The sequence below is a fragment of the Jatropha curcas genome, chromosome 1 (genome assembly GCF_041381405.1).
Source record: "Jatropha curcas cultivar XTBG-Jc1 chromosome 1, XTBG_Jcur_1.0, whole genome shotgun sequence".
Classification (NCBI taxonomy): Eukaryota; Viridiplantae; Streptophyta; class Magnoliopsida; order Malpighiales; family Euphorbiaceae; genus Jatropha; species Jatropha curcas.
Genome location: NC_143151.1, coordinates 4,056,599 through 4,182,762, shown reverse-complemented (window position 1 = coordinate 4,182,762; position 126,164 = coordinate 4,056,599). Strand labels below are relative to the sequence as shown.

General features: G+C 30.4%; 16 protein-coding genes across 26 annotated transcripts; 7 read left to right on the top strand and 9 right to left on the bottom strand.

Moving 5' to 3' along the window:
- The first annotated feature begins 7,609 nt into the window (after window positions 1-7,609).
- Window positions 7,610-10,006, top strand: PIP2;4 (plasma membrane intrinsic protein 2;4). The gene is made up of 4 exons (XM_012209431.4): window positions 7,610-8,006; window positions 8,168-8,463; window positions 9,322-9,462; window positions 9,666-10,006. The coding sequence occupies exons 1-4, from the start codon at window positions 7,697-7,699 to the stop codon at window positions 9,777-9,779; spliced, it is 861 nt and encodes a 286-aa protein (XP_012064821.1). The 5' UTR covers window positions 7,610-7,696; the 3' UTR covers window positions 9,780-10,006.
- Window positions 10,007-14,974: 4,968 nt separating this feature from the next.
- LOC105628094 (uncharacterized) lies at window positions 14,975-15,545 on the top strand. The gene has a single exon (XM_012209432.4). It carries the CDS (start codon window positions 15,058-15,060, stop codon window positions 15,463-15,465), a length of 408 nt encoding a protein of 135 aa, XP_012064822.1. The 5' UTR covers window positions 14,975-15,057; the 3' UTR covers window positions 15,466-15,545.
- A 614-nt stretch (window positions 15,546-16,159) lies between these two features.
- On the bottom strand, window positions 16,160-17,821 carry LOC105628095 (zinc finger, C3HC4 type family protein). The gene is made up of 3 exons (XM_012209434.4): window positions 17,674-17,821; window positions 17,473-17,592; window positions 16,160-16,413 (listed from the first exon to the last, which is right to left on the bottom strand). Exons 1-3 carry the CDS (start codon window positions 17,692-17,694, stop codon window positions 16,297-16,299), a joined length of 258 nt encoding a protein of 85 aa, XP_012064824.1. The 5' UTR covers window positions 17,695-17,821; the 3' UTR covers window positions 16,160-16,296.
- A 783-nt stretch (window positions 17,822-18,604) lies between these two features.
- On the top strand, window positions 18,605-22,687 carry PDIL1-4 (PDI-like 1-4). The gene is made up of 12 exons (XM_012209435.4): window positions 18,605-19,219; window positions 19,347-19,476; window positions 20,066-20,231; window positions 20,320-20,438; window positions 20,546-20,626; window positions 20,827-20,913; window positions 21,019-21,093; window positions 21,229-21,297; window positions 21,385-21,465; window positions 21,560-21,694; window positions 22,052-22,108; window positions 22,223-22,687. The coding sequence occupies exons 1-12, from the start codon at window positions 18,645-18,647 to the stop codon at window positions 22,388-22,390; spliced, it is 1,743 nt and encodes a 580-aa protein (XP_012064825.1). The 5' UTR covers window positions 18,605-18,644; the 3' UTR covers window positions 22,391-22,687.
- A 7,369-nt stretch (window positions 22,688-30,056) lies between these two features.
- On the top strand, window positions 30,057-32,157 carry LOC149498843 (acyl-lipid omega-3 desaturase (cytochrome b5), endoplasmic reticulum-like). Its single transcript, XM_089726708.1, has 8 exons — window positions 30,057-30,406; window positions 30,525-30,614; window positions 30,702-30,768; window positions 30,872-30,964; window positions 31,064-31,249; window positions 31,338-31,418; window positions 31,505-31,642; window positions 31,725-32,157. The coding sequence occupies exons 1-8, from the start codon at window positions 30,120-30,122 to the stop codon at window positions 31,914-31,916; spliced, it is 1,134 nt and encodes a 377-aa protein (XP_089582834.1). The 5' UTR covers window positions 30,057-30,119; the 3' UTR covers window positions 31,917-32,157.
- A 2,880-nt stretch (window positions 32,158-35,037) lies between these two features.
- On the top strand, window positions 35,038-36,038 carry LOC105628098 (uncharacterized). Its single transcript, XM_012209437.4, has one exon. It carries the CDS (start codon window positions 35,240-35,242, stop codon window positions 35,774-35,776), a length of 537 nt encoding a protein of 178 aa, XP_012064827.1. The 5' UTR covers window positions 35,038-35,239; the 3' UTR covers window positions 35,777-36,038.
- Window positions 36,039-37,468: 1,430 nt separating this feature from the next.
- Window positions 37,469-40,836, bottom strand: LOC105628099 (Tetratricopeptide repeat (TPR)-like superfamily protein). Its single transcript, XM_012209438.4, has 2 exons — window positions 40,663-40,836; window positions 37,469-39,217 (listed from the first exon to the last, which is right to left on the bottom strand). Exon 2 carries the CDS (start codon window positions 39,076-39,078, stop codon window positions 37,639-37,641), a length of 1,440 nt encoding a protein of 479 aa, XP_012064828.1. The 5' UTR covers window positions 39,079-39,217; window positions 40,663-40,836; the 3' UTR covers window positions 37,469-37,638.
- Window positions 40,837-41,769: 933 nt separating this feature from the next.
- On the bottom strand, window positions 41,770-48,217 carry HDS (4-hydroxy-3-methylbut-2-enyl diphosphate synthase). Of its 2 annotated transcripts, none has more exons than XM_012209439.4 (20): window positions 48,017-48,217; window positions 47,517-47,793; window positions 46,699-46,856; window positions 46,163-46,269; window positions 45,983-46,083; window positions 45,826-45,902; window positions 45,110-45,229; window positions 44,772-45,002; window positions 44,417-44,533; window positions 44,267-44,341; window positions 44,093-44,170; window positions 43,917-43,976; window positions 43,722-43,784; window positions 43,448-43,592; window positions 43,194-43,332; window positions 43,001-43,078; window positions 42,753-42,912; window positions 42,561-42,659; window positions 42,345-42,449; window positions 41,770-42,216 (listed from the first exon to the last, which is right to left on the bottom strand). In XM_012209439.4, the coding sequence occupies exons 2-20, from the start codon at window positions 47,722-47,724 to the stop codon at window positions 42,115-42,117; spliced, it is 2,223 nt and encodes a 740-aa protein (XP_012064829.1). In that variant the 5' UTR covers window positions 47,725-47,793; window positions 48,017-48,217; the 3' UTR covers window positions 41,770-42,114. The 2 variants fall into 2 exon arrangements, with proteins under 2 accessions (XP_012064829.1, XP_020532588.1); XM_020676929.3 differs by having other exon boundaries at window positions 47,517-47,749.
- A 4,198-nt stretch (window positions 48,218-52,415) lies between these two features.
- LOC105628102 (DHBP synthase RibB-like alpha/beta domain-containing protein) lies at window positions 52,416-57,829 on the bottom strand. Of its 6 annotated transcripts, none has more exons than XM_089715677.1 (7): window positions 57,559-57,829; window positions 56,229-56,298; window positions 55,251-55,385; window positions 54,863-55,097; window positions 53,890-54,065; window positions 53,402-53,693; window positions 52,416-52,759 (listed from the first exon to the last, which is right to left on the bottom strand). In XM_089715677.1, exons 3-7 carry the CDS (start codon window positions 55,312-55,314, stop codon window positions 52,660-52,662), a joined length of 867 nt encoding a protein of 288 aa, XP_089571803.1. In that variant the 5' UTR covers window positions 55,315-55,385; window positions 56,229-56,298; window positions 57,559-57,829; the 3' UTR covers window positions 52,416-52,659. The 6 variants fall into 6 exon arrangements, with proteins under 6 accessions (XP_089571803.1, XP_089571813.1, XP_089571800.1 ...); XM_089715687.1 differs by having other exon boundaries at window positions 55,197-55,373; XM_089715674.1 differs by having other exon boundaries at window positions 55,251-55,373.
- Window positions 57,830-58,820: 991 nt separating this feature from the next.
- LOC105628103 (RING/U-box superfamily protein) lies at window positions 58,821-63,989 on the bottom strand. Of its 3 annotated transcripts, none has more exons than XM_012209442.4 (8): window positions 63,546-63,984; window positions 61,703-62,200; window positions 61,225-61,387; window positions 60,544-60,841; window positions 60,292-60,364; window positions 60,121-60,211; window positions 59,711-59,790; window positions 58,821-59,302 (listed from the first exon to the last, which is right to left on the bottom strand). In XM_012209442.4, exons 1-8 carry the CDS (start codon window positions 63,624-63,626, stop codon window positions 59,045-59,047), a joined length of 1,542 nt encoding a protein of 513 aa, XP_012064832.1. In that variant the 5' UTR covers window positions 63,627-63,984; the 3' UTR covers window positions 58,821-59,044. The 3 variants fall into 3 exon arrangements, with proteins under 3 accessions (XP_012064832.1, XP_012064833.1, XP_012064834.1); XM_012209443.4 differs by having other exon boundaries at window positions 60,550-60,841; XM_012209444.4 differs by having other exon boundaries at window positions 59,083-59,302; window positions 60,015-60,211; window positions 63,546-63,989.
- An 11,377-nt stretch (window positions 63,990-75,366) lies between these two features.
- On the bottom strand, window positions 75,367-82,274 carry LOC105628104 (zinc finger (CCCH-type) family protein). 3 transcript variants are annotated; one of them, XM_012209446.4, is made up of 14 exons: window positions 81,597-82,273; window positions 81,016-81,108; window positions 80,633-80,926; window positions 80,461-80,533; window positions 80,186-80,318; window positions 79,938-80,091; window positions 79,708-79,791; window positions 79,363-79,485; window positions 78,029-78,295; window positions 77,806-77,940; window positions 77,427-77,522; window positions 76,875-77,192; window positions 75,966-76,009; window positions 75,367-75,858 (listed from the first exon to the last, which is right to left on the bottom strand). In XM_012209446.4, the coding sequence occupies exons 1-14, from the start codon at window positions 82,221-82,223 to the stop codon at window positions 75,612-75,614; spliced, it is 2,688 nt and encodes an 895-aa protein (XP_012064836.1). In that variant the 5' UTR covers window positions 82,224-82,273; the 3' UTR covers window positions 75,367-75,611. The 3 variants fall into 3 exon arrangements, with proteins under 3 accessions (XP_012064836.1, XP_020532585.1, XP_012064837.1); XM_020676926.3 differs by having other exon boundaries at window positions 75,603-75,858; window positions 75,946-76,009; window positions 81,597-82,274; XM_012209447.4 differs by lacking the exon at window positions 75,966-76,009 and having other exon boundaries at window positions 75,603-75,858; window positions 81,597-82,274.
- Window positions 82,275-84,044: 1,770 nt separating this feature from the next.
- Window positions 84,045-86,378, bottom strand: LOC105628105 (putative E3 ubiquitin-protein ligase LOG2). The gene is made up of 3 exons (XM_012209448.3): window positions 85,885-86,378; window positions 85,299-85,788; window positions 84,045-84,421 (listed from the first exon to the last, which is right to left on the bottom strand). Exons 1-3 carry the CDS (start codon window positions 86,265-86,267, stop codon window positions 84,305-84,307), a joined length of 990 nt encoding a protein of 329 aa, XP_012064838.1. The 5' UTR covers window positions 86,268-86,378; the 3' UTR covers window positions 84,045-84,304.
- A 2,343-nt stretch (window positions 86,379-88,721) lies between these two features.
- Window positions 88,722-90,339, bottom strand: LOC105628106 (Galactose oxidase/kelch repeat superfamily protein). The gene has a single exon (XM_012209449.4). The coding sequence runs from the start codon at window positions 90,058-90,060 to the stop codon at window positions 88,933-88,935; it is 1,128 nt and encodes a 375-aa protein (XP_012064839.1). The 5' UTR covers window positions 90,061-90,339; the 3' UTR covers window positions 88,722-88,932.
- Window positions 90,340-101,755: 11,416 nt separating this feature from the next.
- Window positions 101,756-109,960, bottom strand: GRIK2 (geminivirus rep interacting kinase 2). The gene is made up of 13 exons (XM_089724600.1): window positions 109,508-109,960; window positions 109,152-109,325; window positions 108,296-108,682; window positions 107,647-107,721; window positions 107,517-107,561; window positions 107,090-107,164; window positions 106,506-106,593; window positions 106,230-106,354; window positions 105,143-105,238; window positions 103,962-104,028; window positions 102,701-102,816; window positions 102,534-102,612; window positions 101,756-102,411 (listed from the first exon to the last, which is right to left on the bottom strand). Exons 3-13 carry the CDS (start codon window positions 108,614-108,616, stop codon window positions 102,260-102,262), a joined length of 1,239 nt encoding a protein of 412 aa, XP_089580726.1. The 5' UTR covers window positions 108,617-108,682; window positions 109,152-109,325; window positions 109,508-109,960; the 3' UTR covers window positions 101,756-102,259.
- Window positions 109,961-115,282: 5,322 nt separating this feature from the next.
- PDX2 (pyridoxine biosynthesis 2) lies at window positions 115,283-120,914 on the top strand. Its single transcript, XM_012209451.4, has 7 exons — window positions 115,283-115,443; window positions 115,573-115,700; window positions 116,219-116,306; window positions 116,440-116,513; window positions 117,140-117,331; window positions 120,175-120,272; window positions 120,372-120,914. Exons 1-7 carry the CDS (start codon window positions 115,392-115,394, stop codon window positions 120,499-120,501), a joined length of 762 nt encoding a protein of 253 aa, XP_012064841.1. The 5' UTR covers window positions 115,283-115,391; the 3' UTR covers window positions 120,502-120,914.
- Window positions 120,915-123,151: 2,237 nt separating this feature from the next.
- LOC105628322 (uncharacterized) lies at window positions 123,152-124,372 on the top strand. Its single transcript, XM_012209719.3, has 2 exons — window positions 123,152-123,491; window positions 123,591-124,372. The coding sequence occupies exons 1-2, from the start codon at window positions 123,152-123,154 to the stop codon at window positions 124,334-124,336; spliced, it is 1,086 nt and encodes a 361-aa protein (XP_012065109.1). The 3' UTR covers window positions 124,337-124,372.
- The last annotated feature ends 1,792 nt before the right edge of the window (window positions 124,373-126,164 follow it).

The following is a 126,164-nucleotide window of genomic DNA, read 5'->3' as shown; positions in this document are numbered from 1 at the left end:
AATAATAAATTATATCATGAACAAGGAAAAGCAAATCTAATATTATAAATTGAAATCGAAATAAACTACATTAAATCCATAGTATGAGAGTTTAGTTCGCAATAGTAATTAAATAAAACTCAATTAAACTTGAAAATAATTCCATAATCAATATGAATGATGAAAATTAGAAACAAGATTAATAGTTTAGAGATAAAAACTACTCAACAAGTAACGTGGACGACTTCCTTCAATCTTGACCCAAATCATGAGCACTTGAAATCTTAGAGAGAGAGAAAACAAATCTTGAGCACTTGAAATCTTGGAGAGAGAGAAAACAATAAAAAAAAGAGATGGTATATACAATGAATGGATCCCACCCCCGATCATGGCTAGTCTCTCTCTTTGTATAGACTTTCTGGAACATCTTCGTATTCGTTTAGGAAAGTGAATCTCTAATGAGTGAGAAATCGTTTAGAGATAAGAAACTGTTTAGGCTTTGTATTTCTTCCCAATTAGGACTCTCGCAGCATCTAAATAGAATTTAAACTTGATTGGCACGTTAGAAAGCATCTCATACTGGTTCGTGCAAGCAGCATGAGCTAGAGTTGTTGTTTTCGGTCCAATATGAAGTTAAGCATTTAGTACGGACGTGGTATATGGCACGGCTTGGGCGTGCTAACCTCTACTTTGGAACATTTTTTTCTTATTTTGGCTGATTTTCTATAAAAATGTGATAAAATCAAGATCAAGTAAATGTGATTTAATGAAACTTTAAATAAAAATATAAATAAAAACTAATTAAACTAATTAAAAATACTAAAAACCCTAATAAAAACTATATTAAAGATACTATAAAAATAATACTTTATCATTACTCGATTTAATGTTGCCCGACACGGGATTGAGGTTGCGTGTGAGAGAGAAATGACTCTTAGGATTTGTTATGCATCATGGGCCTTTTCATGATAGTTTTTGTCCACTTGATAATTCGAGTAAAACGGGGCCGTGCCTTGGTAGAAAACAACAGAAGTGGTAAAAAAATAAAAATAGACAACTTATGGAAAACGTTACATCCTTTATAAGGAAATACTCATTTTTAGACGACATGGAAACATGTTAGAAATGATAAGATCTTTCGTTTAATGGATAAACTTTGCTGCTAAATTTTTAAGATAAGACCAAAAACTTTAAAATGCGATAGAGTAAAACCCTAAATTAAATTTAGGAATAATTTTATGCATTAGTCCAAAGATGTTTCTTAAACTTGCTTACTCAAGGAATATCCAAAAGAGAAATCCGCTTTATATTCCAACTCCACTCATATAAACAACTAAGATAGCAATAGCTCGTGATAGGTGAACTAAAATAAATTACATTAAAAGTCCATTAAGGGTCTAGTACCACCTTTGTATTAAAAAAATAAATTATATTAAAAAATTGATGAATTTTATATTAATATTGATATTTTGTTAATATTTTCTTACTTTTTTTAATGTGATTGATTTTTATCCTTGAAAATTTTTTTTGACATTTTGTTAATTAAAGCTATAATTCTGCTTTAAATTTATAATTTAATGACAAAGTTATATAAATATAAATATAGAATTAAATGCACTACATATTCTAAAATGCGTACATATTATAAGGTTTTTTTTTTATGTAATTTTGAAAGTTACTTGAAAAATATTAAATATATGTAGAAACCATATATATTAAATTAAATGATTGATAAAGTGAGTTTTTTTTTTTAGCATTGAGGATGTGATTCAAATCTGGATCTATTATCAAATCATATATATAGTTACCACTAAGTTATACCTTGATGTGCATTGATAAACTGAATTTAACATAAGTGATAAGATAAGAAAATATATTTGTCATGTTGTCAAGTAAAAATTGTTAAGATAAGACCAAAATTTATTTTTGAAATTAAAATTAATGAAAATTAGAAGTTTTTCATTTCAATTGAATTAAATACTAATAGTTATTATCTATAAGTTGTGACACAATTTGATTTCCACTAAATGCACATGAGGGAGGGGTGAGGAGCCTTAATTGTGACTGAATCCGAGCTGGTTAGGTGGTACTTGATAATGGAGTCTGAATACTGGTGATTTACATAAAAAAATACTAATAGTTATTACAATTTTCTTTTTGATTATTTGCTTCTATACATGGTTTTATTTTATTTTCTTCTACAAAAATCTTTTAATAAGTTCTTAACCTTACAAAACTAGTTTGTCTCTGCCAACCAAGTGTGGTTTGCTTGGCATCTAGTGTGAGGATCAAGAGATATTGAGTTCTTCAAGTCTTCTCGGCCAAAAAACTTTCATCAATTTAGTTTTTTTTATGTGCACCAAAAGTATTTTATGTTTGTCAATCAGGTGTGGTTCAATTGGTCCTCTTATTTTTCATAGAATATATAAGAAATGAGAGGCTTTGAATTCGAGTTCTTTTTACTATAAATGTTATTACAAATTTAATAAATGTCATTTAACAGGGAGCTCGCTCAATTACATTTCCTAAAACATTTCATGGTTAGGAAAAAAAAAATCGTTTTCAGAAAAACATGAAACATAGAAGAAATGGAAGATTCTTCAACTTGATTAACACTAACAGTAAATATTAAGTTTTGCATATTTCTCAAGGAATATCCAAAAGTAATAATTTTGACACTCGTTAATCTTATCTGCACGGTTTATATTAGTTCAAGAAAAGAAAATAGACACTTAAATAAACAACTAAAATCTAATCAATTTGAACTGATTAGTAAAACGACAGATGAATTTTCTATTAATATTTAAAGCCACAATTCAGCTTTAAATTTATATTTTTAGTAATAAAACTACATTTTTCTTGTACGAATTAAATAATTATAAACATATAATTGTGTGTAATAGGTACATTAAATGTATACATATTTGTGGGAACTTCAGTGAAAATTCCACGTTGAAAAATAGCAAGTGATATATAAGTGAGTGGAGGTCCATAACCTATTGATGAGAAGACTGATTAAAAAAAAAGGACATTAAAATATTTATAGTAATAAAAAAAAAAAAAAGAGGAAGTTAAAACTATTTAATTCAAGTGAATAAATGGTTTTTTTTCCTCGTCAATTTCGATATGAAAAAAAGATTTTATTTTGAATTAATACTAATATTTTTTTTCTGACAATATCGTGTGCTGATTATATTCTAATTAATAATTATGGACTCTAATGCCACTAAATTAAATTATTTCAATTACTTAATTATAGTATTTAGTAAGTTCAAAAATTATTTAATAATAAGACTTGTAAATATGATAAGTCCTATTTTTCTGTATTCAATTTTCTTCATGTTTCGGTTGGTTCCTCTGCTTTCTTTAACACTAGACATTCAAATCGGTTCTGTTGTACATGATCAAATATTGAAATGTTAATCTCATAGCTTAAAATAATAAAATTCAATCTAAAACTTTAGAATAAAATAAAGAAACACGGTTTTATTAAAAAGAATTCATAATAATAATAATAATGAGACTTCCATTTATAAGGTTGGATTTTATTTTTATTAATAAAAATTTGAGTAATAAATAATCAAAAAGTTAATTTTTGTAGATATTGTATTTGAAACAACTTTACTCTCCTTTTTTTTTTTTTTTTTTTGTAAAATGAAAAATGAAGTGGGCCGTGGTTTGGGTGCCTCGAGACCAAAACGTGTTTAATAGCAAATGGTGAATTTGTGATAGGAGTGACAATTGAATCGAAAGGCACCCAATTAATTATGACCCAATTTTTCCTTTTAAAAACAAGAAAAATGCCACCGACTATCTGTGGGTCACTATTAATCTTACAAACCCAACAATCATCAACCTAAAAAATTCCTTTTTCTTTTTTTTTTTTTTTCTTTTGAAATTCATTGGTGGGCTTGAATATTATTTCTTGCACACGTGGCACTCCTGCAAACCACAAAAATGAAAATCAAAGAAAGCAACGCTATGGACTTAAATGCACCAAAAGGAAATTGACAAAGCCTAGAGTGGAAACAATGGAGGCGGTCGGTTCATCACATCAGCAGTTTACAATTTATAGTCTACAATCTACATTCTAATTAAGATGGTCGGTTTTTAAATATTGTCTATTTATTATATATTAATTTATATATTTACCTAATTATATTTTTAAAAAAAATTATCCAGCGTGGACTGATTGTCCATCGGTATATTTTACTTTTTGCAGTCATCAATCTATTAGGAGGGAAAGAGTTAGTAAAAAAATGTTGTTCAACACAAGATTAATAAAAGAAAATTGGAGAATTATTTTAGTTTGTGAAAATTAAGTTATGGTTTGGATTGATGCAACTTAAAGTTGACGAATTTTTTGTAATCCATGAAATATAAAATTTATAAATTATAAATTCTATGGAATTTAACAATTAATTGTTTCAAAAATAAAATTTACAGATTTGAAGAGTGCTTTTGAACATAAATGAAATAATTTAAATTCACGAATCTCGCCTTCAATTTTTTATATTTAAACATATCTGTGTTTAATAATATAATTCATAATTTTGTAATTTGTCATGTAAATTTAATTATTTAAATTCACTAGAATTGTTATTTAAATAAATTCTTTTCAACGGTGATAATTTTATATTTCAAACAATTGACTTTACAAATTAATTTTTTTGAAGATTCAACTCATTTTTCTTGATTTAACCACTTATTTTGATATATTAGAAATTATTAAAGGCAAGAAAATTATTAGAATTTCAATATTATGATATGAAATAATAAAAAACTAATCATTCCACCACTAAACTAACTTGTCTAATGGCCACATTATTTCCCAAATTGATTAGCCTTTACACCTGCTAAATTTGGTCCCCAGTCCCATGGAACTATATATATATATATATATAGCTGGCAGCCATTTAATCTAACATTTCTCTTGTTCAATAATCTTATAACTACTAGCAAAGGATTCAAAACAACTTAATGATTGGATTGCAAGCTTAATACATAATAATTTATATAATATATATATTTTTTTATTTCTTTCTTAGAAAAAAAAAACAACATGTTTCCTCTTTTATTAAGTATTATCTATGAGAATATTGGAATAGAAGTGTATTTTAATTAATTTGTTAACTTTGTACAGGTAAGATAATCAAATAATTCCATCTTTCTCACATGCATGACCTGTTTGGCTGCCAAGAAAATGTAATATAGAAAAAGAATAAATTAAAAGACTATAATCTTATGATTAGCTGTGCTTCTGTAATGATAAAAACAACCATGCATAGAATAGAGCCCTTATAAATTATGATTTTGATAAGCTTACAGATTTTTATAATTGGCCTTTTAGGTGAGCTTACAGATAAGTTCATCTGGCAAAACCATCATCACCAGCCTCCATATATAGTCAAATTAATTAATTAATTAATTATTCATGGAATCAAAAATTAATAAAAAAATTTTTTTTGGATAACATTTTTTTTTTAATTTAATGTTACCTTTAAGTGCATTTTACTTTTTTAGGTTTATTTGTAAAAATAATTAGTTTTTCGTTTTTTTGTTTTCCTTTTGGAAGCAAAGGTTTTCTGATTCCTGCAAGGCCAAGAAAGAGATGACATCTGCCTTATTTGCCACCAAAATTTTGCCAGAGAGGTTCTTTGGATGGAAGAGGCTAGAGAGTACAAAGTGATCAAGCTGACATATGCAAACTTAAAAAAATGTTTTTAATTAGCTATTCAAATTAATAATTATTATTAAATAGAAAGAAAGTTTTTTTTTTTTTGAGTTAAATATGATTCAAACAATTCAATTTTGATTTCTAGATCAGTATGAGACTTTTTTTTTTTATTTTTTTTGAAAATAATGGATGTGAGACTCGTACTTAACTTGAGGACGTATATAGTTAATTTTTCCTATAGATTCATCTAATGTATTTTTCATGAAAGGAATTTTATAGTATTTGGAATTTAAGAGCCTGTTCGATAAAATTAATTGTTTTGGTAGTTATTAAGCTAGTGAATTGCTTTTCATAAAATTCTAAAAATTAAATGTTTCATAGATTAAATTTTTATAAAATATTACTTTAACCTTTAAAAGTTAGTTTAAAAACTATGTTACCAAACACTATAAAAAATATCGTTAAGTTACCTAAAAAGCTGTTGTCGAACACAATTTTATATTGCATAATTCTCCATCCTAACAACAATAGTTTTTCGTTTTGATTTTTATATATAAATAAAATATTAATTTAATGTATGATTAATATAATAATTTTTTAAAATAATAATTTTTATATTTTCAATTACACAATAAGTGTTAATAGATCTAAATTTATAATATGAAATATTTAATATAATGATTTTACAAATTGCGATGTTTTTCTGTTAGATGCAAAATAAAAAATTGAGAATGGTGAATTTAGCATTTATAGAGGTCAATATTCTCATATATATACTTTTGAAATCTACTCTTTCCATGATAAAATTGTGAAATTCATGCAAACTAACGAAAAAGACAACATAAGTTTCCAAATCCAAAATCTATACTCTTTGCATGAAAAAATTACGAAGTTGACGGAAAAAAAAAAAAAACATTTTAACTTCCTAAATTCTACCATTGCGGTTAGATGTTGAACTTATTTTTTAAAATTTAGTCCTATATATAGTTTTGAAAACTATATGTTTCAATGACTTTTTTTTTTTTTGGGTTATTGAAATTTGAGTTGTCATACCATAATTTAATCTTTAACATTATTAATATAAACTTTTTCTTTTCTTTTAACCTAAATTCTATAGTGCTCTATCCATATCCATGGTTTAATTATTGGGAAGGTGCCCATATAAAAAAGGATGCAATACTTTAACTTTAGACCGTTGCTTGCCTTGCCTACCTAGCCCCTCCTTAATGTAAATGACCGTTTGTTTAGACTTTTAAATATTGGAAACCTCCAATGAAAAATGTAAATTAAAATAATGTTATTTCACAATTAAGTAGAGATTTTTAAATTAATCTAATGGGTCATTTATAATTAGTATAATTAGAAATAATATTTTTTACATTACTTATTTCATAGTCTTTGCCTCTATGGATGACATATTAAGCTAAATTTACCCAACAAATTTTCAAATTATTGACATTGGCAATTAATTAAAACTATGTGCAAATTATTTAAATAAGTTTTATATTAATATTCTTTTAATTATTGGAAGTCAAATAGTTGAAATATAATTACACGCTATATAAATCGGGTAGCTGTCATTCCCAATTGATCGATGCAGTTGTTCGTTTGTGATGCCTCGTTGGATTTTTTCCAAGAAATGCTGTTTATTTTTAGAGAGAATTCGAATTTAAGACTAATTAGTTATACTTTATCAAAGTATTTATATTAAAATTTAGTTGAGAATTACAAAAACTCCAAGTCAGTGAAAGAATTACAATAACTCCCGGGGCAGAGCCGTTGCAGAAATTGGTGGGCCTAAGAGAGAAAAATTAAAAATAAAAGAAAAATATTTGGACGGCTAAAAATTAATATTAATGATGTGATTAAAGAGAATACATACTCTCTCTTAATCATTGTTCATCTCTAATGACACCTACTTCTTCTCTTCCATAAATACCCCCTCTACACTCTCCTTTCTTCTCCAACCTACGCTTTAGCTGGTCTCTCTCTCTCTCTTTCCTTCTCTCTTAATTTGAAGAAGCTCAAGCTAAGAAGAAAATGGCAAAGGATGTGGAAGTTGCAGAGCCTACAGGAGAGTTCTCAGGAAAAGACTATCATGACCCTCCCCCAGCTCCTTTGATTGATATGGATGAACTTGGCCAATGGTCTTTTTACAGAGCTCTTATTGCAGAGTTTATTGCAACTCTTCTTTTCCTTTATATTACAGTATTGACTGTGATTGGTTACAAGAGCCAAACTGACCCTAACAAGAATGCTGATGCTTGTGGTGGTGTTGGTATTCTTGGTATTGCTTGGGCTTTTGGTGGCATGATCTTTATTCTTGTTTACTGCACTGCTGGTATCTCTGGTCAGTTTCTTTTCTTTTCTTTCTGTTTGGTTCCTAAGAAAATCTCTTATTATGGAAAATTATGGTTTTAATTTTCATCATTTCAATTATAATTCTAAATTACTAGTCTTGTGTTCTATGGTTGTTTAATATCTAACACAGTTACTTTGAACTGTAAACAGGAGGACACATTAACCCAGCTGTGACCTTTGGACTGTTCTTGGGACGCAAAGTGTCCCTAATAAGGGCACTTGGGTACATGATAGCACAGTGTTTGGGTGCAATCTGTGGGTGTGGTTTAGTGAAAGCCTTCCAAAAGGCTTATTACAATAGGTATGGAGGTGGGGCTAATGAGTTGGCTGATGGGTATAACAAGGGCACTGGATTAGGTGCTGAGATTATTGGTACTTTTGTTCTTGTCTACACTGTCTTCTCTGCTACTGATCCCAAGAGGAATGCAAGAGATTCCCATGTTCCTGTATGTACCTGATTCTTTAATTTACCTCTTTAATTTTTCTTTTTCTTGTTATTTTGCGTTTAGGTTCATTTAATTTCTTTTGTTGGGATCTGAAGTCATTTTCTTGCTGGCTTTGTTAGTTTTTCTCATCTCAAGGTCTTGATTTCTGGAACCTTTACTTTCTCCACACTCTTATTATGTTAGGTTTTTGATTTGGACAGCAAGCACAAGATAACACTAATGTCTTCTATCAGTACTAATTTATCAACTTTATTTATGCTTTCATAAATAATAAATTAATTTTTTCATCTTCATCCTTTGTACATGACCATTACTTCAATTTTTAAATAATTTATTATAATATAGACAAATTAAGAATAATATAGTCTATTCATTCAATAATTTATTATAATTTGAATAAATTAAATGATTTGTTATTAGAGGATAGAGGAGTATAAGTTTAGAATTTGCACATAAATTAATGAATTATTGTAAAATATTAAATTTAAATTAAAAATTAATGTTCTCCTTTATTAGGTTTTCTTCTATAATCAACAAACTTTTTCGTTATATTTTACTATTTAGTTATTATAATTTGTTTCATGTCTAATTTTTAAGAGTGTCCTATCCTCTTTTATAATTTGTACTAATTTGAAGTTGATTAATAAAATTTTAAAAAATTATCTTAAGAAAATTAAAATTTCAAATTCTAGTAACCTTTTAGTCTTATTTTATTTTTTGGAATTGGTAAAAGGTGTCATGTCACAATCAATTTAATTAGTGGCACAAATTGGATTTTCACTAAACAAAAAAATGCTAAACCCACTACAAAGCTTACATGATTTGATTTTTTTTTTTTTTTTTATCTTCTTAATTAAGGTTTTGGCCCCTCTTCCAATTGGGTTTGCTGTGTTCATGGTTCACCTTGCCACAATTCCAATTACTGGCACTGGCATCAACCCTGCTAGGAGTTTTGGAGCTGCTGTTATCTACAACAAAGACAAGGCATGGGATGATCAGGTAAAAAGAAATAATAATTATAATAGTAAAAAACTATTTTCACTAATAATTTTAGTTACTGAGACCAGTAAACTTTAGCTCAATAGTCTTGAAGTTTTTCTAGAGTTGAGAAGTTCCAAATTTTAATGAACTAAATTAATTAAAAGATACATATTTTTAAAATTTTTTTTATTGATTTTGTGGTAATTTATTGTATTCTGCAGTGGATTTTCTGGGTTGGACCTTTTGTTGGAGCTGCCATTGCTGCTTTCTATCACCAGTACATCCTCAGAGCAGCAGCTATTAAAGCTCTAGGATCTTTCAGGAGCAATGCTTAATCTATCAAGCTTTTTTTAATTTTATAATTTAAGAAAAATAGGTGGTGGTGCTGGTGGTTAAAAAGGAATAACAATGGATGATGACGAGTGCAATTAAGTCTGGCTTCAAAGGGTTCCCTTTCACCAAATTTGTTTTTTCTTTTCCCTTTAGGGTTTTGAGGGAGAAATTTGGGAAGGCCTATGGAATTGTAAATAATAAACATTTGATGGTCAAGGTTTCTTTTCAATCTCTGTTGTTTTTGTTATGATATTTGTATTTTATGTCCTTTATGTCTATCTTTTAATCCTTATCTTATAATTTTCTATCTTTTAAATTATACATTATCCTTTGGGTGTATTTATCTTGGTTAAGCATATAATTTATTACATGGTTTTGTCTTCTTTGGTCTATCTCTTTTTCTATCTTTATCATCATTATAGTTCATAAACTTACACTTGAAGTTATAATCACCACCTAATTAGTATATCATTTTATCTTAATGCTCTTAGCTCATGAAAGTAAATTTTTAAAAACATAATTTTAGATAACATATTAAAATTGTGTGGTTCATTTAGTTTTTTTTTCCCCTTTAGCGAATATATTTTAAAGCTCTCTTCAAGATGCTGACTTCACGATTCGATCCTACTATTATTATGGTTACGACTCAATCCTGCTATCACTAGGATGGGATCTAATGCACTTCAATTTCTAAACCACGCTATTTTAGTTTAAGTGGCTTTTATTTACTACAACAAATAAATAAAACGGAAAAAGACACTCTTTACCCGGTACAATACTAATCTTAACTCTTAAGATATGACGTGTCTTTTGGATGAAATAATTATTAAGAGATAAGTTTCATCCATTTTAGATAGAATAATTGAGATTAAAAAAGGATATTAAAAACAGTAGATGGAAGATTTTTCTTTCTCAAAGAAATAAAAAGGTAAGTTTCTTTCTTTTTTCTTGGTGACCTTTTTTATATTTTCCTTCTCATTGGGTAGCAAATAATTATGTTAGGATAAAAAAAACAATGGGAATGCATATAAAAGAAAGAAGAGGAATTTCTTTTTGGAATATCCTACTATTTATTTTTGCTTTTTAAAGGACATTCTGAAGTAAGTTAATCCTTAATAATTAGAATAAGAAGTGGAGGGAAAAGACAAAATAACTTATTTATTTTCCCCTCTTTTATATTCTAGGACAAGTTTCTTCCTCAAAACTTTCATGCCTCAAATTATGTTAGTAATTTATTTATTGTTATTATTTTTTTATTACCCGATATTCAAAGTCCACTGTTCAATTAATCCGAATTCACTTTGGACAGACCCACTCAATTAATTCGAATTCACGTTGAAGTTGGACAGACCCACAAAAGGGGAAAACGTTTTCTCCCGAATGTTTAAAAGAACTTTGTACTTAGAGTTCGAATTCGAAATCTCTAATTAAGAAAGTAGGGATTTCTACCATCCCATTTCACCCTTTAGGAGTTGTGAGTATTTTATTTTAAAACATGGTATTCATCTAGTCATTCTTATCTTCAAGTCTATTAAAATTACAAAAGACTATTTATAATTTATCAATGGTCATAAACTAATTAGAGTTTTTCCACTTGAAAATGACATTACAAAAGTGATTAGATGACGGGTGGCGTTTGTGGTTGTGGTTCATAGATAATGAAAGGGTAGTTGTTGAGTATGGATTGTTTTAAAAAAAGAAATGATGTTAGGTCAATAGATTTTGGGATTCCTTGTTTTTCTAAAGGTAGGTGTTTCTATTCTCTTTCATATATTATTAGTTTGGAGTTATAATTTACCTTATCTTGTCCTTAATTTATGGTCTTGTAGTTGTATTCTATACACAAGTTAGGTGATGGTGTAGCTATTTGATGATCATAAATTTTGGCTTATATTATAGGGAAGGTGAACTAGATGCTTGGTAATGGAAATTAATTTATAAATTTTTTTGATGATGAGATCATTTTATAAAATCTTTTATTCCTTATCACTATGGAAGGTCACTAATGATAATTAATTATATGTATTATAACTTTTAATCATAAATTGACTTGTCTTTATCTTGCCATTCACTAAGAAATTAGGAGGAGAGAAGCAAATGTATGAGAACTACAGATTCTGTATTCTATACAATGAAAGAAAAAAAAAAAAAGATGTTGGGCATATCCCGCAAAATTAACTGTTTGAATAGTTGTTAGTTGTTTTAGTAATATTTAGTTGTTTGAATAGTTATTTATAAAACAATAAAAGCTAAAAGGTAAAGGAATTAACCTTTTATAAAACACTACATCAACTTCTAAAACTTAATTTAGATACTATTTTACCGAACAATACAACAAATAGTGTTACGTGTTACTCAATAGGACCATTGTATTATATATATGGTGATTGATAATATGATATATAGATAGTTCCATACGATAAGCCAATCAAAAAAATTGTAATTATTTTATTTTTTTCCTCAGTATTTAAGTAAAAATATTATCGTTTGAATCAAAATATTATTTACAAAAATTAGTCAGCGTAGGTAATACTTTTCCCTTACTCTTTACCATCGTAGATGCTTATATATAGTGTGGTAAATTATCCAGAAATCATAAAAATGATTTTATCAAGAATTAAGAAATTTTTTAGTTATTTATTTTCATTTGTGTGATATGAATTTTCATTCCTAACGCTCATTTACAAACAACTCAACTTTCTTTTCTTTTTTATTGAAATTTTATTTTTCTTAGTACGACTAGTTTTGACTATTAATTTAAATTTAAAAGATATTTTATTATTTGAGTATTTACAAACTAAGTTTTTATGTGTATGCTGAAAATTAATTTTTTAAGGGCATGAAAGTAATATTTGTTTTTTTTGAAATGAAATTAATGCACTATTTAAATTTTTAAAATGGTCATTGACAAATTTCTCATGAATTTTTTTTTCTTACGAAGCAAATACACATAAATTTTTAAAATGGTCATTGATTACAACAAATATGTGGATCAAATAGTCTAAAATGGGCTTCTTGAAAAGGCTAAAGTTTCCATAATGGGCTTGTCTAAGACCAAACCCAATAATGAAATTGCTCGTGAACTATATCATTGTAATGGCAATGCACTTATAATTCCCTTTCTTTAAAGCTTTCAAAACAAATGAGTAACTCTTGTGATTCAAGAGGTGCATTGCCAATAACATGTGAAGCCCTTAATGGGTCATTAAAACTACAACAAGATTCTTCTGTAATTTTAAATAGGTCTATATGGGCTTATTTATGAAGTCACTTTCAAATTACAACCACCGCAAGAAATTTGGAAATGGTAATCAATAAATTATCTTTTTTTTTTTTTTTTGCACACTTATTTCCAAGCTCAAGCAGAGATAATGTAAGCCAAGCCTTTGTAACCGCAGCTAATTCAGATTTCGGATCTGTTCAGCAAAATTAGTTATTTTAATAATTGTTAATTTTTTTTTAGCGGTTAGCTAGTAGCTGTTTGAGTAGTTTTTTATAAAACAGTAAAAGCAAATCTTACATGAGTTAATTTTTTATAAAATATTAACTTAACTTCTAAAAATTAACTTACACGCTACATTACCGTAGTCTAAAAGCTACTAAAAAAGATGTTATCAAACACTGCCTTTAAGCTATTAATTTGAAAAATTCACCTAGAATTACAGTCTCGCGTGTGTGTATATATATATATAGTCAATGACATGAAAAAGTAATATGATTATAGAATTAATAGTGTGGGGAGAGAAGAATTGATTTCAGCTGTTGCATGCTTTACCTTTCATTATAATTACACATGTATAGGCCTTTGCCGTTCCTCCAAGCTAAGAAAAAAGTATCCATTTGTCCAAACATTACTTTTTTCATATTTGTTGAAGTATATAAAGGTTAACATGAAACTTAAATAACAATTCTTTTTTAGTGTTTTTGAGGGTGATTAAGCTTGTATTAAAAGTTAATTAAACACACGCGTGCATGTACTCAATACCCTTACTTGCATTTTAATACACATAATAGGGAATATGATTTTGTACTCAAAGCTTATTCTCTTTCTTGGGTTTGCAAAAATTGAATCATTCCATTCAACATATAACTTTTGCATTTTCATTTGCAGTCTCCACTCTTATATTTGTGTTTTCCACTCAATTATAGACAAGAATGTGAGAAATTAACAAATATGATTTGAAAGCCATTTCATTTAGAACAATAAAACGACAACATCGTGATGTGAATTGACCTCCATTGCCCTAGGAAAGATAAAGATTGTAAATGTTGATTTGTGTAAAGCAATTATAAAAAAGATATAGCTGCGAATTTCGAAATAAAATTATTTTTATATCGAAAATGAGGGTGAAAATATTTCTTATATAACACTATTTCAAGTTGTTTAAATTAGATTCATAAAATTCAATTTCACACTATTTAATCAAAGTGAAACTCAAGTTTAAATAAACTCAAATAACTAGTTGAGTTGAAATCCATTCTATAATATTTGGTTCAAACAATTTGCGAACCTAATTGATAATTAGATTGTTATAAATACAGTTTATATTAACTAATATAATTTATAATTAATTTAGACTCAAACTCAAAGTTCATTTGAGTTTTAATTTGAAATTCATAAACAAAATATTATTAATTTAGTTAATCAAATTTAATATTTTGTACTCTCTCCGTCGCATTTTATTTGCATGATTTGACAAAATACGCATATTAAGAAATTAGTCAACAAAAATTAATTAGTCATTTTTTACCTTTTAACTCATTAAGAATTATTAAAAGTTATTCATTTAACAAAGGATCATAAATGTTATGATAGGAAAAAAAAAAGTTATTTATATATATAAATTTAAAAACCTTGCAAATATTTTGAAATATCTAAAAAAAATAATAATCAAATAAAATAGGACAGATGAAGTATTTGTTAATCAGGTTGACTTGGGGCATTGTGTTTTTCAATTGAATTGAATATGAACAATGTTCTTTGGAGGGGAAAAAGAACTTCAATGTTATGAGGCTTGATTCAAATTACAACATTGGAAAGGGCAATATGGGAAGGCAAAAGAAATGTTTTAACGCAGGAAAGAGATAGGCAGAAAGACAATAATTCTATGGCAAACTTTCTACCAATATTCATTAAGAAGAGTAAAAAAAGCCAACGATTACCACTTATCGGGACATTATAAATGCCAGTCCAAAGCAACCCAATTGATTCAACATTACTACTGCCAGACTTTCAAGTCAAACAATAAAAGAAAAACAAGCCAAAAAAAGCAGCGGAAGATGACTTCCAAGACTTTTTTCTTCCTCTTTTCTATTTTAGTACTTGTGTTTGCTTCACAGGCTCAAGATAGAGCTCCTCATGGCCTAGCTTATGAAAATCCAGTTGCATTTTCACCATCAGCAGTTGAATTTTTCCATCCAAAAACACAACCTAACACAAAAAACCCATGTACTGAATCATCATCATCTGCTTGCTCACCATTGCCTCTAGCAGCTCAAGTTGAAGCAAGTGACGCATCAACAACAGCTAAGAGTGATGGAAATAGTCGGCTTGGTGCTGGAGGCATTGCCGGAATTGTTGTCGGTTTGGCATTTGCAGTGCTTCTGGCAATGGTAGGATTCTACATATTTGTTGCTCGTCGAAATAACATGAAGAACAGAGACAGCTCTGTTATATCTGATGTTTGATAATTTTCTTCTTTCTTCTTGTCTCCTGCATTATAATTTTTTCTATGGAATGAATGTATCTACGGTTTCATTAGTGATAACTTTCTTTCACATTCTAAAAAAAGGAATCTTATTATACATAATTAAATGGACTATGAGCAATGCAGACAGATGTGAAAAGGTAGAGACTGCAGTAATACATAAAAGAATTCTGAACACCTTTCATGAGATCAAGATGATGCTTTAAAACGAATCCTTAATAAAAATATGTATATGTATATATATATAAATTCCTGTTTTGAACTTATTTCTACCTATAATTTACAAATTTCGGTGATTAGCATGCAACATCATAAATCAAGCATCATTATCCGCTAGACAGCATGTTTATTGGCCATTTAAATTTTCTTTGCAGATAGATCCATTTTGATAAAACTAGGAACTAATTTGTTAATAAGTGCTCACTAGGTCAGACTAGAAGTTCGTTCAGGTGTTCATTTATGCAATCGCTACAATATTTGAACTAATCTTAAGAGAAAGCATGAAGAACTTTGACTGACAATTTGGTTAATAAAAATGTTTCCATTAACATTTATACGATGAACAAGACAGTATTGAGGATGGACAAAGAAATTGCCATATCATATACATATTTGACATAACTTAAACATCATAATATATGGTAGCATGTTATTTAGACCTAAGCAAGGCACTGTTTCAGGATATCGGTTCCATAAAGATGATTTAGAAAATGTGAGAATTACAAAAGTGGACATGCTTTTGCATGTACAAATTTCACAAAAAATTGAAACAGATAACCATACATTCATTAACAACACTACTACAAAATCTTCATTCTCTACGTGAGTTAACAGAGGCAACCAAAGGTCCAAATGTCTGGTCCACAGCTTTGTTCCATAGAAGTTGAAATTGCGAGCGAAATTGCTTTCCAAATATGGGCTCTCTCAACTGGAAGAAGTTGAAAAATTATAACTATTAGTACTTCATGTCATGCACTGCAAAATGAGAAGGTTTAACTGCCAGTTTCACTTTACAATTGATAATGAAGTTCATAGATTTCCAATACCATGACTAAAAACGACAATGAAGAATCATGCAAATTGAAAAAGAAAATATAAAAGCAAAAGCCATAAAAACCCATTGGAATACCAAAACAAAAGGCCTTCAACACCCTTTATCGAATTAAGAAAATGTCAGTAGAGTTTTCTACATCTATGCATAGGGTTTAATTATCTCTTCTTGTCTCATGGTGAACAAGATTAGTTATAGCTTGAGGTTCTTTTTGGAGGTAAAGAGTGCTTAAGTCGCTTCTTTCTTCCTAGTCTTCTCTCTTTGTAAGAGAATAACAATGAATTTTTCTAACATGATTTCTCAGTGCACCAGTTTTTTCATGTCCCCCTTTCCTCCCCATTTCTTAACCAACTAACATTGCTATTTCCAATCTGCCACTTGCAAGGGAGTCATGAACGACTCCATTTTTGCTACAAACATTACCTTATCCAGCTTATTGTTATTTCCAAGTTCTGGACATAACATAAGAAACAAATTTAAAGGACCAGCTCAGGAAAAGGTTATTTCGCTGGAGGCATTTAATTTTTCCCATAGTTGTCGGAAGTATGTTCATACCAAGCTATCTTTACAGCATAATTTTACTTTAATACATACCAGAAATATGAATTGGTCCATAATCAAATTGGCTGAATGGTACAAATCAAATAACCAAACTATCCAAACTACTGCCAGAAAGCTTCTTAACCCAAAATAGACAACATAATTACCTAAACTAGTTCATGCCAACAGGCATTGACGTGCCAATCAAAGCTATTTCATCTTCCACAATATAAGTAATAGCTTACTCATCCTAGCAAGGAAAGATATAATTTTCCCAAAAAGATTGGATAATCCACCAAAATATTAAACTAGAAAAATTTTAAAAACAATATGAAATTTACCAACTATAAATTGCAATAAATAAAATTTTAGGGTTTCATAAAGACAAAGTTGAACCTGAGATTGAACATCGAATTGAGAATGATCAGCAGAAATGGACTCGTAAATTCGTCTCCTTTGCTGAAAAACAATAAAACCCACGAAAGCAGATCCCATTGCAGCGCCAAGAAGACGCTCCTACGAAATGGAAAAAAAAAATTACCTTGATATACGAACAAAGACACACATTAAATTATATAAAAAAGAATCGATGTTTACCTGTGCAAGAATGCTAATCATGGTGTTGTATCGGTGGATTTGGACAATGGAGGTTGAACTGGGAATATTGGAAGAGAAGAAAACGCAGGTTTAACTCATAAATTTAAAGACGATACATGGTAGTTAATTGTCTGTAGAACATAGTAAAGAAACGGAAAATGTCAATATGGGCCTGGTCCGAAATTGTCAATATGGGCACGCTCCTATGGGCTTGGTGACCCATTTATGTGATATGGGCTTTCTCCCAAAAAAAAATGGAAATTTTACACTAACACTTGGCCTTAATTTTAAGATAATTTAGATTAGCTATATAAATCATTTAATGGAATTAAGATTTAGAAAAATCACTGAAAGGGCTATGTATATACCATATTAGGGATAGGCAAGAGCAGATAAAATTACAAGTATCGGCAAAGTAATGCCCTTTGCTACTATGGGAACAGATTTTTTTTTTGAAAAAAAAAATTTCTATAATTAAATTTTTTGAACAGTATAATTAAAATTTTTAAGAAGGTTGGAAGTCATTAAACGTGATCCACTTAGCTAAAGTAGCAAGGGCAAGTCATTCTTTTTGCGTGGTATTAGATTTACAGCTTAATAACCTACATTTTCAAAAGAAAAATCATTGAATTTGATTCGGTTTTAATTTAATTGAGCTCTATGCTCAATTTAATTAGGTCAAAAGTTTAATTAATTATTTAAATTTAATTTGAGTTCAGTTGGATTTGAATATTTCAAACAGAGTTTGAGTTTCAATTCAGTATTGTATTAACTCAATTGAACTTGATTACATGCTTATGCTGGCTAAATTTAGAAAATTAATTGCAAGATATGATTTCCTTAAATTTTATATGAGTCACCAATGAAACGGTGTCGTTGCAATTCTGACTTTCAGGTCTTCTCTTCATTGTCCCTCTTCTATAAACCCCATTGCTACCAGATCTCACTCTCCAAATTTCGCATTACCAACAATGTCGGCCCGTTTGATTCTCGTTCTCTCTCTCACCGCTCTTCTAGTCTTCTCTAAACTCTCTCCTTCACTCTCCAAATCTGAAAACGACAAGCAACAACAAGACGACGACGACGAAGATCTCAGCTTCCTCGAAGAGGAAAATGATAAAAACGACGCCACCTCTGACGACACTCACCACTACCCTGATTCAGACCAATTCGAAGAAGATGACATTGATGACGACGATTTTGAAAACTACTCTGATTTTAACGATTCTGAATCCGATCCATATAAGGAACCTGAATTTGACGAAAAAGACGTCGTTGTTTTGAAGGAAAGGAATTTCACCGATATTATTGAAAACCACAAGTTTGTGATGGTTGAGTTTTACGCGCCGTGGTGCGGCCACTGTCAAGCTCTAGCTCCTGAGTATGCGGCGGCAGCTACGGAGTTGAAGGGAGAGGATGTGGTGTTAGCGAAGGTGGATGCTACGGAGGAGAGTGAATTAGCGCAGGAATATGATGTTCAAGGATTTCCTACTGTGTATTTCTTTATTGATGGAGTTCATAAGCCTTATCCTGGGCAAAGGACAAAGTAAGTGTTTGCTTGATTTTTTGCTGCTAGGTTTTTGTTAGCATTTGTTTTGATAGCATTTGTTTTTTTGGAGGGTCTAGAAATGGAAACAAACTTTCTAAATGTCTTTTTATGAACTGTACTTTAGGGATGGTATTGTGACCTGGATCAAGAAGAAAATTGGACCTGGTATATACAATATTACTACATTGGATGATGCTGAAAGAATTTTGACTTCTCAAAATAAAGTTGCTCTCGCCTATCTCAATTCTTTGGTGGTATGTTTTCATTTGGTGCCTTGTGTTGTATGCTTGGCGCTCTCTGTTTAGTTATTAAGTTTGGCTGTCAAAATTTGGATGTGATTTTTGACATCTCAGACTCCCAACTCAATTTAATGTGAAAATTGTGGTGACGAAGAGAAAAAGAAGTTTTCCTCACTCATTGTTGACGTTGTTTGTTGATAACATCTTCCATCTAGAACAATGAACATGAATTTATTCTTGAAATTTGGTGAAATCAGCTCTTTTTTCTTATCTTAATGGTATGGCATTGATCATTCATGCTTGTTTATTCTATGGAACTTGCTGGATCTATTGAATATGGAGATACTGTCTATCATATAGAAGACATAACATTTTGCAGAAAAATTGTCCATTTTTATTCTCACATATCAATTCAGATACTCATGCGAGGTTTGTATATAATTGGGAATAGGATAAGTTTGGCTCTATATGTTGTTCTTGAATGATCAGATCTTTTGGTGGTTTGTAGTTGCTGCATTTGAATATTTGATACATTAATTCTTTAATTGATTACACTCACTTTTATTATATTAATTTGAACCCAATTGACCTACGTGATGAACAGGGTCCTGAGAGTGAGGAGGTCGCTGCTGCCTCTCGGTTAGAAGATGATGTCAACTTCTATCAAACTGTGAATGCTGATGTGGCAAAGCTTTTCCACCTTGACCCTAAAGTTAAACGCCCTGCTTTAGTCATGATTAAGAAGGAGGCTGAGAAACTGAGTTACTTTGGTTGGTTCTTCATTATTTCTTTTGCTTATACTCTCAAATTAAGTTTGTTATGGGCCACTGTTTTTATGTCTAGTTTCTGATTGCACAGATGGTAACTTTTCCAAGTCTGAGATAGTGGATTTTGTGTTTGCCAACAAACTTCCTTTGGTGACCATTTTTACTAGAGAAAGTGCCCCTGCAATATTTGAGAGTCCAATTAAGAAACAGGTACTTGTGTATCTTATCATTTCTTTGGCATTTTTAATACAAGTCTTGTTGCATTTTTACTATAACAACTTGTTAGTCTCTGACAGCTCTGTGATTTTTATTTTCAGCTGTTGCTTTTTGCAACCTCAAATGATTCAAAGAAAGTTTTGCCACTATTTGAAGAAGCAGCCAAATTTTTCAAGGGAAAGGTAACGTGGGATCATTCAATGGAAATTGGTTTCTGGCTTAATTAGTTGGAACAATTACCTGAAAATTCTTATAGAAACACTTATCCTAATTATATTTTATCTTTTGCAATAACATGTTGTATTCTTCCATTGAATTTGTATGTCAGTTCTCTCTCTCTTTCTGTCTTAGTAAGTTATATTGATTTTATGTTTAAATGCAGCTTATCTTTGTATATGTTGAATTGGACAATGAAGAAGTTGGGAAGCCTGTGGCAGATTATTTTGGCATCTCTGGAGATGCTCCCAGTGTAATTTGTTCTGTCTTTCTTTCTAATAGAACCATTTCACTTTGAACTAGTGGTTTTTAATGTTTAACATGATGGAAACTTATGGTGATATTCATTTCCACATAGGTTCTTGCTTACACAGGAAATGAGGATGGCAAGAAATTTGTATTTGATGGGGAATTTACCTTCGATAAGATTAAGGTTAATGCTCTTCCTATTTCCCTCGCTTTATCGATTGAGTAAAGCTTTTCAATGTTTCTTCATTTTTTCATCGCATGCTAATGCCAAAACTAATGATGTATTTCTTTTTTGTAATTTTTATTCTACCATCATCAGGCATTTGGAGAGGATTTTCTTGAAGACAAGCTTAAACCTTTTTTCAAGTCAGATCCAATTCCTGAAACTGTGAGTTACCAAATATTATTTTCATAGCTGATTTATTTATGTTGATTTATTTGATTTCTAACTTGTTTTGGCATTTCATTGACATAGAATGATGGCGATGTCAAAATAGTTGTTGGGAATAACTTTGATGAAATTGTGCTGGATGAATCCAAAGATGTTCTCCTTGAGGTATTGTTGCATCCTAGAAAAATGTGTGTGATAATTAAATGCTCTTTCTTTACTCATTTTGTGGAGCTCATTCCCTTTACCTTCTGCATACCAGATCTATGCACCTTGGTGTGGACACTGCCAAGCTTTAGAGCCAACATATAACAAGCTTGCCAAACATTTGCGGGGCATTGAATCTATTGTTATAGCTAAGATGGATGGAACAACGAATGAGCATCCTAGGGCAAAGGTATTTGCAAAGTTGTTTTATGATTGTGAAATTAAATGTTTCCAACTGGTTTGCTTGTAGGTATTCTGTTTTCATGTTGACTGCTCTGTGTTTATATAGCTTATGATTTATTGATTTGTATATTGACTAAAAATTTGGGGCTTTAGTGATCGTGTTAGAATATGATTATATATTCACAGCTTTTGAGTTAGTTTTCCAAAACAAATGAAGGTACAATTTTTGTCACCTGACTACAATATTATGTCCAGTAGGATGCACAATGTCAGTGTATAGGTCTTAAAAGTCATAAAATATCAGCGGTAAAAGGAAACTAGAACTTTGATCTGAATAACTGTTCTTGTTTTTTCCCCTACGCAGGCTGATGGCTTCCCCACCATTCTCTTCTTCCCAGCTGGAAACAAGAGCTTTGATCCAGTAAGTAGCTTTTGAAATATGTGTGTTTTGCTTTCATATAGCTTATCCAGGTTGTAACATACCTTGTCGAGAATTCCTTTCGTAAACTAATTTTCTGTTTATGGGTGTTGGCAGATAACCGTAGACACTGATCGAACTGTGGTAGCATTTTATAAGTTCATCAAGAAACATGCATCCATCCCCTTCAAGCTTCAGAAACCAACATCAACTCCAAAATCCGAGAGTTCCGATGCCAAAGATACCCAAGAAAATAGCACCAAGGATGTGAAGGATGAATTGTGAGGAATATAGGATTTTATATACTTTGCTAAGTTATGTATCTTTTTATGTGTCATCAACTAGGTTAAGGCAATAGCGTCAGTTGAAAATATGTGAGCAGAGAGGTTAAAATGTCCAAATTGAGTTGAAATCATTAACACCCTACCCAAAAAGAAAAGGGGGAAAAAACGGGAGAAAAGAGACCTAAAAGTAGAAAGGAAACCACAAAAGGTGTGTATTAGCTTTCAAGTTTTGTTTCTCCTTTGTTGGAAGATTCCGTTGAAAATAGTTTTAATAAAAGCATAAAACGCTTCTTCCTTAGTTTGCATCTTGACACGTGCGCATGTGTTGTTGATTTGATTGCTTTTTAATGAGTATGCAAGTTGAGAATTTGTCACGAGTATAAGGTTGTGTTTGAAGTTAGGCTGCAGGATTCAAGAATATTCACAACTTGGTTTGGTATGAATGAATGTTTTGGTATTTTATGGAATATATTTTTAAATCTAATTTTTCATGTTTTACAAAGCCTTTAAACAAAAGCCTAGATTTTCATCTCGTTTCATTTTCCATCATTGGTGATGATTCTAGCAATTCTATTTTTCAATTCTTCTGTTAATGACGAATTTATTATGATAATTTTATTTTGCTTTTATTATGGTATTTTGCATTATTTTAGTTCAATTTGAACGATCATAAGAGACTAAATATTATTTTAGTAGTCCATTAATTTTGCTTAAAATTAATAAATTCTTAAGTAGGAGTTACCAAAATTCACATATTTTGAATGAATTCTCTAACATTAAAATTACTAAAATCCTGTGGTCGGTGTACGTATATACACGTATGAAAAGAAAAAGGCATGACGCCATAACGGAGAGACCCTACGAAACAAATCTTGATGGGCATTTATGGATTTTATTTAATTACGAAACAAATCTTGATGGGCATTTACGGATTTTATTTAATTGGGAAATTGCCAAATTTCATTCGGTTGGTTTGCACATTAAAAGAAACTACTAGTGAAGGAAAACCGGAGGCATGTGAAGCCATGTGTCAGGCATGGATTTTAGTGTAGTTTATTCTTTAATATCTAGTCTATACTCTTCCAAGTTTTTCATTTATTAATTATATTTTCATTTTATAGTGGCATAAGCTTTCTTTCCCTTTCTTTTTTTTTTTTTTTTTTTCAATTTTTTTACATTGAAATCCCTTGATTACCAAATACCCAAGAATTTCATCCCAGTTAACCAAATTCGAATTATAATCCACTTTATTAGTGGTTCTATTCTTACCAGTTAGAATTTGATTATGCTAAATAATCATTATAATTTTTTAAATCACAAATTAATTGTAGGAGAGTGTTTCTTAATGCATTTCATGCATGTAAATTGATTCGGACATTCTTTATTGCAAGCACTAAAAAAAAATATTCAATTTAAAGATTTTTTTTTTTTTTTTTTTGAAAGAAGAATACAAAATATTCTAATTTCCGCCATAAATTCTTGAATAATATCTAGTTAGGCTCCTATGGAACTTTGAATTTATTCCTAATTTAATCAAAATTTGAATTTCCTTTTTATGATAATTTCAATTCAAGAGCATGTTCTGCCTTTTTTTTTTAAAAAAAAAAAAAGAAAGAAAAAAGAGTTAAAAACTGACACTTTGTTGCTTCAAAGTTGAAAAAATAATGGCACCAGTTGCGGTGGAAGCCTAATTAACGTACTAAATCCTAAAGTGATCATTTTAATTAAAGAAAGATTTATTAAAGTAAATTGAAATCATACCTTACTTCTTTTTTACCATCATATGTTTATTACCAAATCTCCCTTCAAACATTAGATTCAATTCAATTATATTCCATTTCACATCATTTACCAACTTCCTTTTCCATGTAATTTATGCTGCAAATCATTTACTTGCTTTTCTATAACTATAAATTAACTGATTTTCAAAATATAAATATAGTCTGAAATAATATAAAAGAATGCATAACAGTTTTTAATTCATTAAACTAATGAAAAGATCAACAAAACCACACTTGGTTGAGTATGCAGTTGAAATTTATATAAATACGAATTCATATTTTAAAAAGAATAATCATTGCATTATTGAATTCACTTCAAATTTTATATTATTTGTGGAATATATTTATATTCATTATTTAAATTTACAAGTTCAAAACAATTAGATATATGTAATGTTTGTTGATTTTTTTTTTTTCACTACTTAAGGTGAAAGAAATTGGAGGTTAATATTTTTCTGTCCAAAAAAAATTTCAAAAATTTTGGTAAAAGTTATTATAAATAAATTATTTCCTTTTATACGGCCTATGATACTTTTTTTTAAAAAAAAAAAATTAGAGGGTAAAATATAAATTATCATATTATAATATAATTTCTTTCAATAATATGATAAATGTCAAATGGGATGTTTTGACTCTTTTGAGGCAACCAAAATAAACTAAGCAAATAATTATTTTTAGAAAAAAAATAATTTTTTCTCATCCTCGTAGTCTTCATTTGTTAAAGGTTCCTTCTTCATTAGCTCAAGAGTTTTTAAATGTCGATTTGGTTGATGTTACTTGGCATTGTGTTTCATTTCTTCGGTTAATTCTCTCATTTCTTTTAAAAAAATGGTTAAATAAATTTATTAGATGTTTGCATAAAGGAGGGTTTGTATATTTTATGTAGGAATTCTAATTATACAATAAATCTAATTTACACGAAACCATGTACCAAATCCAATTTATACAATTTGAACAGAAAGTCCAAACTTTATTATTAGATTAGAGTAATGTTTATTACGTAACGTTCGGTACAAAAGCTTCTGATGTTTTTTAACAAAGAAGACAAGTGTATAATTGCATTTGCAAAAGCAATTAACAACATTTAAGAAATAGGTAAGTCAATTGATAATATTTAAGAAGTAGGAAAATCAATTAACAACATTTAAGAAGTAGGTAAGTCAATTAACAATATTTAAGAAGTAGGTAGGTAATCAATAACATAACGTTGAATATTGGCATTAATTGCTAGATTATTTAATTTCCCACACATTTTTTCGATATTAGTCTATCTATTTAATCCACAATCTTTTTTTTTTTTTTTTTTCTATGGACATATGAGGATAAACATTTAAAGTCTTTTGCTTTAAACTTTACTCCCATCGTATCAAAATATAAGTTGTTTAATATGTTAATTTTATTGGTGGTTCCACAATTTGGGACCTGTTTATTTAATTGTGCCTACACTTCAATTTGTAATTTAAAAATGTTAGACCTTCAATTTTGTAATATTAATGTCACGACCCATTTCCATGGGCTGCATCGGCACTAGGGCCTAGGTAAGCTTAAGGCCCCCGAGGCCCGTAGTAAACCTGAATCACTAAAATTTCACTTTCTCAATATAAATTTCAAACATTCAGCCCATATAACTATGCAAAACAAATCTCGTAATTATATTATATCTCAGCCTAAATTTAACATCTTAAACATTTCACAGATCGAGCTCTTTAATAATATGGGCTCACAAAATTATTTCATCTATATTAATACACGACTAATAGTTTATAAATTCTACAACTGCGGAGTTCACTAACAGATATATACAGATAAGATTTCGTACATTTATCTATTTAATGAATTAATACTAAAATTAGAGAATTTTTTCTAACAGTGAAAGAAGCAGAGCTTTAGCTGGAATTTAGGAAAAAACTACTTCCTGAAAGATTAAACAAAAGAGATGTGAGTTTATTAATGAATAATAATTATTGCACAACACATGCATTCACACGAATGTGCAAATAATTAAATCTAGTCATCCGACTAGTTATATGATCACGCGGGCAGTCACACAAATGGCACAACAACAACACTCGCAATTATTAACATCTCACATAATCACATAACGTGGAAATTAGTCAGTGGCGTCACTGAAACCTCCAATGAGCCATCCTCCCACATGGCTCATCCTCTCGTGACGTGTGCACTACGGAGCCGATCTCCCATACATGGCCAATCGGTCTAATCCTCACTTGACCAGCCCTCTCATTGTTTTTCCATTCTCTCTTTTCTTTTCCATACCAACAAGAGGCAACCATGTGGTTTATCCACATTATCCATATCATATCATCAGGTGCACACGGGGCGTCGATCTCCCATATGGCCAATGGTCTCGTAGACCGCCCTCACAAACCCATGGTGACCCACTTGATCCCAACTCCACACATACAAGGAATAGCATTATCACAACACAATTAATCAAGTATTGCAATTAGATGCAAGCATAGCAAACAATTAATTAACATGATGCAAATACACAAGTAGATATTCATAGTTAATTATAATTAAATAGAGAAATAGTAATCAACAACATATTATTATAATAATTGATCCATCGAAAATAATTAAATAACTAAATAAATAACACTAATAATAATAATAATAAAATAATTAGAAAACTTTATTTATTATGTATTAAGTTAAAGAATTAATCTAATAAACCAATTAATTTAATTATTGATTAAGACTAACCTAGGTTCTATCGAAATTTCGGCGAAATCTCCCCTAGAATTTTATCAAACCATAATTCAATAACAAATTTTCAAAGCCCATCCCTCGGGCAATTCACATCAACTCATCACATCCGATATAACCATAATCATTCATTTAATCTCTTACTTAATTCACATAGCCCATTCATCGGGCAGTCAATCCAAATAACCCATCCTCCATATCAAATAATAATAATAATAATAATAATAATAATAATAATTTAAATATCTAATCACAATACAAAATTTTAGTTATTAATCTTCCATGCTTAAGCATCATTGTTGACTGTTTACTACTTACACCAAAAATTTCTTTACCTTTGCTATCTAAGGTTAAGCCGATTTATAAAGTAACTAATGAACATAAACATCTACCTAACCTCTACATCCTACTAGTCTAAAGTATCCATATATTTTCAAATAACAACTAATTTACAATTTAGTTAATAGATAGCCAACTACTTGCCACTGAGTTCATATTTCATGTTATAAAGCAGCTAATTCAAGATTTTATATGTGCGTGTAAAACCAAGACTTCAACTAATTTTATATCATACTAACAAGAATCCTAATTATTTTATAATGCTAGTTAGCTCCAAATATGCACTTAATTGCACCTAATAAAATTCCAAATTCCATCCTTTAAAATCTATGATTAAATCCTCCTAAAATCTCCAACTAAATCACAAACTTCAACCTAAAATTTCAAAGTCCCACAATTAATTATCTATTAGGAATCAACTAAATTACCCAATAAATTAAGCTTGGAATTTATACCAAAAATTAAAATAAACTGGGTCTTAGAACGTACCGATCGAAAATCGAACGACATTTCCACGATCCAGGCTAAGAGATGAAAATTCTGTCCTTTAGTACCTCGTCAGAGGCTCGCTGGCCGGTCGCCGGACCGCCACCGTCCACGGTGGCCGAAAAGTCAATTTTTGCTCAGAATTTTGCAAGAACACCACCACTCCAACCAAATTTCGCTGATGGTTCCATTTCCGATGTCAATTGAGCAAGATGGGACCTCTAACTGGGCGTATCGGACTTGACAGGTGCTTGAGCTTTCGTCCATGGCGGATTCCCTTTCTGAGCTCCATTGCCGTGATTGATGAAGGAGAAACGATCGCATTGAGGAGATGAAGCGATCGGCCCCCCTTCACGCTGCAATCACCGGCAACGGCGTGAATCGCCGGAAGTTGATGAACGCCAACTGTCAAGAAAGAATGGCTCCATTTCGCGTCAATCGAAGCTCTTTCCGCGTGAGGGGAGGCCGGAGACGAGACCCGCAGCACTAGACGAGTCGAACGCCACCTCGCTCTCGTTGAGTGGTGACCGAAAACGGGAAGGGAGGCATAGAGAATGCGAGCCCCCTGCTGGCGAAGAAGAAGGGAAAAAAAAGAAAATGGCTTTCTAGATTCTCTAGGCCATTCCGGTTCGACTCGAATCGATTTGGCTCAATTTAGAGATCTGACCTGGTTTTGCTTAGTTTTCGAGTTTTTCGCTTGGTTTTCGAAAAATTCAAGCTGATTCATGGGCCTGATTTAGTATTAATAAAATATTTTTCCCTTGATTTAATTAGTTAGGTTTTATGATTATATTTTTAAATGAAAAATTTTTTAAAAGGATTTTCCGGGTCGTTTCAATTAAAATGTCTTTACCTGTTTCAATTGCTTTTTCGACACCGCATTTCCACGTGGATTAACAGGTCACATGTAAAAAAAATTAAAATATTATCTAAGTGGAATATTATATATTTTTTATTTTTAAAATTATTTTTAAATAATAAAAAATATTTTGATAGTAATAATTAGTTAAAGTTGTACATGGTCACAAAATAATTAAATTAAATTTAGTCAAGTTAAAAATTTTTCGATCAGGCATAAATAATGGTAGGATCCATACTTTGGTTAAAATTTTTATATAGAGTTTAGACTTAAAATTTTTTATTAAAAGGATTCATATGCTAGGATTTTGTATCCTCTCAAATAAATTTAAAGGATATTCATATACATTATTGTTGAAATTGGATGATCTGACCAGTCGAACTAGTTAAACCAAAACCAATTGGTTGTTCAGTTCGATTATCAAGTTGGGATGATTTTTGAAAAAAATTATATTTTTTTTAGAAAATCAGGTTGAACAGTGATAAAATTTGGGTTTTCTTGATAAAACCGGATAAAACTGGATTTTCTTAATAAAAATCAATTTTTTTTGGAAAAAATTGGTTTTTTTTTAGAAAAATGGGTGGAAAATTATTTCGTTGCAATATAAATTAATTAAAAAATTAAGAATCTGGTTGAACCAGTCCAATCCGATCCAACCTTGATCCAATCATAATACCGGTTCGGTTGTCAGTCCAGTTTATAATTACTTAGGTGTTGTTCCGTTCTTATAGAATTTTAATAGGGTAGAGCTTGAGTAGCCCAAGCAACAAAATCAAGACAATATCACATATTATAGAACTTGACTTACAAATATTTAAATTTTACATGGTGATTAAAATAATTTATATTTAAATAATATCTAATAATAAGCTAACCTTCCAATCTCATTCTAGCAATACCCTAACATTAATAAATATTTTTTTAAAAAAATAATATAGTATTGTCAAGTCGAATTTGAGCATTTCTAGCATCTATTTAAGTCGATTTCAAATTTAATAAACTCAAAATTCAATTGAGTTTGCATCAAATTTCAAGAAAATGAATATTTTAATTAAAAACGAGATATGATATAAGCTTGACACCATTTAACACAATAATAGGACAACGTTTTAAAGTTTTTAACTACGCTATGTAAATTAAACTTTAAGGAGAAGTAATGTTAAACGGTAAACACTACCTTAAACACGGTTGGTTAACACCGAATACATCAAACTTAATCAATAAAATTAAAGTTTTTTATCTTAGTTTATTTTTAAATTTTACGTTGAAAATGAAAATTAAGGTCTTGAAGATTGTTCCTCTTTACAAAAATTGGCAATTGGGAATCAAACAGCTTCGGCGTGTAAGAAATTTTTGCGCGTCCCGTCACGTAACGAGCCACATTGATTGGCCCACGTGCTACTCCAGGGATAGCCCGTGCGATCGACTGTGAGTAGCTAATCTCCCATCCATCTATAAATTTAGTGCTGGACAGTGAACTTAAAGACCAACATTTGGGAATTCCAACAATATCTTTCTTCCTTCAGCTTGAAGCCATGAACCACAAAGAAAACACAAATGGCGTTAATGGGTTTCACGGGGAAGACGAATTTGACCCAAGTAATCCACCGCCATTCAAGATTGCAGATATCCGAGCTGCCATTCCTAAACATTGCTGGGTAAAGAATCCATGGAGGTCTTTAAGCTATGTTTTAAGGGATATTGTTGTGGTTTTTGCTTTAGTTGCAGCTGCATTTTACTTCAATTCTTCGCTTTTTTGGCCTCTTTATTGGGCTGCTCAAGGAACGATGTTCTGGGCTATCTTTGTTCTTGGTCACGACTGGTGAGTGCTAAGTACCCTTTTGCATATTTTTTTTCCAAAGTTGAATTTAAGCATTTCATTGTTTTTTTAAAAGAAAAAAAAAAAGTTTGCAATTCTCATTTTCTTTGTGGATCTGTAGTGGCCATGGAAGCTTTTCCAACAACCCCACATTAAATAATGTCGTGGGTCATATTTTGCATTCTTCAATTCTTGTACCTTACCATGGATGGTGAGTTACCCTGTTTCTTTTTTCTGTTCTGCTCTATTATATTCATTCTTCATACTCTACATTTAGCTTCAACTTTAAATTGTGCAGGAGAATTAGCCATAGGATTCACCACCAGAATCATGGAAATGTGGAGAAGGATGAATCTTGGGTTCCAGCAAGTTTTTTCCTTTTTCTTTCTTTAATATCTATTCCTTGCTTGGATTATTATATAAGCAGCAGATTTATTATAATGACAATTCTCTATCTGTCTCTTACAGTTGCCTGAGAAGATCTATAAGGAATTGGATTTAAGTACAAGGATTATGAGATTCACTATCCCTCTCCCCATGCTTGCATATCCTTTTTATCTGGTAAAAAATCTAAATTGCATGTTAAATTGACTATATATACATATATAGCTTTCAATAGCTTTAATTTACAGAGCTTAACCTCACCTTTACATTTTTCAGTGGTCAAGGAGTCCAGGGAAAGAAGGTTCACACTTCAATCCTTATAGCAACTTATTTGCGCCTCATGAGAGAAAAGCTGTGTTAACCTCTACTTTGTGTTGGTCTGTAATGGCTCTTCTGCTGTTCTGTTCATGCTTTATTTTTGGCCCTGTTCAAGTGCTCAAGTTCTATGGAATTCCATATTGGGTTAGTTCAGTTATCTTCTCTCCATCTATGTTACTTTTTGTTACTCCTCTGGCAACAGAATAACAAGAAAGTAGTGCTAATTTTGCAGATTTTTGTAATGTGGCTGGACTTTGTTACCTACCTGCATCACCACGGACATGACCAGAAACTTCCCTGGTACCGGGGCAAGGTACTAATATTACCAGTCTCAGCTGCGAGTACTTAAAAATCAAAACTTTAACACAAGTACTCAAGGATTTGACGATCATTTGTCAGGAATGGAGTTACCTAAGAGGAGGGCTAACAACAGTTGATCGCGATTACGGATTTTTCAACAACATCCACCATGATATTGGCACGCATGTTATTCATCATTTGTTTCCTCAAATCCCACACTACCATCTAATAGAAGCGGTAATTGAAATCTCTGCTTAAGTTATTATTGAGGGAAAAAACATCCCAGATTGCAAGAACCTAAATTCAATTCTGATTGCAGACAAAAGCAGCAAAGCCAGTGCTGGGAAAGTACTACAGAGAGCCAAAGAAATCAGGGCCATTTCCATTTCACTTGTTCGAAAGTCTACGTAGAAGCATTAGAGAAGATCATTATGTGAGCGACATTGGAGAAATTGTGTACTATCAGACAGACCCTGAGCTATACAGAATTCCTAAAAGCAAGTTAAGCTGATTCTTTCTTTTAGAGCATAGCATTAGCAAGAACAAAGAGAATACGATGGTGTTTTTTTTTTTTTTGGATTTATTTAATTTAGTTGCTAAACAGTGAGATGCGGTTCCCCAAACTATAAGGAGAAATTAAGGGGATGTCGCATCGTGAGTAGGAAAGTGATTTGAGGGATTTTTGAAAGGGATGGTGGTTGATAATAAAGTAAGGATTTTTATTGAAAAATGAAAAGATCTTTTCCTGCCAATTTTGTCATCATACATGTTTTTGCTATTATGGAATCCTAAAATGTTGATCTTCAGGCCGCAATTCTGCTCCGACATTGCTTTGCAGGTACAGCACACGATCAACTTGCACCTATCACATGACAAGTGTATCATTGCATTTGCAAAAGTCAATTAATTTCCCACACATTTTTTCGATATTAGTCTATCCATTTAATCCACAATCTTTTTTTTTTTTTTTTTTCTATAGACATATGAGAATCAACATTTAAAGTCTTTTGCTTTAAACTCTACTCCCATCATATTAAAATATAAATTCTTTAACGGGTTAATTTTATTGGTGGTTTCTCAAATTGGAATCTCTATATTTAATTATGCTTACATTTCAATTTCTAATTTAAAAATGTTAGACTTTCAATTTTGTAACATTAAAATGTCTTTACGTTTCAATTGCACCGCATTTCCACTTGGATTAATAGGTGACATGTAAAAAAAATTAAAATATTATCTAAGTGGAATAATATATATTTTTATTTTTAAAAATATTTTTAAATAATAAAAAATATTTTGATAGTAACAATTAGCTAAAGTTGTACATGGTCACACAATAATTAAATTGAATTTAGTCAAGTTAAAAACTTTTCGATTAGGCATAAACAATGGTAGGATCCATACTTTGGTTAAAATTTTTATATAGAGTTTAGACTTAAAAATTTTTATTAAAAGGATTCATATGCTAGGATTTTGTATCCTCAAATAAATTAAAAGGATATCCATATATAATATCGTTGAAATTGGATCGTTCTGACCGGTTAAACCAAAACCAATTGGTTGTTCGGTTCGAATATCAAGGTGGGGTGATTTTTGAAAAAAATTATTATTTTTTTAGAAAATCAGGTTGAGCCGATGATAAAATTTGGGGTTCTTGATAAAACTGGATTTTCTTAATCAAAATCATTTTTAAAAAAAAATTGGATTTTTTTTTAGAAAATGAGTTGAAAATTATTTCATTGCAATATATATATATAAATTAAAAAATTAAGAATCTAGTTGAACTAGTCCAATCCGATCTAATCTTGATCCAATCATGATAGCGGTTCAGTTACCAGTCCAGTTTATAATTACTTAGGTATTGTTCGATCCTTATAGAATTTATTTTAGACTTAAAATTTTTATTATGTATATTAATTATTTTGATTAGCTTGAATCAAATTAACTATGACCAATAAACATGACAATGTCAAAAATAATTTTTTAAAAGTTAAAAATTAATGATTGTCATCATTTTCAACAACATATATAATTAATTATGAGATAAAAGTGAAGTAAAATAATTAATTGTGGGAATATGTATTTAATGCATACATTTTTTTCTAAAATTAAATTTTTTTCCCATCTAAAATCACTCAAAATTATATCTATCGTTTGAAGTGTCATGATTTTAGAATCACCGTGATCTAAATAGCACTACTCAATGAAAAAAGGAAAATGGAACTGACGGAGTAAGTAATGGTTACAAGTTGCTCAAATTCATACTTACCTACCTCAATTGTCAAGCAGATTAATTTTCCGTATCTATTTTAAGTCTATATATAATTGCTCAAACTGCAATAAATGCGTAGGAGTATGGATATTGACTACGTCTATCCCTAGTTTTGCAACTTAAAAAAGAATCCTCAGCAAATATTAGGGAAAACAAATACTATTTGGTCCTTGATTATTGACATAATTTACTATCTCTTCTTTTTATTTTGATAAATTCTATAAGTAATCCACGTGATTTGGCCCATTGAACAAATTGGTCCTTTCATATATTTTGAGTAATTTTCTTTGTTAATGAAATGTGAAAATACTAAAATAACTTCTTTTTTTTAGTATTAAGGAAAGAGGTTCCATCCTGGATTTATTGCCGGTTGTATATACACTTATCACTATTAAATAAAATATATGAAATCTCATTTAAACAATGTAATTAATCATATTTAACCTTACATATAAAGCAATTCTTAATATTACTCACAATATATGAAAGAACCAATTTACTCAAAATTGCCCATTTTAATTACATAATTCGTATATATATGAAAATATATGGGATTAGTGTAATGGAACTAAAGAAAATTGGTCAAGTTAATCTAATATATATATTGTAAGGACCATATATTTTAATTACATAATTGGTCAACAATCATATATTTGTAAGAAGAAAGTAGTCCTCGTGATTTGCCCATTTTGTAAGGACCATTTTCATATATTTTGTAAGGTTAACATATATTTTAATCACATTAATTAGTCCTTACAATTTTGTTTTTGGTCCCATTTTGAGTAAATTCTACGTTTTATTACATGATTGCCCATTTTACCAGGTGGTATTGGGGCTTTAAACCATATTTATTTATTCGTTTCAATTATCATTTTATTTTATAAGTATTACTTGATATAGTTGTGGTTTTTCTTAATTGCTCAGTGGACTTTAACATAATTGCATCCTATTTGGTAAGAATGGTTGTGTAGTGATCGCAATTGATCCATGATGAAAGAAAAATATAAGTAAAACTGGTAAATATTTCAAATCATTTGTTTTCCTCTGGAGAAAGGGATAGATTATATTTATTTTTAATTTTTCTTCTCTCACCTCTTCTCTTATATTGGACTTCTCTTTTTCCAATTGATTGTCTTTTACTATCAAAAAAAAAAAAAAAATATGATTGTCTTTTAATAGAAGGACCAATGTCTCAGATAAAGCTAAACTACAGGGATTAATTATGTAACTTATCAAAATATAAGGATTAGGTATTAAATTAGATCAAATTGAAGTGTACTTTTTCCCTAAGTAATATTTACCTTCACTCGCTAACAGTCTCCTTATTTAAATGAAACACTTTCTTTATGTAATTTACAAACATAATTCCTTAAACTCCGCTTTTTTTTTGCCCTTTTCCTTCTCTTAGACGCTTCAACGTGTATAGATAGATCTCTCTCGCCCATCAACCTAACTATTTCTCCTTTTTTCCCATTTCTTTTCAAAAATCGTCTTTCACTTGCGCTCAGATCTGCAACCACCGACGCACTCTTCACTTCCTCTTTTCAACTACATTCTCTACTATGGCTACCAAATTCTTAGTATCCGCCATTTTAGCCTTTCTGTGTATACAAATCGCTCTCTCTGCAACTCCACCGGAATCACCCAGTCCGTCTTCTGACTTAGAGGCTGATTCACCATCACTATCTCCTCCTTCTCCTTCACCAGAATCTGGATCTCCTTCATTACCACCGACAGATTCACCAATATCATCACCGCCAGCGCCTCCACCTTCAGATCTGTTATCTCCTGGTTCCAGTCCTGCACCGGCTCTCTCACTTGAGAACTCTACAGTTCCTTCTCCGTCACCCGCACCCGCACCCGCACCCGCACCGGCGGAAGTGAGTGATATCAATCACAGCGACAATGTAGAAGCAGGCGGTGAAGAGGAGAAAGGATCTTCTGGAATGAGCGGCGGAAAGAAAGCCGGAATCGCTGTTGGAGTGATTGTGGCTGCCGGTGTGGTTGGATTGGGTGGTTTGGTATATAAGAAGAGGCAGGACAACATCAGAAGATCTCGGTACGGTTCTGCGGCGGCGGCAACGAGAGAGTTTCTTTAAGAGGAGGACGATAGAGGTTACAAAAATTTAAAATTTTATTACTATAAATTGATTTTTAGCTCTATATTTGAAAGGATACACAATTGAGTGAGAGGATCTAGTAGTTTCTTTGATTCATTGTTCATTATTTGCAGAGTATAAGCTTTTTTTTTTCCCTTCCTTTGTCAATAATGCGTATTAGGTAGTTAATTTTGAAGTTTGTTTTTACTAATTTGCTTTACTTGATATGGTTATTGTGATATAGATCTCAGTTTCAGTTTTATTAGGTGATTCGATATCGAGAATTTATATTTTATTAATTTGGAGAATATTCATTTTAGTATAATAAGCATTTCATATTTAAAATTGCAACTAAATTGAAATAATTATTTGGGAATTACCCAAAAATTATTCATTCTATTTTCGTGCTATTTGAATATTAGTCAGTTAAATTCTTGAGATTCGTAATTAATGATATGCTATCAGATTTTGATTTTAAGTTTGAAGTTAATTTAGCTTAACGAAGTCAATGTACTGTGTAATCAAAGTGACTCTCAACTCTCTCTCTAAAAGAACTCTCATTTATGAGAGTTAAGAAGATAGGTTAGACATTAATACGCATCAAATGAAGCATGCTGAGCAGATCCCATAAGATTGAAACTAAATTTATACTGAATTTTAGCGGAAGAAAGAATATGTTTGTACACATTGAATATGACGAGCAGAAGAAAATAAAATAAAGGTGAGAATGAGACAATGATGGCGTTTTGGCAACAGAATATCCGAGTCAAAGTTCCATTGGAGTATTGCTCTGAACCATGTGGAGCTCTTGATGTGTCAAATGAAATTTAATAGGTAAAAGTATTTTTATTTTACTCCAATAATAATTGAAGGATTTTTAAATCACAAAAGTGTCTGTTTTAAGTGCTGCAGCCATATTATAATATTTTCCTTCCACCTTTCTTTCCATTGATATGCCTACACACTGAAAATATTGGAATTTTGCAAGCTGGACATGGAATGGTTGGTTTGCTTTGTCCTCGTTTGTGAATTGTGACGTGGGTCAATATATAGGACAGAATGAGATTATGCGATACTCTTCTTTTTTTATTAATTAAAAATTGTGTCACCAAATAATAATTTTTTTTTTAAAAAAAAAGAACAAATTTTGAATTCAATTAAGAATATTGACTCACTAATATTCCTTTTTTGTACTAATACAAATTTTTTCTATCTTTTATACAATGGAGTTTCTTTGTTGAACATAAAGAAAATAGAACAAAATATTTCTAATTATTAATCCATTATTAAACTTAAAATAAGAGCCTTACTATTTATTATTTACATTAAAACCTGCTTAATTTATTAGTCAATTTTATATTTAGACAAGCACATGACTTTTTCTTTCATAATAATTATTACATTAAGAAGTGATTACTGCCATAAAAAAAATTAAAAATACAAGGATGAACATTTTAAATGGGCTACGACTAATAAGCGTATCAAATTAAAAAGTTAGGATGATACTGAGTAAGCCATGTCATCTTTCATTTTATTACGAAGGTAAAAGACCCGAGCTAGTTTGCAAGCTACTCACTCACGCTCGAAAAAAGTGCAAAAAATTGAATTTGTCAGGTTTATCTTAATCTCAAACCGAGCTTAAATTCAAAATTTTTCAAGTTGAATTTGAATTGAAAATTTTCAAGTTTCAAGTTGAATTCGAATTCAAAATCTTTAGATTTGCAATTTTCAGCCGAGCTTCGAGCCTAATAAATTCAGCTCATTTACACCCCACATTTTACCTCACTGCGAGATGAAGAGCAAGGAAGTGATTAAGATGACTGTAGTCCTTGTCAGTGATATATACATATAATTTTGCTCACCTATTTTTGAGTTCTAGACATTTCCATTATCAATGTTGCTGCCATTTGATCATTTCCTAACTTCTTATACCCTTCAATAAAAGCATCATAAATCTTTAAATCTGGTTCAAACCCTTTGCCTGCCATCTTGGCTTGAAGCTTTAATGCTTCTTCCATCTGGCCATCCTCGCACAACCGCTTAATCAACAATTCATAACTCTTCCTACTTGGACAAAAACTAACATCTCTCATTGCATTCCTAATAATCTCCAAAGCTTCAGAAACTCTCTTCTTCTCACAAAGTCCTTCAATCAGCATGCCTATTGTTGAAGCTTCAGGCCTGAAATCTTTCTGAAGCATATCTTTATATACAAGAATAGCTGAATCAACATCCCCAACTTTACAATAGCCATTAATTAGGTGCTCAAAGGTAACACTATTACTTTCTACTCCACCCAACTCCATTTCTTTAAAAAATTCCTCAGCTTTTTCAATCTGCCCGCTCTTATAAAATCCACCAATTATAGTATTATAAGCCGTAACATCGAGCCTCAGTCCCTTCACTCTCATTTCTTCCCATAACTTCTCTGCTTCTCTCATCTTCCCTTCACCACAAAACAAAGCCATCAAAATGTTATAACTATACAGATTTGGAACACATCCAAATCTCTCCATTTCATTCCATACTTCCTCTATCATCTCCATTTCACCATCTCTATAAAACCCCATCATCAAATCATTAAAACTATGTACATCGGGCCTCAATCTAACTTTACTATCGCCGTCTCTCAATCCAAAAATCTCTCTAAAAATGCCATAACCAGCACAAGAACCTTTACACTTAGCAACGCAAGAAATCAACAAATTACAAGTTCTAATTTGTGGACTAATCCCACGAGACCTTAACATCCTTACAATTTCAATAGACCCATCAATCTTTTTCAACTCAAGGCAAGATTTTATCAACAAATCAAACACAAATGGAGCAGAATCGCATTGCCTATAAGTTTTCAGTAACATTTCAAAGAATTTAACTGGCGCATTATTACAATCAAACAAACAACGAGAAACAAGAGCAGACTTGATAATAGACAAAGCTTGCACCTTTAAGCGGGCACGAGAGAGGATATGGACAATGGTAGAGTAAGAGTAGAGATCATGGAGACAAAGGGAAGAGTTGTCTAGAGTGAAGAAGAAGAAGCGAAGGGCAAGATGGGGGTTTGATTTCAATTGGAGGGCAATCTGGGAAAAGTGGATAGGGGTTAGAGTTTTGGTGGAGTAAAGTAAGGAGCGGAGATTGGTCCATCGGGATTTGGAACGGTGGTGGATAAGCAGTGAAACAACGGTGGAGACTATGTGGGATTGATCAGACGGTGGAGTGGAAGCGGAGGAGTAGAGATGGTAAGCTTTTATGGGTTTTGGAGGAGAGAGAAAAAAGTGCTTTACAATTGAAGTTGCCATTGGCGGTGCCAAGTGAAGTATCACTTACTGAGTTAAACTAGAAAAGAACCGGCTATTCTCAAAACATCCTTTCATTTAAATTCTCCAATCTATGATCAATCAGTTAGGATAACGCTTCTCTGTAGCACACTGAATTCAACTGTAAAAAAAAAAAAATTCAATTAATTAACAAACGAAATCATGAACTCAAAACTCATTTAGAAGAGGAAATATACTATCATATTGAGAATCCAAAATTGCAACAAAATTCACCTTAACTATTTAAGCAAGTTCAGATAGGGATGGCAGCGTGGTGGGTACCCGCTAGAAATAAACTACCCGACCCCGAATCCATTATCATTTTAAGTACCTGAATCTATCGTGAATCCCTCAAGGAATAAACCAATAATATCCAGACTCGTCCCAAATCCGTTTAGAATTACCCGCATACCACCCGAACCCGTTTAATCACAAATTTATTCAATCCAAAAAACCCGAACCCATTTAAATACCCATTTAATTACAAATTTATTCAATCCAAGAAACCCGAACCCACATGGAACCTGAATCTGAACCCGAAGTGCAACAAAAGAATATATAAAAAATGCATTAAAATCCATCTTCAAATAATAAACAATTTAACCTGTAATATTCTAAGACAACAATACATAGTAGTATTAAAATAGAACAAACGAATTGAAATTCAACCTAAATAATTAATTCAAACCAATATCTCAATTAAACAATTTAGCAATCAAACATCTATTAAAATTCAATAAGAATAATAACAATAACAAACTAAAAATCAATTAAAATATAATAATACTAAACTATAACAAATTATCATAGAATGAGAACTAAATCCATATAGAACATAATAAAAAGCATCTCAATAAAAAAAATTACAGAATTAAAAAGTACATTGAAGCAGAACAACACTGCAATAAAAACGCATGAAATTTTACATAAACAGAATTCTTGTACTCCACTTTTTTTTTTTTCAAGAACCAAGATCGCAAGGATTAACAATCAACATCATCTTCTTCCTTAAAAAAAACATTAGACTCCGCACATGAACAAGAATCTGAAAAATAAATAAGAACAAGAACTCCACTATCTAAGTCAGCCCTATCCCCTATATCCTTCTAAAAAAAAAATCAGCCCTATATAAACATAACTTTAGCAGCAAAAAACCAAACTTTATTAACAAACCACTCTCAGTATATGACAATTATATGCAAATAATCTCATTCTCAGTATCTGAACACAATCTTAATCATTGTTAACAAATCAAACATTAAATTAACAAACCAAAAATGTCAGATTTCACTCATATAGCCACGAATTGGCTTATATTCACCATCCTTTTGCCTTCTAATATATATATTTTCAAGAAACAAAACATGCACGAAACCCACAAACGAAAAAATAAAAAAAATAATCATATATCTTTCGGCTGAACCCACAAATTAATTCAACAATTTCTCCTCTTTTGTCTGTTTATATGTATTCATATATATAAAAAAAACAAAAAGAAGGGAAAAGGGATGAAGGAAAACGAAAAAAAATAAACTGAGAACGAAATAAAAATAATCAAAAACGAACCTGGCACTTGTACGCTTGAAGAGCACGACCGTTGCGGAGGCGACGATCAAGAACGAAAGCGACGGGAGGGCATAAAGAAAGACTGTGGCTGTAGAGGCAGAGAACGAGCGGTGCAGGGACAGGGAGGGAGGAGAAACGCTTAACTTTGAGTTGAGATTTGAGAGAACATTTTGTTTGTATTATTAAAATCCATCTAAGCTAAAATACATACATCAAAATTACGTCATTTTGATGGTAAAAAAAGTTGTTTTTATTATTATTATTATTATTATCATTGAAGTTATTATTATTATTATTGTTATTATTATCATACTAGCTAATAATTAAAATGCTATAATTATATTTCAATATTATAGTAATTGCAATGACAATAATATTAGGTAACGTATTAAATTTAGTACTTTTTTATTAGAGAATTACTTAGCAAGTCATAATTAATTATGTTTGTTGTAATCCTTAATCTATATACACTAGTTTCTAGGTATATGATGATATTGATAAAAAAAAATGATAACATTTAATTAAGATCTAATTATAATTATGTTTATAAGTTAATTGGTGATATTCTATATTAGTCATATTCTAATTTTCGAAAAGTATATCTAGATTTCATTTTCAACGAGTCATATTTTAAATTAAGATATAATTATAATTACTGTTAGAAGTTCACTAGTGATAACGATAAGTAGCTTTAAATTTTTTTTAATTATAACATTATTAGCATTCTATTCAATTAAGTATATATAATTTTGTTTAATATATTTTATGATAAATTCAAATTATTAAGATATTTTAATTTAATGTACATAATTTTATTAAAATTTACTTACGAATAAAATTATATTACCATCCAATAATATTTTATTAATTAATAAATATTTAAAGTATAAGTAACTATAATTACATGTAACATATATTTATATACATTTCGTATGTAAGGATGTTAAGTAATTTGGTGGCAAGGTAACTTAATCGTTACATGGACATTATGGGTTTGATTCTACCAATCATTATAAAAATTTTGCTTTAAATCAAATGGATAACAGGACAGATGTATCTACTACCCGAATTCTTGAACCAAAATCCAATCCCAACCTGATGTGGGTATTAAAATCATAAATCAAAATCAATTAAATAATAGAAATTCAATAATACAGCTCAAGCAAAGTACATCCAGATGCAGGTGGCAAACACTACATTGCTTGAACTTAAGCAAATCTTGAATTTCTTATTGGTGGATAAATTACAATGCTATTTGTATGGTAAATTGAAGATTACAATCTAATAGTCGCACTTAAGTTAAATTGGTTCACATACATGCTATTTCTGAGACATATTGATTCTGCAAAGATTTTATCAACCTCCAGTGCTTGTATAATTAGAATTTGTAACTGTGACATCCCTTTTACTTCTCTTCTTTATTTCTTATATGCCGATCACAACCACTTGATCTTACTCTTCTGCTGGAGGGTCAACCCAGCGGCCATGATCTTTTATTAGCTGGATCAATGCATCGGTGGCTCCCTCCATATCGATTCCACGCTTTACCACAGTCTGAAACAAATTCCACACTTAGCAATAAAATCCAGCAACATAAAAATATGCAGAAGCATTTTTTTTTTTTTTTAATAGGAATGCCGATTTCTGAACATAATGAACTTTGAACGAAATGCAATCAATACCTTTCCAACGTATAGGTCAATCTTTCCGGGAGCACCACCAACATATCCAAAATCTGCATCAGCCATCTCACCCGGTCCATTTACAATGCAACCCATAATTGCAATCTAACAACGAAAAATACAAAGAAAAAGAGATAATGAGTCTCAGAATAAAAGGGAGTGGGCAATCAGCATCATTTACTGAAGGTGGAAAAGGATTGGATAATGGATATGTACCGAGACACCAGGCAAGTGAGATGTCTTTTCTCGGATTTCTGCACTTATTTCTTGAAGGTCAAACAAAGTTCTACCACAGGATGGACACGAGACATACTCCTGTATTTAGAAGAAAGTTCAGAAGTGAGTAAACATAATCATTTCCTAAACAATCTTTTGCATCCTGTATTTGTTGAGAGGTAAGCTTCATACCGTCTTCGTGTTTCTCATTCTGCAACCCTGTAGCAAGTTGAAAGAGGTATTCCTCAGGAAATCAAAATCCTGGCCTGGAGCTTCTAGCAGGAGACCATCGCCAAGACCATCTACTAAAAGTGCCCCAGCATTTGTACCAGCACCAATGACCAAGTCATCCCTGCAAATTGAAAATAAAAATAGTATAAGACATAACTGCTCATTTCACACATCTCAGTCGTTAGTAGAATAAAAGGTGTCTTGATTACCTGTGGATTGCATTTGGAAACTGAATATGGTGAATTACAGGGAAATTCAGAGCATGGTCTGATAGGAATTCAAACAACCTGCAGTCGATAGAAGTTTCAAGCTGTCAGTACGAAAGCCCATATCTGGAATGGTTCCTTTGGTATTGGCTTACAGATTCAATTAAATGATAAATAAATCCAGTCTGCAAATTACCTCCTGGCTGCATGCACTCTACCAATTTTATCTTCTGTAAATGGTAGATCATGAAGAATCATTGTAGCATCTATATCTTTGAGGATTTCCAATTCTTCATAGGACTCATCACCACGTACAGACACAACCAAGCGTGTACCTGATATGTAATTTCATGATGCAGTGTTATCAATATACGTGGCACGAAATTAGAACAAATTAGAGCAAATGTAGATTAAAAACCAATAATTTGAGGACATTAAAAGAAGTGTCACCTTCTGGCAAAAGCTTGTAAGCACCAGTTGCAATCTCCTTAAGATTTACAAGAACCATGGCATTGGGCAATGGCTTTGTCAGCTGCTCTGACAAAGGAGTAATAACTCCCATGCTAATGTCTATGAGTCTTTTGAGAGCTAGCCGCTGGTCACAATACAAAGTACAATATCAAGTCATTCTGATTTTCAAGTAAATTAATTATATATAGGCACAGGATTCAGATGAACAAAGAAATCTTTCAAACAAAATAAAACAGGAGAGTTAGGATCTTACAGCATCGCTATCCTCCACAGGTGGAAGCTCTCTCAATAAGATTGAGTCGACTGTTGCCAGGTCCTAATTAAAAATATTTGGGTTGATTAGAGGAGTCACTACAAAAATGCTCTCAACAGACTTCAGTCTTTCCATGCAAGCAAGAAAAAGGAGAGGGAGAGAGAGAGAGAGAGAGAGAGAATAAGAAGAACGAACCTTAAAAGGCATTCCAACAACAAGCTTTGCTGCAAGTGACTTGTATAGGAGTTCAGGAGCCTGAAAGAAGAGAAAGGATTTATGAAATTCCTACTTCAAAATACTGCCCCAACCTTATTCCAAAAAGACCCTGAATATAGAACATAAACAAGAAAAAGGCATCACTGAGTGATTACCTTTAACTGATCCAAGGAAACTGACATAAGAACAGAGCCATCACGGTGCAGGACACCTCTATAATCCACCTCCTCACCCTGTAATTACATGAAGAATCAACTATCTATCTGCAAAGGCTGAATAGAGCTATAAGAAGAATACTGTTACAAATTTCTGAAAAGGTAAAAACTGACCTCCTTTTGTACTGGCAATTGACCAGATCGGCGCTGGAAATCAAAATAATGCCTATGTTTTTCTTCAAATGGTGCCTGATAAGAGGGAAAATTTGTTAGCAATTCTTAGTATGGCAGCATTTGCAGGAGAAATATACGGTAAAAACCTACCACTCCTTGTTGGATTGCAGATGCTCTCATACCAAGGTTGGCCAACCTTCTGCAAGGGTCTATCTCTTTCTCTGGTGGCTCTGTAAGTGACACCCTGATTGTATCCCCCAAACCATCCTGCATTAATAGTGTTGCTAATTGTCATTCCATATGTAATTTTTTTTCTCCAATCATATTAAATATTTAGAAAATAATCAAACAGAAATGCAAGACCATAAATCAAAACTTGCAACAAGTTTTAAGTCCACTACCAATCGTTCACTTGTCATTGCCTGATGGCAGACTTCTAACACAAATGTGGAATAAGATGATATGAAGACTGCAATTGTTATACATGTTGAATATGCAAGAATACCTGAAGAAGTGTCCCAATACCAATTGCAGACTTCATACGCCCATCTTCACCTTCTCCAGCTTCAGTGACACCCAAGTGTAATGGATAATCCCAGCCCTGAACATACATTTCTGCTACGAGCAAACGGTATGCCTGGACCATGATGACAGGGTTGCTTGCTTTCATTGAGAACACAAAGTTATGGAAATCCAACTTCCGGCATATCCTTGCAAACTCAAATGCAGATTCAACCTGTTGCGGGAAAGTCAATCAATATAATGGCAATGAATCTGGAAGTACAATACAGCAAACACACAAACAAGAAAGTTATTCAGCATTGAGAGAGAAAAAATACTCACCATTCCCCTAGGAGAATCTCCATAGTAGCTCATTATGCGATCTGAAAGGCTTCCATGGTTTGTCCCAATGCGCATTGCCCTTCCATACTTCTTACATTTCTCAACCAATGGAGTAAAAACCTGGAAAGATGCAGTTGAAAAAAGAAGGAAAACTAAGTCAGTCTCAAGGAATCAAGAGAAAAGAATAAATAAAGATCTATTTTACTCAATATTTGATATTGATTGGTCACAACTATCTACAGACACAAAGACAGCTCAGTAGATACGCAAGCAATTGACCAAAAAATAACTTTCGTTCTTTTCTTGTCCATCCCATTCTCCAAAGTAGAAATCTTTTGCCTTTGAAAACTTAGAAGCTCTTACAATTGGATAGCTGCAGGTTTAACAGTAGAGAAGGAATAGGCAAAATTGTAGCGTTTTAAAGAACAAATCACAGATCACTTTTAAGACAGATCTCAATGGCTGGAGTATCTGCAGGTTGCTTATAGTTTCAAAAGAATGTTTGGGAAGAAATTTCTGGAGGAAGTCAACCAATTCAAGCTTTTACAACCTTATATAGTAAAAAACTTCTTTTTGCCATCTTTGGAACAAAATGTATGCACTTTTTATCATGCTTTCTACAGCTAATCTTGGTCTGGAGGGTTTGTGAAATCTATACTCAAGTTCACATCATCAAAGAATGACCTATGATCACTTTTATAGGGTAGCAGTTAGACCTGCTCAATGTGCTCGAGCTCTTTCTGATAGTCCTCATCTGTGTACTCTAGCTTCTCAAACTGAGCCCGCCTATCAGCTGCAATGAAGCGATATATGTTAAATACAAAATAATTGTACAGAATTTCAAAGAACTTAAACCAACTGCAAATTTCATACCAAAATTTCCAGGATTTACACGAATCTTGTCAAAGCATTCAGCTACTCGCAGTGCAACAGTTGGTGCAAAATGAATATCTGCAACCAGAGGTATATTGTAACTGCACAAATAGAAAGTTAGTGACAAGGTCAAGGCACATAAACCATGAAATAAGTTTGTGTAAAATAAATCAGACTCACTTTTTCTGCACAAGAGTATTTTTTATTTCGAAGGCAGCATCTGCTTCTCTCTTCCCTTGAACTGTAATCCGAACTAAATTTGCTCCCTGGTCTGCTATTCTCATAACCTAACAAAACAACTGCAGTTCATTTGAAAACGACCTAGAAAATGCAAAATGGTGTTTTCAAGCAAGCTTTATCAACAAGAAAATCTACCGATAAAAAGAATATGATTTTTACTAAAATATCAATTTTTAAAAATTTTCATAGAATACTGAAAGGATTTGAAACTACTGTCTATTTAGTCTTTGACTTGTCCGTCACTCGTTTAGTTATTTCCAGTACTGGATGCCTCATCATATGACAATGGCAATATGGCCTATGATATTCCAGTAATTCATCTACTGGATCATGGGTGTATGATAGAAAGAGAGTGTGAAGGATGCCATGAAAATATGACATTATATGTACATTCACATATCTAAGCAGATTCGAATTAGGGAATGACATGCAGACTGATGCTTCATAAGAGCTGAATTGAAAGAAAGTTAAAAAACCTGTTCAACTGTTCCAGCAACGTCTTTAGTGTCGGATGTAGTCATAGTCTGAACTCTGATAGGATGATCACTACCAAGAGCTACATTTCCCACCATTACAGTTCGTGTTTTCCTCCTGACAGTCTTGTGTACAGACTCACAATACTTCTGTCTAGGAACTACATTCAAAAGAATTATTCATTAGGATGGAAAAAAATTCCTTCCAAAACGGCAGAAAGATACAGAAAAGGGACAACAGAAAATTCCTCCTCAGTTTCAAGTTTATTGAGATTTTGTTGAAACTACACACAAATTAAAAATTGCTAAAAAAATGCTTTATCTCATACTGAGAGCCCAAATAAAATTCTTCAGTTCTATAAATATATATTTTCTACAAACAAATACCCATGCTGGATCAACCTTCAGTTTAATGGTCAAGAAAGATCAATTAATCACTACCATTACATGATCTCTACTTGGGAGTACTCCTATATATACATATATAGATAAAAATCAATTTACATACTGTAGCAAAAGAGTAAACAAATTTATTTTTTGGCTGCTTTTGGAAATACATGAGCTTTTCAGTTTACTTTTTGACACCTAGGTTGTTTTTCCCCAAATCTCAGCAACTAAAAGGGGAAAAAAGGAGGGAAAAAAAAAAAAAAAAATCTAGCTCTAAACTACTGAATTCAACTCAAAAGATCTTGTTTTAAGTTTATTTTCTCAGCCGCCAAGTACAAAGTCCAAAGACCTTAACACACACAAAGAAGGACATACTATGTTCTTAACTATACCAAAACTTAGAATTATAATATAGAAATGAAATGATATAATACCTAACAAAGGACTCCCTTCTGAAGCAGGCTGCAGTTCAACCATTTCAGGACCAGGATTCGAGTTCCTAATCATTGAAATCTTCTTCCTACCAGACTTGATCCTCTTCAAATCACAAACTCGCACAAAATCCATGCTTTTCCCGAAGCCCAAACTGGATTCCCTGGCCTTGAGACCAGTAAAAGAAGCCGGTACAGTTCCAGTCGCCATTCCAACAAGAATCACACTCTCTCACCTACTTTCTCAATCACAACACACAAAACTCAACCAATCAAACACCTGCATACATATAAACATACATAATAAGCTAATAATTCAAAATTAAACAATTGTCTAAAAGGTTATTTCAATAAAGACACTATCAGCAACCTTTATCAATAAAAAAACAGCTCCAAGGCTAACATAATAAATAACTTTTTACTCGAAAACGTTGAGAACTGAAATGAAAGCTATATAAATGGTTAAAGTAGCGAAAAGAGTGGAATGAGAGCTTGTTTGATACCTTGAAACAAACAGAATTAAAGCTTCAAGAGCGATGGTTGATAGTGAAGCGAAGGATCTAGAGAAAGGAGAGAACAAGTGGTGGTAAGAGAGAGATAGAGGCGTGTGTTGGCCGAGGAATTGCGAAAATTTACAGGCGGATTTGTATTTGAAGGGTGAGCGAGCGAAGACAAAACGGGAAATGAGAAGACGACAAAAACTGCAATCTGAGCATCTTTGGATTTAAAATAATAATAATAAAAAAATTTTAGTACTGGTGTGAGTTTTATTATTATTATATATATATATACTATTATTATTATTATCCAGCGGCCTTGGGAAATTCAGAGGTGGACTTTTTTTTGTGAGTATTTCATAATTTGGCTTTATTTTTTGGGTTATTCTTTTGTGTCCCCAGTTAGTATTGAATTGTTTCAAAAAAGTGTCAAATCTTCCACAAATATATGGATCATGTGAGTTTAAATTTTTTAGGCTGCACAATTAGAAGAAAATTCTCATTATATTTATAATTTCCTCACAAAATAATAGTGATTTTAATGAATATTCTAATCTTTTACACAAATTTGCCTATTTTAATAACATTTATATAAATTTTACCCAAAAAAAAAAAAAGAAAACATTAATGAATAATAAATATTAACATATATTGCATAGATGTCATACATGCTATGGCAAGTGGTTTTCTTCTTTTCTAAAAGAGGAAACTACAATAAAAAGTTAGACAACCTAATTAATTTCAAATACTTGATTCAAACCGTATCACCAGATATCGCCTAATTCAATTTGAGGCTTAGTTACAGTTAAGGCTCTATCATAATGAAGGCTCTTCGCTTCTTCTTATAGGTGTATTTAGTAGAGATCAAATTCGATAGTTCTTTTCATATGTCCAATCTGCACTGCCAACTGAGCCACAATTCATAAGTTCAAATACTTAATTTTAGTAGTAGATATTAACAAATAAATAAAATATAATATGTTGAAAAAATTAATAATATAATTTTTGTTATAAGATAAAAAAATTAATTGAAATTAGTAAATTATAGATCAATATAAATATTTTTATTATTTTCTTATAACTCTTGACAAATTATGAAACTCTATTTATATTACTAAATTAAGCCACTCAAATTGTAAATACTAAAAATTTAATTATTTTTTAATTAAATATTAATAACAGAATTAGTTTTGTAATGTGTTTCAACATTGAAAGGAAAATGATTTATTATTACTAAAATTTTAAAACTTGACAGTCAAATTAAATTGTCTCAGTTAAAATGTTAGTCATAAAAAAATAAAAAAAGGATGAAGGATTTAAAAAAGAAAAATTGGAAAAAGTACATGCACCTTATTACAAGGGCCTAAGTGCAAAAAATGACAAATAGAATAGAGAGATCCCAAACTCCGAGGACCTTTTGAGGATCGTTTTAAAATATTCCACAATGGGAGGGAGCAGTGCATAGCAAAACTGTAAAATGATACCTAACTCATTTCCCGCCCCAACTCATACGTACCCCACGTGTTAGTCTAACTTTGGAGTCTTACTTGGCTGGCTCCGTCGCCTTCAACTATCAGACCATTAGTATTAATTTAATTATTTTTTTATTGTTAGTAATATTATATGGTGCAATTATTATCAATAATTTGACATTTGTACTTTTTTAATATTGCTCCACATTGTAGTCATTAGTCGCCATCGTAAAATAGATATTACCTTAATTATTATTAATTCAAATAATTATTACTAATTACCTGAGATTAAATTATTTATTTAATATGTTACTGTATAATTATCAAGATTTATTAAAGAAAAGAATTTTAAATGTTAATTAAAAATGAGTAAAAAATGTTAAATTAAAAAATAACAATTTTCTACGATAAAAAAAGAGGAGCTAAAATTTGAAATTTGACAATGAGTCATTTAAATAAGGATAAAAATAAAATACACTAGTAAATAAAATGGCAATTAAACTTTGAAAGATAAATAAAATGACAATTAAAGTTTGGTAATTAGAAAAAAAAAGACCAATCGTGGTTGTGATCCTCCAAATTAGGAGTTCGTGTTTGAATCTCATGCATTTAAATTAAATGATAATGACTAATAGTCTTTTGAATTTATTATTTTTTTTATAATAAAGAGGTACAATCTCTCTCTAGCTGTATATATTTTTAGCTCTCTCAGATATTGAATTTTTGATACGGCGATCGAAGTTGTTTACCACTCCACTCATTAATTAATTCATTATTATTAAAATGAAAATGTGACAAAAATTCTCCATGTGAAAGTAATAACAATTTTAATTTGAGTTGAGAAATATCGTTATCTTGCAATTAATTGCCCCATGAAATTCACGTTCAACATGTTGGGATGCCATACTCCCTACCAAAACAAGAACACATGAATCTTGGAAGACCCAGCCATTCCAATACATGTGAATTATTTAATTAAATTAAAAATTCAAAATAAATTAAGCTGGAAGGTGTGCTAACTAGATTACCCTATACCACATAAATTAATTAATTTCTTGAGATTTGCACAGCACATCTAATCTGTATAAATCTGAATTTTCCACATTCCTCCTTTTTTTTATAATTATTTACATGGTATAATTAAAATAGTAATTTTAATTTGCATTAGAAAATAAATTTTATAAAATAATTCCTTATTAGTTTTAACTGTGTAATTTGATTCAATTTCCCTTGGCTTTTGGTAACTTTCAGTACTCAGTCATTTGCTAACAAGTTTCAGTGAAAATAAGTCACTATTTCTAATTAAAAACTAATAAAAAAAACTCCTTATAAAAAATAATAATATTAATAGTAAACAAGTCGCTATCTGCTTGATAGAGCAAACAAGTGTATGTCATGGAGTGCATGTAAATATATTTATTTCTTATTCAAAGGAGCATACACATATTGACCTTGACCAAACGGCCTTAGATGTTAGATATTTGCATCGTTTGATAGTACTTTATGGACTTAAAAATAGTCAAAACACATTTGCATCATTATTAACACAACACAAGTATGCCCTCTTCAGTAAAATAAAATAAAAATAGAACCTGATTAAAAAGCCTTAATCCCAACAAAGACATAAGAAAGTTATAATAATTACTATATTGTAACCCAGATTATAATTGATTGAATATCCATCTCATAATACACACACAGGTTTTTACGAAAATGCTATTCCGTAATTCAAATTCATAATTTAGAATTCAGAATTTACAGGTCATAAGTGAAATAACTTTATGTTATACCAAAGTTACCCTCAAGCCATCAATCAAGAAAATTTGAATAAAAAAAAAAAAATAATGGCTGCAGATAAATAAAGGTCAAATTTTCTGCTTTAAATTTCCCATGGCTGGCTGGAGATTATGCACTTAATAAAGTCAAGAACACAGCTTCTGTTGAGTTAATATTTAATAATACATGTCTAATTAAAGGGCTTCCACTCAGGAAATGTTGAAGCTTAGCAGCCTCTTCAAAACGACAGCAGCTCCATATTGACTAAATATGGTTGGTGGTCTGGTCCAGGATGGCTAATAATATATGTATATATAATATGGAGTTTTAGTCCAAGATAGTTAGCAAAGAAATTGGGAATAAAAAAGGATACTGCATCACTACATTATAGGAAAAAAAATAAATCAATGAATGAACATACTATTCTTGACCATTGACCACAAAAAAATATTTGAATAATAATTTCAACATGGCCAGATCAAGTTCATTATATGCTAATAATATATTCTAGGAAGCTTAAGACAATAAATGTAATGTGCTGAGCTAAGTATTTTGTCTATTTGGGATTTATACAATTCATCACACAAAAAGCCATATTAAAATATAGATAACAACATAACCATTTCTTTTAATTTTTTATGTTGGAAGAAAATACCTTTTACTTGCCAATTTAGAAGCATATTAACTTTTTGCATCACCACTTTACTTATATATGTTGAGGAATGTAGCCAGTTCTTTGTCATCAAGAACCTGCAATTAAGCATTGCGCCTGCGCCTTCCTGCAACCCACCATAAAACCAATTGTCATTTAAAAAACCAGAGTGCTAGAGTATCCATCGTTTTGATCGAATGGTTTTGTTGCATGAAACTCTTCATCTTTTGCAGGGTTCTGCCTGCAATTCTGGTCAAGTGGATTAGAACTCTGAGAGTTGTGTCCTTGAGAGAATTAGTCCTGAAAATTTGGTGTAAGAAGTTTCATCTGAAAGATATTTGCTGGAAAGATCAGGTAATTCCAGCTTGATCAGAAGATGGAAAGAAATTTTGAAATGTTTTTCGTCATAAACTTATTCTTCACTTTTCTAAGATAAATGTTACTCCTGATGTATAACTTAGATAAACAATACCACCCTATAGCTGTCATTCATCAGCAAAAATGATACAGAAATCAACATTTCATTCCATTGAATTACTTCTTCAGGAATTATCAAGTAAGACTCTATCTAAAAAAAGAAAGAACAAGTTCAATAGAACTTGAGAACCTAAGCTAATATCCAAATAAACCAAGTTCAAAAAAAAATACAATTGATGCACATGGTTCGCCCATGCACAAGGAAATAGTTATCATTTCCCTAACTAGAAAATGCAATAAATCAGTACAAAACTATAACACCTCTTCCAACTTCAGGTAGTCGTCCCTCCCTCAACTAGGCAATGCTTTTCAAGGACCGCTACTGTCTCTTCCCTTGCACTGGAAATACGAGGCAAAGCAGCACTGTGAATACTAAAGGATTGACAATAAAAAATGAAAATAAAATACATAAGCATACAAAAAAAGACAATGCAAGATTCATATTTCAAAGATAAAAGGAAAAAAAAAGACAATTAGGGCTACAGAAACAACAATAGAAAAGATTCCAACAAATATAATAATATTATGATAGATTTCACAGTTGCTATCAGTTTGCACAACCAGGACGGTATGAAACAAACTTTTCCACAATGAGCATTCAGGCGTTATCTAGTAATGTTATTCTTCATGATGCTGAATGCAACAGTAAAATGGTCTCTAATCAAGTTGATTCTACATAGGTTCATTTCAGAAATAGAGAAGTAAAAATAATGAAAAAGGGTTTTCTCTTATTTTTCACAAAGAGGGAAAAATATATGGCAAGAAAAACATGCTGATATTGATAGATATCTTGAGAATGGACCAAATATTTTAGTTGTTCCATCCTGCTCTGTGAACGAGCAACAGTTTGACATTAGCAAATATAACAAGATTATCACAAGTAGATTACAGAATTCATATGATGACTAGCCTTAGAATGAAAATAAGACGTGCATCGACTAATTAGTGTTCACTGGTAAACTTCCTACTTCGATATCAGGAATAAACTATTAGTCTATCCAATCAGAATTTTACCTTCCAGGTCTAAGAATTTTATACTTTCCTAGCCTGCTGAGGTCCACAACTGTTGATCCTGCACGACCAGATGGAAGCAGACCCCCATCATAGACATATGCACAATGTTCCCATAGGTTCTCAAAATCCTTGATGCTAACACTACTTGGCTGCCCACTAAGGTTTGCACTCGTGAGGGCCACAGCTCGTCCCAAACCACGAGCAATTAACCTCATGAAATTACAATCAGGCACTCGGATTCCCACAGTGTCTAATCCTGGATTCAAGGACTTCTCCAGTGCACTTGCCTCCCCTAAAAGAAATCCCAAATTTTACTATTGAACTAAATAAAGATTCAAGACACTCAATAACAAACTCATATTATACAATAAAGTAAAAATTTAGAGAGTGGCATAATCTGTAGAATTATATACTCAGTATCTAAACTTAATAATTTAAGTGCAACAATTTCTCTCTTTTTCTGCATAGGAAAAGATTTTAATACAAACCTCTACTTAATACAACAGTAACAGGCCCTGGGAGAAGAGAATCAAGTAAGCCATGAGGCAAGTGGTCAGTGACTGCAAAATGCTGTATGTCTGATACATCCCCAACACAGATTGCAAGAGGGCTTGTATGCTTCCGTCCTTTGATCTTATAAATCCTATTAACTGCATGCAGAGAGCTACCATAAGAGGAAACCAAAAATCAGCGACATCTAAAAGTGATGATTCAGTTCCAGATACAAAATAGGATCACCCAAAATATTACAGAATGGTGTTGAACAAAATAGCCCATGTTATGATGTAAAAAGACCTAAAATTTTGATAAATATCTTTGTGTATTGTCATTATCATTCTTTATTCAGCTCTTAAAAAGAGGTAAATAGACTAGAGAAGATAAAATTATGAACCAGATGTATCATTAAGATTTATATGACAATGCACTTTCTAGTTCCCTGAGTTAAATAAGTTATGTTAATAATCAAGAAAATGTATGTCAACCGCCATGTTCTTATCAAAGGCCACCAATAGAAGTAAACTATGGATATCCTGGTATTCCATTACATCCAGCCACTGCAGGTCTAAACCACATATGTTATCCATGGCCGACTCTAAAACTATCTTTGGAATATGATAGGAAAGCAGCCCACGAATTGCATTCTAAGGAAGGGCTAACTTAGCTAAAATCTTAGCATGAACTGCTGAGTTAGGTTCATCACAAAATGACAATGAGGACACCATAATACAGAAGAGGAGTGTATAGCAAGCCCAAATAAGTTCATTGTCCATAATTGCCATTTACAATGCCCACAAATTTTTCATTAGCACTTCATTCCAATTTATTACTCCTAACAAATTCTTTCCAAAATGCACAATTACATTAAAGAAAACAAATAGTAGTCATATTTTACAAAAAACAAAACACAAATTAAAGGAATTAGACCAGGTAAATCAAACACATAGCATTAAAATGTCATACCAAGCATCGCAAGCAAATCCATAGAGAGTATCTGTAGGCACTGCAATAACATTTCCAGCTTTAAGAGCTTCAACTGCCTCCTCAGCGTACAATTTAGTGGCAGGCCGAACTGCCCCCAATTTGTTCTTAACGTCCATATCGCATTTTTCCAGACTCCAAGCCATTTTCCTCGGAAACCCAAATCCCAATTTCTTTTTCCGCTTCAAAGATGGCACAAACTCAATTTCAGGAACACCTAAAATTATTGAAGTAAACAGGAAAAAATAAGTGTCCAACTCCAAAAACAAAGTGAAATTGAAAAAGAAAATAAGAAAGCAAAGCGAAAGGAGATGACCCCGAAGAAGAAAATCGAGAGAGAGAGAGACTGACGATTGTATTTAAAGAGCACCTCGAAAGCACGGTCGGGCAGCAACAAGTGACAATCTTTCTGCAATTCTTGCAGAAATGTTCATGCTACTCTTCTTCGCTTGTGTATCTGCTGCTTTGTTCAGCTTCTTGAATATATAGTAAACTGTAAAAGTAACTGTTTTTCGTTACTCCAAATACCCTAAAGAAGATGGGAAGATAACAACGAGAATTTAGTTGCACTTGTTTCTCACATGATTATGAAGTGTTTTAGTCCATCTAATTTGGTGAATGTTCCTAATAGTTGATAGAAGTACATCAGCTACCTATTAGAAGTTTTCCACATTTGATAGCTTGTAATTATATTTAAAATTAATTAACTTTATAAAAATAATTAATAATAAAAATTAATTTTTTTTCATCATCATTTATATTTATTTATAAACAATAACTTCCTATTAAATATGCTGTTAAAAAATTTAATTAATATTTTTTATTTAATTTCCTCTCATGATGTGTACACCAGGAAGTCAATCTCCCGTACATGGCCGACCTATCTCAACAACTTGACCAGCCCTCCCATTGTTTTTTCATACTTTCTTTTATTTTTCAATTACCATCACGAGGCCAACCTGTGGTTTCAATATAGTCCATATCATCAAATGTACACGAGGGCGCCGATCTTCCTAAGTATGGCTAACGGTATCATAGACCGCTCTCACAAATCCAATGGTGATCCACTTCATCCCGATTCCACACAAATAAAGCATGTCATTATCACAATACATCTAATTAAAGAGTACAAATAATGCAAGTTCATCAAACAATTATATAAACAATCATATGCAAGTATATCATATATATATGTTTCTGTGTATGTTTGTACATATAAGAATAATAAATGATAAATATAAGTATAAATGTAACATGAAGAAGTACTTAATAATAATTAAATAAACATAACTTTATATCATAAATAATTTATGCATGATAAGAATGGTATGTACTATTTATTACTTACAATGATTAAAAAAGGAAGAGACTCTAATTTAGATTCTGACTTGTTGGAGCAATGGATGAACTCGGGCGATCTAAATGAAATGGAATTGAAAGGAAAAGAGAATTAAATAAATGAATAAAAATAACGAATTATTCTAAATAAATCCAAAAACCTCTTTAACAAGTATAACTAATCTAGATTCCGTCGAAATTTTGGCAAAACTTCCCTTAAAAATAGGACTATCTTCTTGTTTAAACAATAGTAAACATCAAGTATTTATTAATCGAACTCACACAGCCCATCCATTGAGCAATTAATCATGTCAATGCCCATTCTCCTTTAACATCAATATCAATATCCAATCATAGTCATGGTTATTCTAAATCACTTATACTTTCACAAATAAGCAAACTTAGACTAACCACATTGATTCCAAACCTTGCAAAGTCTCTTTATGCGTATGTGTTTACATATTTACGAGTATAAGATAATCATATAACAATTTTCAGTTTACATTCAATCATTATACATATTCTTTCTTCCTTATCAATACAAAGGTAAATTCCATGACATCACTTGACAGTTCTTGGATTCGTTATTTCTATCAAACAAGAACATTATTATCAAGCTTATTTTATTTTGAAGGAGTCGGTCTAAATAATCAAAAATTTATAAGAACATTGATATACTGACTGCTCTATTAAAAAATATTTATAATCCCGTTACTAAAATACTCCAGCAACTAATCTCACCTTATTGCCAAATAAATTAAACTTCTAATGTAAATCCCCATCCTGTTATTACAATTTCATAAAGTCGACATTATAGCAGCTGTCATGGTAAGGACTTTCCAAGCTTAAGCTAATACTTGAAATAGTTTTACCAAATCATGTTTTAGTTTCTAAATTGGAGGTCACAACTTCAACACCTCTCATACAGCAAGATTAAGCTAAGAATTTCTACATGAGCAGTAAATTCAAACCTAGCTAGTTGTTGTCGAATGCTAGGAAATCCTAATCTCTAACCAAAACTCATCATCTACTTACAAACTTACCCTTTTCCCCATCAAAAGATAGATATTCAACCTTACTTTACTCTCATTATTGCCAACTAATGGGAAAACAAATGGTATAACTGCTGTCATGATAAGAAAATTACAATGTCTCTACCAAAGCTATTTCAATTTATAGTTTCAATTGCAAATTAATTAATTGTAATTTTTTTTTTTAGAATTTCACATAAACAATGGCCTAGGACCTCAATTTCCTCAATCTCATGACTCAAAGCAATAACCATCAAGTTAATCCAGAAAACTGATAATAAATGGTGAAGATAGTCTATTGTTGCTCACCAGTTCGCCGAAAACACCATAAAGAGCTCGATAGCAATGGGCGATTTGCAGCAGTCGAAATCTCTCTCCCGCTTTCTCTCTCTTTTACATGCAAAACAGGTTGAAAATGGAAGGAGAGGTGGCTGTATAGCGTGTTGCAACTGAGTATGAGGTGAAGTTGCTCGGCTTTTGGGCTGGAGTCGCTGGAAAAAGAGCAGCGCAGAGGAAAAGGATATTGCTATCGGGGAGAGTGAAAAGAAGGGGAGGGGCTTTGATTGGCTATGGGTCCGTTTGGGTTTAATTAAGGTCCGGTTTAAACCAATTCATAGGTTTGATTCTAGAGACTTTTTAATTCTATAATTTTGATAAATAATACTAATAATAAATCATTTAAATAATATTAAGTATCAAAAAAATACTTTCAATTATACAGAAGTAAAAATATATAGGTCTAAATATAAAATAACGGTTAGTCCATTATTCTATTTTGTTTACTTAACAATTAAAACTTTAACACAGTAACTGTTTATAATCAATTTGTGAGATGATTGCTATAAATAAATTCCATATATGGAATTAAAGACCAAAGTAGCTGTTTCTATTGTATTTCTTTATTTAAAAATTGCTTTTTTATAATATCAACAATTAGTTCATGTTATCAAAATATAATATGCTAAAATCAAAAATATATTATTCATTCATATTATTAAAAGTTTAAACTTCCTTTTAGTCTATAAAATACAATAAATATAAAGATAAATGGTATTTTATTCTTTTCCATTGGCACTTAACACAAGGACCAAGTAATATATTTTTAAAGAAATAATAATTTTACCAAACTACCGGACTAAGTAGTAACTTTTCCTATATAAATTTATGTTCTTGTCGCTGCTGCGAGTAATGTTGGCCAAATTCGAACAAGTGGACACCTTTAGTTTTATTATAGGCTTACTGTTGGTAGAAGTTTAATTTTGGGCCAATGGTGGCAAGGAAATAATTGTGATGAAATAAATAAAAAAATAAAAAAATTATAGCGAATATGCCAAATTAAGGAAAAATATTATTTAATTATCAACTTGCTATACAAAATATTTTGAAAAGCACTCTCAAACGTAGCAATTCTTATTAGAAACAAAAATGAACAAATTGAGGTTATACTGAACTGAATGGTATTGGGGAAAAATGAATTCCAGAACAAGCATTTTTCAGTAGTAGACAAGAGTAAAAGAGGAGATACAAGTTGTACTCTTTTTTTTTTTTTTTTTTTTTTAAACTATTCTAAATCCTGTTAAAACCCAATCCAATGTATTGCCTCTTTCAAAGCATGAACATTCCTTACAATACTCAGCAAGGTATACAATTCATAATTTGGTATTCTAGCATAATTTGGTTGAACAAAAATGATCCTATTTTGGGTATATTACAAAGGCAGCTTGCTGTCACTAAGACAAAGCATAATTTAAGCCACAGCACTTCTCATTTTTACTAAAACTAAGTATAAACTAAATTAATTGCCATTGAAAGATTCTGGATTTTCCACGTCATTTCGACGGCGATCACGAGAGCCTCTTTGGGAGGAATTTGTAGTTCTTGGGAATTGACCTGGTGGTCCTGTCATCACAAAGGAACCTTGTTGCTGCTCAGATTGAGCAATCCATCTTCTTCTCCATCTAAAGATCTCAACAAGTATGGAACTCCCGCTCATTGCTACACCAAACCCGGAAAATGTTGCTAGGAGAATGGATAGAACTGCTTGCAAGTTGACCTGTAGACCATAAAGGAATTTAAGGATGTGAAATATTTTTTCTTCAGTTTGGGCGCTTATCTCAAACTCTGGCAACTCCTTCCTCTTTCAATATTTCTAGTTCTCCAAAAATAAAAAATAAAAAAGAATACATGCAAGGATTTTAAACTTTAAGTTCAAATTGGGTCAAGAGTTAAAAGACTGCAGAAAAACTAAATTTCAGCTGCTCCTGATAAACTCACCGTCTCATATCTAAGATATGCTTATGATTCATGCTCCAGAACATAAACAAGGCTCAAAAGAACTTGGACCAAAAATCAATTGCATGACTATAAGACTCTAGTCCCATAATTAACTCATTCAAGTACCTTTTCCTAGATACTGTTTTTTTTCCCTTATCAAGTCAATGTGAAACATAAATTTACTTACCAATGAGTAAAAAATATGAGCGAAGAGAACAACCAAAGCAAATTGAATGGATGCATAAACCCAAACGAACCTTCTCTTCACTGCAAAGACAAACTCAAGAAGTGAGGAGAAGAAATTTTCTGTGAACAAGAAAATTAAGATTTTTTATTGGTCTGTCAAAAATTTGTTCTGCATATAAACTTTTGTCAAAACATGTATAGTCAAGAATTAATCTATACCGTAACAGTTATAACAGTCAATACAATGAGCATACATGTAATTAGACAAATATTTGACCTACCAAATTCAAAAATGTAATTTTTACCACTTTTGATCCTTGCTTTCTAATTCATTTTCAGTGGTTTCCATATATGGTATCCTCACAGGAGATTCAAAGCATATCTTTTTCTTTTGAGAGAACGGCTCCTTACCCATGGTTGATGAGATCATGGAAGAGAGAAGACCCAGTACACAAGCAAATGGAAGGGATATGGCAATTGCACCAGTACCCATATTTCCAACCTGCACACAGAAAGACATATTATTAGAAAAGAGGTAAAATGGTAATTTCGTGAATCTGGCAGTGAAGCTGCTTATCTTACCAGGAGCTGCTCAAGAAAACAAAAGTAGGCAAGCATGCTAATGATGACGAGCACGGGCACTTCCTGCCAAACCCTGATTAGACAAGAATTAGTACGCCTAAAGAAAACAAGGCCAGATAGATGAGAACTTTAATTTATGACATAGTTTGAGTTAATCATACATTATAACTGAGTTTAGCATAATCTCCTCACATTAGAAAAGGTCAAGGCTTAAAGCAGGTATCAATAGGAGCAGCCCAAATATTTACTTGCCTGTACCTATTAGCATCTGCCGGATGAGCTCTGATTCCTCCATTGGCTCGAGCATGGACACTCTGAATTCGTAGAAGAGTGACAGGCAGGTTCTTAACCTCTTGCTTGCACACATCACAGGTCTTGTTACCTTTGATGCTAAACCATTTCACAGCACATTCTTGATGGGCCAGAGCAAGTTCACCTTTGCAGCTGCATTCCATCTTAAGGGTCTCACCTCCTTCACACAATTCAACCAGACAAATTCTACAAACAGCCTCTTCTTCAGGTATGTCCTCACCATCAGTGTCATCAGTTTCTGAAAGATAAAACTAAGACATTGGTCGGTAGCAGCAAGTAATAGTCTGTAAAATGGAAAAGAAAAGACTAATCTCTCTTTGTTTGCTAAGGATATGGACTTTGGGGAACTGAGACAAATAATTATAGTTAAGAGTTTCAATGCATAAAATTGAAGAAACTGTTTTGTCCACTAAACAGCCAAATAAACATTAAAAAGCAAAAGCATTCAAACTCTTTGACAGTGAAAATGTCTGTAGGCAAAGTTTATGGATCAATGAGTAACAAGTGGCATATTGTTACTGTCAATGGATTCAAGTGACTAAGCATAGAATTTGAAAACTTTTAACCAACAATCACAGATAAAAAACAGCAGTCATCACAAAATTAAGACAGAATGAATACCAGTATCAACCCCTGGAGAAGAATTTGTTTCGACATTTCCTTCCTTCACTCGAGGAGTGGAGGAAATGACACGGAAAAACGAATCCATCCTCCTTATACTTTTTTCTTTATTATTGACAGGGACTGAAAGTGAACGAGATATCTGTCGCTGGGTTCCTTTTCCCTGCAAAAGCAATTACCAACTTGAAACAATAGATGGTAACCTTAAGACAATGCAATAAATCAATAGCAGGAAATGCTTAAGAAAAAGTCAAGGACAATGTGCAGTACACCATTGATTGACCAACAAACATATGTGCTGTCAATTAAGGGAATACTGGTAAATTGACTGCCCTGTTACTAGGCATGAATGAACAAGGGATTATGCTATTGTAAATCTAGGAAGCTATAGTTCTAATTTCAACTCCGGCAAAGTACAAATTTTGCAGGGCCGTTAAGCTGTTCAACTATGTTATCAATATAACCAAAATTAACTAACATTTGAATTGAGTGCACCACCAATGCATCCTCCACGTGCTGACTCTGAGGTAGAATTTTCAATTGGAGTTACAGGCAGAGATGATGTTCTCTTCATCCTTGGAGTAAATATCTTTGACAGCGATAATGATCTTGAGATCGAAGGCTTCTCTCTTGGCAAGGTACATGAAGAATCTGGAGCTAGGTTGGCAGCCTTCTCAGCATCTGTTGTAGAAATTCGGGACTTGAAGCTTAGTTTAGGCAAGAGACTCCTTAAGGATGATTTGCCTCTAGATGAGGAAGGACCTGGGGACCCACAAGCTCTTGCATCAGTAGAATTAGGTGTCAAGAAGAAATTTACTTTCCTAGGAGTTGGACTAGGTGTTGGAGGAATCTTTATTACAACAGAATCCTGTACAGGGTCTTCCATAGTTCTTGATGGTATCTCCAGAAAGAGATTTCTCCGCTTCCACTGATGAGCATGATTGGCTTCTTCAACTATTCCTGTCGAGTCTTCAACCTGAAAAGTCAAAATGGCCAAAGAACGTCCAATGATTTTTCTCAAAACCTGTATCTCTAAGCCAATGTGCCATAGAATTAAAATGACTTAATTAGAATTACCTTTACAAATAGAGGTAAAAATTAAAAAATAAACGGACAAAACATACCCCCTTGAATAACATGCCAAAATTGACATGCATAACCTTGAATAACATCCCATGTGCAGACGAATAATAAAGGAAAGAATATTTCCAATAATTAATAGCATGCTTACAGATTTTCAATAATGAAAATGTTGCAAAGGGAATAGAACGACTAAAATAAACTTGAAATCCAACAATGACATTAGACAACAGTCTTGCATATTTTCAAATAAGAATATGTTCAGAGGGGAGATTAAGATTTCAAGTAAATATGAAAAATTGACTTCTAAAGTCTAATAGCATCATGGACATAAATCTATACTCATATGGGTATCACGTATCACAAAGGAATATCAAGTAATTTCCAGGTCCATTCCTCCATCCAAAAAGGAAAGACTTTTTCTATCAATCTTTTCCTTTTTAATTAAATTATAAACCTAATGACATTTACCAAAATCCTTAAAACTCATTCATATAGATCCATTTGAGACTGATCAGGACTTAAAAAGGTTGATTAAATCCAGAGAGTTTCAGAAGGCTCCTTCTATCAAGCAGATTCAAATAATTTATTAAAGCATGAGTTAGCTATCAATGGACAGATAAGCCTTGGCTATGGCTAAACACTATTCTAACTAATTATTGAGGAACAAAATCTAAGTTTTTTCAATCGATAACACAAAATCTGGAATTCAAAGGCTTCCATATAGAAGCTAGTGATATTATGATCAAATAACAAAAAAGAATGATCCTTCAGGATTTTCATCTTGCATCAAGTTCCCTATTAAATTTGTAAATTCAGAGCAGAATCTGATCGTTTCAGGTTACAAAGTCACATGAGGCAAGATATATAATGGATATTTCAACTTTTTAAGTCAAGTTGTATTTTTGATTGCGCCCATAAGAAAACCATAAACAAGAGTCTCTCCAGACCTCATAAGCAAATTTATTTAAGAGCATAGTCTTAAAACATAATACCCTGGATCAAACTACTGGATAACTTGATGAATTTTAAATAATTTCCTCAGAATTAAACAGTTTGATTTAAAAGAAAAAAGGCAAAAATTTCAATATAGAGAAGGGAACCCGTCAGATATTTGATCCACATCTCAACACTATTGCAGTTAACAGAATTCCTAGCAGACGGACTTCAATAAAATATCATATACATAACCATATACGAAAAAAAGAAGAAAGAAACAAAGAAGAAGAACATAATAATACCTTATGTACAGTACTAACAACATTTTCTTCGCTTGAACTCAAATCATGCACCTCATTCAAAGGCTTATCAACAGTTCCCATTTTAACATAAAAAAAACAACAAAACCCAAAACCTCAAAAGCCCCAAAAATCTCAAAAAAGGTCTCCAATATTCCAATCCAACCCTTTTCAAGTTTTAAGCAAGACTATCCCAAACTAAAAAAAAATGCAGTAGTAGGACAGAGAGATAGACAGAAGAAGAGAAAGAGTAAAGATGATAGTTTCCCCTTTTTCTTTCCTTGAGAAGAGGAATAATAATGGAAGGAGAGGAGAGGTTGATGACTATGAGTGATGATGTTTCTCAATTCTTTCATTTATGGCTAAAAAAGGAAGTGGAGAGGTCTGGCCTACTGCTACAACTACAGAGGCCCCTCCTTTTCTCTCTCTCTCTCTCTCTCTCTCTCTCTCTCTCTCTCCTTTAACGACACTCACAAGTCCAGTGCGCGCGGACTATTGAATCAACTTTTCTCGAGTCCTGCTGAAAATAATACGGTCAATGAAATCGTAACTATTTTCGTAATATTAAATTTTATTTTGCTTTTAATTTATTCATATTTGTTAATAAAAATTTCATTAAAATAATATTGACAGAAACTAAACAGTCATCTCACTTCTATGATTTGAATTAACAAACTCACATATGCAATTTATATATATCTATCTACGTACATTTGTCTATATAAATATATAAAAACAGAATTTTAAAAGTTGATACGACACAAATGTAAAGTTTTAAAGTGTTAATTTGGCAAGATAAAAATACTTGAGTATAGGCTTTATAATTAAAAAATATTTCAATATCCATTAATTATGATAATTTATAATGCTAATTAAATCTTTAGTTTATAGTTTGAGAATTCTAAAAGTACTTCTAACTTTACACTTAAATCTTTGAAAATCCCATTTAATTAGAATAATAAAATTTTTAAATTGAAAGGTTTCTTTTCAATATACTGTTGGAGTGAAAACATATTTATTATGAATTAATCATACGATATTTAATTTTCTATCTCTTACTTCATTTTTTCTTTATTGTTTTATTGAATCTTTTTATCTTTTTTTAATATTTAACTATTATACGAGTGTTGACAATATCCAATGATACTAGGCTTTTTGGCATTCCTCACTTTCTTTATATTTTTGGCTTATATTTGGATATAAATTTATTTACTAAAGGCAGTTCTCGATGTCATATTTTTTCTTGAAATTGATTAAGATATTAATATTATGGAGATTTTATTACTCTAATATACTCATAATTTATATGTTTTATATCTTTTTTTTGTTTATCATTTATAGGAGGTGACTAAGAAAATAATTTTACAAGAATTCTCATCATTTGATTCTCTTACTTAGTCGTACATAAATGGATATAGAGCATTGTTAGTATTGCAGGAATTAGATGGAAAAAAGATAATTTAATTACATTAAGAAGTATTTTATTATAATGCAGGTAATTTACTTGTTTTTTATCACTATAAGTGACAAATAAAAGTCAACAAAGAAAATATAAAAATAAGCTTTCTATAAAAAAAAATTAAAAATTCTAATTTGAAAAAAAAAAAAGAGTTAATCAGGTATAGTCTGATTGGTCTTCTTATCTCCTATAGTAGATATAGGGAATGAGAGGTATGAGTTCGAATATTCTTCACCGCAAAATTATCACAAATTTAGTGAATGTTATTTGAATGGGAGGATTGACCCTTGCTGTGCAATCCATAAAAAATGAGAGTCAATCTATATTTGAAGAATAAATTCATTTAATTAGAAAACATACCATTATAATTCAAAAACAAAATTTACCTTTTTTTTAATTATTCTAAAGGAGACTGTTAAAAAATGGATATAGTGTGCTGATAAGTCAAACTACACATGAACTTTAGGAAAAAAAGAGCCAACTCTAGTAGAATCAGCTAAGCTTTGAAGTGCTGGAGGAGGAGAAAGCTCATGGAAACCACCAGAAAACGACAATGAAAAAATAAAATCTAATTGTTAATTGAATTAAGTTCTTTTTTTTTAGAATCGGAGCAGTAGATTCAAACTTAGTTCTATTGTCAAGTCGTATATGCACTTATCACTGAGTTATGACTTGATATGCGCTAATTGAAATAAGTTACAACTTAGATTTAGCTTAATTGTCATATTATTTTATTTTACAGGTTTCATTTCATTTATACATGTAAGATTCAATTTCTCACCACAAGTTATAGTTAGAATTTTATCCTCTTGTAGGCTTATTTTATTAATATACTGATTAATTTTTAAATTTACTCTCATTAAACTATTGATTCCTTTTGTTTGAAGAACTAAAATTATGGGATTTTATGAAGTATAAAATATTTTGCAAAAGCCAATTCGAAACAAATGAATTCCATAAAATTTTATGAAATTCATTTGAAATCCAAAGTTGTGTGTATATAATGAAAGAAAATACAGATTTAAATTCTACGAATTGAATTATATAGAATTGAGTATACCTAACTTAAATTCTGCTAAAATTAATGGAATTCCTAAATGAATTCCACAAAATTGACTATTGAAATGATATTAAAAAAATTATCCTCCACTATAAACTCAACTATTTTTACTTTTTTTTTTCCTTTTTATTTATTTTATTTGAAAAATTGCAAACCATAACAACCCTTTTTTTTATCCAATAATAACGTTAGTTTGTATATATTTTTTTAAAATTCCAAACCATTAATGACATTTTTTTTAAGTCTACTAATAACGCTAATTATTATTACTATGAAACTATAAAAATTAAGTATCAACAATTGTTTTCAAATGTAATAAAAAACAACAGTAACATTCTTACTATATTTTTAATTTCCAAATCAATCACTTAATCAATAAAATTTTTTACATTAATTAAAAGTAATTATTATGATTAATGTTACTGCTTATATAATTAATTAATCAACTTGAAATATTAGTGTACTTATTTATATGAAATTTATTATTTATATTTAATAAAAAAATGACAAATTATTATATTGTACATAATAAATATAATTGTTGTTTGTGATTTATTTTTGTTAAATTATTATGTCAAGGGTGTTATAAAAAATAAAGACAAATGAATTTTCATTTAAGAATTTATTCCAAACATAATTTTGTAGAATTCAATGAATTTATTATTTTAAATTGTAGCATACAAATTCATTTGCAAATAAATAAATAAATTTTATAACCATGATTCATTTGTTCCAAACGAACTATAAGTGTCTTGATTGTGGTGACGTCAAAACAAGACGGTAAATGCTCAACTTAACATTTTAAATGTCAAGTATGCTCTACTTGAGTATTTGGTATTTTATATTTATATAACGTTACTATTTAGTCTTTTATATTTACTAGTCTTCTTTATAACGTGAGTTACATATTGACTATGCTCGTTATATATTCATTATTTATACTCGTTTAATTTTTTATTTATATAATATTAAAGTATAAATTCTTATTTAAATTGAGTGGTTAAATTATATTACACTTTATATATACAGTAAATATTTTTTTGGTTCTATGTCAACATACTAATTCATACGGTTTTTATTATAGGTTAGTTGCTTTCATATATTCATTTTTTTGGTTCTATGCTGGTTATATATTCATTCCTTATACTAGTTTAATTTTTTATTTATGTAATATTAAATTATAAATTCTTATTTAAATTGTGGTTAAATTATATTACACTTTATATGTACAGTAAATATTTTTTAGATTCGATGTCAATTCAAACGGTCTTTATTATACGTTAGTTACTTTTATTCTATGTTTTAAGGAAAAACGAATTGATTTATAAAAATCATCATATCGCTTTTATTATACATTTATAATTAATTTACATGTTTTGGTGATAACTTTCATTGTAATCTCTTGTAGTGAATAAATATACGTTAACAATAAAATAAGAAAGTCATCTAATAAATCAAATTAAATATTTATAAATACTTATAATTTTTTTTAGCCAATCAAATCATGAAAGCATTTTAAAAAATTATTAATAATATTATATTTTTTAAATAGATATAGGATTTGAATTGTATAAGACATTAATATAACTAATTAAATTCGAAATGTTTAAAAATAATAATTTTTTATCTTACTTTTTGGCTAACCAAATTAAAAACGAGCTGACTTGACATGTTGTCCTTTGAACATTTTTTTTTTTAGAAAATTTTTATATTTTTTAATAATTTTTGAGCATTTATTTATATGTATATATATAACATATAAAAATTTGAATAACTAAAACTTTACAACTTTTGATTGTTGAATTTAAAATTTTAAGACTTTTAAATTATATATATATATAAATATATAATTTGTTCACCTGAGTTAATAGAATGTCGACATAATGTCAATTCTTTGGTCTTATTTTTCTTTCTTTCTCTTTTTTAATTTTTTTGAAAAGAAATAGAGAATTATATAATATGACAAAAAATTTGTGCTTCTTATTATATTTAATATAATACATGTGTAGGAAAAAGTTGAGATAGAAGCAAAAGAGCATAAAAAGGGAAGAGATACATAAGATTGATATTAATCGAAACTCAATATTTCCAAAACTTGTCAGGTATTTAAAAAAAAAATTATTTTTAATCTTTGTGCAATCAATTATATAATATTGAATATTTGTTGTAGTTATTTTTTCAATTTATTGTATAGTTATTATTATTATTATTATTATTATTATTATTATTATTATTATTATTTTGTAATTTATTTTGTTTGCCAAGATAACAAATTAGAGAAATCTTTTACTATTCAAGGAAGTACACATTTACTCAATTGATTTAATTAAAGGAAAAAAAATCATTAAATTCAATAAATATATTTAAAATAATAAAGAGAATTTATAAGATAACATCTAATAAATTATAAAATAAATTTAGCATTTATATTTAAAATGATATTTATCATTTAAATTTAAATTTTATATCTAATAATTATATTTTAAAATTAATATTCATTTTTAATAATTATTCAAAATCTATATTTCAATTTTGAATTTTAAATTCTTTTTTATTTTTTTATAAGATCACTTAAAATACCTAAATAAAACTAATATTATCGGCTTACATAACATTCACAGAATTTTATAAGTAATTTGAAATGTTATATTTGCATCGGTAGCAAATTATAATTGGATAAAATATATTGACTTTGTAAAAATTAAACAGTAATCAACACTTATCCTTTTACTTTTGTAAAATAAAAATTTAAAAATCTGAGAATTTAAACAAGTTTAGTTTAAATTTATTTTTATCTCATTTTTATTATTCATCTAGTATAGAGTTATAAATAAAAGTAGTTTCAAAACAAATGACAATATACAATAAATAGAACAATCTACGCAGCGCACGGGCTTTGCCTAGTTTATAATAAAATTATTGAATGGATTGACTATATTATATTTAAATATAATAAAGATAAATATTTTAAAAATTTATACAATTATGTTCGTGATTTGCAAAGTATAAAAATGAGAAAAAAATTTTATTATTTCTTAAAATTTACGAATATGATACTATATTTATTGTCGATACAGTACTTTTGCGAATATAATACATATTTGTGAAAGGAAAAAGTATTTAATTAGTCATTTATTTACTAGTTTAGCAAAACTAAAATTTAAAGAATAATTAATATCAAATAAAAAGAAATGATTATAAGAATTTGAATTGGAGTAGCCTTTCTCGTATTTTCATGTGGCTACTAAAGGTTGGCAGTTGGCACTTTTCTTGCTCCCTTTTGTTTTTTCGAACTTCTATATTCTATGGCCAAGTGCCAAGCAACGAGTATCCGTCCTCCTCTTCATTTATGACTAAAATATACTTTACCGCCTAAAGTATATCTTAATTAATGTTTTGCTCACTATTTTAAATAAATTACATAATAAACGTCAATTTGATAACTGAATTTATTTAAAATTAAATCTGATCTTTTATGTCAATTTAGCCATTAATATAATCGACGTTTCACCATTCTTGTTCTATATTAAAAACACCACATGAAATTTTTTCAACATTTCTAAATTGAAGTTTAAATATACAAAACGACATTCGTTATAACACGGTAAAATTTATAAAAATATTTTATAAAAAGTATAGTATAGTTTTAATATGATCAACATGAGAAATACACGAATTTCATATTAATTTTAAAATGTTCAAATTAATATATTTTATGAACTCAAAATCACCATTTAAAGTAAATAAAATATAATATATTTCATATAGGTGTTCCTTTAATTCTTATTTAATTAATTATTTTAATAATTTATACAGTTCGATCCCAACTATAATCTTAAATATCTGTAAATGCAGTAAAGAAGAAGCGGCTAAATTAGGTTAAGATATTAAATATGATATTTTCAATCATTTTAGCAAGGAACTAAAATGTTAATTCTAATTTTTTTAATCATTTTAAACTACATGAAAAGTTAGATTAGCCGGAAAAATCAAATTTAACCTTCTTAATCTCGCTAAATAAGTTCATAAATCAAAACTGACCTTCTTATTTTTTTATTTTTATTTCAAGAGTAACAGCTTGCCTTTATAATGCTAGAAGAGTACAGAGTACGAAGGATGACCTGAGCTGAGCTGGGGAAAATAAAAAAATTTCTTTAGTGAAATAATGTTATGAGCAAGTTTTTATGCTAGCATTATTTATTTTAGAATAATGTTAATGTTATTATTAATTTTGTAACTACTTACGTTTATGCATAAAATAAAAAATTTTATAATACCGATTTAATATTTTTTTAATTTATTGGAGATTTTTATGGGTCGAAATAACACTACGGATTACACAATATAAGTAGCCTTTCCCTTGACTCACCAAATTGATGAAAACAGTTGTGGTTGAGAGAACTTGAACTCGAGACCTCTCACTCCTCACATAAATAAAAAGACCAAATAGACCACCACGTGATTGACTTAACCAATTTAATATAAAAGCTTGTTAGTTGTTATTTTGTAATTGTTAATATCAATTTTGTGCAGCATTAATATTGGAAAAAATAATAAAAAATTATTTCTTATAATATACATATTATATTTTTTAGTTTAATTTATTGAAATGATATGAAAAAAGTTGTTCATCTACTGAAAATAAATAATCTTAATAATATTATTAAAAAATGATGTGTATGTCATTTTCTTTATTTAAAAAGAAGAGAAAGATAAAAAATTAATTAATAAATTTTCTGTATCAAACAAAATAATCTCACCCAATAAAGACAAAAAAAAAAAAAAAAAATGAAAGAAAAAGAAGTTGGTGGGCAGACGTATGCCACACATTCTCCCTTAGAACAGAAACAAAGAGGAGCACGACAGCCCAAGAACCAAAAAGCATTTTACTTTACTTAAATATTGATAATGCTATTGTTTAATGGGCTAAATACAACAAGACACCTCCAACTTTAGAAGTTTTTGCAATTTTATTTTATTTTAATTTTGACATTTTATAGTAATAACACTCTTAATTGCAATTAAGGATGAAATTGCAACAATGAAGAGTATTTTTATCCATTTTTAGATCATCATTACACTAAGAAAAATTTAAAAATAAAAAATTGAAAAAAGTTTAGTTAATCTATCCAATTGATGTTGAGATTAACAATTTTTAATTTTTAAAATAAATGTAATAATTAATAATTTGATAAATAAATTTTTGTTACTTCCCAAACAAAACTTCTAAAGCATTGACATCAAAATTAATTAATAAATTACTTTCTTTTTACAATTACGTATTTTATTTTCATATTAGCTTTATTTTAAGAATAAAAAAATCTTAATTCTTGTAATTTTTTGGATTGATAATATACCCAAATTAATTTTCATTTAATAAAAAAATAATTTCTCAATTACTTTTATCACGTTTTAAATATTATATTTCTAAATCTATAAATGTATCGATCACTATATATGAATATAAGTTAATATTCAAAGGACATGTGAAATTTTATTTTTATTATTGATTATTTTATTTATTCAACAATAAAGGCATATTTAGAAAAAAAAATTTCTGGGATCAATATATAATAAAATTTATGAAAAGGGTTTCAGTGTAATTTTAAAAGGGATCAATTTAAAAAATCCAAAGGTATTTAAAGGAAATTTGCAAAAAAAAAAAAAAAAAAAAAAAAAAAAAAAAAAAAAGAGGCCAATTGACCCTTTTACTTAATATGCATTCCTAGCTGAATAAGATACTATATTTTAAAAAGAAAGGACAAAATTTTTTTGTTTGCAATTACACTCTTGATTGCAATTGGGGTGATATTGTTGCAAAATATTAAAATTAGAGTAAAATTGACAAAAATATCAAAATAAAATTTTATAAAATTCGATATAATAAATCTTTTTTAATGCTTGAACTTGTACATGTTATAAGTTTATTAATAGTAATTTACTTAAATAATGATCCATGGATATTTTTTTAATTTCTCTTTTGTTGGTAGATTTAACATATTTAAACTATGGAACAAAAGAGCTCATCACCTTTTCCTTGTGTTCGACAACAACTTTTAAATAGTTTTTAGCGTTTTAAGGATGCTAAACGCTATTATTTACAGTGTTCGGTAATATAGTGTTTGAGCTAATTTTTAGAGGTTAAGGTAGAATATTGTGAAAATTTAATTCATGTAACGTTTAGAAAACTACTTAAACAGCTAATAATTAAATATTATTAAAACAGTTAACAATTATCGAAATAATTAATTTTGCCGAATAAAGATTTTAAGTTGTAACCAATTCTTTGAATACAATAAAATATTTTTCTGAAGATGACTTAAAAAAAAAAAAAAAACAAAATCAAACACGTAGAAAAAGGCAAAGAAGCGGGTGGACCAAACGAGCGTGCATCTTGATCTCGGGGTCCGGTTAAGGAATAAATAATCCACACAAAGAAAAAGAAAGTGATGTCCCTATCGAGTATCGACGATCTCATAAAAGGATAAAGCCCTCCTCAAGCCTCAACCTCCGCGCTCGATTTCGTTTGAGTTTTCTAATCCCAACTTTGCCTTTAGCAATATAAAAATCAACCGTTGCCTATTTTTTATTTTTATCTTATAATAAGTAGTCATTTTATTATTTTAATCTTAATAATTATTAAAAAATATCATTTATTACTCTTTAAAACATTAAAAACGACTGATATTTTTTTAAAACAAAGAGAAATCTAACTAAATAGAGAGAGAAAAACAAAAACATCGTTATCTTAAAAAAAAAAAAAAAATCCCACCAAAGATAGTGGAAGTGCATGGGGTTGAGTTGGCTGTAATTTTCCCAATGTGGTTGACAAAAGTCTAATTGTGGTTGTCAACCATTACAACATAACTTCATGGGAGTTGATGAAAGATGAGGATTATTTCATTGAAATGTGTGTGAATTGGTGACTACTTTTTAAAAATCTTAATCATGATTTCATTGTAATGTTCATGAGTTGGATTGCAAATCCTACTCGGTGAACAACTCAATTATTTCAATATTTCTCAAGTTTAGATTCAATCATGAACAACTCTATCTATCTAATTGCGAGGATTCATTAGAAAAATCTATGGTTGAACTACAGAAATTTTCATTTTTGATATTTTAATTAAAATGTCGATAGTAAAATTTTAAAGTGAAATTTTCAATATAATGAACATTTTAAATTTTAAAACAATATTTAGCCGCTTCAAATTATAATGACATTGACATATAAGACAGATATTCGAAATTTGAATATACAAATATTAAAAGATTTTACCTAAATATTATCTCTAGTTCAGAGTAAACAGTGTGCTAACGAATAAAATAGGCTGAAATTAAATGAAAAAGGCCTTGAAATTTCGATTTTCGTCAAAATAAGGTAGGAAAAAAAAAAAAAGAGTTGTCAAGATTCGATAATATATGATGTTGATGGTCTAGATTGATCCCTTTTTTTCTTTTCCAAAAGAAGGTTATTCTAGTGGCAACTAAAGTCATTGATATTCAAAATTCTATTCTTTTTCTTTCTTTCAAAAAGCCTATAAACAATACCATTCTTGATTTCTTTTTTTTTTTTTTTTTTTTTAATTAAAAGAAGAAAGGCTTTTCGAGCTCTTCTGAGGTGGAAAAGAGGAGCATTACAGTCAATCTTTGACAGGAGTAATTTTTAGAAATGGTTCCAAAGACAGTGGGATAATACATGTCATGTCCTAATATTAACATAACCAAAACTCTCAGTGGAATGGCTACGTATTTTATGAAAGTGGCTGGGCTGGCTGCTTCCTTTGTATTTTATTTTATTATCTTAAGAAATGATTGTACTATATAATTGCTAAACAACTTAAAAGTATAAATTTAAAAAAGAATACCCAGTCATAATCATTGTCTGTTTATGCGTATTTGTAAAGATAAGATCATTATAAGGACACCTCAAACACATTATGCTTATTACTTATTAGCAAACAGAAAGAATCTGTTTAAACTATTTTATTTGATTTTGATTTTCCTGTTTTTTTTATTGTCATGCCTATTTGTATTTGTATTGCTCATCGCTTATCTTTGTTTATATACCTGAATTTTAAATATAAAAATAGAAATTTAAATGTGCCTTGTGGTTGTGGATAAGTCCAATTTATTTCATATTAAGCTTTTGTTTATTTCCCTAAAATAAGTTATAGGAAAACATTTTTCATAATTTTCCGTTGTTTGGAGCACTCAGGAAATAATCAACGGAAAATATTTTTCTAGTCAAAGAAAAATTAAGTCATTTTTTTAAGGAAAATAAATTATATTTTCAAGAAAATATAACATTTTTTCAGATATTGTCAAACCTTATAAATCCATATTTTTTAATTTATTAATCATCATAATCATTACCACCAATCACAATTTATCACTGGCCACTGGCGACCAGCGGTGACTTTCATAATTTATATATATATATTATTTAACAATAAAATTTTTAAATTATAAAAACTTTATTATTATTAATATTTTTTATTGTCTTCTGAGATAAAGACTTTAATATTTTTAACTAATTTTTCAATATTATAACCAAACAATGAGAAAATAAGTTATTTGAAAAATATTTTTTCCAATAAAATATTTTTCAGCAAGTTATTTTTCTGCAAATTATTTTACGAAAATAAACGGATCCTAAATTAAAAATGGCGATGATATTTTTTTTTTAGATTCTTTTACAATTAGGCCTTTTTTAAACAATTAGTGAAAATTCAATACAACGGCAAATGCGGGTTTTTTGTCTGCCAATTGGGAAACAATTTTTTTTTATTATCTCATTTTTCAAATTCTGAGGCAAATGCTCCATCTATAGAATTAGTAAAAGAAAAAGTGACCCTTCCACCATTTCACTGGGGCCTTGTTTAGTTCGAAGCAAGAAGACTAAGAGCGTATATACATTTTTTTTTTTTTTTTGTTTTGATTTGCATTATTAATCCAACTCCTCAAACAGTAGGACATTCTACTTTCCTCCCACTGAGTAAAATTTTCTAGTTAAACGTAATTAGTTTACCAATCCTTTTAAGACATTATCTAATGCACTAGATTATTATTATTATTATTATTATTATTATTAAATTCTACTTTTTGAGAAGTAACTTTCAGAAAAAATATACTTACTAGAAAGGAGATCTTTTTGAACCGAATTAAACAATGCCTAAGTTTATGTTTAATGGTTATAGTAGGCAAGAAAGATACTTGAACAAAACTTAAACCTAAAAATGTAGGTGGGCTCTAATGTTAAGAAGAATATCTATATCAGGTAGCCATCTCCAAAAAATATAATGTTTAATCAATAAAATAAAAACAATTTTATTTTTTATTTTTTTGTTATATAGTTGTAGTACAAAGTGGAGGATGAGCTTTCCACATATAGTTGGGAACCCATCTTTCATGTTAACAGAAATTAAATAATAATCAAACAAAGTTTTAAACAAGAATGTAAGACATAACCTATCTATCAAAATTGGAACACATGGCAACAGAAATTTTCATCAATTCTTATGAATTATATGATATCTGAATGGTCTATTTACCTCTCAAGGAGCATCACCATTTCACAGTGTGTAGTATGTGGAAAAAGATCAACAGCCATGGCCTTTACAGGTTGGAAATGCTCTGAAATAGGCATGGACTTCGCTCTATGGCGGGCCAAACCAGCACTGCTCCTGTTCCTCCATCCCCAGTTATTTTTATTCTCTTTCTCTATTTTCTCAGGAGAAGGTGTGCAGAGTTCAATGGCATTTGCTACTAAGGTTTCAGGATTGCAGGAAATATAACTAACAAAACACCAAAAAAGGTGAATTCAGAATAGATACGTGTAGACTTTAAAAAACATAAAAAGAAATTTTAACTAAAATAATGACCACTAGAGCATGAAACTGACACAAGACGCCGTAGATGGGAATGAGTTCTCAAGACTTTGATAACCTGCATTTCGGGGAAAAAAAATAAAAAGTTACCACGCTCTTAATAAAGGACATAACTACCAGGTTGAGATTGAACAAATAACTCGCAGTGCATGGTACAGGCAACACCCAAGGGAAATGGACAAATACGCAGAGGAATGAAAAGACAAGAAAGAGTGTCAAGGAATCTGACATTACACTACTAATACATGTATGACATGTCAACACCTCAGACAAGTATTGAAAAATCAGCAAGTTCAAGCTGTGCAACTACAATTAAATGCCACTAGAGAAGAGCTGGATGAGAGGAAACTTTCACGCAAGTTGTATTGCTGAATCTTTAAAAAATGCCAAAATGAACACAAGTATCAGTTATATTCGGTGCAATGCAGGCCAAATTAACCTTCTAAGATTTTAGATTTACAATGGAAGCTAACTGACCTTTGCTTGTACTGCCCCCCCCCCCCCCCCCCCCCCCCCAAAAAAAAAAAAAAAAAAAAAAAAATCCAACTGAACCAAAAAAAGAAAAACAATTAAACTCTATGGCCCACTGTACCATAGACATTGCTTTGGTTGGAAGAGAAGCCTAACAATTGTTTGCATTCCATGCTGGATAAAGTTCCATGTGAAATATTTGGGTAACATAATGAGGGAAGATGTGAGGACCTTTAGTTCTAGTTATCTGTAAATCTATTCTAGAAGTGGCAATGACATGGGCCAGCATAAGGTGACATTTGCTACAGATCAGATCAATTTATGGAGCATGGCAAATGGGCATGCATTTGTTAGGGAATAATTAATAAAAACAATGTCATATTAATTTGGATAATAATGTCAAAAATGTGGTAATAGAACTGCGAGCATAATACAAGAAAAGTGTTACTCACGGTGGGATGAAGCCCGCTACGAGGAGGATCAACAATAGCAACAACATTTTTAAACTGTGGAATAGATGAATTCTCATCTTCTGAGCTAGAACTCTTCTGAAGTTGATTTTGGTTTTCTTGTCCACCATTTTCTGAACACCCAGAACCACCTTTGTCCTTGCCAAGCTCATGGCTCGAGTTCTCATTACCCGTGGGATTATCTTTATCTTTGTCAGTAGTTATGTCCTTGTCACCACTTCCACATGCATTTGGTAGTTTATCTTGTTTCTGACATCCATTTAGGTACTCCTTCAATAGAGATGCCATCACATTCTCTGCCTGTTGCCTCGTGATTGGCAGCATAAACAAATAGTTCATAAGAGAATCATTAAAAATTTGTAAAATTATAGCAAAAATAAAAAGCAAAATCATTTTTCTGCCGAATGATGCCATCAAAACAGGAAGTTCAAATCATTCTCAAAATATATTTACGTTAATAGCTACTTTATTCAAGTCCTAGTTTGATTTGATTACATTAACCAAGACGATGTAGACAAAACCCAATACTCTCACCTTTGCACAAACAAATCTACAGTTTTTAATGCCATTGATTTCAGCATTCCGATGAGCATCTGAAACTGCAGAAGCATTCATTTCAATCCCAACAACCTAGAGAAATTTCAAAGGAAAAACAAGCTCAATCATTTATCAAGGAGAGAGTTAGAAAAAGAGTTTTCACTTGTCTGGGAGGGAATTATATCTTTCCATCAGATCTAATAATATAATATTTATCACCTCAATGACAATACAGACAAGCCACTGTAAACTTACTGTCTTCGTTTTAAATTAATTTTATCAAAAGATGGGTTTTATGTGCTATAAATCCACAGACATAAAAAATCTCAACCAGAAAACAAGAAAGAGAACAGGAATGCTGGCTATCAACAATTACCATTCCAACAAGATGTGCTAAAGTAAGTCCAATTGTCCCAGTCCCACAGCATATATCAAACAGCAAGGTATCAGGACCCAAACCAGCCCAATCTCCAGCAAGTGCATATAGTTTCTCTGCAGCAAGTGTGTTAACCTACAGTATGGTAGCAGATGTAAAATATACAACAGCACTAGCAGAATTTGTCAGAGGAGCAAGATAGATATGAATCTCAGGCCCAAACCTGGAAAAAGGCAGTTGGTGATATTGAGAAGCGGAGATTACTTATATAATCATGGATTCTCACTTCGATGACATTCTTGGTCGTACCCAGTTCAGAAATATTTTCAGCATTTGGAACAACATTCTTGATTGCATCTGGTTCAGAGCTACCTTCTGCATTTGGAACAACATTGTTGCCCGCCTCCACTTTAGAACTATTTTCATTTGGAAGGGGTAAAATACGCAACGGAGCATCAGCCGGAGCAACATTTGATATTCCTTGGTGATCCTACAAAGAGAAAAGCCAACATTCAATGAAAAAAAAGTGATGGACTTGGGATATGAAAAGAAAGTATTATGTCAATATAAAGAGAAACAGTAAGATGTTACAGCTGACGAAGAAACATCAGCAAGTAACCGAGAAAAGTGATTGATCAATCATATCATTATAATATTATTCCATCAACATTGCAGGGTGTATATATTAACTGAACAAACGAGACATTTCTTTTTTGGACAGCCATGGATATGATTTCATACGCATATTCTAGTAAGAAGTTGTATTTTCCAATAGTCCACATGGCCGACCGATGGTCGGGCCTTTTTGTTCCAGATCAGATCCTATGAATTCTGGAACATGTTACATTGGCTCTATGCTCTAGACCTGAAGGCCAGAATTTCCTGAGTAGCCACCTATGCTCAGGCCCCATTGAACCTATATTGCCTTGAAACATTTATTAAAGATGACAACATCACATTTATTAAAGATGACAACATCAGATTATGAAGAAGAATGATCCTCCAAAACTGCCAATCCCTCCTCCCCTCTCCTCTCTTTCTCCACCTCACAGCACTCTCATATTTTCACTCATCTTGCTTTATCTAAATTTGCTGACATCTTGCAACTTGTTAGTCATATACTTCTTTTTATTATATATGCAGGGAAAATAAAAGTATCTAGCATGTATATAACAAACAGATGAAACATATGGACAAAGAATATATATATATATATATATATATATATATATACATATAATTCATGGAATTAAAACCAACTGCAAGACCAGAACTAAAGATTTTGGCTATCAGCTAAATGCAAATAATGGATTCTAAATAATAGTAAGATCTATTGTAAACTATAAAAGATTACTGTTCTTTTGATCCTTTTGTTTTCAGACAAAACTCTCTGTTGATCATGTACTACACTAATTTCTTTTTTGGTCATCTTTCAGCCAATTTAATTTTTGAGAGAGGGAAAAAGAGAGAGGCTAGTGATCAATGAACTGGTCTCCATAGGTGAAATTTATATCAGCAGTGAGATACATTAGTAAACGATGAACAAAGAACTCATACCTGAAGAACCAAAACTGTTAGAGGCAAAGGAGGAGAATTTGCAGCAGCTCCAGCAGCAAAGGCATGAGATAACCTCCCAAGTTCATTGTTTATTAGTTCATCATCAAAGCCAGCTAGGCAGACCTACATAATTTGGATTCAAAATGTGTAACTACAAGCCCAAAATTCTTTTCAAAAGTATACTTATTATTTCCTCCCAAGCCTCAAGGGATAAAGAACTCAAATGCAAATCTTTTGCATATGAGATTAGACTGGATTGGGCTAAAAGTAGGTTACTTCATTACTTTGTCAATGTATGTCATCACTGAAACAAAGTGAGTCTAACAAAGATTCTACATAACAAACCTGAACAATAAGCATGACCTCTGAAATGTTAACATTATGGTTTTTTACATCAGCATCTTTCTCTGGTACTCTTCCTTCTCGGACCTTATATAAAGACAGAAGGCAAATGAGAGGAACGGGGTTCTAATTTCAAACAAACTTCAACAGTAGATTGGACACAAATGCATGGAAAGGAGCAGCAAGAATGCTAATAGTAAGGTTTTCATTGCTACTAGTTGTTAACCACATACTGTTAATTGACGCCAGAATCCAGTATTGTTAAATCTGTTCCAAATTGGCAAGGCTGATTCTTGCAGAAATTCTTGAAAAATAAAAGAATACTTATAAGCAATGCTAGAAACATTCGGGCAGTCAGCAGGTTCTTCTACAGCTGTCACGCCATCTCTGAAAAAGAATTCTGAGTTTTCAGCAACAACAGATATGGTGGGAAATGCCTAACATTTAAAAAATAAATAAATAAGGAGTGAAAACAAATTACCTAAAATTTCCTAGCATAAAACCAACAATAGGTTTTCCTTGAAGAGAACATCCAACTGAAAACTCACATTTATTACGGTATCCATTCACAATTGGAGATTCAAGTATACCCTCAAGCTTGCATGCAAGACCACCTGCAGCATTGGAATTAAAAAAGCATGTAAAATGATTATGGAAATCTTTTAATTTCATGGATAAACCATTGAACTATCAAGAAATTTTGTTATAAAAAATCCTCTCAGAATGATGTTTTCTGTAAATTTAAAAGAACTTAACCTATTTCCTTAGACTTGAGCACCCATTCTGGCAAAGAAACACCATGTGGACAAGCTTTGCGTGTGTTTCTAGTCTGATAAAAGAAAGTAACAGTTCAGTTTGTTAAGATGCTGTAAAGTCAAAATATGGTACTTAAAAAAAAATAAAGAAAACACATGCAATTGTTTCTAACAAGTTTTTTTAGCATTTGCATGATAGAGCTCTTCTTGTGCTCCAACTGGTCTTCATAAGGCATATGAGAAAGGGGAGTCACTGCATCACGTGCACTTTTTGCCTTGGAACTTGAACCATCTAATATTGAGCTGTCATCATTTGTATCACCATCCTCAGTTACTTCTGAAGGTTCCATTTTCTGTGGAGTATTTTGAGGGAGCTCCATAGCTGATTTTATTTTCTTGTCATATGATCGGGGGATCACATCAGCAACCTTTATTTTCTTGTTGCCAACAGATTTTCCTTGCAGCTCCTATCGCATACAAATTTACAAATATGTTGGCAATGTCATTGCAAGTTCATGAAGTTCACAATTTTTGTATAAATGAAATAGAGGGATACCTCGCTTGCACGTTTCAATTGGTCAACTCCCTCAAAAGTCACAAAACCTACAATCATGCCTTTCTTTTTCTTTGCCAATTTGAAGTGAACACCCTGGCAGGGAACAGTTGCTTACTAACACATAAGAATTTAACACACTATAATATAAATTTCCATATGAAAAGGTTGAACACAACCAGGCAGCAAAACATTGAAAACTGAACAACAAATTGTGTCCTAAACGATTTTAATTAATTGATTATTTTAAGTTCCAGCATTTAGCAATCTATCAACCATAAAAAACAAATAAAGGTGACAAAGGATATATCACAAAGATGGTGTATCATTTATACATTGCAAAGAACAAAAGTTTTCGAACCAGAAAAAAAGAAAACGCATAAACACTCCACTATCCTAATTTTATATACCGTGTGGATCACAATCCAAAAAAAAATAATAATAATCACATACTTAATTTCTATGCTAATAATAACAGATTTACAAGTTCAAAATGCAAGGCCATTTCAATAAAGTTAATAACTTTTTTACTAATATAGTTAAGAACCTTCAATTTCATTTTTGGAGATTTAAATAAAACCTACTTGCTCATTGAGAAAGTTCCTAAAGTTATCCGAATTCCATTTCCTGGGCAGATGCACCAAGCACTTGCTAAGCTCAGGATCCAAACAGCCCCCTTCACCGCCTTCAGCTTCGCCATTATCAACAAGCATCTCAGTCATCATAATCTCCTCTTCTTTATCCTCATGTATATAATCTTTCTTCTCCTCCAATTTCATGGCTTTCTTCGCTCGCTCTGATGTCGGGTCCCAAGTGTTATCTGGCCGCGGCCGGAGCTCCTCTTCGCCATGCGCGTACCTGCACTCACTGCCATGGCTACAGGATTCTGAGTACCGCCTGAAATATGAACATAGGGACGTTTTGTAATATGGATTAAGTGAATGGTCAATTATTTGCTGTGTCTCTGGTTGCTCCGTCTCCTCCCGCTTTCGCTTCTCGCATAGGTTACTGCCACTGCTGTTGCCATCGTTAGCGGTAGTAGCGGCGGCGGAGGCGGATACCTGGGCCGTCGGTGGAGGATTGGAGGGTTGAAGTTGCTCTTGGTCGTGGCGTTGATTGGGTAAATCGTGGAGGGTCATTGCTGTGGAGGTTTCAGTACAGGGGTTTAGGGTTTCAGTTAGAGAGTGTTCGTTATTTGGAGACGAGCCCATCTTCTTCTCCACTACGTACTATCTTGCACTTTGTTTTTGGGTTTAAGTTGAGTTAACCACAATAAAACTGTCTTGTTTCCTTCTGTATTTTAACAATTCTTTTTTTTTTTTTTCCCTCAAATTGCAGTTAATTCATTTATTTTCATAAAATAACTTGCAGAAAAATAATTTGTTAAAAAATATTTTTTAAATAACTTATTTTTTGTTATTTAGTTATAATATTAAAAATTAGTTAAAAATTATTAAAGTATTTATCTCATAAAACCATAACAATATTAATAATAATAGAAATTTTATAATTTAAAAATTTTATTGTTAAATATAAAAAAAAATGAAAAAAATATAAATTATGAAATTCAGTGATGGTGGTGGCCGCAGGTGGCTAGTGGTAAATAGTGACCGTGGTAATAATTATGACGATTAATAAATTAAAAAATACGTATTTATAAGGTTTGTCAATGTTCTAAAAATGTTTTACTCTCTCGAAAATTGAAACTTGTTTTCCTTCAAAAATGATTTAATTTTCCTTTGATCAGGAAAATATTTTCCCTTCACTTATTTTTCTAACACTTCAAACAACGGAAAATTGTAGAAAATATTTTATTACAATTTATTTTATGGAAACAAATAGAGTCTCAATGTGTAAATTTAAAACAGTGATATCAAAAAAGACTATAATAATAATAAAATAATTATAATTAAAATATAATTTTTATTATTCTTATTGGCACTTATTCATAATTTAGTTTTTAATATATTTTTTATTTATTAATCTTTTATCTATTTTATAATATAAGTTGTTTAATGAGAGAATTATATCTTTTATTTATATAAAAAAATAAAAAAGTTCTAATAATTTATACTGTTTTATAATGATTTCTAATTGAGTGCCTACATCAATTAGAACAATCAAAATCTACAGAAGTTCTGATAGGGGAAAAGCGTAATGGTGGTTACCAAATGAATAAAAAAAATTATGAGAAAAGAAAATAAATAAAAACTAAATAAAAGAGACTGAAATTGCAATTGAAGAGTTCAACAATCCAAAATTTTTCTTGTTGAGGTTGTCATGAGACCAATCAACAATAGCTTGATTACACAGCATCGATTTATTACGCCATTATTCATTGATCAAATTGAATGCTCTATTGTAAAAGTAAGAGGAGATTGAAATTTTTATTGTTGCTAGGAAAAGAAAAATTTAGGCTCGATTGTTCCGAAAAATAATTTATTTTTGAAAAATATTTTATATCTTTTAAAATAATTTACTTTTGAAAAATATTTTCTATTTTTTATTTTTTTACAATGTGAAAATTAGATAAAATCATAGTAAATACTCCTTTTTACACAATTTTTTTTTCTAATTACTTATCATCTTTATACTTTTCATTAGACTTAAATATGTTAATAATATTACACATTTTATTTTAATTTTTGGAACAATAACTTTAATAAATATTTAATTAATCAAATTTTACAAATTAAAATATCTAATAGATCAAATTAAAATGTTTAATAGATATGATTTTATAAATTAAAAAGTTCAATAGATCAAATTAGTGCCACAAAATTTTTTATTTCATGATAAAATATGTAACGAGACAACATCTATAAACCTAATTATTTGTGTGATCTTTCCCCGAAGAAACAAAGAATTGCATGATAACCATGTATTAGCAAGTAACTGAGGGCTACTTTCTTTTTTCACTATGAAAAAACAAAAAGGGAAAATGCTAATGATGCTGAAGAACAGCCTATAAGAAGAGCCAAAAATTACATATATATATATATATATATATATATATATCACAAGCCATTGGCTACACTATATACGACACAATTCTGATTGCAAAGAATAGCATTAGGGTGATACAAAGAAATACGATCTTCACACTGCATCTTTTATTCCTGAAAGTGAAGACATCAAAAGACAAACTGAATAAATTAACACATTGGCAGGAGACGGAGAGATAACCTCTCTGCAAAAGCAGGAGAAGGCCGCATGTGTCAACTCTCTCTAAAGCCCATAATCATGAGATGCTCCATGCACTGAGTCACCTTTTATTGGCAGGAAACAATCCTCACTCATCAACTGCATCCTTCACCTTAATTTCCAGGAGGCGCTCAACTGGTTGCCTGCAGATGGGGCATCGGTCTGATTGAAATCGCAACACCTTGGCACATGAACTGCACATACACTGCATCAAGTAGCACAAAGAGAACAAAAAACAGCCATAAGTAAGATTGAACTCTGCAAACTCTAAATCAAATCCACTGCCTGTCATGTATGGAGAATGGCCATAAGTACAATATATATGGAGCAGGAATGAACATAGTCGATAATGATGCAAGCCAAACCCTCTCTCAATGTTGAAAGTTGGATGGAGAGGTGAAGAAAAAAAAAAAAGTGCCTCTCTCCATTAAATCACAAGCTTAACTATCTAGTCCACCCAACCTATGAGAGAAATGATAACACTGGAAGATACTAGTGTGCAGACCACCAATTATTCCAAAAGCCCTAAAATCTAATTATCAGTTTTACAAATTCAATACCATTTGTCAACTTTCCCAAATAAAAATAATAGGTGTGGAAGTTCTTGCACTCAAAAACAAGCATCCAAGGATAAACTATCCCTTCTTGCACTCGAAAACAAGGACTAACACTTCTGTTGGACCATCAACAGGAGCATTGATACAAGAAGAAGTACACACGGAAAGACTACTGAAAAGTGGGACGAATACACATTGAAATAACAAAAGCTCAAGAAATATAGAAACAATAGGGTTCTTTTAGTACATTTATTAACTATTCCGAATATCAATAATAGGTATGGATTATGAAGGTTCTTGACTCAAACACAATCATCCAGGACCGTGGTTAACCAATTTTGCTGGCCAATCCACACAAGCATAAAAGAATTGCAAACAGACAAGATTGCTAAACAATATAATATATATATAAACAACAGGTTACAGGCATCTTCCTAACTAAAATATGATCAATGGAACGGCTCCTTTTTTTTCTTATAAGTGAAAGGAACATCGAGTTATAGAAAGCAGTAGAATCTTTATTACCATGTGTCGGCAAGGGAGGACAGTAGTGTCTCGTGGTTCTGACAAGCAAATCACACATTCTTTTCCAGAATCATTTTCATCAGATTCAACTTCCACAGAGTTCCCAATCCCAAAAATCTCCTGCAGCTCATATCTTGTACTATTCACCCATAGAATTTGTTTAATCACTCTAACAAAGTATTTATCATTTTCTTTCTTATCAAACACAGCCAAAGTGATCTGAGAATTCCCAGTTGAGTTTGTTCCCAATTCATCATTGTTTAAGTGGCGTGCCTCAGCCTTCACCATTAGAGGATAAACCCCCTCGGCATCCTCTTTCTTTAACTCTACATCCTCAAACATGGAGAAATCAATCCCCATCCCACTTGGTTGTCGAAACTTTTGACCAAGACCTTGTTCAAAAGATATACTGACTGGTTTAAGCATGTCTTCCTTTGTAGCTGTAAGGTTACAATTTTCACCTTCTTTAGCAAAAAAAGCTACTGTAATCCTGCCATTCACAATTAAAAATCGATTTTTATTAAAGATAAAAACTTCAATAGAAATTGTCAAATTAAAATAAAAGGGAATTTTTTGGGAAAATTACCTTCCGGCGGCGGTGGCATCAAAAGTGAAAGAGACGAGGAATTTTCCGGGATTCTCTTCGTCTTCCTCAACCCTAATACTATCTTTCCTTATATTCACATCATTCTTAATTGTTACAGCCTTCTGATGCTCTACCGGTGGCGAAAACATAGGCGGAGGTGCACCACAAGGGTAACGATATAAATGATGAGGAACTGGGCGATACGGCATAGGATGCGACGGATAGTATCCAGGAGCGTATTGATGATACTGGTAAGGTATATTAGGGTTTGGATATTGAGATGGAGCAGCGAATGCGTATTGACTTGTCGTGATTTGGGCTTGCGGCGCCGGCGATGGATGGCTATGGTGGTGCCTACGGCTATTGCTTCCTGAATTTCCCATCGGTCAAAATTTGACTGTTTGGGTGATAAGAAAGTTGAGGAAAATAAGAGGCAATAATTTAAAAAAAAAAAAATTGGGGTTTTTTGTAAAAGACGGAGACATCAAATTAACGAAAATCCAATATCACCACCAACAGCGGTTCTTACAAGGACGCGAAGCGGTTTGTGTTGCTTGCCAGCTTTGCAATGCTGGCCCACCTAAAAGGTTTGTTTGCCACGTCATGGTGTTTTAGGTTACGTGGCAAAATTGATTGCTTGGGGTTTTTGGTAAATTAATCATTGGAGAGTGATTGACTTGTTTTGGTAATAAGTAGCTGGTAAAGAATTAGTGTTAATTAATTAAAGAATTAATTAAATATAAAATAAATAATTTTATTAGTGCTATTAATTTAATTGCACGATATATTATTGAGTAAAATATGAATTTAAATAATTTTTTAGGAACAACAAATTTTTTAATCCATTATTAATTAAATAGTAAAATTAAATGATTTTAGGAGGTTTAGGTAACATTTTGGTATGTATTAATTAGATTTAGAAATAATGAATGATAAGATTTAAATGTTTGAAATGGATACACAAAAATTTTTATAAATTTCACTTATTAAATTGAGTTTAATTCCATTCTTTATCACTGTGTATATTGTAATAACATACATAAAAATAGAGTAAATTTTATGAAATTGATTTCAATTTTATTGTTTTGAAGGAAAAAGAATTTCCATTTCGCTTTATTTTTCAAGTTTATTTTTTTTTATTGATGAAATATCATAATATGTGATTAAAAATAATTAAATAATTAAGAAAATAATAAATTTAAGAGACAAAGCAATTTTCGACTGTTTTTAAGTAGCTGTTAGTTATTTTTTTAACTACCCTAAAGCGGCGGAGTAGATTGCCAAACATTAATTAATAGGGACAGCTAACGAGCATTAAAAGAGTTAATTTAATCCAATGAGTCCAGAATATATGTGGTTAGTGGTCAAATAATCACGCGCGTGTGAAAGAAGGTGGAAGTCGAAACCCTTACGTCTCTACGTAACTCTCCATTTTTTGGTTGAAAAAAAAAAACAAAAAAAAGAGAAAAGGTTACCAATTTGTGGATAGCGTTTGTCGCGCTGTAAAAATACCGCACTTAACTGAACTGCCTCTCCGACACAATCCATAACAGACGAAAGGGTTGAAACTTTCAATTTTCAATCTTTGAGTTTTTCAACTACTTAGTACGGCCTTTTTTTTTTTTTTTTGTCCTTTTTAATTTTGACCTCTCCATCGTGCATTGCCTGGAGTACAATTTTTAATATCCTTTTTAATTTTGTAATTTTTGTTTAATTACAATTGTAATTTAGTTTTCACAAATAAATAGTCACTGAAAAAATGAAGATGCATTTGAATTTTGACATAGTTTTATTTCCGCAATTTCCCACTTCTTTCTCTCTCTCTTTTTTTTTTTTTTCTGGGTAAAACGCATAGAAATCTTGCATATATTTTTAGTTTTCACATTAAACAAACATAAGCTATTTTTGCAGTAATTCCAAAAATACAATTGGATTCATCTGTATGTGTGAACCAGCTCATACAAGCAGACAAATTATTCTTCCATGACAGATTTCAAGATCAGCGATGACTTTTCTTTTCCTCCTTTTTTTTTTTTTTTTGTTTTTCCAAATAAAAAAAGGTCGAAGAAGTTTAGCTGAGGAAACAATCTAGTAGATGTAAAGCTGATGTTATCAGTTACAAGTTCAGTTAAATGCGTGCGCAAATGATTTAATCAGACATCATCAACATCAAACTTCTGTCCTTGCAGTCAATAGAAATTATTTCACAACAAACAAGAGGGGAAGAAGAAGAGGAAGAAAATATGTAGCTATAATCAATGTTTTCATCAAACTGGCATGGCGTATGGTATGCAATTTTTGTAACTATAAAACGAATCTGATAAAGTATGCAGCAGATGACATACAGCATGCAATATACAGCGGCAGAATACTTGCTGCAACCAAGGCTAATAATTGTGGAAGCAATTTGGCCAATACTAGGAACACATTATCACATCCAAGTTTGCGGATTTTTTCTTTTTTATTTTTTGCCGTCTTCCGGTAAGTGAACAAGAGAAACTGTCTTAAAATAATTAGTGTAGATTGTCTCCACGAAACATCACTAGAACTCAAGGGAATTTTTTTCATTAAAAAAGGAAATGAACTATGGATTAAATGAATAATGTAATATTTCAAAAAAAAAAAAATTATAACTCACAGGCAAGTACTGCATATACTTTCAATTGGAAGAGAAAGTAAACAAGTGCTGGATGTATGCACCAAAAGAAATACAAAATCATGAAACAATAATGGTTTTCTCAATTTATTAGCTGTGATCAGAAATGTAACTTAACAGTAGGGAAAGAAAAGAGAAAGAGAGAACAGAGTATTTTCCCAAGTAACCTTACTCCGTACTCTTGAAAGCAAATAAAATGCAGAATCTTGAAGTGAAACACTCAAATTTAAATACAAGGGTGTTAAGAAAAGGAAACCAAATTATCATATTGAGAAGTGCTATCTCAGTGACAAATTAATTCTAGTCAATCAAATAAACGTTTGGGCAGCACCTTAAAAGCAAGTCAGATTGCTGTAACCTTCACTCTCGGTTGAGTCAATCTAAAAGAATCCTCAACAACCCATAACTGCACAATTGTAAACAAACACACCAACATGCTCCTTCACACCAAGAACCTTCCAGTCCAAAATACCATTATTGACTCCAGATTTTGGACACCAAGAGTTAAGAACAACAGCTTCACCTTCTGGGCCTCTCTGCCCACCCACAACCAGAAGCTCCTTTCCACAAGCCTTGAAAGCCAAGCCCCAACCATTTGAAGAATCAGCCCTCACAGGAAGCCTCCCCAACACATCCCAGGTGTTTTTCACCTTGTCATACTTTTTCACCATGTTAGTTAAATACTCAACAGCATATAGCTGGTTATCCACGACTGCAACAAGCGGAGGAGCTTGAGCAGCCCGATTAACATTTGGATACATTCCTTCTATTGTCCTCCACTTCCTTGTCTCAAAATCATACTCCTCACCACAAGTCAATGAAACAGTGGGACTTGACATCCCACCAATCACGTAGAACTTGCCATCCATAAAAAAACCAGAGCACAATCTACGTGGCGAATGCATGTTCGGTAGCATTTCCCATTTGCCTGTTGAAGAATCATATAACTCTGCTGAATTCAAAACATTCCCATTCTTATCACTCCCTCCTGCAACAACAGCAATAGAACCAAAACTACCTGATCCAAACAAACAACGGGGGCGATTCATCCCTTCACACTTTACCCAACCGCGACGAATCAAACTATATTTCCATATAGCAAAATCAAAGAGCTCACGCCCAAAAACCAGCAATTCACTACCCACAGCCAATGACTCCTTATCTGCATGATTGAAACACTCATCGCAAGGTATCTTGGGCAAAGCCATCCATTTCTTTCTCATGGGATCAAATGCTTCCCATCCCCTCGGATCACAAACTAGATACACCCAGTGCTCTACAATTCCCAATTGCTTCCTTAGCCCATACAAATATCCACTTCCAATTAGCCCATGAAACCTCTTGTTTATACAAGATAATGAAGCATAATCCGATCTACAAGCCCAAGCTAGACAATTTAATGCAACATCATCAATAAGACCAGGGAGGAGTGCATCACTTGATCCTAATCGTAAACGACCATCATTTACTCCTCCCCTTGTATTTATAATTGAATGGCCCATTACTTCTTCTTCCTCCATCGATTTTGTAATCTAAATAAGTTGTTTCTTTGTATTATTAACCAATCTTTGCTATCACCCAAAGAAAACTCAGGCAAATTCCCCAAATGAAAAACAATCCTAATAAATTATCAAACAATTGCACTTATACCAGAGTTCTTGATTATTCTCCCAATAACCTGAAAACAAATTGCGATCTTTGAAGACAATCACTCTCCATCTATTTATCTTTTCCATTAATTCAACAAAACAGCATTATGTACCTCCATTTCACACTCCCACTATCCCTACACAATTCCTCAGGCAAATTATTCTTTTTCTATAATAAAAAACAACACTTCTTTATCCAATTACCAAAGAAAGAGCAGAAAATTCGGATTTTGAGAAATCATGCCGGAATTATAGAGAAAAGAATCGCAAACAAAGATACAACAGAGTCCAAGCGGTGTGACCCAATTACCAAGATTTGTCGGCAAATTTTTCCAATTGGTTTCCCGCAATACGAACAGAATTATTACCTGAAATTTTATGAGAATATAGAACCAAACAATATAAATTAACCAACAAATATGGAACGGGTAAACAAACAATTATATTTATAATTAATTAAACTAAGATTGTAATTTCAGGTCCGATCCAAATCCAATCCCATGAAAATGATACGGATCCTAAGCGAGCTATGCCTATAAAGCTAGTTATAAGTAGAGCTGCGAAGTAATATATATAAACAAATACAAATAAATTTGCGACTGTACCTGAAATAATTAAACATAGGGCGGATCTCTGATTTCGGGTCACCGGAGAACTTGCCGGGAAATTTTCCCGTCGAACATATATCCGGAGTCCGGCGAGTATAAAAGAGAGAGAGAGAGAGACAGAGAGGTATCTGGGATAGTTTGTATCAGAAAGAAGCAGAACTGATAAAGGGAAAGAGAGTGCGTTATAAAACTGAAATACATTGGTTTTTTTTATGTTTCGAAAGTGTCCCTGAAGTTTATAATATTTCATAAAAGTCCCAAAAAATTCCCTTTTATTTTTTTTAGCCGTTTTCTCTTTATAAGCGGCACGCAAAGAGAAGCAAAATTGTCTGCTTCCATCTTGTGTATCACTTTTCTATTTTTTTTTTTTTTTTGTAGGGAATATACTTTTCTAAAAAAATAAAAAAGTTCATTTTCCTCAAATATTATTTTATTTTATTAATGAAGTTTCGATTCCAACTTATAATTTTTAAGAAAATTTTTTCATTTTTTAATAGTATTTTTATATATTTTTTTGTAATATTACTTGATTAACGAATTTATTTTGATACCTTTAAATTTTTTTAATTAGATATTTTTTAATATTATATAAAAAATATATAAATGTGGAAGTGGAAAAAAAATAAATTTCCATAGATATTTATAGTGATATTATATCCTAAATTATTCTTAATTATAACCAAGTAAAAGATTTTAATAAAATAATCATAATAAATAATAAAAATTTGATTTTTTAATTTTTCTACAATTTGTTGTGTATTATTTATTTTTATGTTTTTTTAATTTATACATTATCTATTTCTATATATTTTTATTTTTCAACCTTCCTTGTTATATCATAGTAGTACTATGTATATATGATTTTAGAACGATGGTATTGACATTAATTCACATAATTTAACAGTATAATAACTAAATTAAAAAAAAAAAAACAGAGCATAAGCTTTGGAAAATTAATTAAAAAATAAAAATAACTCATTTTACAAAGATTAAAAAAAGGGGTTAACCTAAAAAAAAAAAACTCTGAAGTTTGTCGATTGTTGTAAAAACACCGTAATAAACTTCGTCCCCTTGGCACCTCAATTTAAAAACTTTATAATATATCACTCTAAAATTAAATTTAGCTAGGATTTTTAAATAAAAAATTATTAAAATAGATCTCATCAAACTAGGTTGGATTAATTTAACCCGAACTCCTCAAAGCGCAACATTTTAATCAAAACACACCGTATTGATTTAGGTAGACTCTAACAAAAATTAATGTTGGAATAAGAATTAGATAACTATACAATTTAATTATTATAAAGTGTCTCCTTATTTTTTTTTTTTAAGAACTTTTAACTTTCTTGTTTTTCTAAATAACTCTTAAATTTATTTTTATTTTTTATGTTTTGGGTTGGACCACGTAATGTATTTTTCTTTTAAGTTTGAAAATTAATAATATAGTAATAATTTGAAAATTAATTATATTAATTATATATTGTTAAACATTGATATAAATATTATATATTTATAAATAAACATTATTAAATTTTAATTTTTTAATTTTTTAATTTTATATATTCTGATTAGATAGGTATCTTTTAATGTTTATATAAAAATTAATTTTATTTAATAATAAAATGTGACAATTATATTTATCATATTCTTAATATAAAATTATACTTTAACATTATAAAAATTTAAACACTATGAAAAGAGAATTATAATTAATATTCAATATTAAAAAATATAAATAACTAATAAATAACGAATAATGAAAACGTGCAACACATGTTATAAAAAAAATTGTTCCTTTTAATATGGACTCTTCGTTTATTTTGAACTTGATTTTTGAAATTACTTACTGAAGATGCTATGCCATCACCTGTTTCCAAAGATTGCATTGTTGTACCAATTGATGTGCGTAAAGCTAAATTTAATATAGGAATGAGCATACTGAAAAATCTATTGAACCGATTCACTTAATTTGATGTTTAAAAAGTCTAATTTGATTTCAATTTTAATAAAAAAAAGTTAAATTTTTTTATTCATTTCAATGTTTATTATATTAAACCAAATAACTAAAAAACTCTAAAAATTAAACTAGTTTTATTCAAAAATTAAAAAAGAAATATTGAATTGAATAGGTTGAGTTCAATTTGGTTTATAAATAGTTTCATTCAATTCGGTTTTGTCGTATAAAAATTAGATTTATTCAATTAATAATAATTAGGTTTAAGGAAAAAAAATTAAAATTACTTTCTAAATTATATCAAATTAATACATGAAAATTTTTATTTTAAAAAACTAATTATGAGGTCCCTAACTTACCGTTAATACTTTGGTCATCTCATCCAAAATAGAGTTCCTAATGTTTGAACTCTAGCTAATTCTTGAATAAGGCATGTTAAGTGAAAATGAAAATGTCATTTTGCGCTTTATTATAAGTGTTTTTGAAAAATTAAATTTTTTTGAAAGTGGAAAACTACAATTGTTTTATTGTTTTAATAGAACACTAGTAGAAATTTTCTCATTAACACAATAAAGTTTTGAATTAGATAGAAATTTAGATAGGGATTTCATTATTAGGATAAATTATTATTCAATGCCCTTCCTCTAGCACAATAGGCCAATGGCTATAATTATTATTTTGGTTGTTATATTATTAAAACACCAACTATATTATACATCTTTCATCTTCCTTACCCAACTTTCATAACACCTTAAAATGCACAAATTTCCTTGTTTAGTTACATATTCTTACAAATCTATAACACAAAGCAAAGTTGCTAAAGAGGAACACTAATTACTTATGAACAAGAAACAATATAGGATTTTAGGTTCAACAACCGCCTTAACTCTTATGAAAGAACAGGACATAGACATTATAACCTTCAAGAAAATAAAATGGTTTTAGTTGTGAATGGTATCAATCCAAAAGAATGAGGCTATTCTAAGCAATTAGAGATGTTGGGTTCATTCTATGGATATAGCCCAACTATAGTCTATCTACGTTGGCTTAGAGACTTTTTTTTTTTTTCCCTAAACATAGATAAGCTCGTTAGACTAGAACTAAATTTAACTCGCTGGATTATAATTAAATTATACTCCCACCGAATCGGCTCATTAAGGGGTAAAGTGCTTCAGCAATTATTTACTCTACATATAAGGATCAAACTCTCGACCTCATTTAAGATAGAAGAGTACCGAATCACTCATCTCAATACTCATTTGGTAGAATGTTAGAGACTTCAAGTACTAAGGCATTATAACTTAAGAGTTATTGGCTTTCTTTCCTCTCTCTCCCTCCTACCATATTTGTACCTATGTGCTTTAAATGTTAGGCAAATGATGGGTACCAGCTCATACTTTAGATAAACACCAATTTTATGAGTAGATACCCTATCAAAATCCATGTGAAAGTGAATGGCTATATTTATTTGGGTTTTTATAAAAATCACATGAAAAAGAAAGGAAGAAAGAAATTATGTGTATAGTGAAAGTTTGATCAACCATCACATGAAGTTCATTGAATATAACCCATTTTACAAGCACTATCATTTTTTGCTTCTTCTTCATTATAGGAATTAGCTAGGATTAGGAACCCCACTTCTTTAATTTTTTAAGGTTCATAATAAAATCTTTAGCTTCTTTTTATTTATTTATTTTTCGTTTGAAAATTTTAGGGTTTTTTAGTTATTATTTGGTACTTAATATTTATGTTCTTTGTGGGTTCTACTTTAGCAACTTTTCTTTGCAATAATAATATCTTTGTGGTTCACAAAGAAAAGATAAGGAAAATTAAATCCTTATGGCACACATATAGAAACACTATGATCAAATATTGACATTTTAAATTTTTCTCCCTTTCCCTTTTTTTTTTTTTTTTTTTTCTCTTTTTCTCTCTAAGGGAAAGTGTCTAAGCATTGAAAATTGCTATGGAAAGGTTTCTTTTGTCTAGCATCTAGAGAATGTGTTAGGTTCCTCCACTCAATTTATTTTGAGCTTGCTTAAATTTTAAAGTATTATAATGAAGAATTTTCTTTTTCGATTCCATCATTAATTTGCTGTATCGGATGGGCTATATATAAAGCGTAGATAAGTCTTCCTACGATTTTCGTGTTAAATAAAAATATACGCTCATTGTTTTTCAAAGTAGGCGGATAAAAAAAAAAATCCAAATACTTGTATCATTGGGACAAAAAGAATTGAGAGAGGTAGACAAAGAAAATTGAAGGGAGCATAGGAAGAAAATTGGAAAAGGAATAGATGGAAAGTAATTAAGACTTTGGCCACAAACTCATGCATAGGAAAAGACATATATATTGACCATCACATTCACATGCCCGCCCTCAAGGGTTGACTAATACCAAACTTATTGTCCATCTATATAAACATGTTAAACCTACCCTTCCTATACTAACTTTATGTTGCCATTTTTACTTTTCTAATAATTATTATTTAATGCATTTTTATATTAAAAAATATATTTTATTTTGATAAGATTTTAATTCTCATAAAGTTTTTCTTCTATATATGCAGCAAATCAATCTGGCTAGAGTTTCCATATCTTATAAAAATATAGGAAATGAGTGGTCTTAAGTTCGAATTCTCTTTATTGTAGAAAATTTTATTACTAAAAAAATTTATTGTAGAAAATTTTATTACTAAAAAAATTATTAATCCGCAGGATTTATTATGTCATTAAGCTTCATTTAGATAAATAATAATAATAATAATAAATAGTTATTGGTATTTTTTTGATTATAAAGAATATGTATCTTTATAGATTATAACCATATGAGAATGGTTTTATTTATTGAGATGTTTAGTATGTATCTCAATAATATTTTTTTTTTCAATTTTTTGCTTTTTTTAATATTTTATTTGAAATTATTAATTAAGAGAAGAATCAAAGTGAAGTTATTAGGAAGAAATTACTTTAAGTTACGAAATGAGTAGGAAATCATTTTTTCAATCAAAAAATTACAATTTTATCATCCATATTACCCACTAGAGAAGTTGGTGTAGGTATGAATTGGTAATTTCGAATGTTTTGTCTTCATTTTCCTCTTAAGATTAGTGAATTTAGAGGATTAATGTACAAAATTTTCCTTTAATCACTTGTTCCCACTCACATATTTTCTTAAAAAAAGACAAAAAAAAATATAAATATTTTCAGGTTCTCATTTTCCATTATTTTCAATTTTATTTGTTTAAAATATACAATAAAAATGATATTTATGAAATTTAATTTATATCTTAAATTAATAATAACTACTTATAATTGAACATTAAGGCTCTAACTTCATCAATAATAATTTTCCGTTGAAAGGAAAATGAATGAAAAGCTATAGTTTGTATTTATTACTGAATTATAAATTTTAAAAATAAAGATTTACCCTGGTAATTAAATTTTATATCAAATTGTATGATTTATTTAGAAAAATGAATATAATATATTATATATTGGATGCCAAAAAAAATAATTGGTGATATTATGGCCAAATTTACTATTATTAACTTAATAACCATAAAAATAACGATGGCAAAAAAAAAAAAATTCATTCTAAAAAATAATAAATAGATAAATAGTCTGTAAGGCACAAGTGTGGCTGGTGGCTTCTATACAATCAACTTTGGGCCTTAAAAGTTGCAAAAAAAGAGGGATACAAAAGAGAAAATTTTTTTTAAAAAAAAGACATTTTTAATATAAAATCAATATATTTTTAATTTAAGAAAAAGATCAATATATAAAAATTTGGAATAAAAGTTTAGTACAAAAAAAATTCCAGCTAAGCAATTAAGCTCATAAAATGTAAAAAGGCCAATCAAAGTACTGAACTGGGCTGACCTTTTCAGACCTGTCTCCAGGTTTTAATTGAAATAGATATAACAAGTACAAAATAGTACATTTTCAAAAGCTTACAAGCACCTGCATTTCCTTTTCCTCTGGCTATGACTAGTATAATACTGTGTTTGACTGTAAATTTTACTCCAAATTTTTTAAATTATTGCAATTTCACCTTAAATTGATATTTATATTTTGAGCATCTCGAATTTATTTGTCTAATTATAATTACATCCTAAAAGTGAATTAGGGCATGTTGATTGAATTTATCAATTGGTTATAATTATATCCTATAAGTAAATTAAAAATTAAAATTTTGATTAAAATAAAATAAAAATGGATTATATTTTTAATCTAAACTTATTTAAATGCAAAGAATATTATTTGAAGTAAAAGAGAGAATTAATCTAAACATATATTAATAAGTTTAAACTATTCTAATTGCTTTTAAAGTATAATTGCAACTTTAAAAATAAATTAGAATATAATAGCAACTAAATTGATAAGTTTAGGTGCCAAAAATATAAATATCTATTTAATGTGAAATTATAATTATTGAAAGTTTGAAATGAAATTAATAGTCCGTATTACATTTTTTTTGAAGAAAAAAAAAATACACGTAGATATTACATTTACTGTAGTTGATTGTTTATGTTACTACTTTAATTTATTTTATATATTAAATTATTAAATGAGCAATCACAACAGATTTTTAAATTTAATTATTATTTTCTTATCACTTAATTGATATGTAAAAAATATTTTACTATTGATCTAATGTTTATTGGTTGTTTATAATTAATTTATATTTATAATTAATTTGTTAAACAATGAAAACTTGTGGTGTCAAAGCAAAAGTGCTATTATTGGTCTATATTGAATTGAGTATTAGCAACTCTTCATTTTCGATTTTTCGTTGTAAATTTTTTTTAAAAAATACATTTCTTTGCAAATTGAAACATGCAGCTTGAGCCGTATATAAATCTAATTTCAATCATCTATAAATTAAAATAATTAAAATTCTTAAAAAGAAACCTTACGGGTAACCGAATTTTAAATTATTTCAACACAAACCTATTCATATTTTTTTATCTTATAAAATAAATATTTTTTTAACCTTTCTTTTAATACTTAATTACTTAATTCCAAACAAAAAAAATCAAAGAAATGTAAATAGGATCAATTAAAAAGATTTTACGTTGAATTATTTCAAGTGATATTTAGGAAAAAGAAAAAATTATTTCATATATATTCCTCTTTTACTATGTTTTTTTTTTTAAAAAAAAAAAAAGAAAATTAGAAAATCCAAGTGGGGTTTGCACATTGGAAAGCGAAGAAGTCTTTCTTTCTCTGACATGAGCTGCCCTGCATCTGCATCTGCATCTGCATGGGTGCCACATACACCTACCTATTATGAGCATTTGTATTTTACTCTATTTTTGTACTTTACTTTATTTCGAAGGAATCTCTGCGTTTTTAACTTCAGTGAGATGAAATTTAATTTAAAGTTTTAATAGTCAAGTTAAATTTTTTTCTAGAAAATAATTAACTCACCTTTTATTATTTAATTGTAATATCAAAGACTAGTTTAAAAATAAAATTTCTAATATATCGAATCATAAAAATACTACAAAATATAAAAATTTCGTATTTAAATATTTATTATTAAATATGATAAAATTACATATAAATTATATATAAATTGCAGTAACTTTTTTGTGTGAAAACTATAAGGGTGTTATTAACACTCCCTCAATTTTTTTTATCTGTAATTTCATAAAATTTATTTTCTACAAAATTATATTAAAAAAAAATTTATTGATAAGGAATATTTACGTATGATCAAGGATAATTTAATCAAATCAAATAGTATTTTACAATAATTTAAGTAATTTAATTAATTATTTAATTACCGTGTAAAGTTCTTCCTTTCAAAAAAAAATTTATTATGTAAAAATCTTAAGATATACAGTTTTTTTTATTTGTTGGAAAAGCCAATAAGCCAATAGAATATTGTGGGCGATACAACGTGATTAACACTTCCCTTCTTTTTTTTTAAGAAAATATTAATACTTTTTTTTATTCACTAAATTGGTGAGAACTTTTACGGCCGGTTTGGAACAAATGAATTATGATTGTAATTCATTTACAAATGAATTTGTCATGTTTGATATACTATAATTTAAAATAAGAAAATCAATTGAATTCCACGAAATTATGTTTGGAATAAATTTTTAAATGAAAATTCATTTGTCTTTATTTCTTATAACACCATTGACATAATAATTTTACAAAAATAAATAACAAACACAATTATATTTATTATGTACATATAGTAACTTGTCATTTTTTTATTAAAATATAAATAATAAATTTCATATAAATAAGTACATTATTATTCCGCGCTAATTAATTAATTATATAAGCAGTAATATTCATTATAATAATTATTTTTAATTGATGTAAAATTTTTTGTTGATTTAAGTCATTCATTTGGAAGCTATAAGAATTTTATTATTATTTTTAATTGTATTTCAAAACAATTATTGATCCTCAATTTTTATAATTTCATAGTAATAATAACTAACGTTATTACTAGATTTAAAAAAAAAAAACATCATTACTGATTTGAAATTTTCCAAAAAAAAAAAAAGAAGAGTAAAAATAAAAATATAAAAGAACTTCATTATTGGATTAAAAAAAATAGCGTTGTTATAGTTTGGAATTTTTCAAAGAAAATAAACAAAAAGGAAAAAAAAAAGTAAAAATAGTTGAGTTTATAGTGGAGGGTAATTTTATCAATAAACATTTCAATGGTCAATTTTGTGAAATTCATTTACAAATTTCATCAATTTTAGTATAATTTTAAGTTAGACATACTCAATTCTATAAAATTTAATCTGTAGAATTCAAATATATATATATATATATATATATATATTTCATTCCAAACAAAACATTTTGGATTTCCAAATGAATTCCATAAAATTTTGTGGAATTCATTTGTTCCAAACGGGCTCTTATAGTTGAAAAATCTCGAACCTAAAACTTCATACTCTTATATGAGTAGGAGGACCAATCAAATCACAATTAATTGGCATTTTAAAATACACTATTAAAAATGAATTGGGGAAATAATAAAATTGTTAGTACATTAAACTCCGCACAAGGCACGCAATTTTCTTTATTAGGACGTTTTAGATAAGCATATATCGAATATGTTTGGTTCAGCGGTTCATATCAGTTGATAGCGGTTGCGGATACCTGGTGGCTGATAGCTGATAGTGGTTAACGGATTATTTGTTCATGTTCGGTTAAATTTTAATAGTTGTTGTTGTTAAAATATAAAATGACTATTAATGGCATAATTGTTTATATATATATATATATATATATATATATAAATTTAAAGTGAATATATTATTTTTTATTTTAATGTATTACATAAATAAAAATATTAACTTGTAAAGTAATATTTAATTTTTTTTTAAATAAGTATAAAACAAAATTATCAAATAAAAATATTAGTTTGGAAAAAAATAAATTTATTAACAATTATTTTTGTATGAGATTAATAAAGTCCAAAATAGTATAAATACAAATTAGCTACTAGCTGATATGAAAAAACTTCTAAATGTAGCTTACAGAAACGGCAACTGATTGGGACTTACAACTTAACTTTCGGATACAAAACAGCTATGAACTGCAGGAATCAGTTAAACCAAATGCACTCGTAGTATTTCAATTTCCACAAGCATGAGTACATGAGCAAATGCCAAGTGCATATATATTACAACTTTAACCTTGTAGCGTCTTAAACTTTGTAAATAACGTATTATATATATAAATTTATAAATTTTAGTAATATTACACATTTTTCGATACTAAAATCAGTATTTTTTTAGAGTTTTTGGCCTTTATTTGTAAAATATCAAATTGACATGCAATTAGCATTATTTTTAAAATAATAATTTTCATAATTTTTAACTTTTAATGAGTGTTTAATTGATTTAATTTTACAAGTTGAAGTAATTAATAAAATAAATTTGAAAATGGAAGTGTTTAATATGTGTGATTGTGTAAATTTAAATATTTGATAAGTTAAAATAAAAATCGACAACGACACAAAGTTAAAGTAACAAAATTTAAGATTAAATTTATGTTTTCCCTGGTGGACGGCTGGTGACTTTTTATCTTTAATGCAAAAAGGAGGCGCCGACGTAGTTTTATCACTTAGCAGTTGGACGGTAGAGCTAGTGTCAAAATTAAAATTAAAAATGTTGGTGGCAAATTGACCACTTTAAAACATGCTTTAACATGGGTTTAACTATCCTCAAATGCCAAAAAGAGAAAAAGAAGAAAGGTCAATAGGCACTTCCGTGTATTTAACATGTGTATTTTTCTAAAAAAATCTTCAAAAACTAACAACATTTTGCCAATTTTGAGTGTAGGTTTGTAGACGTTGAAAATCCGATTCAAATTTTATATCTTAGATAATTAAATTAAATTGAAAATTAACTATTTTATTAGACGTAAATAAATTAAAAATTAACTATTTTATTAGACGTCAATGAAATTTATACGTTTTTTTACATATCGAATGTCCTTAAGACTGATTAGCGAACAAATATAGTTCTCACTTAAACAAGAGTTAATTAACTGCTTGAACGGCTCCAGTAATCAAACCACCGAAAGTTTGTCCATCATGGCTTTTATTAGGCTAACCCTTTGAAGGTATGAATTTGTACTCTTCAGAGGTATGAAATTTATACGTCATAATTTCCATGAGCTAATTTTTAAATATAAAATAAATAATTTTATTTTAGCTGAATATGAAAATATTGAATCTTTTATAAAATTCATATGCATAATTTATATTAAATCAACTTTCATTAAAATCATTTCAATAAACAGATTGATCATTTCAAAGATATTCTCATCAACTATCAACATTGCATTCCCAATGATATAACACGAGATATTCTAATGTGAGCTTTATTCGATTGATTTAGATATTCTCCACATCATTTGCTTAGGGATTGTTGGTCACAATATATTATAAGTTTAAATTATTTAAAATATAAAAACATAAATAGAATAATTCTTATTTGGTTGAACATAATACTTGTAGAAAACAAATGAACTATCATACATTTTTCATTATAATGAACAAACAGATAAAATAGCAGCAAACAAGAATTTGCTGTGGAAGCCCCATTATTTACAAATTTGTAGGCTCATCGCCAATCAAATAACAAAAAAAGGAGAAAAAACAAACATGACAAAGATAACAGGTTTACATCAGACAAGAACTCAACTCAGATCATACTTCCAATCCCAGGTCAAATACAAAAATTAAATATTTTACCACAACTACGGCAACTCCCAAAAGAACTGCAGTCTTTCCATTTTTCTTGTTTTTACTTTTTTTTCAACATTCAATCACCAGAGCTTAGATCCATTCCTTCAAGTTTCAACTCATTCTCCGATAACACCGAGTAAAAAATTGAAAGAAAAATAAAAAAATTGAAAATGGAGCACAGTGTTTCTTTTCCTAATATATATGAACAAGTCCAAACTACTAAAAAACCAATTTAGTCAGTGAAGAGTCTCTACTGATTCCGTGATCTCATGTTTGTTTCGAATTTGCTGCTCCATTAGATTGTTGCCTTTGAATGCTATTTCGCTTGCACCAGCATAGATACTGAGGGATTGGCCCATTGTCTCCAATAACCCAACTGTGTTTAGCAACAGAATCTAATGTTATCCTTTGCTTTGGATCTGCACAGAACAATTCTCAATTCAGAACAGAGCAAGGGAAATGAAAAAGAAAACAAGGCCACAAGGAATCTCGATAGCTCCAATTGGATGTGCAAATTATTGGCTATGAATAATAAACTCACCTTTGCAAAGAAGTCTTTCAATTAAGTCCTTCAGCAGTGGGTTCATTTCATCTGGGAGCTCTAAAGGGTCGTTAACAATCTGGAGAGAGAGGGGAAGGACAATTGTCAAGCGGTTACATTGGAACACAAAATGAATAAATCAATTTCTGAAAGGGAGATTTTCTTGCCTTGTCATATGTTTCCTGCAGCGTCTCTCCAATATATGGGTGTTTTCCGACAATCATACAGTATAAAGTCACTCCCACTGCCCATGTGTCGGCAGCTTTGCCCCGATAGGTCAGGCCTGTTGGATCAGATGAAAAATCAAGGAATAATTTTTAAACAAATCCCTCCAACGACTTCAAGCATCAGTTGCTGCACTATGTTTAAACCAATTACATACAAGTACCAAATTCATTACCATTAGAATGAACTAGACCCCATTTGGTATAAAAGAATTTCGCTTATGTAAAATTCATTTGAATTTTATACTTCCATGTTTGGTATAAATGAATACGTACATTTCACTTCCAAAAACTAAATCTTATAGTATTCAACGAAACTAACCAAAACTAGATTTCGATTCCATTTGCCCTTCCTAAAATACAGTAGATGTGCTGAGCTAGTTGAAAAGATAAGTGAAGACAAATACATTATTTGGGGAATGGAGAAAAGGAAGTGGAAGGTGGAGAGTGTAATTTTCTCTTGTTTGGGAATTAAAAGCAGGGCAGGGAAAATCTGGTTAAAAAGTAATCACCAAGGCCCGCAAATTTAGTCACCCCAAAATGGAGAGCAAATGGGTTCATTCAAATGAAGTTTCAGTAAAACCAGGATAGTTTCTATATCAAAGGCAAATGCTACATTGCTAATGTGAATAATAGTGTCTTAGGCTAAGCTTAGGGAGGGCAGTGATGCACTGGCCAGTTGTAGTCCAGTTTGAAGTGTCATTTTGTAGCCAATGTGTGTCATTTTTGAAATGTGTCACAGGTTTTCAATTGACTTCAACCTTCCCCTGTATGATGAAACAGCTGAGAATTTTGGTGAGAGGGTAAAAGAGATGTCTGATTTATGAAACTTCTCTGAGAGGAGAGCAAGGCAACCTTTTGATTGCTGAGGGCAGTGAAGGGGGAAAGGAAAACAGCAATAGATTGCTGAGGCATTTAGGATATGTTTGGGAAATCATAATGGATACCATGTAATGTGATCAAATGCATTTTTAGTGTAATGTTTACACTAAAATGCATTTGATTATATTACATTCAATTATGGCTTACAAAATGTTGTTAGTTTGATGCAAAATGGTTCAGTTGTATCAAAATTGTGAAATTGAAATGAATAATATGCTAGAATTCATTAATTCAAGCATAAGCAACTGCCAAGGATTCCACAAAATCCTGTAGAACTCTTTTATTCTAAACATGTAAAGCATTTATCAGTCAGAAACCTTACCTAGACAGCACTCAGGAGCAGTGAAAACAGGGGTCCCAGGAGATCGGCGAAGCTCATCATTATCATCCTGCAAAAACACATGATGTAAAAAAGACAAGTACAGGAAATAGAACTGCTTATGAAAAGAAACAAAAAGTATACTAATTTTCAAACATCAAATTATCCATTTATCAATTTATACTGCAAAATTGTACCTTTCCAATAATCAAGGAAAGAAAAACATTGTTTTCTCACCAACACATGCATCCGTCAGAGACTTGCATTGAGCGATGGTAATTCAATGACACATCAATTATCTGTGTATCTAAATATACAGCACCATTCTAGATTGAGCTTAGGTTCTCTGATAGTCAGCTGAACAACTAAAGCAGGAAAACAAAACATCCATGCCTAGGACAAATGCTTTATGTTTCTTTACCAGTATACAATGCATTTTTATTTGAGCAAGGACTTTTTTGGTACCACAATAGCAAGAATAAGGCCTTTATTTAGCATAGAATACACATCCAAAATAGCAGCACCTATCATCAAGTCTAATTGTAAAAGACGTCAACCAATATTTGCAAGACAGGGATCATCTGAATTGCATTTAGGGATATGTCTCAAAAAGTTTTGTGAACTTAAAGTTCCTCAATTCACAAGCAAAACATCTAAACCTTATTTTAATAATCTCAAATGATTTTGCACTGCAGAACCCAAAATTAGCAGCAGTCATATTCAACAAGAAGTATCCCAGAACAGGATAAGAAGACAATGGAAAACACAAGAAAAAACTTCTGACAAGGGTTATAACACATTATGGCAACAATATTCCATCAGCAATAATACCACTGAGCTTAATAGGAGTAAGATACTTGGTGGCAACAACCAGGTGCACCTTATCACCATTCACAAATGGCTGTTCCTTTAAGAATATAATGAGAATCAATAAACTATAAAGTTCAAAAAATTTCATACAGCATGAGATTTAAATTAGGACCTTCCAAACCTCCGAACATAAATAATAGTGATAAAAATAACAATATAATAACAGCAATGATAACACAAGCAAATATATATATATATATATATATATATATATATATATATATTTAACAAAAATATCACAGAATATTGTCAAAGCCCTTGTGTCCATCACAAGCATTTTTTTAAAATAAATTGACAAGAAGCGGTTTTATTACCTCGAATACCTGGCTAACACTGAAATCTCCTATCTTCACTGTACCGGAACTAGTGACCAAAAGATTATCAGGTTTAATATCACCATGCACTATATTCTGTTAAGTAACAGAAAAAGACAAGAAACAAAGTTCAATATACAGACTATATAATACACTTCTCTGAATCACAGGAGAGGATATTGTACAAAAAGAAAGAAATAAAAAATCCACAAAAAAATCTTGAACAGGACATAGAAATCACAGAGCTAATTGACATACATAATTTCTATATCATCTCTAATCAATAATCATCATGAAGATAGAAATTTTAACTTCCATCCTCTCCCCTGATACAAGTTTTCACTAGTGTAATTAATTATTTAATAATTTCAATACTCTAGTAATGTGGTAATTAATATCGAAACAGCTGAAATTAAAAGTAGTTCAAGCCAACTAGTAAAGCCGAATAGCAATACTGAACATAAGCCAATTGAAACAGAGAAATCCGATTAATTAGACCCAAATAAAATTATATTTCAAAAATTACAGCTCATTGTTCAGCATGCCACTGCCATAGATGCAGAGAAGACAACATGCAATGCTAAAACTTAGCAAAATCATAAGAATAAAACACCAATCGTTAAATACATAGATTTGGGAAACCATAAATGCAAAGACTTTAATTGGTACTCCTGCAACACGTGAAACCTTGATTTAAAGTACTCATAGTCCAACTTCTGTAAGTCGAGATAAAAAGTAGGGCACATGCTTTGCACTTAACTTGAATTCAACTTCAGCTTCCATCTTGGGAGCTCATATTGCTAAATTTATTTCAGCCTTTCAAACATGAAAGAAAAGGGAACTATTGCAAGAATAAGAGGAAGGCATACCATTAACTAAAAACATAGTGATATACAGGAATGTACTTCTAAAAACATTAGTTTCAAGACTTCAGGATAACACCATTGTTCCTAGTATTATGTATATACCATGTGAAAATCGGTCATACATATAACTAAAATAAGATTACTTATGCAAAGAATACATATTTAGACAAGAATGTTGAGTAAAAAAACATAATATTGCATGTGTGCTATAAGGAGCATACATGGGCATGGAGATACATTAGCCCAGATACAATGTCCCGCAAGTATTTTCTAGCAGTGTTTTCTCCAATTACACCGGGAGAATTAGTATCTGCTGAAAACCATTTTCCATCTACATATTCAAGAACTGGAAAAGAAAACAAATTTGCAGTCAATAACAAAACTAATAACATAGATCTTCGTACGTATGTAGTAAAAAAAACACAATGTTCAGCACGAATATCATAAGCAAGGTCAAATAAAAACGTAGGAAGCACAAAGAATGTAGTTATAAATACCCATGTAGAAGTGATCTGTGTTTGGGTCATCAATCACCTCAATGAGATTGACAATATTAGGATGGTCCAACATTTTCATGATTAGAACCTACAAAGAGAGAAGGGAAAAACACTAGAATATGTAACCTCATCCGACGGTAGAGTAAACTTATAATGAATAACTAAACAGATTACCAAATCTATTATGAACATGGACAGAATCAGCCATATGAGGTTAGTAATAAGCTCTTGAACATAGAATGTCCAATATGAGACAGTATAATAGAACATCCTGATATTTTTTGCCTCTTGGATATTTTGCTGGATATTTAGCTATAAGAAGCATTATGAACCCTATACAGGCAGTAATATTTGGTCACAAATATATGCAAAACAAGGTAACAGTAAAGCCAGCCCCTCCCAAGAAAATGAGAGAGAAAGAGAGCATATTAAGGTGCCTCTTTTTCCTCCCAATTGTTTACACCAATGAACTAAAGTATAGCAAGTACCTCATGGAAAATCAAAAAAGGTATTGCCAAGAGTTAACGCTGATTATGCAACTTGCCACTGCATTGATATCACAAAACAAGATAGTAAGAAGATACCTCACGGAGAACATCGCTCATTGCAGTCTCTGAAGGTGCAACCCGCAGCTTCAACAAGTGAGACTTGTGAAAAGCCTGCAATTCAAAAATACAAACTCATTTTTAACCGGGAGGAACCTCTAAATGGTACAAAAATTAGAAGAACCGCACCAAATATCACAATTATCCAGCAATTCTATATCCAGATGAACTAAAGAGAAATGCTAGACTATTATTATTCAGAAGTGAACAGCCATGTTCTTAAAAGTACACCCAAATCACAGATAACCTCACATGTAATCATAGAAATAATGAATGGACAGTTGATACACAGATATATATTGCATTATAATCTGCCCAAGGCAGAAATTAACACTTTCATTCTCTCCCCTTCCCCCTATATTTTGGGTTTAAAGGAGTGGGATAGATGATGAAGCTGTATTGCTACCTTAATTGCATAATACTTTCCATCTATAGTGCTCCGGTACAAAACCTGTAAGATGAGCAATGCCAAACAACTAAACATCAATTACTTCAACCAGTTCTTACGATAAACTATATTCCAGCACTATGCATACCACTTTTCCATAGCTCCCAGCACCAATCTTATGCTCCCGAACGTATTCATTGACCATCTTATAACCATCTTGATCCTGCAAAAGCAGTCAAACAAACAAATTTTCATTATTACTACTTATTGCTAATTTCACAGTGCATAGCTGTCCAGCATGAACAAGGCTACGTATGCATAAAAATTTGTAAGACAAAGATAACAAGCAATTAACACATACATATGACCTTTAGGACGTTATTCTATCAAATAAAAATATCACAAATGTTGGATGCAAAAAGCCAGTCCAGGGTGATGAAAAAGGCTGTGGGAATGTTTTAAGTTCAAATTAACAAGGAACGACTCAGATGGCAAATTAAGGACAGACATGCAGTACATGGAAGGAATCAAAGAAGCAAATATGCAGCAAACAGTTGTTAAGTCCTGCAGAAATTATTCATTCTGATATGCAAGTCTGTTAAGTAAAGTATATGCTACTAGTAACTCATAAAAGTATCAAATAAGGGTATCTACCAGGATTGGACTACATTATTTTTGAAATTTTAATAGATTTTCTTAGTTGCTCATAATATTAAACCAACACAATAAAGTGAATAGCATAGAGTATAAACAATTATGTGCAAAAGACAAATAACACAATAATTAATCCCTGTTACCTCTGTGCGAACAAGTTTATGGGTTTCCTTGACAGGAAATTGCCTGCAAACCATTCCATTCTGTTCTCTAATTCTTAAAATCTCTTCTGCATGTTTGACAAAGGTAGGAAACTCACTGTCCTCCCCATAAGCATTGTCAGTAATGTCCCCATTATATGAGCCATTTTCCTCATATTCAATTTCTTCATCCAAAAACAATTCCTGGGAGAGATTGTGATTCCTCCTGGAAATGGGTGTTGTTTTCCGTTTGGGCTTCCAGGAGAACCCAAAACAGCTGCAACAGCCCATTACTCTAGCAAGTGAATAGTCCTTATGATACATCAAAAGCACAAAACTTTCAAGCAGTTACCAGAATTTCAATCACGAAAAGGAAACCAATTCCTAGTTCTGCAAAGCATACATTTACCTTAAGTTAATAGAAAATAAACCCAAAAAGCAACAATATATAGCTACCAGTAAAACAGTTAGAACCAGAGGGAAAAAGAATTCTCCTCTGCATAAAAATTGTGCAAAAGCTTGTTACAACTTACATGGCGTTCACAGTTACATAGGAAAACACGTGAATTGCAATTTCTTTTAAGGATTATTTGCATGTAAAGCATTGTCCTTACCATTATTATTTCCCATAGCATAAACATAGAAAAACACGTGAATTGCAATTTCTTTTAAGGATTATTTGCATGTAAAGCATTGTCCTTTGCATTATTATTTCCCACAGCATAAAACTTATTCAATTTAAAACTATTTTCTTGATCCTATAAAGGAATCCATATGTTCATCATCAACTTAACTTCATCCACATCAGAAAAGGAAAAAAAAAACGATAATAAACAAACAAATAGATAAACATTCAAACCTGAATTAACAAGAGTGGAATAGAAAGGGCTCAAGCCCTGTTCAGCTTCGCTATTGCAATGGATGCCATTCAGCCAAATGGAAGAAAAAATTTATGATATTAAATCTGCTAATGCCGGAGCCAAACATGCTGATAACTCCAGTTTTAATCAACCAACAGAGGGTATACCTATATCTGCAACAAAAATAATACGTTGGTCTTTCCAAACAAAACAAATAGAAATTATTATAAACAACTTAACTATTACCTTCATCATAGAAAAAAAAAATACAAACACAAAGTTAGATAGATTTCTAAGATGTTATCAAGAACGACCAAAAACTGCACTAATTTTCAAAAGAAAAAAAAAATCAAACCTTAAGGCTTAAACAGAAACGCCGACGAATCTTCAAGAATCAAGAGAATGGAAAAAAAAAAAAAAAAAAAAAAAAAAAAAAAAAAAAAAAACCCTAAACTATGGATCGAAAGAGAAAAGAACAGAATGGAATCCAAATTCTAAAACCCAGAGATATGTAAAGGGGTTGTTGAAGATATCAATAAACTAACTTCAAAAACAAAAACCCTAAAAGAGCAAGATTTGAAGAGAAAAAATTGATTGATAGTTGAAAGGGGGTATTTTGGAAGTTGAAGAAAGTACATGTGGGCGTAACTAAATTTGAAAGGAAAGGTTCGTTTGGAGAATATGTAATACTAATGTTAAAAAATTAATAAATAAATAAATCAAATTAAGAATATATTATTGGAGACAAAGTTAGAAAAATTCTCATCGAATAGTATCTATCTGGTGAAGATGTGAGCCTGTGACCCGACGTGCGTAATAGCGATATGTTTTTCCCTTGTCGCTTCCCTCTGTACAATGAAGGCATGACTAGGAATTTAGGTTTGAGCATTGGGTTAATCTAACCAAATTAGTTTAGTATTGATTTATCTAAATATATTTTTATGGTATTTAAATTTAAAATCAAATTAGATAGTAATTGATCTAACTGAATTAAATGGATTAATTCGATATGGTTTCAGTTATTCCAAATCAAATACGTTAAATAAATTTGGTAAGTTATATATGATAATTAAACCAAAAATCAAAAACAATATGATTTTATATTTTAAAAAGATCAATAATTAAATTTTTAAAATAACTATTTAACTCGATTTTCAGTTAGAAATTAAGAATCACTCACCTGTATTAGGAAAATAGTCGATTTAAACATTATTTTGTTTGTAATTGATTATATTATTAGTTTTGTTAAATTATTATGAATAATCAAATTATTAGAAAGAAAAATTAAATTTTCTACTTGAAATAATTAATAATGGTAAATATCAAAATGATATGTAATTATTGTTGTTTTATATTTTAAAATCCAAAAAAAATAATAAAATTTAATACGATTGTATCTATCAAAATAATTAAAGAAATAAACAAACATATAAATATTTAAAAAAAATACAAAACTTGGTATAAAGATGATTATCATAGATGGTCAAATTAAAAGAGGAAGAAATTATACTCTGTGGTTTTTGAAAAATAATTAAATAATAAAGTGTATATTACTCAAACAATTAAAATACAATGTTAATTAGCAAGTTTTTACTCACTATTTTTTGTTTTATCTTCAAATTTAAAAAAAAAATTCCTATAATTAGAATTTAAACGAAAATTAAAAATATAATAAATTAATTAAATCATATATTTATATAAAATTATATTTATCTATATCGAGTTGGAGGTAATAAAATTAAAACTTTATCTAGATGGTACTTAAATGTTTAAGCTTAATGTAAGTGGTATTTAAGCACCACTCAAATACCTTTAAAGTACAACTCAAACATTGGATAAATTTATTGGATAAATTTTGTTGCACCTCTAGTGGTATTTAAATACAACTCGAATACTGGGAGATAATTATTATATATAGATGAAATTCAATAATTTAAATATTTAAATATATATAATTTATAAGAAAATATTGGTTAAAATACTTAAGTTGATCAATTACAACATAAAAAAAATAAAGAAAAACTTTAAAATTTTCTAAAAAAAGAAAAATGAAATGTTGAACAAATAAAGAACGTTAAATTTTCAATTTTTCTCTTCATAGATAGATAGATCTGGCCAAAACCGGCTTTGCAACTCGAATAAAGGTTGTTCCTTAAAAACAATTCAGTAAAATAGTAAATAGTACAGTAAATTATTTTAAAATTGTACAATAAATGGTAAATGGCTAAAATTTATACAATAAATGGTAATCGTAAATGGTTTGACAAAATATATAAGCAAAAGAAAATTTTAATATACTAATATACTCAAAATGATGGTATTTAAAAATTTTCCTTTTTAAAAAAAAAGGTCAACCCTAATATAATAAATCAATTAATTCGATAAATGGCATAACTTTACCGGTAATTCAATAAAATTTTAATTCATTAAATTAAATGTATAAAATCGGTTATAAACAGTAAATATTTTATTAATAAATTAATAAATCAAATCTTGTAAATTCGATATATTCACCTTTAATCATAACCGTGATTGTTTATAGTTGATGCGATGAAATTTTATATTTCACATTTTTGAAGATCTTGTTTGAATTAAAATAATATATTTTTCATTGGTTGAAATGATAAATTTCTCGGTAAATATATATATATATATATATATATATATTTTTTTTTTTTTTTGAGGAGTCAATATATATATAAATATTATTTTCTTAGAAATTACTTGTCAAAAAATATGATTTACATGTATTTATTATAAAAATCAATTGTAGTGTTGGGTTTGAATTTTATTATGAAAAATAAAAATGAAATTGATTGTGGGTTTCCTTTTCAATTGGTGTGATGGATTGGATCGGTGACAATTTGTCCTCACAAGTACAGTCCACAGGGTTCGCTCTTTGAACCATTGAATTCGAGCCAACTGGCTAATTAGAAATATCAGAATAACATTTCACCTTCAAAGCTCCTATCAAATCAGATCAAGTGCTACCTGTAACCAACAGAAGTCTCGGACAATACGGTTCGTTGCACCAATGGAATTAGTTCACTTACGCTGAATAAATAAACAAAAAAAGCCAAACTAGTAATTAATTTAATAATGATTGACCAAGTCCACATAAGGTTAAATTTCTCTTTTATTTTAATCATTCACCTTCACAGTTGTTCGCAAGTGTCAACCCCTAAAGAATTTTAACTGTGTATTTCTGTATACAACAGGAATATCCTCCTCTCAAAATGCGAAAATTAATGCAAGTATTATTTATTTTACCTCCTTATTTTATACTCTTTATTTGGTTTGAAAAAAAAAATAAAAGGGAAGCAGTAAAATAAATTTATTTTATTTTGTTTGGGAAGCGAAAAATAATAGATGAAAAATAAAACTGTATTTTTATAAATTTATATTTTTACACTATATATATGAAACATTGTTTGTAATTTATTTTAATATAAATTACATTTTGTTCATTCTATAACATAAATTATGAAATGTCATTATTATTATGAAATGTACCGTATAAATTTTGTTGTATAAAAATTTTGTAGTAAATTTATTTAATTAATTATTATAATTAGTTGCTTTTATTTTTGTCACGGTACAAATGCACAATGTTCCATCTTTAAACATACTTCATACGAATTAATTTATTCATAATTTTTTTTCAATAATTTAATTATAATATTTTGAGCAACTAATGAAAAACCATTCATATTCTACAAAATTAATATAGTTAAAGAATACACGCATTTCACTATACAGACCAAACAGAAAAACTCGAACTAATTTCAAAATCATACTCGTTATTCTATCTATATTTTTCGTAATGATTAATTAGATTAGTAATTTAAAATTTGCAATTCAACTAAAAGTCTCGTTAAACAATTAACTATCCACCAAAACAGAGCAATTAATAGTACAAAACAAGTCACATCTACATAATACATGAAAATTAACTAATATTCGATTCAAACACAAATCTAATTTAAAAACTAACATATTACTACCAAGTTTGTCGTTACTGTAATAGCTTATTACTTTCATGTACTCGAACTCGTAGCCCTCATTAACTATCCGTGTTAGTTTCAGTTAGCTTTGATAGTTCTTTTCTCCTTGTGGTAAGTAAGAGCTGTCCACTAAGTCAATTGTCTGGGATTGGTCGAATTCCTCACGATTCAATTCTTTATAACTCTTAAGTTATGATCATTGTATTTCTAAGGCAGCATTTTGTTCTATTCGGTCGTTCATTTGGTCCTAATGTTGAACCATGCTCCCAAGCATAGATCATAATCTTAGATCGGTCGCTTGCAAAACAATCAAAGGTAGTGATTCCTAAGTCAATCTTCGACCGAGTCGTTACAATCTGTCCATTCTGCTACAATAATTCGTAAAAAGGCCAATATTATCATGTAGGTCCATTATAAACATTTTTCATGTCCGCATGGGCTGCCCATATGTCTTCCACAATCGGGCAAAAGGCTTTTTCAAATATGTCAGCAAAAATCATTAGATGAACCGATTTGTTTATTCTAAAGGTTAAAGCTTTGATGGAGCACGTGAAATTTTTTAATAGTATCAGTCGATTTCATTATTATCCCGATATTTTAAATAAAACTCTAGTTTTTTCCGCTGAGCATGCCATAAAAGTTGTTCGGTCAGAAACAATTATAAATTTATTGGGCCTGCATCTATTAAAAGTAAATTAAGATAAGTAGACAAACGGGCTGAAGCCTATTTAGTTTGAAAAGAAGAGATGATATTAAGAAGAGTTTAGGAGAGGGAAAAATAAAAATAAGAGGAACAACATAGAAATATAAGAAATTATGGGATTGAAAAAATAGAGACACATCGTGACTTGAATACACGGGACATTTGAGTTTATTTTTATAAATTCACATCTCATTTATAGCATTACTTCTTTCTATTTACAGAGATTCTAAGAGTGCCCTCCAAGGAAGGTCATCTTCTAGAAAATCATACAAAAATCTAAAAATGTCATAAATATATGCAATATTACAATTTAAAGGTATTAGGCCTAAATCACCCTCTTGGCATTTTTCAAGCTTTATCAAGTGAGGCCTTTAGTTTGGGCCGACTTCAACACTCTCACATACAAATTTATCGTAATTCTCATTTTCTCTAATCTCTGTGAGCTATAATTACTGAGTGATGATATTGATGATGTGGGTTTAATAAAAGTAGGCAAAATAAGTTTTTGAAACAAAAAATTAAGGGCTCTGATGATTTCTCAATCAATCCTGAATTAGCATCGTGCAATGAGACCGAGATAAAGATTGTGCTTATTGGTTATGAAAGATAGTAGCATTAAGCCAATTTGATGCAGTGAGGATATTGCTATTTTGCTTAGAGCAAATGAGCATTGTTAAGCCAACTAAGGATATTTTTACCATTAAAATGTATTTTCTTTGTCACCAACGGTAAAAGTTATAAATCTTAGACTATGGAATTTTTAAATTGGTGTAATTACAATATGATTCTTAGGTTTTTATAAACATATCGGTAATAATTTCAGTTTTTAAAATTATATTATTTAGTCTCTACATTATAATTTTATTACACTATAAGATCCAAGAGTTAGTTTTTTCTGTTAAGTAATAGTTTTTCTATTAAGTAATTGTGAAATAGCAAGAACATCCCGACGATAATTACTATACAGGACTAAATAATATAAAATTAAAAAATTTGAGGTCTTTATTATTGTATTTTACCAAACTATAGGGACTACATAGTAATTATATTTAGGAGTACTTGTGACCATTTCAAAATCACTTAATGAAAAACTAACCATTGGACTTTATAATGTAATAAAATTTCATTATAGGGACTAAATAATATAATTTTAAAAATTAAGATCCTTATTAGTGTATTCATACAAAATCTAGGAACTACATAAGTAATAATCCCTTTTAAACTTAATGGCCGTGAAGCATGAGGAAGAATATGTGTGATTTATCAAAAATGGGTATGAAGAAGTTGATTTAACTTAAAACTTTAGGAACCAAAATTTATCAAAAAATAGGTATGAAGAAGTTGATTTAACTTAAATTTAGGGACTAAAAAGTAATTTACCAAAAAACAGGAGAAAGGAAGAGTGGGAGGGAGTGGTAAAGGGTCTTTTTCCACGAGCGCCATAAGAAACGAAAGGTTCGAGACTTCCAAAATTTTACGACTCTCTCTTTCTCTCTATCGAACGCTATTAGCCGCCAGCTCTTTCCAGACCAATGGCTGTTGGCGTCCTCGCTCTTCAGGGTTCTTTCAACGAACACGTTGCAGGCATTCTTCCTATGTTTCCTTAAAACATTTTCTATTCAAATTAGTTTTCTTTATTTTTTCATATTTATTTTCTTCTATGTACTGCTCTACTATATCTGAATCATTTCTTGTTTGCATATGTTTTGGCAGCGCTTAGAAGATTGGGTGTCAAAGGAGTGGAAATAAGGAAGCCAGAGCAGCTGGATAATGTTACATCTCTTATTATTCCTGGCGGTGAAAGCACTACTATGGCTAAGCTCGCCGAGTATCACAACTTGGTCACTCCCTCTCTCTTTCTCTCTCTAACGTTTACGTTTCCGAGTGATGCAAATTTATGCAATGTCCTTTATCAGTTGCAGAAAATATTTATGGTCTATTATTTTGTTGGTGATTTTTGTTTGCAATATTTGTTCGGCATGTTAAGTGTGAATTTTCTAATTTCTCTTTCACACAGTTTTTGGAGTAAATCCATTTTTGATTTCATCCCATTTGGAAATGGATTTTATTAGAAAATTCATTTTGCAAGTGAATTTTCTTGTTTAGATTAACTAAAAATTGATTTTAAATATGTAGCTTTATACTTAGAATTCATTAGCTTTAGTAGCTTGTGCTTTTGGTAAGTTTAGAGTTCATTTGCAAATTTCAGAAATTCCGATAGAATTTGGTTCAAGCTTAACCAAGTCCATAGAATTAACATGTAGCATTCTAAATGAAATTTTCGTTAACATCGAACATGAAAATGTGGATTTATAAATGAATTATCTGATGGGTTTAGCTGTTCATTTCTCAATTGCAGTTCCCTGCTTTGCGCGAGTTTGTTAAGAAAGGAAAGCCTGTATGGGGAACATGTGCAGGTCTCATCTTCTTGGCGGATAAGGCTTTTGGTTGGTTTCTATTCCTTATCTTGTTTTACTGTATCAGAGTTAAATTTTAGAGGTCTATGCAAGGGTTTGGGGACAATAGGTTAACTTGCGTTCTTTGGTTTCGAATGTAAAATGAGTAGTCTACCGGTTTCAGGGCAGAAAACTGGAGGACAAGAATTGATTGGTGGCCTGGATTGCACTGTCCATAGGAATTATTTTGGCAGTCAGGTAAAATTTTACAATATGTCCAGTTTGTACCTTGGTCAATAGCAACAAAGAAAGTTGAGCAAGTAAAAAAGTTAAGTAAAACATGTTTGAAAACTTACATCACAAGCCTGTATTGCAGTAGCATATTCAGTTATCTTGTGACAAAGATTTGAATTTGGTAACAGTTGAAAATTTGATATGAGGTTTATAACAAGCATTTTAGTTTTTGTTTTAATTTTGACTCTCTAATATTACATATTTTGATATATAAAAATAACTGTAATTATTTTCTTATATATATATATATATATATATATATATATATATATATATATATATATATATATATTTGCAGTAGTGCAAATATCTTCTATGCTGACATTCATAGTGAATGATTTCCTTCCAAATTTTTGTAAAATGTATGGCAGACAAACAGATGCATTAGTAGTATATGATTATATCTATTGAACATTGCAGCTGTTAGAGTCAATATTAGTACTGTAGCCACTTAATTGTATTTTTGTTTCGAAAGCAAGAGTATCAAGGCCATATCATATATCACTTGCTAATTCACCATAGGGACTCATATTTTGAACATTTGAAGGTTTGGAAGCTTTATGTTACTTATTGTACCCTCCTATGCTCAGATTCAAAGCTTTGAGGCAGATCTTTCAGTTCCAGATCTTGTAACTAAGGAAGGTGGCCCGGAAACATTCCGTGGAGTTTTCATTCGTGCTCCTGCAGTTATTGAAGTTGGGCCTGGAGTTGAAGTGCTGGCTGAGTATCCAGTTCCATCTACCAATGTTTTGTATTCAAGTTCTGCTGTTCAAATCCAAGAGGTTTTTCTTTTGTTCTCTTCCTCTATTGAAATCTCTTGTTTGTTTCCTGTCTTTGTTGAATATTATGGCTCATATTGATATTTAATTAGGCTGTATTTACTGAATGTGTTTACTTGATCTTTCCCTTTAGTACTTGCCTGTCCATTGTAATGGCAAAAAAGTAAGAAATTTCACTGTTAGAATATGATTTATTCTGGAATGTTGCTTGTTTAAAGTAACATTTATGATTGTGTCGTGGTATTTGAAGGGGTTTCTTTTGTGTGAGAGATCACTGGGGAATTAAATTTCCATGAAGTGGTGTTTTTCTAGCTGAACTGCATTCTTTTGTTGTTGTATCTCACTCAGCCATGTAAACTTGACAAGAGATGATTGCCAAAACTGGAGTGGAGACTTTCTAAAAGGAACTGAAGTGTCCTTCAGATATGGAAAATTAATAATTGGAACTTATATGTCTTAGATGTGATTGGTTAGGTTATGTATTAAATATACCTTATGAAGAGATTATAGATATATGGCTGAGATTGACTCTTAATTTGTTTGTTCAAGTTGTTGGGCAGGACATGGTGTCTAATACTAGTTTTAGACACCATATAATTTTCAGAGTCCAGTAATAGTTTGGTTGCATCAGCATTTTGAATAGCAGGACTGTCATTATGTTGTGCTACAGTCAAACTTTAGTGATATTGGCCAGTGCTATTGTGATTTTTTTTTTTTTTTTTTTTAAGGCATGGGAGAAATTTAAATATGTAAGACATTAATAATCACAATAGATGTTTACTGTGAGAATTAAAATTTGTAGAGGATTTACAAATTATTGAGTGGCAAGAATGCACATGCTTCCCTTGTTTTCATTTAAATAAGCTAATAGCAAGCACAAATAAAATCCAAAAAGAGGCTCGTTGTTGTCAGCTCTGTAAAAAGAAAATAAAGGGAAAAAAAAAGAGGAGAAAAAGAATGACCAAGGGCAGGCATGCCTGTCTCACACCCCCCCTCCCTCTTTCTCTCTCTTGGGTTGAATTGTCTATGCTTTGCACTCTTCTTTTTCATTTGTAGAACTGATGAGAAACAAATGTCACATAGCAGACTAAGAGAGTGTGTAAATGGCTGTTACAGGCTTAAAAAACTGCACTGTGCTGTGTCCTCTGTGATTTAAAAATCACCATGACAAAATGGTAAATAATGTATTGCCTTCAATACCCATTATGTAATGGCCTTTACTTGTGAACCATGCTTGCTGTTGATTCGGTGGAATGCCTTAATAGGTATAAGTAAGATTGGAGATTTATCTGTGCTCTCCCAATTCTAGGGTGATTTCTGTGCGATTGACAAGTAGGAGGAGTCTGTGGGTAGATCTTAGCTGCTGTTGCTAAATTTTAGTGCTGTAAACGAGCCAAACCGAGCTTGTTGCTCGAGCTCGACTTGAGCTTGAAAAATCAAGTTTGAGCTCAGCAACTTTACAATTTACAGTAAAAAAAATTGCCCTTTACAGGCTGGAACTTGAGTTCAGCTTGTTAAGCTTATAAAATTAGCTCAAACAAGCTTTTTTCGATCGGAGCCTCGTGTGGCTTAACTGATTTACAGCCCTGCCAAACTGATATTAGGTAAACCTGAATTCTGAAGTTAGAACTGGAAATGTGCAGTTGACCAAGATTTTATTTGAATTTGTTTGGAAAAATATGTCTTCAATCTAGCTTGCAAAACCCTGTTGTTTTATTTTTTCACAGCTAGATTCTTATAGTTGGAGTGATAAGCTTTGTGTTTAACAGACCTCTTCTATGAGATATCATTAATCATTGCACTCGTAAGATGGATTTGATTGCTCAAACACTCAAGGGTATAAGCTGGGAACTGAAATCAAGAAGGGATTATACCTAATGATTTATATTATTGTCATTAATTGTTCTGTTGCACTGTTCTAGAAGTCAGTGATTGATCATAGATAGAATGATGTAAAGATGGATTTAAAGATCAGATAATTGTTTCTTTTTCTGTTAATGAGACTGTGGACTTCACCTATGTAGAACACATGTATTGAAGTGGGATCGATTTCACAAGAATTTTTGCATATGATTTTCTTTAGCCTGAGCCAGTTTCTGATGCAAAGCATTAGGTGTTATTATTATCCTCTTTGATGATTGAAATGATATGATTTTCTTTAGCCTGAGCGAGTTTCTGATGCAAAGCATTAGGTACTATTATTATCTCTTTGATGATTGAATTGGTGAGTTTACCACCATGAGGTTTCTTGGTGGCTTATAGAAAATAGAAGACAGAAGATGATCTTGGACTTTCCTGGTTTTACATTGCGGACACCATCTTCTGATAATCCATTAAAACAGAATCTTGAAAACATCTTTGAGCTTTTGAGGTAGCCATTGAACTACATTTCTACAGAAGTTCCTATGAAACAACAGTTCTCCCTGTTGTGATTAATTGTGGAAGAAGCCTTAGAAGTGTCCATAAATAATTGATGAGTGAATATAGGTCTTTTGATTCTTATTGGACCTGTAGGTCAGTGAGCAGTGAGGCCAACTTGGATGAATGATTTTTATTATATGGATGTTAGAGGACATAGCTTTCTGTGGTAAATGTTTTGGTTGCTTGCATTTTTTTTTTCTTTTGGTTTCGTCATGTGAACTCCTTGCTCTCCTTTTACAATTTTTTCCTTCCCTACTGGAAGGCGACAAAGTGAAAAATGAAAATCAAGGATATGCTGAGTTACATGGTTTTGCATTAACAGAAGTTTATATTGACCTTAAGCATAGTATCGAAATGGGAAGATTTATATTGTTTGCCTATTGTATGCCAATGGTTTACCTTTGTGATAATTTCTGCATATTCAGGAAAATGCTGTGCCTGAAAAGAAAGTAGTTGTGGCTGTAAAGCAACGGAATTTGCTGGGAACTGCCTTCCATCCTGAACTTACAGCCGATACTCGATGGTATATTTTTTTCCCAGTCCCCAGTTCTTTTTTTTTTTTCTTTTTTTTTTTTTTTTTTAAATATTTCTCATTTGAGGTTCTAATTTTATGTTCATGCAGGCACAGTTACTTCTTGAAGATGGGAAGTGATGCTGGAGAAGAAGCCTCAAGCAGCATTGTCCAAGTTGGGGGATCAGTAGATCAAAGCTTCGACGAAAAACCAAGGATTGATCTTCCCATCTATCAATAGTTGCGATCAGATAATTGGCATCTTTATAATCTTTTTAACCGGTTTTTATCCTAATGAAGATGGGTAAAGAAATTAAATTTTCTGTGTACCTACAGTCTTCTGTTACTTAAATTATCAGATACCCATCGAAAGGTCAGTTATTCTTAGGTTGGCAGTATAGATTTACAAGTCAAATGACAGATATGCATTCGGGTTACCCATCTGTGTACATAATGTTCAAAGAATCAAAGGAAAAGAAGTAAGCTTTTCTTCATATAGAAATATGTGGTAAAACAGTGAAATTTAATCACATTGGCCATAAACATATCATGCTAAGTTCATCCATCTGCATGCATAAGGTGATATATATAAACTAATGTGATCCCATTGTTCTGTTTGAGCTAATAATGCAAACATTAGTACATTTTCTTTTATCCTTGATGGAATTTGGATTATGATAAGCTGTTTTATGTAATTTTATTGTGAGGGACTGAAATTGGAGGCAACCAACTATTATGCCTGGATTAATGCTACAATTTCCCCCTCTTCTGAACTGTTTTCGTAACATCTTAGGCTTAGCAAATTATTGTCTGCTTTTGGCTCAACCCGCACAGTTTTATTCTTGGGCTAGAACCTCACCTTTAAGCCCAAAATGCATTTTACTAATCTAAACCGTGTGAATTGGGTCCAAAGCGGATAATATTTTGCTAGGCTTCGGATGTTATAGTTCTAAGCTAGGCTTGGGATTTAAAGTTTTAAGCAAGGAATATGGCAACCGACGGTTCCTTATCTAGCTATGAGCATCTCATGGCATTAAAGTATATGCATTATTGTGTTTGTTTGTATGCTTTTTCGTTTTCCGGAAGCTTTCAATCACATGAACAGGGGGAGTGCATGAACCAAAATATCAGGAAGGTAGCATGTATTTATTAATAGGAAAATAAGTAGATCTGTGCGGGTCATAAGGATCAACATCGCATTTTTGGGGGGGGTTTGGAACTTGCAAGCCCTATTTTTTATATGAATTGATGAAGGGGAATTGCGTACATACAAGCATGGAACTTGGATTTCTTCCATTGAGAATTAACCTTGGAGGCAGTCTTGTTTGGAATTGCTTTTTCTTTATAAATAAATAAATTTGAAATATAAATAATTTATTTAAACAAAAAGAAAAGTTAAATTACATTGAACTTCTTTTTATTTTATTTTATTTTAATTTGGTTTTTTTCACTATTTATTTTGATTCGTTAGGTCAATCTTACAATTCTGTATCGATGGTGACGACTCTAGTATCATCGAGTTATAGCTCATTTGTGGTTTTTACTCTCTTAATCACTTGCTTTTTATTGTTTGGCTGATGGATGATCATTTGGTCGTTTCAGTCTATTTAGGTGGAATTTTTAAATAGAATAACATATTCAACCTGAATTTTACCGAATTAAATTGGCCGAATTAATATTTTTATTAATCAAGCCGAATCAAATCGGTCTATTTAATTAAATTGGCCAATGTAATCAAATTTATCGAATCATTTACAATAATTGAATCACTTTGGCCTAATATTTGTTTTCTGATTCTATTAATTTGTTAAATATGATTAAATTACGTTTTAACAGAAATATGAACCAATCACCAAACAAATTAAAATTTATCTGTCTAACGGAAGATGGATTTTCGATTCACAAATTAAACTGGACGAATCCATCGAATTAACCAAATTTTCCGAACTGTTTGAAAATGGTTATTGTTTAGATTTTTGGTTACAATATTGAAATTTACATCTATAAAATCATAAAATGAAAATTTATAAAAATTTATTTTTAAATACGATACAAAAATTATAAAGTGTGGTAATCAATGGTGATTGATGGCAATTAATAGTGATTGATAATGATATCTACCAATAAATAATAGATTAATGTAAATGCGAGTTTATAAAATTATAATAAAATTTTCAATATCATATTTAAAATAAATAGAAAAATTTTAATGTCGAAAGGTATTTTCCCTTTTTCCCTTTTAAAAGGGAAAGTTGTTTTTCTTTAAAATAACTTAATTTGATGGTTACCGTATTTTGCATCTTAAATATTAGAAAATCTAAATAATATATTTTGAATAAATTATTTTCCGGAAGTAAAAAGATTTTTTAATATAACAACTCATTAACCAAAGACAAAATTATATATTGGGAATTAAATGTTACAGTTATGTATATATTAAGAATGGAATATTAAAGTTTAAGATGTAATTTATCAATTTATATTTCAAAATTAGCAAGAGAGGCATATTAGAGCTCTTGTGAACGTTCACATTCTCTGAATGTGCCATTTTCAAATTGAAAATTGTCATCTGCTAAATGAAATCTTGATCATTTTTGAACGTTAAAGCCTCTAAAATTAATATCATCTCTTTCAAATTTCTGCTTATACAAGTTTTTAAGCTCCTTTTGATGAACTGAAGCAAACATATAACCTTTAAGTTGTCTTAAGATCGATTATTTCTCAAGAAAATAATCTACTTTCCAAAGTCAGCCAAATCAAAATTATGAGACCTACTGGTGCTTATATAAATACTTTGATTTGCAGAGCAAAATGGCTCAGAATAATCTTTATATATATCTTCTTATTATATCTACTAATTCTTGAAAAATCAACAAAAGGAAGTAACTAATATGGCTCAGATAAGGCCACACATTTTGGTTGCTCTGTTTATTGCGTTACTTGCAGCGGAGGCTACCATTGTTCGAGGTGATGGAGGTAATGACAACAAAAATGGCAATGGCACTCAGAACAACAATGGAAATCAGAACAACAATTCTGATGATGGCGACTTTGATGAAATGGAACCCCTAGAGACAGGACAAGAAAGAGCTAAATGCAAGAAAAAGGGAGCTTGTAACATGAAAACACTGGTATGTCCACCTCAGTGCCCTGGAAAGAAGCCTAAGGACAACAAGAAAAAGAAGGGATGCCATGTTGATTGCAGCAGCAAGTGTGAGGCAACTTGCAAGTGTAAGTTCTTAGTAACCTTTTCTTAAACAATAGTTTACTATTTGGCCTATAGAATAAGTCATTCTCTTACTTCTATTAATAATTAACGTCGAATTACAGGGAGAAAACCCAACTGCAATGGATATGGATCATTGTGCTATGATCCTCGGTTTGTTGGTGGTGATGGAGTAATGTTCTACTTCCATGGAGAAAAAGGAGGAAACTTCGCTATAGTATCAGACTATAATCTTCAAATCAATGCACATTTCATTGGAACTAGACCAGAAAGAAGAACAAGAGATTTTACATGGGTACAGGCACTTTCCATAATGTTTGATACCCATAATCTTGTAATTGCTGCCAAGAAAATTTCACAATGGAATAGTAACCTTGATGCTTTAATGGCGAAATGGGATGGAGAAGAGATTACAATCCCTAATAACGCAGAAGCAGAATGGAGATCTCTTGGTGATCAAGAAAGAGAAGTAATGATTGAAAGAACTGATTACAGAAATAGTATAAGAGTAAAAATTGGAGGTTTAGTGGAAATGGATATAAAAGTTACGCCAATTGGGAAGAAAGAAAACTTAGTTCATAATTACCAGTTACCTAATAATGATGCATTTGCTCATTTGGAGACACAATTTAGGTTTAAGAAATTATCTGATTCTGTGGAAGGAATATTGGGGAAGACTTATAGGCCTGGTTATGTAAGTCCTGTTAAAATTGGTGTTGCTATGCCAATCATGGGTGGTGAAGATAAGTATAAAACTCCATCTCTTTTGTCACCTATTTGTCAGGCTTGCAGGTTTCAGAAAACTCAATCTTCATCGACAATACCTGAAGGGACTATTGCTACAGTCTGATGGATTGATTAATTAATGAGCCTCTTTAATTATACAAATTAATTGAATCAAGGAAATAATTAATAACATAAATAAGTGAATGAAACATTATTCTTTAATGTAAACCTATATATATATATATATGCAAGCATGGAAAAATGTAAGTTCTTGTTATCAATATATTTGACTTGTTTTTAGATTTAAAGAGTTCTACACATTTCATAAATTTTCAATTCAATAATAAGAGCTGCAAAAGTTAATCTTTACATATCTATATTTTAGAATCTTACCAGTCCTTTCCATATCTTCTTCTTCCTTCTTTTTTTTTTTTTTTTTTTTTTTTTTTAAATATATCTACTTCTTCTTGTGTATATGAAATTCACTTCCTTCAGAGTTTTTGGCCCAATAATATATATATATATATATTGAGAATGACAGCGGTTGTAAATGTTGCTGTCTGGAGTCAAAATATTAACAATAGTAATCATAAAGTATGCTTAATTGAATTGAATTACTAATAAATACATCATGTGGGTAATAGTGAGAGCCACATGAGTTGCATCAGAACCAGCTTGTCACTGAATCTGTAAAGGATTGTTGATGTCATTTCTATTTAATACCTCTCATTACACTTTAATAGCAACATTTGATTTTTTTATAATAATAAAAAAATAATTAGAATATATTAATTTTCTAAAAATATGGTAGAATGTCTAAATTACTCATTTTAAAATTAAATGCTCCTCTTCTAATTTGACTAATAAATACGAATAAAATTAAAAAAAATAATTAATATAATTTCAAAATCCTAAACGAGCACTTAAAATAGAACAAGGTAAAATGCTTATTTGTTGCAGGAGTAATATCAAATAATTTTCTTCTTCAATTCATTCTGATCAGTCTACTTGAATTCAAAAGTATTTCAAGTCTCAAGAAGATCCAGAATCAAGGTGATATAATTAGAGGTAAATATAATTATATATCTACAAAGTCAAATGTTCTCAGATCGCAATTATCAACCCTCGCTATTGCTGCCTGCAGGCAGTTTATTGTGGGATCCTATGCATCGAAAGTTTCCTCATCACATGAAAATATTGTACATTTAGGTTGGCTAAAACTTTGGCAAATTTACATTATTTATATATTTAAGTTTTTAAATTTGAGCTTGACGAATTGAAGAGGGGGATGTGTTCTATTATCATTTTTTTTTAAAAAGCAAAAATATTGTTTATATTATAAATCAGGAAAAACTTAAAAGAGTTCCAAAATTTAATCTTGAATCAATAAATTCTTTAATACACCTAAACCTAATCGGAGAGAATTAAATAAAAAAAAAATTTAATATTGAAGTACACTAGAAAACAAGAGTAAATAGGATATTAAAAAATAGGGAAAATTCTTAGAATAAAAATAAAATACTACGATAAAACTAAGTCTCCGTTGATTCATGAAACACCAAGTATGCTATATATCCTTTTTATTTTGATCATTTGGCTTTTTTTAGTGATTTATCATTTTATCTATTGTAATCAAAGAAAGTAATGAAATCAAAATTTATGTTTCATGCTTTATACCGAATATAGAAATAGGGATATCTATTTTCATTACTTATTTCATTTCAATTCGTTCAACGAACACAGCACGAGTGATAAGTATAGATAAGTGTTCTTCGTAAATAGAGATGGAGCTTTCTAAGACTAAAGGGTTTTGGATATCCCAAATTTCTTTTTTTTTTCAAAAAAAAATTTGCCATGAAAAAATTACTTTTTCATCTTTAGAAATATAAAAAAAAAAAATACATTTGATTCCAGGAAGATTAAAAATTTCGTTTTGCTCCTCTAAAATAATT

What these genes read in the sequence shown, in the direction of transcription:
- LOC105628094 (XM_012209432.4), top strand. Translation starts at nt 15,058, where the DNA reads ATGACTTCCAAGACTTTTTTCTTCCTCTTTTCTATTTTAGTACTTGTG.
- LOC105628095 (XM_012209434.4), bottom strand. Translation starts at nt 17,694, where the DNA reads ATGATTAGCATTCTTGCACAG. An exon ending in TGATTAGCATTCTTGCACAG is followed by an intron (nt 17,593 to 17,673) that starts GTAAACATCGAT and finishes TCCATTTCGTAG; the next exon opens with GAGCGTCTTCTTGGCGCTGC. An exon ending in AATTCGATGTTCAATCTCAG is followed by an intron (nt 16,414 to 17,472) that starts GTTCAACTTTGT and finishes AACTTCTTCCAG; the next exon opens with TTGAGAGAGCCCATATTTGG.
- PDIL1-4 (XM_012209435.4), top strand. Translation starts at nt 18,645, where the DNA reads ATGTCGGCCCGTTTGATTCTCGTTCTCTCTCTCACCGCTCTTCTAGTC. An exon ending in AGAGTCCAATTAAGAAACAG is followed by an intron (nt 20,439 to 20,545) that starts GTACTTGTGTAT and finishes TTTTATTTTCAG; the next exon opens with CTGTTGCTTTTTGCAACCTC. An exon ending in CCAAAGATGTTCTCCTTGAG is followed by an intron (nt 21,466 to 21,559) that starts GTATTGTTGCAT and finishes TCTGCATACCAG; the next exon opens with ATCTATGCACCTTGGTGTGG.
- LOC149498843 (XM_089726708.1), top strand. Translation starts at nt 30,120, where the DNA reads ATGAACCACAAAGAAAACACAAATGGCGTTAATGGGTTTCACGGGGAA. An exon ending in TCTATGGAATTCCATATTGG is followed by an intron (nt 31,250 to 31,337) that starts GTTAGTTCAGTT and finishes CTAATTTTGCAG; the next exon opens with ATTTTTGTAATGTGGCTGGA. An exon ending in ACTACCATCTAATAGAAGCG is followed by an intron (nt 31,643 to 31,724) that starts GTAATTGAAATC and finishes TTCTGATTGCAG; the next exon opens with ACAAAAGCAGCAAAGCCAGT.
- LOC105628098 (XM_012209437.4), top strand. Translation starts at nt 35,240, where the DNA reads ATGGCTACCAAATTCTTAGTATCCGCCATTTTAGCCTTTCTGTGTATA.
- LOC105628099 (XM_012209438.4), bottom strand. Translation starts at nt 39,078, where the DNA reads ATGGCAACTTCAATTGTAAAGCACTTTTTTCTCTCTCCTCCAAAACCC.
- HDS (XM_012209439.4), bottom strand. Translation starts at nt 47,724, where the DNA reads ATGGCGACTGGAACTGTACCGGCTTCTTTTACTGGTCTCAAGGCCAGG. An exon ending in TGTAAATCCTGGAAATTTTG is followed by an intron (nt 45,903 to 45,982) that starts GTATGAAATTTG and finishes GCTTCATTGCAG; the next exon opens with CTGATAGGCGGGCTCAGTTT. An exon ending in TTTCCTTGGATCAGTTAAAG is followed by an intron (nt 43,977 to 44,092) that starts GTAATCACTCAG and finishes CTCTTCTTTCAG; the next exon opens with GCTCCTGAACTCCTATACAA.
- LOC105628102 (XM_089715677.1), bottom strand. Translation starts at nt 55,314, where the DNA reads ATGAACATTTCTGCAAGAATTGCAGAAAGATTGTCACTTGTTGCTGCC. An exon ending in TGCCCGACCGTGCTTTCGAG is followed by an intron (nt 55,098 to 55,250) that starts GTGCTCTTTAAA and finishes CAATAATTTTAG; the next exon opens with GTGTTCCTGAAATTGAGTTT. An exon ending in GGATTTGCTTGCGATGCTTG is followed by an intron (nt 54,066 to 54,862) that starts GTATGACATTTT and finishes CTCTTATGGTAG; the next exon opens with CTCTCTGCATGCAGTTAATA.
- LOC105628103 (XM_012209442.4), bottom strand. Translation starts at nt 63,626, where the DNA reads ATGGGAACTGTTGATAAGCCTTTGAATGAGGTGCATGATTTGAGTTCA. An exon ending in TTGTTAGTACTGTACATAAG is followed by an intron (nt 62,201 to 63,545) that starts GTATTATTATGT and finishes TTGACTTTTCAG; the next exon opens with GTTGAAGACTCGACAGGAAT. An exon ending in TTCTCCAGGGGTTGATACTG is followed by an intron (nt 60,842 to 61,224) that starts GTATTCATTCTG and finishes TTTATCTTTCAG; the next exon opens with AAACTGATGACACTGATGGT.
- LOC105628104 (XM_012209446.4), bottom strand. Translation starts at nt 82,223, where the DNA reads ATGGGCTCGTCTCCAAATAACGAACACTCTCTAACTGAAACCCTAAAC. An exon ending in TGCAAATGCTAAAAAAACTT is followed by an intron (nt 80,534 to 80,632) that starts GTTAGAAACAAT and finishes TTCTTTTATCAG; the next exon opens with ACTAGAAACACACGCAAAGC. An exon ending in AGGTCATGCTTATTGTTCAG is followed by an intron (nt 79,486 to 79,707) that starts GTTTGTTATGTA and finishes CAAATTATGTAG; the next exon opens with GTCTGCCTAGCTGGCTTTGA.
- LOC105628105 (XM_012209448.3), bottom strand. Translation starts at nt 86,267, where the DNA reads ATGGGAAATTCAGGAAGCAATAGCCGTAGGCACCACCATAGCCATCCA. An exon ending in GATGCCACCGCCGCCGGAAG is followed by an intron (nt 85,789 to 85,884) that starts GTAATTTTCCCA and finishes TGTGAATGGCAG; the next exon opens with GATTACAGTAGCTTTTTTTG. An exon ending in TCCTCCCTTGCCGACACATG is followed by an intron (nt 84,422 to 85,298) that starts GTAATAAAGATT and finishes TACTTGATGCAG; the next exon opens with TGTATGTGCAGTTCATGTGC.
- LOC105628106 (XM_012209449.4), bottom strand. Translation starts at nt 90,060, where the DNA reads ATGGAGGAAGAAGAAGTAATGGGCCATTCAATTATAAATACAAGGGGA.
- GRIK2 (XM_089724600.1), bottom strand. Translation starts at nt 108,616, where the DNA reads ATGTATCATAAGGACTATTCACTTGCTAGAGTAATGGGCTGTTGCAGC. An exon ending in TGCAGGAAACATATGACAAG is followed by an intron (nt 102,613 to 102,700) that starts GCAAGAAAATCT and finishes CTCTCTCTCCAG; the next exon opens with ATTGTTAACGACCCTTTAGA. An exon ending in TGAAAGACTTCTTTGCAAAG is followed by an intron (nt 102,412 to 102,533) that starts GTGAGTTTATTA and finishes TGTTCTGTGCAG; the next exon opens with ATCCAAAGCAAAGGATAACA.
- PDX2 (XM_012209451.4), top strand. Translation starts at nt 115,392, where the DNA reads ATGGCTGTTGGCGTCCTCGCTCTTCAGGGTTCTTTCAACGAACACGTT. An exon ending in TTTCAACGAACACGTTGCAG is followed by an intron (nt 115,444 to 115,572) that starts GCATTCTTCCTA and finishes ATGTTTTGGCAG; the next exon opens with CGCTTAGAAGATTGGGTGTC. An exon ending in CTGCTGTTCAAATCCAAGAG is followed by an intron (nt 117,332 to 120,174) that starts GTTTTTCTTTTG and finishes CTGCATATTCAG; the next exon opens with GAAAATGCTGTGCCTGAAAA.
- LOC105628322 (XM_012209719.3), top strand. Translation starts at nt 123,152, where the DNA reads ATGGCTCAGATAAGGCCACACATTTTGGTTGCTCTGTTTATTGCGTTA. An exon ending in GTGTGAGGCAACTTGCAAGT is followed by an intron (nt 123,492 to 123,590) that starts GTAAGTTCTTAG and finishes GTCGAATTACAG; the next exon opens with GGAGAAAACCCAACTGCAAT.